The 144,179-nt window shown below is 35.1% G+C and overlaps 10 protein-coding genes, 2 long non-coding RNA genes, 2 other non-coding genes and 1 pseudogene across 25 annotated transcripts; 7 read left to right on the plus strand and 8 right to left on the minus strand.

The window, feature by feature from the left end:
- Positions 1–19,071: 19,071 nt before the first annotated feature.
- Positions 19,072–20,534, plus strand: LOC113712080 (protein MKS1). Its single transcript, XM_027235368.2, has one exon. The coding sequence runs from the start codon at positions 19,437–19,439 to the stop codon at positions 20,130–20,132; it is 696 nt and encodes a 231-aa protein (XP_027091169.1). The 5' UTR covers positions 19,072–19,436; the 3' UTR covers positions 20,133–20,534.
- Positions 20,535–24,174: 3,640 nt separating this feature from the next.
- On the plus strand, positions 24,175–24,246 carry TRNAP-AGG (transfer RNA proline (anticodon AGG)). Its single transcript has one exon. It is a non-coding gene; the product is annotated as a tRNA-Pro (tRNA).
- A 110-nt stretch (positions 24,247–24,356) lies between these two features.
- On the minus strand, positions 24,357–29,991 carry LOC113711647 (uncharacterized). Its single transcript, XM_027234810.2, has 6 exons — positions 29,532–29,991; positions 27,204–27,289; positions 25,547–26,770; positions 25,203–25,427; positions 24,990–25,114; positions 24,357–24,903 (listed from the first exon to the last, which is right to left on the minus strand). The coding sequence occupies exons 1-6, from the start codon at positions 29,532–29,534 to the stop codon at positions 24,716–24,718; spliced, it is 1,851 nt and encodes a 616-aa protein (XP_027090611.1). The 5' UTR covers positions 29,535–29,991; the 3' UTR covers positions 24,357–24,715.
- A 1,716-nt stretch (positions 29,992–31,707) lies between these two features.
- On the minus strand, positions 31,708–39,608 carry LOC113712174 (uncharacterized). Of its 3 annotated transcripts, none has more exons than XM_027235465.2 (6): positions 39,465–39,608; positions 37,762–38,392; positions 34,444–34,523; positions 32,987–33,413; positions 32,313–32,358; positions 31,708–32,223 (listed from the first exon to the last, which is right to left on the minus strand). In XM_027235465.2, exons 2-6 carry the CDS (start codon positions 38,350–38,352, stop codon positions 32,138–32,140), a joined length of 1,230 nt encoding a protein of 409 aa, XP_027091266.1. In that variant the 5' UTR covers positions 38,353–38,392; positions 39,465–39,608; the 3' UTR covers positions 31,708–32,137. The 3 variants fall into 3 exon arrangements, with proteins under 3 accessions (XP_027091266.1, XP_027091267.1, XP_027091268.1); XM_027235466.2 differs by having other exon boundaries at positions 32,313–32,431; XM_027235467.2 differs by lacking the exon at positions 32,313–32,358.
- A 2,657-nt stretch (positions 39,609–42,265) lies between these two features.
- LOC113711570 (L-type lectin-domain containing receptor kinase S.6-like) lies at positions 42,266–44,493 on the minus strand. Its single transcript, XM_027234728.2, has one exon. The coding sequence runs from the start codon at positions 44,491–44,493 to the stop codon at positions 42,373–42,375; it is 2,121 nt and encodes a 706-aa protein (XP_027090529.1). The 3' UTR covers positions 42,266–42,372.
- A 1,220-nt stretch (positions 44,494–45,713) lies between these two features.
- LOC113712565 (protein MITOFERRINLIKE 1, chloroplastic) lies at positions 45,714–49,840 on the minus strand. Of its 8 annotated transcripts, none has more exons than XR_003453313.2 (3): positions 48,435–49,840; positions 47,746–47,859; positions 45,714–46,158 (listed from the first exon to the last, which is right to left on the minus strand). XR_003453313.2 is itself a non-coding variant. In XM_027236048.2 (2 exons), the coding sequence occupies exon 1, from the start codon at positions 49,731–49,733 to the stop codon at positions 48,468–48,470; it is 1,266 nt and encodes a 421-aa protein (XP_027091849.1). In that variant the 5' UTR covers positions 49,734–49,839; the 3' UTR covers positions 45,714–46,154; positions 48,435–48,467. The 8 variants fall into 8 exon arrangements, 5 of the variants coding, with proteins under 5 accessions (XP_027091849.1, XP_027091847.1, XP_027091848.1 ...); XR_011822028.1 differs by having other exon boundaries at positions 45,714–46,210; XR_011822029.1 differs by lacking the exon at positions 45,714–46,158 and adding an exon at positions 47,251–47,541.
- Positions 49,841–53,309: 3,469 nt separating this feature from the next.
- LOC140015393 (uncharacterized) lies at positions 53,310–54,792 on the plus strand. The gene is made up of 3 exons (XR_011822034.1): positions 53,310–53,520; positions 53,702–53,832; positions 54,059–54,792. It is a non-coding gene; the product is annotated as an uncharacterized lncRNA (long non-coding RNA).
- A 2,317-nt stretch (positions 54,793–57,109) lies between these two features.
- On the minus strand, positions 57,110–58,732 carry LOC113711766 (U-box domain-containing protein 28-like). Its single transcript, XM_027234961.2, has one exon. The coding sequence runs from the start codon at positions 58,678–58,680 to the stop codon at positions 57,370–57,372; it is 1,311 nt and encodes a 436-aa protein (XP_027090762.1). The 5' UTR covers positions 58,681–58,732; the 3' UTR covers positions 57,110–57,369.
- Positions 58,733–66,401: 7,669 nt separating this feature from the next.
- On the plus strand, positions 66,402–66,475 carry TRNAT-AGU (transfer RNA threonine (anticodon AGU)). The gene has a single exon. It is a non-coding gene; the product is annotated as a tRNA-Thr (tRNA).
- Positions 66,476–68,058: 1,583 nt separating this feature from the next.
- On the minus strand, positions 68,059–71,247 carry LOC113711638 (exonuclease DPD1, chloroplastic/mitochondrial-like). Its single transcript, XM_027234797.2, has 5 exons — positions 71,176–71,247; positions 71,012–71,090; positions 69,796–70,439; positions 68,483–68,688; positions 68,059–68,373 (listed from the first exon to the last, which is right to left on the minus strand). Exons 3-5 carry the CDS (start codon positions 70,371–70,373, stop codon positions 68,150–68,152), a joined length of 1,008 nt encoding a protein of 335 aa, XP_027090598.1. The 5' UTR covers positions 70,374–70,439; positions 71,012–71,090; positions 71,176–71,247; the 3' UTR covers positions 68,059–68,149.
- Positions 71,248–82,836: 11,589 nt separating this feature from the next.
- LOC113712433 (PH, RCC1 and FYVE domains-containing protein 1-like) lies at positions 82,837–90,560 on the minus strand. 2 transcript variants are annotated; one of them, XM_027235857.2, is made up of 9 exons: positions 89,879–90,560; positions 88,580–88,666; positions 88,115–88,204; positions 87,872–87,958; positions 87,660–87,779; positions 84,583–86,682; positions 84,305–84,451; positions 83,633–84,174; positions 82,837–83,225 (listed from the first exon to the last, which is right to left on the minus strand). In XM_027235857.2, the coding sequence occupies exons 1-9, from the start codon at positions 89,924–89,926 to the stop codon at positions 83,066–83,068; spliced, it is 3,381 nt and encodes a 1,126-aa protein (XP_027091658.2). In that variant the 5' UTR covers positions 89,927–90,560; the 3' UTR covers positions 82,837–83,065. The 2 variants fall into 2 exon arrangements, with proteins under 2 accessions (XP_027091658.2, XP_027091659.2); XM_027235858.2 differs by lacking the exon at positions 88,115–88,204 and having other exon boundaries at positions 89,879–90,507.
- A 10,773-nt stretch (positions 90,561–101,333) lies between these two features.
- LOC113711014 (uncharacterized) lies at positions 101,334–104,506 on the plus strand. 2 transcript variants are annotated; one of them, XR_011822033.1, is made up of 5 exons: positions 101,334–101,861; positions 101,956–102,084; positions 102,209–102,397; positions 103,943–104,069; positions 104,160–104,506. It is a non-coding gene; the product is annotated as an uncharacterized lncRNA (long non-coding RNA). The 2 variants fall into 2 exon arrangements; XR_003453062.2 differs by lacking the exon at positions 103,943–104,069 and having other exon boundaries at positions 101,340–101,861.
- Positions 104,507–109,169: 4,663 nt separating this feature from the next.
- Positions 109,170–111,013, plus strand: LOC113711571 (ABC transporter G family member 10-like; annotated as a pseudogene).
- A 4,636-nt stretch (positions 111,014–115,649) lies between these two features.
- On the minus strand, positions 115,650–117,334 carry LOC113711572 (uncharacterized). The gene is made up of 5 exons (XM_027234729.1): positions 117,116–117,334; positions 116,815–116,955; positions 116,586–116,705; positions 116,056–116,151; positions 115,650–115,835 (listed from the first exon to the last, which is right to left on the minus strand). Exons 1-5 carry the CDS (start codon positions 117,332–117,334, stop codon positions 115,650–115,652), a joined length of 762 nt encoding a protein of 253 aa, XP_027090530.1.
- Positions 117,335–120,491: 3,157 nt separating this feature from the next.
- On the plus strand, positions 120,492–123,832 carry LOC113712956 (RNA-binding protein 2-like). The gene is made up of 7 exons (XM_027236614.2): positions 120,492–120,644; positions 120,749–120,843; positions 122,275–122,411; positions 122,497–122,782; positions 122,904–122,965; positions 123,077–123,158; positions 123,453–123,832. The coding sequence occupies exons 2-7, from the start codon at positions 120,756–120,758 to the stop codon at positions 123,554–123,556; spliced, it is 759 nt and encodes a 252-aa protein (XP_027092415.1). The 5' UTR covers positions 120,492–120,644; positions 120,749–120,755; the 3' UTR covers positions 123,557–123,832.
- Positions 123,833–144,179: the final 20,347 nt, after the last annotated feature.

A 144,179-nucleotide genomic window follows, 5' to 3' on the forward strand; every position in this document is an offset into this window, starting at 1 on the left:
AACATCAAAGACAAATAAATTAATTATCTAAATTAACACTTAGGAAGTAAAACATATTTGATAAGCAGTTTGGCAGTTCGAACCAGTAATCCTTCGCCAACATATCCTTCTTTGATGCATGACAGTTCGCCAACCTTTTGTAACGGAGTAAATCTAACGTTAATTTACTAATCAAAACCCTACTTAGTATAGAAAATCTTTACAGTCCTATCATGAGACCTAGTGTAATTGCCAAACTAAAAGGTTTTTATGATGGTAATTACTAGTCGTTAGGAGTTAATTGCCCAAAAGAACAATTAAAAACAAGATTCATTAGGTGTTAATAGCTAGTATTAATTTAGTCTACAATGTACATACTTTAAAATATCATTAGAGAAATGTTATTTGCCTACAATTTTTTGTTATATTCAGTAATAAATAAAAATTATATAATTGAAATGATAGCGGGAGTGAGACTAACAAATATGGGAGTGCTCCTATCATTATTCGGGTAAAAGTAAACTTAAACAGGCATCGTAATCCATAAATCATAGCTCTCACCTAATAATAATAATAACATTCTCATCAATTTTATTGTTGCTCTACCATAAAATTTACAATATATCGTATCTTATTCGATGTGAATTTTACTATTTTTTTTTCTGACCGCTACTTTCAAATAAAATTTCATACTATCTACCTTACTCTTGTGAATTTCATTAACTTCCGGGCATTGCTTGAAAACTCAAAATTTACAAGGGCTATTAATAAATTCTATTGCCAGTAGGCCAAATCATCATGTTTAAGCTGGCCCGAGGTGCAATTTGGATTAGGAACTTAAGGGTTGGCCCAACGAATGAAAATTCAAGTTTACATTAAGGACCCCAATTGAAAGCTCATAGCCCAGGGTCCGAAAAATAATCTTCTAGAAGCATTTGCATATCAACTACAGCCCATCCCGTCATGATGGTGGACTCACAAACAATGGGTCTCCGAGTTTAGTTCTTTTTTTTTTTTTTTTGGGTAAGTGCAAAGTTGTGAACTCAGATTTTATACTTATAATTTCGCCTACCCTCTCGAGTTTAAGAGTTTTTGCATCACCCAATCATCATATGCTTGCTTATAAAGGGATTAATTTTTTCTATACATATTGTCAATGTAGAACTTACAGTTTAAATGCATCCCACATCATCTCAATTTAAATTCAAATACTAAACTTTACATATGTAACATGCATTCAAACCCGCTAATGTATGCAATGACAGTGCATAAAAAATTTATCCCTTACAATGAGCTCATAGTATAATATAAAGGTGAAACTTCTACAACTCAAAAAAAAAAAAAAAAAAAGAGTAGAACTTTTACTTTTTCTGTTTTTAAACTTTTTATAGGAAAAGTTTTTTCAAATAAAAATTACATTGTTTAAAATGTGATAATATCGGGAAAATTAGGTTTTGAAGCTATAATGGTTAATAGTTCTATTTTGTTTTTTTCAAGAAAACAAATTATAGTTAAACATATTTTCATTTCCCTACTATGTTGGGTGAAACTAACCTTAGAATGAAGATTATGAAATTAGTGTGAATACGACTGTTTTTTCCAAGAATTAATTTTTAGCGATATTGTATGGAAGAAAGTCCATAAAAATTACTACAATAGATGAACAAAAACTAGGGAGTTAAGTAAGAGGGACAAAATGAAACTAACTTGTTGTAGGAGCTCGCTTAGTAGAGTATTGACATGACCAGTAAATATATAAAGTAACCTTCTTCTAAAATCATTTGACCCTAAAATTTATAACGTAGCATTTCAAACGCTACAAATGCTTTAGCTTTATAGGTGACCTACACCAAAGACAAAACCCCTTAGCACCCCCCCCCCCAACCAAAAAAAAAATCTATTATGCCCCCAAATCATTGTCTTCACAAGTTAGTTGGGCTTGGACCTACCATTTTCTAACTATTAGTTCACTTTTAAGTGGAAGAGTACAAAGTAAACAACTATACTTGAATTGGATTCCAATCTTCCCATATACTATTCTTTTGAGTTTTGTCTTTATGAATCAATACCCTAGATTTACTGTAGTTCTAAGTGCCTCCAATCCATCTTTTAGTCCATCCACCATTGAAGCTTGGATGATACTTTTTCACCTTTAAATTGTTGTAAAGATAATTTAAATCTCAATTATTACTACTTAATGCACTAAATATTTGAAGAAAACAGCCTTTTGATAAGTTCATTGAATCTCAATTAAATGCTGGACTTTTCGTATTTCAACAGCTTTTTCTGCTATGAAAATTATTAAATCTTGTTTGCGTTCTAGAATGAAAGAAGACTTTCTTGTTAACTCTGATAAGGTACATTGAGAAAAAGACTGCTGGAACTTTTGATATAGATTCAATCATCGATGACTTTGATAAAATCAAAAGCCATTGTGCCTATTTTCATGTGTCTCGTACACTCAAAATAGACTTGTAACTAAGGAAATAATAGAGTATTTTTGTATTGAGTTATATTTTTTATAGTAGTTATAAAGTTAAGCGTTTATTCAATAAATGGAATATATATATATATATATATATATATAGTTATTAAACAAACTATTACTTGAATTGGACTCCACTTGATAAGTGACTAATTTACGTTTTAATTGTATGACATTTTATATTATTTTTAGTCACTTTGGGTATATTATTGGAAGAAAATGAATCATTTTGGCTATAATTGGTGAAAAATGCTTTTAAGTGGTTAAATGAGGTTTTTATCACTTTTTACTTGGATTTTGTGTATTTTGACAGTTTTGACACATTTTCGTATTTTAGCTATAACTTGAGCTACAATGATCGGATTGAGATGATTCTTAAACAAATTTGAAGATAAGAGATAGATCTACAACTTTAGTGAAGACATCTGAATCCAGTTTGAAGGTTTTCCGGGTCAAAAAGCCGAATTACAGTAGCTAATTTTCATTGGTCGAAGCTGAAACAGGGCAGTGAGCAGTCAAGGGTATTTCAGTCATTTCTCAGCCTACACAGATCCAAATGAGGTGATTCTTGATGCATTGGAAAGCTAACTCAAAGGGCTACAAGTTTTATGTTTTGGTCAAAGGTAAATCAGCTTTTATCATCAAGAAAAGTTCAGTTGAAGTTGACGCAAAATCGGAGCAGAGCTAGAAATTGAACAAAAGTGCACCAAAATGTCACTGTAGCAATCCGGCCCGAACTTGGCCGGATTTCTGGCTGGATTGTGGTCAGAGAAGGCTGCTCTTTACGCGGAAAACTCAATTTCACCTCCACTAAGTCACATGTAATGCTAGACATGTGAGAAACATTACCAGCTGTAAAAGGGAGGTGTAAGCCTCATTTCTTGACCACCTTTCATCTTTATATAGCCAAAACTTGCAAGATTGAAGGAGAATAGAGAGAGATACGGGAGAAAGCTTAGAGTGCAGAAATGTAGCTCTTGCATTTTCTGAGTGTTAGTTTAGTTTAGTAGAGAGTAAGTGTAGTTCATCCATTCTTGTATATTGGCTAGATTAGGATGAAAATGTAGATGAAGAAGGAGGAGTTGAAGCTCAAGTGACATGGGTTATCTCTTCTCCAACTCTTTATCTTTTGTATCAGATTCTTAAGTATAGTTAATATACAAGTTCTGGATTTTGTGTTTAATATGTATCTTTAAAGTTTATGCCTTGGGTTTGGTTAAACTTTCTATGCTTGTTAGTGTTTATTATTTGGTTATTTGATTGCTATGATTTGAGCAAGTTATTTAGCACTTTGACTCTTTAAATCATGATTAATCTAGTACCATTAATTGTGATTATCTAAGGTGTTGTTTCTGCAATGAAAATTAAGATTTAACACTGGTTCAAGATGTGCTAAACATAGGGAGTACACTCACGAAAGTAGAGGTGCACCTATGTGGTTTTAAGTGATTCATTTCATGTAATTTCACTGAAAAAATGAACTTGTAGCTAATTTCATAATCATGAGAATAGGTATGGATTAGTTATGAATATAATTGATTCACTACGAAAGTAGGTTTCATATGCATGAGGAAATTACACCATAACTAGCCTAGATAGTAGTATTCAATGATCCAAATATAGCACTTGCATGAGTAGTTAGGGATACCACAACCTAAGGAGCTTTCATTTGTTATTTTCTTGCATAAGTTCAGTAGGTTTACTTGTTATAATTCATTGATAGTCTAAATAATAGAGAAGCTTTTGTAGTGCCGGTAATTGCAATCTTCCTCGTGGGATCGACTCTTAATACCCTATACTCGCTCACGATTCATATACTTGCGATAAATCGCGTGTGGGGTATTTAGGAGTTTATAAATGTAAAACTTGATTAGGATGAGCTTAATGTTATATGTATACCCCGCGCTCATCAAGTCCCATATATTATTCTTTTGAGTTTTGTCCCTATGAATAAACACCCTAGATTTATAGTAGTTCTAAGTGCCTCCAATCCATCTTTTAGTCCATCTACCATTGAAGCTTGGATGATACTTTTTCACCTTTAAATTGTTGCAAAGATGCTTTATATCTCAATTATTACTACTTAATGCACTAAATATTTGAAGAAACCAACCTTTTGATAAGTTCATTGAATCTCAATTAAATACTGGACTTTTCTTATTTCAATAGCTACAACAAAGCATGTTTTTCTGTTGGCACGAAAAATTCTCGTGCACACAGCGGAAGCAATTCTAATACACAAAAAATATGTGGGAAGAGGAGGAGAACAAATACTCAATAATTTATTTAACTCAAAACCCAACAATAATATATATCAAGTCGTAGCTTTTCGCTCACGACAACTCACAAATCTCAACTCTCAACTCTTCGAGTAATAACCTAGCACCACTGTTTGTATATATAGAAAGACTCTAGACAAACCTAAATCAACTAGTATTTGGACTAGTATTCTTAACGGACTTAAACCACTAGTAGGAAGGAAAGTTGCAAAACCAAATACTAATAGGACTAGACAACCTACGCTCCAAGGAACCTGCACTTGCCAACCAATTCAGCTTCAGGTCGGGACTCTTGGACAACCGACAAAGAAAGACTTACATAGCATGAGCTATGATCCCGTGCAACCTCCATAATTATAATTTTTACAATCATCCAAACTAAGTAACTAAATGATAGTTAAATTACTAAATTAGCTTGGTTTAATTTCCTATATTGCCTCCCTTAAACCAAGCTCTTAATGTTGTCATCTCCAATGCCATCACGGGTTTGAATCTCCATGAAAGATTCAGTTGCTGTGTAGGTGACGTGGAATTTCAACTTGCAATTGATCTCCAATTTCATCTTCACGCGCGGTAGTGGACGAAAATTGTACTTCTCAAACAATTTCTTCTCTTGATCGCTCTTGTGAAATAATTCAAATATATCTACCAATTCTTTATTAGATACTCCACAATTCAATTCATCCATGTCACCAATAAAATCTCCAAAAATTAGAAAATCATAATTTTTACCAATAAGATTTTCAACATCACCATATTTTTCCTTTAGTTTTTCAACACTAATAACTGCATCAACTCTAGCAGTATCACAACCTTCAATTAATTTGTCCACCTCACACTTTATTTCAACCAAATCCATCACTTGATTTTTCTCTTCAAAAGATTCATCAACCTCAATAAAGTCAACAATTTCTTTATCATCATCATCTTCAATTGCATCATTAATTTGATTAATGATTTCACTTTCTTTCTCAACCACTTGCAAAATTTCTTCTTCAATCACAAATTCTTCATCTTCATGTGTATACACAATTGCTACAATTTCTTCTTTCTTTGCCTCAACAAAAACTTCTTTTTCTTCTACCTCGTCACAAATTTCTTCTCCACCATGATCATAGGAATTTATTAAAAATTTCCAAGCCTCCTTTGCTGTCTTTACATGTATGAATTTTTTCGCTACATGTAACTGGACTTGGGTATAGAGATAGTAGAGTGCCTTGTGATTCAACTGTTCATTTTCCTTTAATTGTTGAACTGCATCGCTTGATAATTCTGTACCTGCTATAGGTTCTGTGAACCCCTTTTGGATGATACTCCAAACTCTAATATTTTTGAAGAAATCCTTCATCATCAATCTCCAAGTCTCAAAATTATTTTTACCATCAAAGATGAAAACAAGACAATCTGGTAAATAATACGGATCCATATTTAATTTTACGAACAAGCTCCAAGTCCCAATTTCGCAAACAAGCCCCAGGATTAAACCCTAGAGCTCTGATACCACTTGTTTGGCACGAAAAATTCTCGTGCACACAGCGGAAGCAATTCTAATACACAAAAAATATGTGGGAAGAGGAGGAGAACAAATACTCAATAATTTATTTAACTCAAAACCCAACAATAATATATATCAAGTCGTAGCTTTTCGCTCACGACAACTCACAAATCTCAACTCTCAACTCTTCGAGTAATAACCTAGCACCACTGTTTGTATATATAGAAAGACTCTAGACAAACCTAAATCAACTAGTATTTGGACTAGTATTCTTAACGGACTTAAACCACTAGTAGGAAGGAAAGTTGCAAAACCAAATACTAATAGGACTAGACAACCTACGCTCCAAGGAACCTGCACTTGCCAACCAATTCAGCTTCAGGTCGGGACTCTTGGACAACCGACAAAGAAAGACTTACATAGCATGAGCTATGATCCCGTGCAACCTCTATAATTATAATTTTTACAATCATCCAAACTAAGTAACTAAATGATAGTTAAATTACTAAATTAGCTTGGTTTAATTTCCTATATTTTCTGCTATGAAAATTATTAAATCTTGCTTGCGTTCTAGAGTGAAAGAAGACTTTCTTACTAACTATGAAGACTTTCTTGCATTCTAGAATGATAAGGTTCATTGAGAAAATGACTGCTAGAACTTTTGATATAGGTTCAATAATCAATGACTTTGATAAATCAAAATTCGTTGTGCCTATTTTCATATGTTTCGTACACTCAAAATAGACTTGTAACTAAAAATAATAGAGCATTTTTTATATTGAGCTATATTTTTTTATAGTAGTTATAAAGTTAAACGTTTATTCAATAAATGGAATATATATAGCACTAATGGTAATAGCTACATGTAAAGTTTCTAGGGGTCCAATTGGCTGGGTGAAAAGCATATTCCTAAAAAAAAGGAAAGAAAAGAAAGATTTTAGCATTTCAAGTAGCACCATAGACAGCGAAGGACACGCTCACGAAATTGATGGGGGCAATCAGGAACAAGGGGGATTCACTTTTCTTTTTTAATGATACTTGGGGGAGAAAATAGCATGAATGGTAGCAACGAGCAAATAAGTCTACTGCAAAAATTGTACTATTTTTTAGAGAAAATTTACTGTTCTTATGTATCATACCCATGATTACAATTTAATAAATTCTTGCCACATAATTTAATAGCTTAAACTCTTAAAATCATATAATTTTTTATATGAATTAATACGCAATATTACGGTACACAAAAAATATTGTACTAATGGTTATGGTTACTTGTAAATTTTCTAGGGGTCCAAATGGTTGGGTGAAAAGCATATTCCTGAAGAAAAGCAAAGAAAAGAAAAGAAAGACTTTAGCACTTCATGTAGCACCATAGACAGCGAAGTACAATAATGGTTATGGCTACTTGTAAATTTTCTAGGGGTTCAATTGGCTGGGTGAAAAGCATATTCCTAAAAAAAAGGAAAGAAAAAAAAAGGAAAGATTTTAGCATTTCAAGTAGCACCATAGACAGCGAAGTACACGCTCACGAAGTTGATGGGGGCAAACAGGAACAAGGGGGATTCACTTTTCTTTTTTAATGATACTTGGGGGAGAAAATAGCATGAATGGTAGCAATGAGCAAATAAGTCTACCGCAAAAATTGTACTATTTTTTAGAGAAAATTTACTGTTTTTATGTATCATACCCATGATTACAATTTAATATATTCTTGCCACATAATTTAATAGTTTAAACTCTTAAAATCATATAAATTTTTATATGAATTGATGCGCAATATTACGGTACACAAAAAATATTGTACTAATGGTTATGGTTACTTGTAAATTTTCTAGGGGTCCAAATGGTTGGGTGAAAAGCATATTCCAGAAGAAAACGAAAGAAAAGAAAAGAAAGACTTTAGCATTTCATGTAGCACCATAGACAGCGAAGTACAATAATGGTTATGGCTACTTGTAAATTTTCTAGGGGTCCAATTGGCTGGGTGAAAAGCATATTCCTAAAAAAAAGGAAAGAGAAGAAAAGAAAGATTTTAGCATTTCAAGTAGCACCATAGACAGCAAAGTACACGCTCACGAAGTTGATGGGGGCAAACAGGAACAAGAGGGATTCACTTTTCTTTTTTAATGATACTTGGGGGACAAAATAGCATGAATGGTAGCAATGAGCAAATAAGTCTACTGCAAAAATTGTACTATTTTTTAGAGAAAATTTACTGTTCTTATGTATCATACCCAGGATTACAATTTAATAAATTCTTGCCACATAATTTAATAGCTTAAACTCTTAAAATCATATAATTTTTTATATGAATTGATACGCAATATTACGGTACACAAAAAATATTGTACTAATGGTTATGGCTACTTGTAAATTTTCTAGGGGTCCAAATGGTTGGGTGAAAAGCATATTCCTGAAGAAAAGGAAAGAAAAGAAAAGAAAGACTTTAGCATTTCATGTAGCATCATAAACAGCGAAGTACAATAATGGTTATGGCTACTTGTAAATTTTCTAGGGGTCCAATTGGCTGGGTGAAAAGCATATTCCTAAAAAAAAAAAGGAAAGAAAAGAAAAGAAAGATTTTAGCATTTCAAGTAGCACCATAGACAGCGAAGTACATGCTCACGAAGTTGATGGGGGCAAACAGGAACAAGGGGGACTCACTTTTCTTTTTTAATGATACTTGGGGGAGAAAATAGCATGAATGGTAGCAATGAGCAAATAAGTCTACTGCAAAAATTTTACTATTTTTTAGAGAAAATTTATTGTTCTTATGTATCATACCCATGATTACAATTTAATATATTCTTGCCACATAATTTAATAGCTTAAACTCTTAAAATCATATAAATTTTTATATGAATTGATGCGCAATATTACGGTACACAAAAAATATTGTACTAATGGTTATGGCTACTTGTAAATTTTCTAGGGGTCCAAATGGTTGGGTGAAAAGCATATTCCTGAAGAAAAGGAAAGAAAAGAAAAGAAAGACTTTAGCATTTCATGTAGCACCATAGACAGCGAAGTACAATAATGGTTATGGCTACTTGTAAATTTTCTAGGGGTCCAATTGGCCGGGTGAAAAGCATATTCCTAAAAAAAGGAAAGAGAAGAAAAGAAAGATTTTAGCATTTCAAGTAGCACCATAGACAGCGAAGTACACGCTCACGAAATTGATGGGGGGATTCACTTTCCTTTTGTAATGATACTTGGGGGAGAAAATAGCACTAATGGATATGGCTACTTGTAAATTTTCTTGGGGTTACTAAGATGGTAATGAAGTGTTAATTGTATAGCTATATTTATAGGTGAAGATTAGGGCTTTGTCTTTATAAGTAAATCTTTTGGATAAAAACAGTCGCAATAAGTAGAGAAGCAGATAAGAGACAGAAACCTTTGACTAAATCTAAAGGCCTTTAATTTTGAGCAATTGTTTAATCCGACCGCCATTGATATAGAAAAGTCAAGTCAAGCAGAAATCTTATCACTATGATTGTAGCACTAATGGTTATCGCTACTTGTAAATTTTCTAGGGGTCCAATTGACTGGGTGCCTGAAAAAAAGGAAAGAAAAGAAAAGAAAGATTTTAGCATTTCATGTAGCATCATAGACAGCGAAGAAGTGCACGCTCATGAAGTTGATGGGGGCAAACAGGAACAAGGGGGATTCAGTTTCCTTTTGTAATGATACTTGGGGAAGAAAATTTTTGTAAGAAAGAAAATTGCGATTTTGTATTTTTTGAGTAAGGGTTTATCTAACGGTATCACATTTGTTAAAAATGTAAGATTGATTAAAAAAAAGTAAATAAATACAAAAAATAGTAGGAAGATAAAATCGAAAAAGTACATAAATGTAAGAAAGGATAATAATTATTATTATTATTATATATATATATATATATATATATATTAGGTTAGGTAAATTTTAGACGCATTAACGAGTGCTCAATAGGACTGGATAGAAATATCCTTTGAGTAATTATATTGGAATGACTTTGAGATGAGAGTTATAGTGATAAGATTCCTGCCTGAATTGACTTTTCTATATCAATGACGGTCGGATTAAAGAATTGCTCAAAATTAAAGGCCTTTCGATTTAGTCAAAGGTTTCTGTCTCTTATCTGCTTCTCTACTTATTGCGACTGTTTTTATCCAAAAAATTTACTTACAAAGACAAAGCCCTAATCTTCACCTATAAATATAGCCATGCAATTAACACCTCATTACCATCTTACTAACAACTGATCGCATAGTTACCAACTTGATACTTTGTTCTATTTTGTGGTTGCCAAAGTGTAATAGTGCAACAATGGCTTCCCTTAAGGCAAGCCAAATCCTGTTGATCATATGGGCAAGTTTCATCGCAATCTTGATGCTTGGTACTCCACATGTCAATGCTGCTGTTCTTGACGGGGCAATGCCAGAGCTTCGTCCAGGTATGTGCAAATAAGTACACTGCAAAAAATGTACTATTTTTTAGGGAAATTTTATCATCCCCTTTAATTATCATACCCATGATTATAATTTAATAAATTCTTGCCACATTATTCAATAGCTTAAACTCTTAAAATCATTTAAGCGTTGATATTTCTTTTTATAAATTCAACGATGAATTGATACGTAATAGTACAGTTTCCAAAAGATATCACAGAACTCCCCTTTTTCTTTAAAAAAAAAGCATTTGTACTACTATATATGTGTCAATTAATTGAGCCAGGAAATCTGCTTTATTTTTCATTTAGAAATATTATACACAAAAGTGGACCAAACCTCATAACGGCTCAGTTTGATCGAATGAGTTTGATTCTTACATTTCCTCAAATAATCATCAAATTATTTTTTCACTCAAACTACGTACAAATGGTACAAGATATATGTCAGACACCGCATTTGTTTTCTGTACATTGATTTTGGTCATATACTAAAGGTTGTTTGTCATTTGCCACAGGAAGAAGACTTCTCAACGAGTACAATACCGAAGGCCGTGGTGGGTACAATGGCGCAGGAAGCAGTGGGTATCATACCGAAGGCCGTGGTGGGTACAATGGCGCAGGAAGCAGTGGGTATCATACCGAAAGAACAAGGCTAAATAAGGCTCCCTAAGAGAAAAAGGCTAAATACTGCACAAGTTAGAAGAGCAGAAACTGATTCTGTTCTATTATAGAATAAAAGTGCTATGTCTTCTTCTTCTTTTTTTTTTTGTTCTTTTTTTGGGGTGAGAAGTGCTATATCTATACAGTGTTATGAGTTTTATAGCATAAGTTTCAAGGTACTATATATGTTGTTGTACTACCTGTAATAGTTTCTAATGATGTTTGGATCTTGCTTCAATAAAAGTTTATTTTAATTTTTAAAGTAAATATTCAACTATGCAAGAAGTGAAGATATTCCATCCTTGAACAAATCCTTTTCTTTTTTCTTTTTTTTTTTGCTTGTTCTTTTTCTTCTAAAACGGTATGGTAAGGAAAAAGAGTTGAATTATACTTACTCAGCATCAACGAAAAATACAATTAATTATCTGATTAACACTCACAGCCGATCATTGCCAATCAAAAATCCATGGCTGGTTTAGTTGTGAATAATTGGCTCCTTGTTAGAAAGTAAAACACATATGATGAGCAGTAAATAAATTTCTGATTAATACTGATCCCTCGTAAACATATGCTTCTTGTGCATTTTTTTTTTTTTTTTTGTCAATCGTCATCCCTACTGCTACTCCTACTCTATCCTAATCTAACTACGGGAAGACCCAACTGGACCTATGAGGGACCGATGAGAACAGAACCACCACCGGACCAGACGGATGCATTATTAGGTATGCAACTTAGTGCAAAAGCCTGTTTGGTATAGAAAGATGTCTATAGTCGTAGGAGACCTTCATTAATTGCTAACCTAAAACTTTTGGATGGTGGTAAGTTTAGCCATTAGGTGTAAATTTTAATGTGTATTTACAGCAGACACTTTAAAAGAAAAAAAAACATTCAGATTAAAATATCATCATCGTAGTAAAAGTAAACTCACATAGCCATCTTAATCCATAATTCATATCTCTCACCTAAAAAGTTATTCTGCAATAAAAATTTGCGAAGCGTTGTATTAATTTCGACATGAATTTTTACTAAATGTTTATAATCTCTGTCAAGTAAAACTAGTACTTAGCCTGCGCATTAGCACAAAATAATTTTTTTTTTGTGATTAGTTAGGAATCAGTACTTTGCATAAATAATTCATCAACAATATTTTTACATATTAATATCAAAAAATTATCGTATTCCAAATATTGAACTACCATATTGATCTTCAAAGACTTTATAGTTAAATTTAATCTAATATGATAATATTCATTAAATATTATAATGCATAAAGAATCATATACTCTTTGAGATAGTAATTGAATTTTACAATTATTCTCCACCTACTCATATTCATTTTTCTAATTCAAGACAACAAAAAATTTGTAGCAATTGATCTTATTCATTAGTTTCTAACAAAGTCAATAAATTTATCAGAGTAGCAATTGATTTCACACCAAACAAATTTACCATATATGAATAAAAAGAATCATTCAAATTTATTAAAAGATGTAGAAGTTATTAGAAGAGAGAGATATTTATAAGCAAAACCGATTCAAGGAGAGTTAGTCGCCAAAATGGACAGAACCCAAATATCCATCGACCCACCAAAGCTTCCATCCTATCTTTACTCCTACGGAATATGAATTTCAATAACTTCCCAACATTGTTGTCAAGCTCATACTTTACAAGCATTTTTTTTTGTAGTCTCTCAACCCTAACCCGGGGAGGGGGGGGAAGGAGCGGGTTTAAAAATCAAACCGGAAATCTCACGGTCATCTAGCAAGTTTGGGGAATACAAGCTATTAATAACCCTACTTGCCAAGCTAAGTTTAAGGAATACAAGGGCTGTTAAAAGTGCCATTCTAGTAGGCCTATTCATCAAATTAAAGCTGGCCCGAAGTGCAGTTGGGACTAGGAATTTAAAAAGGTTAGCCGAACGAACTAAAGAAAAGTTTGACCTTTGCAACGAGCCCAATGTTAGGTTCATGGACCAATGTCTAAAATAAATCCTCTGCATACATTTGTGAGTCAACTACAGCCCATATTGTCCAGAGAGCTAAAAGTAGTATATAAAGGTAGAACTTCTATTAAAAAAAAAAAAAAAACAAACAAACAGGAAAGGGAGATCTTAAACTATTTTAACTGTCAACAATTGGCCTTTTATCTATTCAAGACTTGAATTAGTCTCTCAATAATAACAAAAAAAAAAAAGTCAAATTGTGAACCTTCAATCCATTTGCATGCACCAGTAGATCCATCAATTTTTGCCCTTATATCCATTAGCTTTAATGCTATAGATGGATAGGATGATCAAATTTTGAGCATCCTATATTAAAGGACATGTGATTTAAGCGGTAAAAACAAATTAAAGGATAATCTATCTCACTAATTTTAGGGATTTTCATATTTGTATATATCACTTAGAAATATCGTGATTTAGAGTCACTTTTTATAAGCGGACTCAATTTATAATACTATCTTCGTAGTCAATACTGCACGAGTTTGTACAACTCATTCTTAGTTTTTGATCTAAATCTGTTAGAAATACTTCTATTAGTCAACTGCAAACACATTCTTGGCATGCTTACACACACAATAACGAATGAAATAGTACTAAACTAAAAAACCAACCAGCAGAGAAGCATGTACCAGAAAAAGTAGACAACAAAATTAGCATGGAAAGATAGTCAAATAAAGAATTCTTTGTTTCCACAAAGTGAGCAAAGGGACCTGATCGACAACAATAGAAGAGTTTCCTCGTTTGGTTAACTTGTGAAGCTGTCTATTTTAGGCATCAACTTTTACGGTAAGTACAACTTGCAAATGGCCACAGGAAGATATGAACACAACTTCCACTTTCGCAGCCCAAAAGGATAGAAAATTATAGGAGCAGTTAGTCTCCAGCACATTTTTCTTTGGTTGGAGGATGGGAAGGCACTGCAATTTTGGGCATTTGGCACTCTCCTTGCTATCCTCTCCTAATTTTGGAGTCCATAAGGGAGACATAATGTTCCATATGATGCCAAGAAAAGCCACCTCTAAATATATCTTATTGCTTGTTGTATTGAGAGGATGAAACAATTCCAAAATTTAATCAGTTTAGTTTGCAAGTGAAATTTCATATTCTGTCTTTTCTTTTTTAATTCCTACGGCATCAATTGTACTCTTAACCTTAAAAGGTGACTAGAACATCAAGAAGAAGAGGATCCCTCGGACATCCACATAGAGTATTGATGTTGGTCCTACTTACTCATCTAACCTCGGAATTAATTCATCTATGTAATCTATGATCATTTCATCTTAAAGTGTACTTTAGAACATGTTAATATATATGAGATTAACAAAATTCAAGATTAAGGTCACTAATACAAAAGCTTAAAATTCCCAAGGACAAATTCAACGAGTTTTAAGATTCTAGAGACGGAATAAGGTCCCAATGGGAATTTAAACTTGGTATGCAATACCTAATTTAATTCATGGTCTATTTTCTAAGTAGTTGTTTGCCTTCATGTACATTTTTTTTTCTTATCAGTCTTTTTGTCCTCAATCATTTACTCTTTGAATATCACGATTTTAAGCTTCTTTGACCAAGTTCTATGCCAAAATTTTCTCTGGATTGCTCCCATTAATTAGCCAGTTGAGTTCAGAATGGCTGAAGCAAGGCAAGACTTGGTGCGATTGTCGTCATGCATAGCATAGGTTTGAATTCCTATCTCCTTCTAATCAAAATCTCAAACCAAAATAACTTTTAGTTGGCACCATTTATCACATTAGGATTCTAATTTAACGCAATAAGCACAATCGTAGCCAAATCATACACTAATATACTATAGATAATATATACTAAAAAATACTAATTACGTTATAAATTGTAGTAATATGCATGCATTAATGCTGTATAAGCATGTGATTTTAGGTATTCCTTAATAGAAACTGCTAACACTTCTAGGGGTCCAGAAAAGTACCATGCCTCCATGACCTATTCTACATATGAGATCAAACCAATTCAAGTATCAGATTCAAATCCAAGCTTGACCAAACCCAGAAAAAAATTAAAACAATTAAGAAAGAAAGAAAGAAAAGGGTCACGTTAGCTTATTTATTATGTTTCAACTAACATGTGTTTCTTTTAGTACCAAATCAAACTGTATGATGATTGGTACGAGTTGAAAGAAGAGAAGAAAAGAGGTTTTCCAAGGGGTCAAGCTAGTAGAAGTTTGTAGCATTCAACCCCAAAGCCATGTCAAAACTTGGAGGTCCACCTGAATTTGGGGGAGGATGAAGGTTTTGACCTTTGCCTAGTTTCCTATGCATCCATATGCCTACTTGTCTTCCAAGACCATCAATTCACTTCTTTCTTAGTTTTAGTACCTTATGCGGAAGTCTTTTCCATGACTCGTAATGAATTAATCTTGACGTTGCAATTTAGTTGGGTCAGGTCAACTCGTGCGGCTGCTTCAGCTTGCGTGATTTTTGGGTTATCTTTGCATTAATTCAAGTATTCTTGGCTTCTTTTTTTCCCCTCTTTGATGTATATTTATGCAAATTTACATTTGCACTCTTCCATTCTGTTCATTGAATCTTCACTTCAGATTAATCAGAGGCCAAAACTGCAATAGAATGAAATAGAAAATAGTATAAACCCCGGTCTCAATAAGTTCTTGGAAATATTGATTTTGGTCGATTAAAAGTTAAGAAATCGAGTAATTAAAATTGGTCAAAACTTGAGTAGACCTAATTTTCAAAAACCAATTATGTCATGCCATTTAGTGAGATCGTGTGATACAATCTGAATTATGAAATTTTTTAAATCGGATCTACTCAAATGTAAACCATTACAATTTGCAGTAAAGAAAGATGGTTACTACACTACCGCCCACAAAGGGTAGCTGGCATTAGCATTAAAAAAAATAGTTACTACACTTACCTTAACAGCAATCATTGTGTGACATTACTAAATCAAGTAATATGGATGGCTCTAATATTTTTTTTTTTTATCCCGTCATCCATTTTTCTTTTATTTTTTGAGGGAAATTTTGACATGTCAATTTTCTGCAACAATCTTGAAGTTTGCTCTCATCTTAATTTGTGTGCACTTTAGTCAAGTATGACCTGTATTCCAACTTACAGAAAACATTTGCAGTGGAAATTTCAATAATTTTCAGGTGTCCCTTAATTTTGGTGATCGGATCATTGATTTTTCTTTGCTCCATTTTCTGGTGGAATCTCAGACTACAACCTCAGTCAAAATTAATCTCTGGTTGTTTTCTTGGAACGAGCCAACACTATTAGTTACTTATGGGACTTAGGCTGAATGAACTGTGCATAAGGCTCCAAATTTGACTTTTTTTTTTTATCTTAGAAAGATGTAATGGAAATAAAAACACGAACGAAACAATTTTCCTCGGTAAAATTTTTTTTATGTCATAGAACATCACTTTGACGAAGTTAAAATTTTGACAACTAAATCATCTAGAAACCAACCTAAACTTGGAAAAGGCAGGCTGCTTAGAACCTTCGACTATGATTCTGAAGAAAGTAAATTATTGGCATTAATTGAGGTTTCCTCAGTCGAACTGCTCACAATTACCTCTGACATGAGTTGCCTTTTATCCAATTTCCTAAAGGCGTTAATTATGGCATTCCCATCATTCCATGACAATAGTTATGGCCACCTTTATAGTACATCCATTCCTGAGGTTATATAAAAAAAATAATAATTTGTTTGAAGTATACAACAATTTCTTGTTTCTTTATTTAAAATTGCTTCTGCTAATTTATTTTTGAAAAAATTTTGAATTCAATAGAAGACGTTAACTCATTCAAAAGTATGTTAAGCATCTAAAACGAATCTTGTCAGAACTCAGTAGAGTAAAATAACGTTGAACACTTAGATAAGAAAACTTCATTCTTCAATTCAAGTCACTCTAGAATACCATGAGCCCATTTGAATTGCGAGTTTTTTGGGAAAAGTTCTTGAAATATTCACCTGACATATTTTTTTTTAATTATTTTTTTTATCTCACATACATTACACAACTATAGTATATATTTTTCTACAAAAATTCCAATCCAGACGATTTCTGTTTTGCTGATCGAAGCTAGATTTTGCTTTCAAAATAGTTTGTAGTCGAGTTCACCTATATGTAGATTACCTAACTGATTTTGTGCTGTTATTTTTTCACATCACATTTTCTTTGTTAGAATAAGTGCAGACTTAGATTTTTTTTTCCCCTCTTTTTGGTCCAATTAGGTTCCTCTCTTAAGAATATAAAACAGTAGGTAGACAGTTAGACACCTTGTAAACAAGGTATTACACAATCCATTAATTTACACAAATTATGCTCTATAAGATTAAAAGTCAACATCATGTGCATCTTCTATATAAACTAAACTATACTACCGTTTAAGAACTTGATTAGCAGTTTGAAATGTTACTTAAAGAAGCATTATCTGAGTGATATATAAGCAATTTAATTGAATAATGATATTAGAAATAGTTATGAATCTCAACAACTGTCAATTATTGTTTGGTTTACTTTAATTTCTGGTTGCACTTGGTGCTGGAAAGCATTCATGCATCAATCTGGTAGTTAAAATAACACAGAAGTTTCCACTATCTCCACACTCAATTTTGATAGCTCACGCAGAATTAAATGATACATACACTGCCTTTAGATCACTCAGATTTTCCACTTTAATGGGTCCGGCGAAGTTTAAGACGGCAGTCCGAAAGGGCTTTCTAAACTACTCCCACTAGTTTACTTGTCATCATGTCTAGGTCTAGAATCCTAAATCCAAGATTATATACTGCCAAAATAGAAGAAAAAGGTATCCAAATGAAGTTTAAAGTGTTCAAACTACTTTTGCAACTTGATTTATTTGACTGCGTCTTTTCCAAGGATACTTCTTATGTTACATTTTTTTCTCTCGAAGAATAGTGTATCACATGAGATTAAATTCCTATTTATACGTATCGATGTATATGAGATAAAAAGATGATTAAAAAATGTGTTTACGAAAAACGTTAAAATTTTTTGATAAAAAATTACAATCCAATCACCACCTAACGTGGCAGCATCTTATAGATATATATATTTATACTGATCATTTCAAAAGAAGTTTTATCCACTTATCCATAGAGCAAGACGGACTCGACTCAGTTTTCTTTTAAATGTGGTCCAATGTCAATATAAAACTTCTAACTGGTTTAGAAATATATAATTGTTCTTGGATTATGCACCTATTTTTAATGTACCAAGAATTTTGACAACACAAGAAGCTGTTTTTATCATTTGTCATTTTCCAATTCATATGCTTGCTCAAAATGGTACAGCAATACTCCAAGTGTCCAAGTAAACCTCAAATCCCACAAATTCCAAGCAAGAATATTGCCAAATAGAGAAGAAAATGAAAGCCATTTCTGGTTCCTTAGGGAGCCATAAAAAAAATTTTTTTTTTTTTTTGGATAATTAGGGAGCCATAAATTAAAGTGTGCAAAAAGTTTGCCACCCTTTGGCCTCACTTAATTCATTGCAACAACTAATCTCAGACTACATCTGCTCCAGTTGATGACCAACTGTGCCCAACTCAATTACTTCTAGCAGCTTTTTGGGACCCTTTTGCAGTGTTGTCAAATTAATTTGCTCATGTTCTCCTGCTTCACTGCCTATTCATTTTATTGATCCATACTAGTCAAGTAAATTAATTACCCCAGTTGCAATTAAAATAAGGCTTAACTTCTCTCCAGTTTTCTTACATGGATATGCTGCATCATCAAGAACCAATCTCACGCGGCTCATGACTCCTTCCTTCACCTATACCAACCCCCCATCGATCCCTCTTCAAAATTTAGACATGTTCAAACATCCATAACACTACGAAACCGGCCTCAGCAAAAAGTACCTAAATATTTTATTTCAAGTAACCAATGATTTCTTTTTTCTTGTATTGTGTAGTCTTCACATTTCATTGACTTCAACCTTTATATATACATGTCACAACTCTCATATTTTCTTGAATTACATAAAAAATTTATTTTGCCATTTCCATCATCACCAAAAAAGAGCTCCCCTTCCAAATCATCCTCAAATCATTGACTTATCCAAGTACAAATTTTTCATGACCATGGACTTTTCTGATTACTCCTCCGGGAAGTCGCCAAGGCGGGAGCTCCAAGGACCCCGGCCGACACCTCTAAAAGTACGAAAGGATTCTCACAAGATAAGAAAACCACCAGTCCCACCACAGCCATCACAGCCACAAGCACCGCCGCGCCCGCCGGTAATTATATACACAGTTTCTCCCAAGGTAATTCATGCAAACCCTAATGAGTTCATGACTCTAGTGCAACGTCTCACGGGTCCAGACTCCACATGTTCTTCATCCACGGTTGTGAACTCAGAAGTGTCTTCATCTTCTTCAAGTTTTCAAGATTTCAGTGGGGCAATATCGCCAGCAGCCCGCTTTGCATCCATAGAAAAAACTAAGGCTCCTTTAGGCAAGAACAAGCCACAAGTTAGTGAAAATGACATATCAGTGGTAGAAGGGATGGAGTTGATCAGTGGTGAGCTAGAAAGATCAAGTGGGCTTTTTCCAGGGATTTTATCGCCAAATCCAGCTTCCCTACAGCCTATTCCATCCACTTTTTTCTCTCCTCCATCTGATCCAAATCCTTTAGGGTTTTTTCATGATTTAAGCCCTGTATTACACAGCAACAAGAATTATGCAGAGAACAGCTTTCTGTTTAGTCCTTCAACTTTTATTTCCCCAAATACCCCAAATCTAGACCTTTTCAATAATCTTTTCGACCTTTGATTAACCCCTATAGTACCATGTAGAGAAGCACAAGTAAACACAGGTATAGAAAGGTAGAAATCTGCTTTCTGGTTTATTTGTTCCTACTTGGAATTTGAAGATGAGCCTGAAAGAGAAGAAGACTTTTTTTTTTTTTTTTTTTTGAAGGAAGAAAGAGAAGAAGATTTGATGAATTGGGATTTCAATGCCTAGCAAGTTAGGATTCTTATTGAGGTTTTTACTTGCTCTCATTGAAGTTGAATAGAAAACTACAAGTCAGCATTGATTGGCTGGATTACGTTGTCTGTTTGTCTTTGTAGTCATCTTAGTTTATACACCATTTTTTGCCATATACTTTCTGGAATGTAATTTTTGCAACACAACAATTGTTACATTATTAATTTATTGGTTTTCCTTGTTTTATTTTCTTTTTTTCGTATGCTTTTACATGGCCTGCCTCAATTCTTGCAGTTGGAGTTTTCTCCTCTCCATTTCTTTCATTGTTATTCTTTACTTTGGATTGAAATTCTGATTCTGCCGATTGATAGCAATCACAGATAGACATGATCAGATCTTAACCTTGCCAGAATTTAAAATGTATTCCATTGGCAGGTGGAAAATTAAATTCATTCTGGGGCCCTTTCACAATGCATTTAAAATTCTGTGTCCCTTTAAACGTTCAGGATATTAATCTGATCTGCACTGTTTTTTGACAATGACTTGAGGTGATATGCTTAGAAAGGGTACAAAGGCTACTCATACTGCGTAATTTATCAAGAGCATAAATTTTCAAAGAGTTCGTAGAAGCAACAACCCCAGATAATTTGGCAATCCAAATTAGGGCACAATTATGCGGCTCAAATAGACCTATTGGCCTTTTTTCCCCCCTAAAAAACTGAACGGTTTAGTACTATATGCCCAATTTAGACCACAAATTGCTTCATGCTGCGACAGCCTTTTGGTACTTAATTCTATATACATTTCCAGAGTACGAAGGAGAATAATATCTAGAAATATATATTCACACTTTGTGGAAGACTAGAAAGCAGAAAGAAGGAAAGAGGGGATGGCGTTTTGTGGTAAGAAAAGGCTAAATATTGTCTTTTATATCTTGAAAGAGACAAAAGCTGGATTTCAACTCCGGCCCTAACATCTATCCCAACCTCCCTCCCTTAAACCCCAAAGATTTCTAAACTGTTGCAACTTTCATTATTAGGTAGGAATTATCTTATAAGTATTAAAAGAACGGTTTTTTCTGACAGATATCTTATAAGCACTCGTTAACATACCTACATTCTATCCAACCAATCATGTATACACGCACATTGATAATTACTACTTTTTTTTATATTTATACACTTTTTCTAATTAATTCTTTTATATTTATATACTTTTTCTAATTAATTTTAGACTTTTAAAAATTAATATTTGAAATATATTTTAACGAACAAGGCACCCGTTAAACAAACAATTAAAGAAAAAGGGGTCAATACACGATATATTTTGTCACCTTTAATCATCAGTACGTAAAGTTTAGGTATTAAAAAAATTGCTGATGCTCATATAACCAAAATGTCACAACTATTCGTACAATTTGTCATACATCTGAACAACTACAAAGTAACAAAAGTCAATGAAAGATAAGGATGTTTGTTTTTTTTTTTTTTTTTTTTTTGCACTACTGTATTCAGCCCTGACTCTTTTACTTTTTTTTTTTTTTTTAAATATGGGTTAAACGCTTCCTTATCCTCTAATCATTTCCACAATATAGGGCCAGGCGGTGTGCCAGCAGGTTTCATGGAAATGTAAGCACTACAAAGTTCTAATCCAGCCATAGGAGTATTAAGAAATGGCCATCACTAAATTAGGGACGAATCTTTGAAACTTGTTCAATCATTTGCAATTCTTGTGCATTACTTCAGCTCTAGTTTATAAGGTAAAACACATTCTCCATGTCGGTGAGGGATTAACTTTCATTTTGATTAAATTAGGCAAATCATATATTTTTTTCCATTCCATAATAATTCTCTAACACTCTACCTTCCTTCGCATCATAAAATGCAAGGTAAAGTATTAAAAGCTATTCTTGAAGTACAAATGCCACTTGTTTTAAATTAAGAGCGAAATAAGTCATTTTATAATTTGGGATCAGTTAGTCTGTAGTAAATGTATCACATGAGAAAAAGGACATTTAGGGCTTGTTCTCAACTGATATTGATTTTATAAAAGTTGATTTTATAAATTTGATTTTTGAAAATCAAATTCTTTAGAATAACTCATGTGTTCTCATTTACTATTAGAAAAGCCATTTTAATAAATGCATAGGTATTCTCAAAAAAGAAAAAGAGTTAAAAAGCTGATTTTGATAGAAAGATGACCTTGTTACCCTTATGTGTTACAAAAATACATTTCTGTGCTAATTAAATAACTTTTTAATTTAATTAATTAATTTTCTTATGAAGATTAAATGGCGGATGCGAAAATTAAAGTTTACATAGATGAATCTGAAAGTGAGATAAGAATTGGAAGAAAATAGAAAGTCTATAAAAAGTTACCTAATCTTTAGGTAATTTAGTAATTATGTTAAAATTTGAAGGGTAATTTAGTCTAAATGAAAAAGAAGGCCAAAATCAAAATACAAACGCAACTCAAAACCTGCTTCTGATTTTCAACTTTTTTGGACCCAAAAAATCTAAAATCAATTTTTTAAAATCAATTGAGAACACAATAAAATGGCCTTTTATATAATAATCTTGGTTCAAGGGAAAAATAAATAAATCATCCAACGACCAAGGATACAATAAAGATACATCAAAGTCAAGTTGACGTCTACAAGCTAGCGTATTTATGATTTGATTTTTAAAAGGCAAAGAAAAGAAAAATCAAAAGGTGGGAGATACAAATGCAAATATAACAAGAGTTTGAAAACCGTAGAACTTAACTTTCTTTTACTTTTATTTTTTACTTTAGGTCTTAACTTTCTTCAGCTGCCCTTTGTCTCATAGAACACACATCACAGACTGTCCAAATACATTGCAGATTCAAAGTATTTATATGTCGTCATTGATGTATTCAGCTGTGATATCAGACAATGCTAAAACAATGAAACAATTTTGGTGGAGTATAGAAGATTGCCATTTTCAGTGACGTAGCCAAATCATGATCAGATCAAGAACATGGTATGGTGTTCAATTTTCCCTTTTTTTTTTTTTTTTTGGTTTTTTTGGCCCACTTCTTCTTATTTATTCCTTTTCTGTACCTAATTTAGAGAAAATATGGAAGAAGAACATTATGGGGATTATAGGAAAACTACAATCCTTTCTGATGAGTTGCATCTCCCCTTAGATTAGATGAAAATCATAAATTCATCACCGACAAAGTCCAAAATAGCCACTTGGAAAATTTGGCCGCTTTAATCATTAGCAAGCAATGAAATTTTTACATTTGAGATTACAGATTGCGTCACTTCATCTAATCCAACATTTGGGCATGGTCATTTATGTCTAACTGAATGAGTTACAAGCAATAGAGACAAAACTATCATCCATAAGGTCCCGCTTGGAGTTGCAATGCGTTTACAAAAAAAAAAAAAAAAGCTTTTAAGTATTGAAAGTATTTATAAGTTGTTTGATAACTAATTTTACGTTATTTAAATAGCCCAATTTTTTGTAGTTTAAAAGCACTTGTATCATAACTGTTTTTTTAAAAGCTACCGCAGTTTTAGATGGGACGTAAATCTCTTTAAATCTTTTTTTTTTGTTAGTGACCATATAAATTGTAGGCTTCATATCACCACGGTTAAAAATGTGTTTTTTTTTCTATAAAAATGTAAAATTTTATTAGAAAATAGGCTACAATTCAAGTTGGATGGTTAGTTGAAAATTTTTATAGTAACCTATCTCTTCTTTTGATATTTTATTTTGCCTGAATGTGATTGATGGCATAGAATAGAACACCCGTTCTCTTTCCACACGGACTACTGACAAAAACAGTAAACCTGTAGCTATATGTTGAGGACAACATTTTTTAGATTTATATTGGCTAATATAGAGGTTGGACAAACGGGCATTTGGTCTAGTGGTATGATTCTCGCTTAGGGTGCGAGAGGTCCCGAGTTCAATTCTCGGAATGCCCCAACATTTGTGCTAATTTTTTTTTTGACAGGAAACTGCATGAGTCATGAAGCCACATTACAGACCAGGTAAAGCAAATGTCATCAAAATCTGAACAGTACTAGTATTTAAGTGAACCAAAGGTGGAATTTTCTCTTTATATTATACATCCCAACAACATAGTACATTTACAGTTGATCTAGAGAAAAATAACTACAACTCCCCTAGTAATTTTATTGGCATGGGAAGGGGCCAGTTGAATGGAACACTTAGTAATTTGATGAAGAACTTGTTAGAGGCCTAAGGTCCACAGCATTTCATGCCATATCTTCTTCCCACAATCTTTATTGTCATTCTTCCCCATGCTAGCTCCAAATCTTCAAAAGGTCTTAGACATAATTCATGCCCAAGAGTAGCAAAATTTTCTCCACAAATGGGGAAGCATCCTCACTACGAGTAGAACGTATACTACTACGCGAAATCAATGATACATCAAAACTTGCCAGACCCAAAATTACCATTGTTGCTTAAAGGACCAAAAGGACTTCCTGCATCATTACTTTTGGCCCCCGCAAGTGTTTTTGTTCCCTCTTCAATGCCTTCATGGATTCCTTCCGCCTTGGAAGCAGGGGCTTGTTGCCCCCTAAAAACACCCCACAGATAATACTTCCCCTGAAATCCTGTAAAAGGCATTTGTTAAGACACTCAATTCTAAGCAAGTCTAAAATGCTAAAGTGTCTCATCAATTAAAGGAGATGCAACTCACTCCAGTAACTAAGTGGCAGTTCATTAGAGGCAAAAATCAAGAGCTCTGCATTTTTGACAATTGCTTTCATAGCAAGTTCTTGGTCCATCATCTCCTCAACCAAACAATCAAAAAGCCCTTCAGACCTGCAGGTAAGAGCCTCAAAGTTCAAAATGAGCCAAATTTTGGACAAATAAAGTGGGTTAGGGCAGGGCAAAGTACTGAAAGCAATACCTTTTATCCAATGGAAAGAAATATAGTGCAATATTGTCATCAGATGGCTGTGATTTTTGAAAACTCTTTGGCCAGCAATCCATTTTGGCAAGCATTTCAAGTTCAAGCGCTGATGGCAACAAGATTGCCTCCTCATATACTTTCTCACATGCTTTGCTAGATAAATGAGCTACTAATCCATCATCAAATTCTTGATAATCCTTGTTCAGTATGACAAAATTTCCCCTGCAAGTAAATTAGGAAAGAAAGTCAACATGGTCACTAAGCATGTATTTATTTAATTTTTTTAAGCAAACATGTATAACTTAGTTCACCAATAACATATAAACCAAATAATCATCAACCTCCAGATTGGCTCAATACGTGGCACTGCCTGTTCACGATTGTCAACGGTTAAATTATTTTCTAAATGACCTGATGCTAATTGAGAACCCTCCAAGCATTCCCCAGCACCTTTTTGTGGCAAATTAGCTGATGAAAATTTAACCTCCATTCTCTCCTTTTTGAGCTTCTCGAGCGAAGACAGCTCATGATCATCCACCTTGGCTGCTGGGCAAGAAGTCTCGTTCATCTCTAATTCTGTAGACAATGGAGTATTGGTAGCACTAGCAGCATGCTGATCTTGCTCAGTGTGCCCATGCTGTGGTCCTCTTCTTTTTCTTTCTTCGCTGGTGATGACCATCTTTTGTCCTTCAAGACCTTTTAAAGTTGTATTATTCCTTCCCTCACGAGCACTGTTGCTTTTCTCTGCTAGCTCCAGCTCTGTGCTTTCTTCAACCAGATGAAATCTATGGTCCACCCCGGCTACTGAGCAAAAGCCCACATGCTCCTTGCATTCTGCTGACAACGGAGAATTGGAAGTCAATTCATCATGTAGTGAAGATAACTCATGTTCTATGTTGCTTCTCTCTGTCAGCTCCAGCTTTCTATCTGTATCACCAGTTTGAAGTCTATGATCTTCCACCTCGGCTATTGAGCAACAGGCCTCTTTCTCCTTTAAATCTGTTGACAATGAACTGGTAGCCAAAACAGTATCTTGAACTTGCTCAGAGGGGCTAACCCTAAGCTGCAGTATTTTTCTTTTTCTGCCTTTACTGGCAACAACCATCTCTTCTCCTTCAATATCTTTTGAGCTTGTATCCAAGCCATTGCTTTTCTCTGTTAGCTCTAGGTCTGTGCTTGCATCAACCAGTTGAAATCTATGATCTTTCACCTTGGTTGCTGAGCAAGAGCCCTCTTTCTTCTCCAACCCTGTTAATAGTGGAGAGCTCATAGCCAGTTCAACATCTTCAAGTAGACTAGAGGGTCTACTTTCAAGTCTTTCATCGTCTTCCTGTCCTAACAGTGCTACACTCTTTTTCTTCGGCCTCAGTCTTGGTCTTCTTCTTTCTCCTTCAACGACTGTCAACTGTCCATCAACATCTTTAAAGCCAGTATGGACCCTTTCCTCATCTTGAACAGGGTTAAATTTCATGGAAGGTAATTCCTTTGACAAGTCAACCTCACATATATCACAAACCCAATGGACGAATTCATCGAGTTTTTCTGGTAACTTATCTAGGCAATATCTGCAGAGGAAGCAAATGGTAAAGCAAACGAAAAACATTTAACTCTCAGACTGATCCACCTCCAACACAAAAACCAAAAATCATGAAAATCAAGCGTATGGTTGTACATTTTTATATTAAGAAGAAACGTGACTGTTATCTTTAATGAAATTAAATAGTCAGGCCAAAAATCATGATAAGTAATGTGCAGTAGTAGTGAAGCAATTATGTTTTGAATTTTAAAGTATGACAATTCTGCTGCACTATACTTGTTTGATCAACTTCTCTGTTTTGCAGGGTGTTTGAATGCATAGATGCACACAGCAGGTAATGTCTCTGTGTTTGTTTTGGCGTACAAAATTTTTTTTTTTTTGGGGTGTTGGGGGGGGGGGGGGTATTTATACCCAAATAGGTGCAGAAATCATGGAAGACTAGAGGTACCAATTCAACATACCTGTGAATAAAATATTTCTGACACTTCACACATTCATTCAATGCACTAGAAAATCCTTTGTCACCACATTGCAGGCAAACTCTCACCTGCAACACCAAGCAAACAGATTGTAGCATCATATAGACAGCCAAATAACATGAGCTTAAGGCCATTGGGCCTGCAAACACCATCAAATTTGATAAAACAGCAATTATCCAAGAATATCTGTTGGATATCCATTATGCCACTAAGAAGAAAATATTTGGCAGGGGATAACGCTTACCCTTTGAAGGAGGTCAGACAAGGGCACAATTAGAGTAAACTCAGACATACAAAAAGGTACATAATTCTTCCCCAAAACCAGACACCTTGAGCAAACAAATGAAACTCGTTTTTGCAGAAGAAAGATAATTGTGAGAACTCTATAGATTATTGCAACGCAAGAGTATGAGCAAGCATTCTAAACCAAAAGCTGTTCAAGCATCTAAGGTGGCATGTTCATTCAGCAAATGATATACTACAAAAGAATGTTTGAGTGCCATTCAGAACATGAATATTAACTTAGAACTTCGATAACAACTTGGTTTGAGTTCTCATAATTACCCACCATATGTGTCAACTACTAAGAAATCAAATTACTGAAAGAAGTAGAAAAAGGAAGTTTCATCAACTTCTATTGTTTCACAGTCAGGTCAGAAAAGACCAGCACATATATGAATGCCAAAATATTACAGCATGCCACGGAAAAAGTTGGCATATATCATGAGTTCCTCAGCAATGGATGATACCAGCATTAATTCTGATCTTAGGTAGGTTATCAACAAGAAGAATGTTGCACTGTGCAGTAAACTTGTCAAATCCTCAGAATATTGTTACTTCCCCAAAAAATCTGCCAAATATGGCTGTGTGGAACTCGCGTACTAAAGTATGCCCGTCGCGCCATGTAGGCATGACGGGAGGTCAATATTTAAAAAAAATAATAAAAAAAAAAGACAAAGGACCATCGGCCCTACATTGCGTGACGGCTGACACCTTTGAAAAAAAATATGGCCTGTTGCGCCATGGGCCTGACACCTTTGGAAAAAAAAAAGGACCATTTCTATGTAGCCATTCATTGGAAGATTCATCAACGGCTACCTAGAAATGGTCTTTTTTTTTTTTCCAAAGGTGTCAGGCCCGTTGCGCCAACATATTTTTTTCGAAAAGCTGTCAGCTGCGACGAAGCTGTCAGCCGTCACGCCACCATGGCGCAACGGCCTGACAGATTTTTAAAAAAAAATTAAAACTGGGCCGTCACGCCATGTAGGACCGATGGCCCTGTCTTTTTTTTTTAAAAAAAAATCTCGACCTCCCGTCACGCCATGCATACTTTAATACACGAGTTCCACACAACCATATTGGGCAGATTTTTTTTTGGAAGGACAAATATTCTGAGGATTTGCCCAGTAAACTTGGTAAACAGAATTAAGTAAAAAAGAACAATAACGCCATTAAATATGTCTGCTGATGAATCTACAACATGTACAAGAAGTACTTTCACTTTGTATGGAACAAACCATTCCATCTTCAGAATTTGAAAAACACAGAGTAGACTAAACATCAAAAGAAGAAGCCCTAGGATCTGATACATCTCCATAGTACAGTCAGGTCAGTCTTACCGAATCACAACATGAACTCCAATAAACAAACCTATCAGATGATCAGAAACATGTTCTTTGATTACCTTTTTATCTTCTCAGCATTACACCTTGTGAAAAGGGAATGCCTTTCATACTTTAGAAAGAAAGGACTCCTACAGCATCATATCCATTTTATCAACAAACTAAAATTATTCATCCGTCCTTATCCTGATGGTGCACGGATAATTATGACCCTCTTCAGCAACTCTCCTCAAAACCAAAAACAACTCCACAGCGACACATATGCCAACCGCACTATGTTCTCTATATTCATTTTCCCTACTAATCATATTGCCATAGACACTTATAAATTTGCTCATTAAATAACCAAACAGATAACGAAAAGGGACTGCATAGTTACAAAATTTCCCAGATAATTGGACCCCCAATTCCAAAACTTTCCCGGGCCTCAAATGGAAGAAAAAAAAATGAAACTTTAGAAGTAATTCCTTCCTACAAAAGGATGAATCCCGGAACCAAATTATCAAATCAGCATTCAATGAACAGAAACTTAAAGATTACTCCTTTAGAAAAAAAGGATTATTATCTGCATGCAACAAGATATACTACATTTCATGTTTGGACTATGTCCAATTACACGCATCAAGTACAACAGAAATTCGCTAAAAAAAAATATACACATTCAACAAAATATGGAAGAAAAAACTACCATGGTGGGATAATTTGAAGAGCCCGGGAAGAAACCAATCAAAGCTAACGAATTTCAGGAAAATCCCATCACAGACCTCATTTCAACAGCCAAACTAGAAGAGCCCTAATAGTGAAATTCTGTTCTTTGAAAGAGTAAAACCTCAAGGCCCTCTTTGGATTGGCAAAGAATACTAGTAAAAAAGACAATCAAATCAGTGAAAAATTTGTCAGGGCTTTTTCCTGCGACTGATTAGTGACAATTCAAGTAAGGCATTAATGGGAAATGGGGATTTTGAGGAGCACTATTTTCTTTTTTTCCCCCACTTTCTTTTTCGAATTTTTCAGCAACCCTGTATAAAATATAAATAGCGCCAACAGAATAGAACAGAGGAGTGTAAATTCCGGAGAGTACAGGTACTGAGCGGCAAGAAAATGGAACTCAGGCTGGCGTTGGTGCTTCACGCGCTGGCTGCCCGGGTAAATTTTTGAGGTTTTCGTTTCTATTGATGTTTTGGGGGTATTTGGTTTGTTAATTTTTGGATTTTTAATGATTTTCATGCTGTAAATTTGATAATACTTGATCAAATTAACTAACAAAAGTTAATATATAAACTCAAGATTTGATAACCCTGTAAACTTAATATATGAATGCTAACAAAAGTTAGAAAAAATAAAGACAAGAAGCTCAAATAGGAAAATGTATTACTCTTTAGGGAAATCAGAAATGTCATTTGCATTCCGTTTTTTGTTATTTATACTCTCACCATTTGTTTTATCACATAGTCTAATAAATAAAAATTTTATGATTAAAACGATAATAAAAGTGTGATTAACAAAATTGGAAGGACAAATAACATTTCCGTGTTCTTTATTATCTTTATCTCATCAGGTACATCTCTTCAATACTTACAAATGAGGTTTCAATGATCTCTGTTAATGGGGAAGTTTATATCCTTTGAAGTGTTATGAATTTATTGATGAATCATTAGTGGAGATGAATGTATTAATTAATTTATTTAGAGGGATGAATGTACATCCGTATTCCATTAATTTCATAACATATACACTAAATAGACTCAAAAAAAAAAAACCTTCTTGCTTTTATCATGCATCTTCCTTTAATTGATAAATTAAAGTGAATTTTTCAATTTAAAAATGTTTAAATAAAAAATCTTCTAGCATTGTTATCAAAACAATAAAAAAAAACACTTGCTTTTATTATTTCTTGTATAAGAAATTGCACATATAACTTTTATCATGTATCCTACATGAATTAGCAACCAAATGCAAAGGCATGACTTCACTGTTGTATCACAAATTATTACCATTGAAAATTCTCCTCTTGCTACAAATATTTCAATTATTTTGACTGGAGTGAATTTCAATCTCCCACTTACTTTCCAATGAGAAAGAAATGATTTCACTGACAGTGTGTATAAAATTAATTCTTAGATGGTTTTCGTTTATTATACCTCAATCAGAAAGCAAAAGTAAGGGAATTTCTTTCCCATTAGGAAGTAGTAAATAAGTAGGAGATTAAAATTCATTCTATAAGATGAACTCTTAACTTTTAAGTTTTATCTACCTTAACATCTTAAATTTTCTGTATTCCCTCTAACTGAAAATGTATCAATCATTTATCTTTCACAGTTAACTGTGATTAGAGTTCAAATGCAGCAAAATATCTCTTGCCACATTTTCTTGTTCCTTTATCCATTCTCTATTCTGGTTTGGGCATTGGCTTTTATGGATGGAAAGAACAATTGCAATGACATTATTCTTTCTAAGCTTTGGTCCAAATTATCTTACAGCTTTCCGTGAAGTAAATTTTCACCTCATCATTATATCCAACAAAGAAGTGGCCACCAACCACCAAGTAATAGTTTGAGGATTAATTTTACCGGTGCTGTTTTCATCAAACACTTGAGTTTATGGTGACAATCAAGTGCAATTAGGTTGATAAGATGCTTTACTTGTAATCATATATATAAACAAGTGATCACGGATTCGAATCATCCAGACGTAAGTGGGAATCACTAGTAATCTTCCTTATTATGAAAAAGATTCTAAAATAATAATAATAACCAAGTTTATGAAGGTTGTCGTTCGCATTAGTGATGGATTATTCATGGATGCTCTTGCTAAAAAAAAAAACTATGGGAAGAAGGCATTCTACTTTCACACAAAACAGAAAGGGCAGTGAAAATAATCAAATGTGATTACCAGGAGGGGAAGGCCTAAAGCCTTACCTCAATAATTACATAAAAGATCAAGTCCTAATGTGAGTGCATCACACTTTATCTAATCTAAAACAACATTAGCTAATGCAAAGAAAAAGGCTTACCATAGAAATGATTACAAGTTGAGAAGCATCCTACATTAGACATAATATCCGCGGACTGACTACATTGAATGATTAAACAAGAAACTAATACCCTCTACCTTTCTAGCAGCTGAACCTATGTTGAACAAGTGAAAGGTTTGCTTTTCCTGTCCAGACTATTCCGAAGGGCTCTGAGAACCATTCTCAACAGTCAACATAAACATCAACCAGGTTATGAGAGATTAATTTTAGGCCTTCCATATGCTGGTCTGCAGCATTTACTCTCGAAGCGCCACCATCGTTCACTTGCAAAAGGGAGCTTGGAGAAGGAAACAGGATGTAGACAGAACATTTGGAGGACCAGGATGATGAAGCTTAGTCCCTAAACCTGCAGCAAGCAATTCATCTTCTATGAACAAAAGCAAAGCCAGGAGAGGTTTTATGTAGAAAGGGAACAACTTCTGCAAGGAAAGAAACCTTCAAAACTATCATTTTCATCTCCAAAGTCGAGGCACTGACAAGTCTGACATATATCCAGAGGACACGGAGCAACCGAGCATATACGAAAATGCCATCGTAAGGTGGTAAATGAAGACCTTTTAAGTTAGCAACGGAATTGACAAAAGCAGTAAGCTCATTCATGAAATACTAAATAGATTATCACTGCTCACTAGCACAACACACTAGTGAATTATAGAAGAAACAAGCAGCAAACAGCAACGGCTTTAGTTAATGAAAGAGAAAATCAACAGCAACCAGCAGAAGGAAATAGCAGAGAAAAGCACCAGGAAAATAATTGAGGATTGTGCTCAAGTCCGTAGCTCAAAAAATTTCTAGCTTTGGTGAATAGTAGATTATAGGCCATTCAGATTGTCTTTAAGTGGGTAACTAGCTATTGCATGGAAGAAGAGAGCGCCATTTGAATTTCTGTTTCTCCTCTTTAGAACCCTAAAATGCAACACAAACAAGAGTATGGGAACTAGGTGGTCACTAACTTGGTGCAAAATACCCACAGCATTCCAATTTCAGAGGTCAATCTTTTCTCCATAACAATGAATAGAATAGTTTGCCATTTGTGAAATGATAGGAACCTGTAAAATAAAGTAGATAAGCCTTAGAACTTAATACATCATATTACAACTAGACCTCACCTCTGGACTTTCATTCTTGCACTTAGATGTCGTTTCGCAGTTAGAAGCCAAGACAGTGGGAACCAAGAAGGATTCTCTCGTAGACACTTTTGAGCAATCATTTGAAAGTTTAAGCCAGGAAGAAGCACCATTTATCGACCTTGCAGCGCCAACTGTTCCCAAAGGGAGTCTATCTCTCATATTTCTGTTCCGAATCTCAGCAAACCATTCAGCCAATGGCATCTCTTCGACACATTCATAGTTGCTATCTGATTTCTCCAGTCCCCTTGGGATTATGCATTCTTTTGTTGAATTTTCAGAATTCTCCTCATACACAGTCTTGCAACCTTCATCCATGGGGCCACTTTTATCAGTGACCTCTTTCCTTTCTGTTGGAGAATCTATCACATGCTGAGATGCTTCATCATTGCAACTTGACTTACTATTCCTGAAATTGTAAAGAAGAAAAGTCCTGTTATTGTTTTGAGACCCCCATTATATTTCCCAAAACAAAGTGAGTACCATTTAAACCACCTATTACCTAATGAACAAAATTCAGAGATGGGAGGCAAATTATGTTCTCAAAGTCATTAGGAAGCTTATATATATCAGTCCAACCAAAAATTTTTTACTTCATGCACTTTGGTAACAGTTAAGATGAGCATAACAATGTTAAACCCTAATTTTCACTCTTCTCCTTTTTGTTCTTTAATCATGCCTAATTTTGCAACTCTCCTCAGTTTCAAAAAATGCCACATATTTATATATGTATATTAGTCCCCTAAACCTAAGTACCTACGTAGCATATGAAACTCAAATCTGCAACACTAAAAAGAATGTCCTTGAGCAAGTCATGGTTTAACATAACTATCTCAGTGTTCACCTGTGAAAACAAATAAATAATCAAAACTGCTACCACTTATATTATGAAATCAAGAATCCATAACTTTAAGGGCAGAAACCATAAAAATGGATCCGGAAGACAGAAATATAATTGTCCCCACACTTTCTTTCACACCCAGGGTATCATTTAGTCCGAGTACAAAGAAAAAAAATGAGGAATACTCTTAACCAGGCAGTCCCAGCTAGACACTTGGGGTGGTTTTACCAACTCACCACCCACTAAATTGATCTATGACCCCAAAGTAAGTGACATGCTCTACAGCAAAAATTCCCAGTACCAACAACCAAGTTAATTCACTTCTAAGAGATTGAATTATTCTTGTAAATATAAAGCATCCAACATAAGCAAGCACCCGGCTGCAAAAGAATAGAGCAAAAGAAAGCAGAAGATGACCTTAGAAAAGACAAAATTTAAAGCGCCTATTTTCTGCCTTTTCTTTAATTCTTTTTTTTTTGGGTAGAACCGTAAAATATGCTACTCAGCTGAAGAGCCAAAATCTATTACCAAATGATGTCAACAGGAACACTATTCTTTTCATTTGGAGCTAAAAGTAGTTGGATGTCTCACAACTTACTCATGCACGACTTGACTTTCAACAGAGGAAAGCAGAGGACTAGAACTCCCTTTCTCACCATGCTCCGGAAAGCTTGTCACCTGCAATGACAAAAAGTATTGGAACGTACTTGAGGTACTAAATTCTATGAGGTTTTAAACGTCAACAGAAATTTTGTGATTACTACAAGGGAAAGACAGTTGTGGAAATAGTTCTCAGATTTAATGGATCCTAACCAAGATGACTCAGGGAACATGGTATAAAGAGCACAAGACAGTTTTACAAAGGCAATCTCATCCCACTCTGCCAGAACTTAGATTCATTGGCAGCATACAGCTATAAATTACAGAACTTTTTCCAATAGATTCATTGGCAACCCACAGCTATAAATTACAGAGCTTTTCCAATTGTTTATCCTTTCAAATATATTCCAACCCATGTGGTTTAGAGAACAAGCTTCTCATATTAGGCTCACAAGATGGATCATGCATATACTAACAGCCTTTGTGTTAACAAGTCAAATACCACATATAAAAAGTGTATATATTTCATCTCACAAATTTAATCAGTTAAATGTACGGCAAGTAAGAATTGTACCAATAAATGTGTGTGTGCCTCTGTGTGTGTGTGAGAGAGAGAGGAGAGAGAGAGAGTCATTGTAGCACAGGTAATTAATGGAAAGAAACCAACAAAGAGCATTTAGACAATTTTTAAAAAATCGATTTACAATGATGCCATAACATGCATAAGAATTGGTTGAAATTGCCCTTTAAGCAGTTTATTTTTTAGTATGCAAAAGACTGATAAATAGAAACTTGATGCATCATCTCATTTACACCGTTCTATGTTCTCTCTCTTCCTCTATTTCAATCATTTTCGTCTTCTCTATCTCTTTTAGAAAATACCTAAGGTATACTCCAAATCCCAAATTGGCTGTTGTCACAAATCAATCCTGGTAAGATTTCATGCAGGAAAAACTTCATCTCTGGCATAAAAAGGTAGAATATCTGGAACTTTTAGTTCTAAAAATCAAAGTCCAGGCTCACAAAAGATTATTATTCAGTAAAACTAGTATGTCAGATTTTCATGCATGATCACCATCGATATCTATCTATACAATATATAAAGTCAGAGGGATAGCAGTTGGTGTAAACTTTTTTTTTTTTTGGTCATTTTTTGAACTTCCAATTTTATCCTTATAGAAACTAATTTCTACCTTAATTAACTAATTACATTTTGCCAAAATAACTACTCATAACCACCCTAAGTATTGTAATTACCAATTACTATAACCTTATAAATCAAAGTTCTTTAATAAATTCATATAAATTGTATTTATGTGAAAAACAAAATTTATATAATATTAATTCATTTTAATTATTTTTAAATTGAACACACATTGACTGTGTCCCTAAAACTAGCTTTTTTAAAGTATATACATTTAGAAAGTTATATAGATCAGATTACTCTGCAAAGTATCAAATCAGATCATAAATAAATAACATATCACAAGCTTAGCCCCTGTTTCTCAAAATGAAAGTTTTAATACTTAAAAAGCCGTGTTGAATACTCATCTCAAAGTTTTAATTACGAAAAAAGGATAAACTAGTATACATTAGTGTAGAAAAAGAGTAACACCTGTATGCCATTCCAACCTTCCACTCAGTTGGGCACAATATGACTTGCCAATGCAAAAAAGACTACCAAATAGTCAGGTAGTTTACAGAACCTAGAATGAACGAATAACTAAAGAGTTAAAGCTTATTAAACATAGCAAGAATGCAGGTAGATAGATCCTTGTTTTCTTACACTTTCTGCATAAAAAGAGTATGAGTTAGTCTTTGGTTTAACTTATCAGATTCTACACACTCCATGGGGCAGCCATCTGGATAAATGGGAAACAAAAAGAAGGGAAGCTTACCCATTTACTTATCAGACAACACCATCCAATGTTTACGGCCAAATGAATGACAAAGAACAGTTATGAAAGTTAAAAAGGGAAACCGAATATCCCTGCGCTGATGATATCACAATAACAATTTAACTACATAAAACTCAAAGGAATAGAGAAGCATACACGTGGAAATTTATTCATTATACCAGGCAACTTCCAATCTTTGATATCAGTAACTCAAGCTTGAAGGATCCATAAATCTTCTTCTTTCAATGAGTCAATAAACTTTCTAAAGCATTTGCTCCCATAATCAGTACCAATATAAAACAACATATTAACAAGTAACTTGATCTTAGAAGTTAAAACAGTACAAACTTCTAGAATGTCATATATTTACCTCCATAATAAGTGTTAAAAGGTAAAATTATACAAATTACAAATGATTCCACACAAAAGGCAGCACAAGTCTAGCAAAAAAGACATGTATACTCCCTCATGATGGATCTCATGTCTGGTAATTTGCCGATACACCTATGGTATTTGGGACCTTGCACAGTAGGGGCACAAAGATAGATCCCCTAGATAACATCAGGGCAATAACATAGATCCAAGATCTAAAAGCTGGGCACTTACAATCCAGGTCGACAACCAAAGTCAATAGCGAAATAAAAGTAGCAATAGAAATTTTCTACTTAACCATTCTACATATGTTCATCTCTTATCCTTCCAGATATAATACAACATTGAAAAATTGAACACGAAAAAAGTGTTGTGAAGCAAGAAGATACAGATTCACTTGCAATGTTCCAATTATCTTTCCCAAGGCGCAATTCTCTGGCTCAATGTCAGTGTGAGTAAACTATATACCTTGTTGAGCTAGTTTTTTCTTCTCAGAGTGAAAAAGAAGAGCATATTAAAAATTTGGATGATCACAACTAACTGGAAAGCAGTTTTTGAGCAACATTTAGTTATGGAATCGTAATCACAAGAAACAAGTCATGCATGCATCCTTTGACTGCCTCTATCCAGACATTTCTATCCCTATTCAAGTAAATGCCATAAAAGAAGACAATCATAGAGTTGGATGATGATTACAGAGTTCAAGAAAAATCAAAAGAATCCCATTAGGAACAGCAGAAATTATAAAACTTGACAAAGAGGTGAAATTTTTATTCAGGGTTTGTTTGAAACAATTAAAAAGGTACTTGTTGCTGAATTTAAAGCTAAGATTATCAAACCAAACAGAACATTTTGTTTCTACTTTTCAGAGATCTAATGAACAACAGCACAAAGAACAAGGCAGGATGGCAACAGCAAATAAGGCAAAGCATAATACAGGAAGCTAACTATTTAATTCTCCGTCAGTATATACTTCTTCCAAAAGAAAAAAAATGTTCCTTTTCCTAGTATGAAATTATTGATTTACCAAAAGTTTTCACCATTACCATTTCTTCCTTGCCAGCAAAGCTGGGAACGCTTGCACTATGATAACTTGTTTCAGACGTCACTTTCGAATCCTCAGCCTTGGCAAACTCTGCATGGGAAGTGGTTAGAGTGGACTCTGGTATCGACATTGTCAACTCCAAAGAAGGTTCAGTAGAAGCCTCTTTTACTACGTTATAGTTTGGGAGGTTGAGCTGTGCAGAAGGACCATACATTACTCTTGCGGCTTTATCATATGCCAGGGCAGCTTCAATTGCAGTACCAAATGTACCCAACCAAAGTCTACTACCCTTTTTGGGTTCCCGTATTTCAGCAACCCATTTACCCCATGTCCTCTGCCTGACACCTCTATAATTATGACGAGAGTTCTCAGGACCTCCTTTACCTTTCATACATCCCTTTTTTGATCCTCTCCCTGGAGCTTTACGCACCAGCTTACCATTGATAGATTCAATTTTATCAAAGTACTCTTTCCACTTGTTAAGAGTCTCAGCCACATGTTTTGATGCATCACTCCGGCGCTTGGAATTCTTTCTTCCAAAAGGGCCCAGCGTCAAAGAAGTCTCATCAGAAGCTGGTTTAAGTGGACTCATTCTTTTTTATCATGACAAAGAAGAGTTCCACTATAACTCACTGTGAAAAGTAAAAGGTGAGATCTCAAATTCTCTCATTTTTGACAAGATTAACATGCAGAAACAAATACACACACATACATAAATAAATATACACATACTATACATAAGAACAAAGCTTCGGCTGATTACTTTGCATAATTCCATGTATCCAAAAAGAAGATCTATAAGAAAACTTTACAACTCCTCACAGGTCATCAAACTGCTATGCATGGAAAAACCATGGTCGAATGGAAATAAAACCTTCAAGTAAACTTGCCGCTGACTAATAATCACTAACACCAACTATTTTCTGATAATTATCATCAAATTTCCGAAACTATTAGTTCAGGTTGTGATCACCAAGCTTCTTATCCCTTCAAACTAAATAAAACAGTTAATCGGTAATTTGCAAGTTAGTTAGCTAAACAAACACGGCTACTAGTTTCTTTTATACAAGTATTCTCTCAAACAGTCCAAGATGCGTTTATTTCAGCACAAATTCTCCATATCTAGTACCTCTTTTGAATCCTTCCAATTTCTTGTAATCCATCCCCTTACAAAGATTTTCTTTCAAGGAGTACATATGTTTACCCACAGTTAAACCAATTCTTCTTATCCTTCCCCATTCATTAGATTTTTTGGCCAAATATGAAAAAAAAAGTCTTTTCCAATTGATTAAGTAAAAAAAGGAAAAAACAAAAGTTGAATCTGAATATCAATACATAAACATTGAACTAACAATTATAATTCCTAATTGTGCTGATATCAAAGCAGAATACTAAAGTAAGCACTACAACCAAAATAAGCAGACCCCAGAAATAAAGGAAACGAAAGAACAAAACCAAATTAATACTAGTCTCTCGTTTAAATTCAAAGTTAACAAAAACCCATCTCATAAGCTGCAAGAAACATAAAATTAACGGCATGCAAACAAAACCCACAACCCAGAAATAAATATTTACACTTTAATTAACTTGTTCTATCATAAGCAGTTATACAAAACCGACAAGAGTTTGAGGGAAAATAATTAAAGCATCCTTTTTTGCATCATGAAAACAAAAGAATTCATGCTGGGGTTTAACTGAATTTACCTCTGAGAATTATTGCATGAGAGCAAAAATTCTATTTTTTTCCCCCTTAGCAAATTCTCTCTTTCCCTGTTTTGGTGTGTGTTTTTGGGGGAGAGAGAATGTGTGTTTATGTGTGTGAATGTGACAATTGTTTTCTTCGGTTAAAGTGGCTCTGGACGAGGGAAATTTGCAGTTGTTAGTCCTTCTTGTTTTCGATTAGTTTCGGTTTAGTCCCTCATTTTCCTAGTTTGGCGCATTCAGTCGTTCAAGTTTTGGATAATTATTGATATAATTTTTAAGGGGTGAGCGTCAAATACTTATTCTAATATGCGGAACAATAATTACTAACAAATAAGTTATGTTTGATTTTTAAAATTTTTTATTCATGAATTTTGCACTAATGAAATATTTTTTAGAATATTTTATAGTACACAAAAAGTTTAAGTAGTTTTATAAATGACTACAGTGTTGAAATTAGGACATGAATGAAGTTATAAGCACAATTGAATCCATATTCGTATAAATCAAGTATTCCAATTATTATTGGAAAAATTGAAATAGATTTGATAATATTAAGCTTAAAAATTGAGAACCTTTCACTCACTAACTGAAAGTACTTGATGATTTAAAAAAAATTATTTCTTTTAATCCCTTATTCTAAGTTAATTTTATCTAATAGTTAGAGATAATTGAGCAAATATCACTACATATTATGCCATAATTGATTTACTCGCCAAAATTTGAACCCATGGACGAGAGAATCCAACTTAATCCAAGTGCATAGCTAAACTTTTCATGGAGTGACAAATCAATATTGGATTAATCTATTCATAATTTTTTTCTAAGTGAAAATGCAATAACTTGAACTACCCTTTGGATACTAACATTACTTTAGCTTTTTATATTTTAGCTAAGTACATTTTACTCTTATATGTATATTGTATTTATCTCATCTTTAGTTTCTCACATTTAAATTTTCGTAAAAATTCTCTCAAATGTTATGTCGCTAGATATTTCAATATATTCCTACAAATAAAGCAATCTTGTAAAAATAAGGAACTAATTGTGCTAAAATTCAACTGCAAAGGTGCAAAATTCTACACCACCAAAACATAAGCAGCTACAATTTTCTAACACTGACATACAGGGGGCTAAATCCGTTTAAAGTGAAATAGAGAGGACAAAACAAAACTAACAGTAAATATAAGGGACCATCATGAAAATTGGTCTTGGTCGACCCCACCTACTCATCAGAAAGTCGGTGGATAGCGGTGGTTTTTTTGGAGGGTAAAGCTCACTACTGTTTTAAGTTCGTCATCTTCAATGCACTATTCCAACTTGCCAACTATATCACATTTTCCTTGAAAATAAAAAAAAATAAATATGTCGCACAAAAATTGTATAAATATAGAAAATAAAAGAGCACCACCAATTCATAATCATTTTTGAATATTACAAAGAGAATTTTATTCATAAATTCACTCTGCAATATTTTGCATCAAATTTTCCATAAGTTTCAATGAATATTGACTTATATTTTGTGTGGTAGGAAAATTAATACACGTGCAAAATTTTTGTCTAACGAGCCTTCTTGAGAAAACATAAACTAGCATATGATACATTTTAGATGAGAAATATAAGCATAGTGTTCAAATAAATATTAATCGCACCTCACTTTTTGTAAATCACACTCTTATCATTTATTTTATTGTATATTTAATACATGAAAACCATATGATAAAAATAATATTGTGAATGCGATTAACAAAAAGTACAGTGCGATTAACATTTTTAATAATTTATTATGACTTATAAAAAATAGTTACAAAAAATAGGGGAATCTTGCGGATTTGTAAAAAGTTGTGAATAATTCATCGGTATGTGAAATATATACAATTTCAAGGATGATAATACCGAGGTGATCAATTGATTATGGCCACTTTATGAGAGAGTCTAAACTTCAGTTGATATAGTTGCAATCACAATCTTTCTTTTTTTAATGTATACATAAGTTGGGTAATAAAATTTTTCACATAGAAATGATGTGACATAAAGTGCCATATGCCTATATGGATAAGGTGGGGTAATTTATCTAGCTACTCATTAATTTGAAGAAGGGAAACAAGAAAATTACAAAAATCAAAAGAATCAAGTCTAGAGCCAAAACATGAGAAATGTCATCATTACACATGGTCTTCAATATATCCCTCCCATGTAGTCTTGCTTCAAGGGCTTTGATTAGTCTTGATTTCACCATACATCTTCACAGGGCATACAAAAATGGCATCCAAGATCTGTCTTGATGCCAAAACACAAGGCAGAGAGCAGCAATGAAGAGAAAAAGGAACTAAAATTGGACCTATCAGATTATGACAATGCTTCCAGCAGACTATTGTAGCTGATTGTTTCAATATCTTGCTCTTCTTTGCTTTGTTGGTTGACTATGTAGGATGCCTAATAACGAACGGCAAACTAGTTGCAGATTCATTACAGCCACCTATATCCACAGCATATGGTATTTCATTTCTCCCCATGTATTAAACAACTTACTGACATAAGAAGTTCAGGAACCAGACTGTTGAAAGTCTGACCAAAAGCCTATTCAAGTGTTTGTGACAAAGTACGCAAATTGACATACTTGACTAAACTAGAAGATGTCCATTAGTATCTATGCAAAGAGATTAATTGTTGCATCGTCCAGAGGAGATAGAAAATCACAAAGGTTCTATTCAACAGGGAAGTGAAGGTAAGTGAGTAATCTCAAATGTACCAAACACAACATAAACTAAATTTTCTGACTTCAGATTTGTAGTTTCCTCAGATTTTCTGACTTCAGATTTTACGCGTGAAAGTAGAAGCAATGCGTAGAGCATATCTGCTTGCGAAATATCTGTACATCTCTCTAGCATTTGAAGGAATGCTTTTGGCGCTAGTTCCTGCTGAATTGAGTTCTAGGGGTGGACCATGGTGTGTTGTCATCTGCTTCTTCACCAATGCTCATTATGTCTTCAAGTATTCCCTCTGGAAGAACAGATTGAATCCTAACTGTTGGTTTCCTTGGTGGCAAAGAAGGGATTGGAACTTCCCCTTGAAGCATCCGTGCAGCTTCCCTCATGGTAGGCCTCTTCTGATGATCAGGGTGCGTGCAGCAAAGTCCAACCATGAGCATCCTTCCCATTACTTTCCTGTTAAAGCACCTCTTCAGTTTAGGATCAGCAGCCTCAATTAATTTTCCTTTCCCCCACAATTCCCAAACCCAATCAGTAATCACAATTCTGTTGTCATCGACAGGCCTCCTACCTGATGCGACTTCCAGTACCACGACACCAAAGCTGTAAACATCAGTTTTCACTGTTGGAACTCCAGAAAAGACATACTCGGGAGCAAGATATCCCATTGTTCCAGCTGGTACAGTAGCATCTCGTATTTCGAGACTACGTTGATACACTGCTGCTAAACCAAAATCTCCAAGCTTGGCATTGAACTCAGCATCAAGCATTATATTACAGGCCTTAACATCCCTGTGGATTATCTGATTAATGCACTCTTCATGCAGATATACCAGAGCAGAGGCCACACCAAGTACTATGTTTGATCTTCGCTCCCATGTCAGGAACTTTGTAACACTGCTCCGGCCATGTAGGATCTTATCCAGACTTCCATTAGGCATGTACTCATAAACCAGGACTAACTCATTCCTCTCACAGCACCATCCCTTGAGCTGAACTAAGTTCTTGTGTCTCAAGCAGCCAATCATTGTAGCAAATTCATTGTCAAAAGGAATACGCCAGGCCTCATCAAATGAATTGTGTGAAGGGCCTATGCTTTTCCCACGAGTAAATCTCTTAATTGCTACATTTCCACAGGAAGGAATTTCTCCTTCATATACAACTGCTGAGGCACCTTCACCAATAATTCTGTCCTCTTTGAACCCCTTTGTAGCTTCCTTTATCTCACTCAGTGACAAGTATTTTGGTACTTTATAGCTCTGAAATCTGCCAATATGATATTCAATGTGCCGCTCTCTCTTAGCTTTGCTTCTATTCCTCTTTATGCAACATAAAATAACAAACAGAGCAACTGCAACTAGAATCACTGTGATTACAGCAGAACCTCCTATGACAAGAATCAATCCAAATTTCCATTTTCTTGAATGATCAAAATTGAGGTCAAGATCCCCTGGAAAGCACGCCAGACAATCCCCTTCTTCAACTGTATCCATAGACAATGTTGAAGATCGAAACCAGAAAGTCTTAAATCGCCAACGACTAATACTGTGAATAGCTGATCCTCCACCATTAGAAGCAGTAAATCCCACATGCATAAATTCTTTAAAATCGCCAGTAAAATCAGCCTGAGCAACAAGAATAGGACTAAGTGGCCTAACCTGAGAATATCCCACCCAAACCCTGATCATCTTCTCCGAATTTCGATACTCAATCCAAGCAGTCATCTCCTTTCCAGCTTTAAGATCAATCCCTCTTGAGACGACGTCAACAGAAGCCAAAGATTTAATTTGTCTCACATCAATGCCAACATGGTTCCCATTTATATCATCAAAAAAGGGATTATAACTCGTGTCAAATTCTACAGCAATGAATGAATCTTGAGTGTTGGAAACTTCTTCCGGGAGGCCCATCCAACCGTCGGTAATGCTTAAAGAATCCATATTGGAAGTGACCAGAAATGCAAGTCCATCTCCAAAAGGGCAAGAAGGGGTGGGGGAAATGTTGAATGAAAAGCTGCAAGAGAATGAAGCAGCAGTGCCTTTGGATGAAGAATCAAGAAACCGAATTGGGTTGATGTAAAAGGCTCGGCCAATGCCTGAAAGAGAGGTGGAAGAAGCTGATTCTAGGGTGGATTGTGATGGCGAAGTGCATTGGTGATCTTGAGTTAGTCTGATTGAATCGTTCTCAACGGATGCATCACCAAAAAGGGTGACATTGTTTGCAGGAAAATAAAGTGGAGCTGAGGAAGAGAAAGATGATGAAGTGTAGACATAGAGAAAAAGAAGATAAGCCCAGATGAGTATGGTTGAAGATGAACGCATTCTGGGAATTTGGAGCTCAAGATTCAAACTTTGATCAAGAAATGGAAAGTTGAGAGTTCTTGGAGGAAGTTTTCTCAAGGATTTTCATGGGTTGATTTTGATCTTGGGAGCTCATGAGAAATGACAGATTGGGTGATTTTTCTCCAATTTACAACCAGGGATTTTGGAGAACGTTGCCAAGAATCAAGAAAGTGAAAAACCCCGTTGATAACTGCAGAAAAAACGAAGAAAAATGAGGTGGGGAGAAGGGGTTGAATCTTGCAAATTGAAATGTGGAGTGGAAAAATATGGCGGGGAAATCAGTTGCAGACTTTGGAGTAACCGGGATATTAGGGAGCGCACAGATTTGGTGTCAGAGGGACTTGGGCTTGTATTGTGGGCTTTTTCTGTTTCGTTTTTCTTTTTTCGTTTTTGTGGATCTGCCTGGTTTCACCTACTAGTAGCAACCTTCTATTGCTATTAACAGGCCTCATTTTTCTGGGTTAAGAAAAAAAATTTCCATTTTTTATTTGTTTTAGGGGGTGCTTCGTTAGTGCTGTCTATTTTTTTTTTAAGGTAAAAAAAAAAAAAGTTAGTAGGTTTGACTCCAATCACCAGTAATAAAAAGAGTTTTCTACTTAAATTGGACTTTACTTTTTTATTGAAATTTATAATCGGAATATGCTTCTGGAACTATAGGTCACCTATGGAGATTCTTAAAAATCGCCTATCAATACAGCTCTCACTTTTTGTAAAGAAGTAACCCGTCCTTACCAATTGAGTCAACTTATGTTGGCAATAACGAAAGATTAATTCAATTAAAATCTGAAAGAATCGTATGCTTCGTTTAGACATTTTCTTAGGTAAACGTAACAGGTTTGCTCAGCACCAAGAAGGTTTCCCCTTCAATGGATTTGCTGTTTTTTTGCAGTAATAACCACATGAAAAGCAATAAAAGGAACCCCTTTCAATAGTTCTCTCAGCGAATGAGCAATGATGAAACAAGCCACGTACAAAACTACAGACATAGAATTTACCCTGTTCAGGGGTGATTCTCTGGTTCTGTGCAGGATGCACAACTTCATGCTTACTAAGTACGTCAAGAAGTAGGCAGTAGGTGTAAGCAGAAACCAGATTGCTTGAAGGAAATCCAATCCAAGGACAAGATTATTACAGATTTTTCCATACATAAAGGATGCGAGGACGAACACATTTTTTTTCCCTGATAGAAGACATAATCATTAACTCAAGAACAATTAGAATTCCGTCTTCCTGTCTCTCTAGTAGGCGTTCAGTTTGTACGAGCTGCTGTAAATTAAGGGTCATATGGGGAATTGTGATGGATACAACAAATTGTTTGAAATGCTTATGACAAACAAAAGCTTAGTTTAAGAACATTTTCAGGTGTCAAAAGACTTTCAGAGGAACTTCATCATCATCCAAGAAAAGCAACCAAATGAATCCAAGAACTTCAGCATTTGAGTTCAACAGAGGTAGCTGGAGTTTTATATTGGAGGAAACAACTGGGATAACAAGAATTTGTATCAAACTGCAACTCAGCCAAGTCCCATCTTGAGGCAGCCACTTAAGATTGCTACAGTGGGTAGCTCCACCTCAATTTTTGTCTCTACCACCACATCACACATGTTGCCCTTCTTGCTGTTGATCCGTCAAATGTTACACTGCCTATGACTAACAACTCATCAAAAAATGAAAAACGTGCAGATGTGTCGAATTACTGCAATATCATTACAGGGGTATAAGACCATTTTGATAGGTGCAGACCAAAAAATGCCAAGCATGAAGATTATGAAGTACCATCAAAACCGCAATTGTAACATAAAATGCAGAAATAATGATGAAAAGCATTAACATCAGAAGATCTTAAACAAGATTACAGGCAAAAGTTTAGAGCGTGTGGAAAAGTGCATTTATTATTGGAAACTGTTTCACCAAGATACTCTCCATGACCAAGCTGAGACATAAGATATAATAAGAACACAGCCATTTAAGTGCTTCTTGAAGATGTTCAAATATAAGATGGACTGTAATTGATTGAGCAACCTTGAACCAAAAACACACATGGGTCCAATCAGATGCTAGACAAATTAATAGTTCTGTATGGTCACCCCCATACTTTCCATGCAACCCACATTCTTGTAAACCATGAGACTTTTATAGTGAGCCATTATCCATCACTCTCCACTTTGTTTCCTCCAAGCAATACAAATATTCCTCTCTTTTTTCAACAGAGGAATCTCACCCTTCTACAGGGGTCTCACATGGCAGAACAATCTCACAAATAAACCTACTGGGCTTAAAAAGACAGCTTGGCACAACAACCTTGCTCAATTCTATTGATTGTTCACTTATCTGTTTTAAAAGGCTTTCATGGTCAGCTCATTCATGTTCTCAGTTCCCACTATTAATCATATTCATGCTCAGCCCTTTGATTTGTTTATAACAACCTTAGCATGATAAGGTTCATGAACCTGAATAAGTCAAATTCGAGCTCATAATTGTTTCAAACTCATACTGTATGTTCTAAAATGCAATTTGAGAAAATAAAAACAACAGAATCAAGTTCAACTTTTGAAAATATGCACACTTTCCAGGCATTAATCATCATAATAAATAAAAATAAGAAAATAAGTAAGATTAACCAACTTTAATTTTTTTCACTTAAATTAACTCACAAAGACTACAATGCTCAGAAAAACTCTTTAGCTCAATTTTTTGCCAGTTAACAATTCTCAATGCAGTTGAATCTATAGGCAATGGGCATAAATATCTCTTCATTATTGGCTCAGTTCAAAAGAAAAGTGTGAAAGCTCCAACACCCCGGGCAATGTCAGAATAATAGTACAGACATTGGACCTTTTATAGGTCAAAGCAGTCATAACATGATTAAGAGATAAAACTGATGCAGGATGTTACAATCTCCTTGTTGTTGCTGATTCAAGTTCACTCACATCATTACAGAATCTGACTCCGAGTAAGTTGTTGATATATTGCTTAGTAACCATACTGATTGACATTTACTTTCTTTAATTGCTCCTCATTGCAGACCTTTAATCCAGCAGATAACCCAAGTCAAGCTTAAGCATGTTTACATGGAATCAAACAGAATGGTGGATTGGTTAGCTAATATGGGAGTGGCATAGGAATTGGATTTTTTTTTTCCTTTTTTCTTGTATTCCTCAACCTGTAGTTAACACATTTTGTATAGATGGAGCACAATGAGATAAATTTCCTTGAATGATTGTAACTGACCTTTGGTTTTTCAATTAATGAACTTCTTTTACCCACCAAAAACAATAAAAGACCGCCTAACACTACTTTTCGTCTTAGCTTTTGGCCTTCCTGAGCCTTGCATATCACCATAACCTGCTCAAGGCAAAAGCGCAGTGACAAAGTGACAAGGAATTTTCAGATCTTAAAGTGAAGCAAAATCATAAACTCAATAGTTCCTACAAATGGCCAGTCTAAGTAAGTTTCTACAAATGCATCTTCTGTCATTGATCTGACCTGCTGACAGAATAGGGTTTCGATTAGTTCCTATAATCAGACACCAAATTAGATGGACTCATACTACAGTTTAACTGACAACTTGCTCCCTTGCTACTGACGAAGGTTTACTTATGCCCCAAATACTAACAAACCAAAATTTTACACAGAAAGAAGAATAGTATAGAAATCACTAGGTACATAAACAGAAGTTCTATTAGAGCAGAAGGACTTTATAAGGTTTGATTCAGGTATTCTTTGTAAAGTATAAAATTTTCGACTAGATATAATGATCTGTAGACTACATGAGATTCAAAAAAATACAAAGAAACAGATACCATAAAGCAGCATCTCTGAAGAGGTCAAGCGTTCTTAAAAAATCAAGCATAAGCAGTTAAGAACCAGAAGAAAGGATGCGTAAATTAATATAATTGGAAATGAAAAGGAGGAATTACCCAGATGCACTTGCAAAGCACCTCGTTGCCACTTTATTCACTCTGATTGACCGTGGATGAAGAATCAAGAGCCATGTTCTGAAGCTCCTTCTGCTTCAAATACTGATGCAAAATTGTGAGCCTAGCTGTCTCAAAGGCAAAGTAACCAATTGCAGAAAAACAGGCACTATGAACAACTCTAGGCCCCATTCCTCGTGTAAACCCTATCCAGCCTTCTTCCTTCAAAATCTGTTTAACAGTAGCTGAGACACCACTATACATTACAGCTGCAACCTTATTCACAGCCTCCCCATGAACCTGAGTCATCAATCTTGTCTTAACCACATCCAAAGGAGTTGTCAGTGAAGCTGATATGGCTCCAGCCAATGCACCACAACAGACACTCTGAAATGGCTCCAAATGAACCTGATGAGTACTATTCAATACCGCAGCTTTAAGATACTCAAACGATGAATAATTCAACACCCCAGCAGGCAAATTTCTCAGCAATGTAGCACTATATCCAGCATACAATCCCAAAATTCCATCTTTTTTCAAAATTTTCAATAAAACCTCCCAAGACCTCCCCTTTGCACCAGTTTGCATCCTCTGAGTAATTAATTCCTTAGGTACCATTATAGCTGATGAAACAATATTCCCCATAGCCCCAGCAGTAGGGGGTATCAAAACAGCTGGATATTGAGGGATTTTCGACAAAACTGACTTTCCAAACTCACATGTCCCAAAATACACAGCAGAAGAAGCCGTAGAACCAACAATCACCGCAGAAACTCCACTATAGAACCCCAAAATTCCCCTGGTTTTGAAGGTCTTAACAATGGCATCAACTGTACCACTATAAATTTCTGATGCCCCCTTTGTCTGGAGCTTAGTCTTGATTGTGTCAAGAGGATGGAGGCAGACATAAGTGAATGCACCAGCAATGCCTCCACCAGCAGCACCCATGAGGGCTTTTTCCAAAACAGAGAGATTCTTGAACAGGGCGTAGACTTGGGGAGAGCCTCTTGAGGCTGGTTTTAGCCAAATTCGAGAAGTGGGGTTTTCTGGGTTTTTGATTTCAGGTTGAATGGAGATTGAAGTCGATGAAAATTGAAGAATCCTTTTTGGGCTGAAATTTTGACCATTTTTTATTTTCTCTGCTTTACATGGGGTATTTGTGAGGCGACGGAGGGATGAGGTGCTGGTGGATAAGAGGGTGGTGTTAAGATTGTTGAAGAGGGTATTGAAATCTTGGAAAGTTGATGAAGTTTGTGAATTTGATGAGAGAAAGCTAAGGGGTTTGCTGGTGCTAATTTCCATTTGTGGGGATTGGTTGCTACCAGAGTTGTTTCATTCAGGTCATAATGCGGTGATGGAGAATACTCGGGAGGCGTTTGGATACTGTGTCAGAAAGCCAGGTGTAGAACCAGCCAAGTAGGTACCAGGTAAAGCAATCTTGAAGCATCTCTTCCAATCACTCAATTTAGAAAATTTTAGAATAAAATCCAAAAACCATCTTTACACGAGACATAATCTATGGATGTGTTTATTTTGTTGAATTGAGGACAACATAGTAACAAGGAAAAGCAACATAGAGATTAGAATGAGTTTGGCCAAGAAATTAGGCTAAAGGCAGTTTATTATGGTGTGAAATGCAGTAATTGATATGTTAATGTGATTTCATTAAAAGAGAAATATATGCAAAACTTTTGTATCGCATTCTTGGATGAAGAGGAAAAAATCCTTCTTTGTTCTGCACTGCACATTTTTTCAATGTATAAAAAGAAAATTGCTGATGTTTGTTAAGATTTTTGTGTGAATTTGCTAACCTATATGATGTAAAACACTAAAAAATCTAGAAGCCCTAAACCATCACTGTTGTCCACTTTTTGCCCGTGATCTAAATTTTATCTCCGACTGAATTTTGAACAAGTAAAAGTGCATAATTTAAGAACTTCTGGCCATTTTAGACGCAAGTCCATCTGGAATTGAAAGGCATTTTTGTCCATCCGTAATCAAAAGCATTGGGAGCAAAATTACAAGAACATAATCATCTCTTTCTCTTAGAGAACCAACGATTTTTCAGGGATTTGTGGACAAATTGATGGTGAGATTAAAAAAATTGAAGGGTTTTCTTTTTTTATTATGATTGACAAAAATGTCCTTCGATTCCATGTGAACTTATATCTAAAATGGTTAGAAGTTCTTAAACTAGAAACCTTTGATTGTTCAAGAATCAATCAGAGACAAAATTTAGATCATGGATCAAAAGTCAACGATGTGATAGTTTAGAGGCTCCCCAGTTTTTTTTTTTTAACTACTCAAACATTGCTAAATTTGAGCAATAAGTCGATGCTAGGAGCCAAGGCGCTGAAATGGAATTGTAGTTTGTTAATCATAGTTCTCATCTTTCCTGCCTCTCTAAACTCTCAATCGGTTAATTGACCAACAGACATAATAAGGCTTAGTGATTGCTCAGGAGTTTCCCTTTTAAGAAAACAAAAATGGAGAAAAAAAATGATATGTGTGTTTTGTGTATAGTTTCTCTAAAACTGATAATCCAATTGAAGAAGATTTTTTCTTTTCATAGCTTGAATTTTTGCTCAATCAACATAGAAGGCGGAGGAAGTTGCTCCGGTAGACATCTGGTGCTTTACTAATAATCCTTTCTACTTAATAAGAATTTCTTATCATAATCACCCTCCTGATTAAGTTCTACATGTTTCAGCATTTTCTACTCTCAGTTTATTGGATGCCTTGTAAATTTCTTCTAGAGTTCATTTTTGTCTCTGTTTTTCGTTTGAAATTCCCCAATTGGATCACATTGTTGCCTGTTCAGAAGGAAGACTTAGCCCAATCTTGTCACGTCCAATAACAAAATCAGCTTCATTCTTGTTCTTTTTGTACATAAACAAAGAGGCCCAATCTAGTATTTCTACCAACTAGATAAGAGAACAATTGGAGTTCTCAATTGAATGCCAAGTGTCACTATATTGTTAGAGAAAGGAGTTTTTTTCCTGGTTTTTTCTACCAAAAAGTGAGAAATGTCTATTTCAGGCATGGTCTTCAAATTCAATGTCTTAATAGTTCCTTACTATTTAGGGGCTAATTGGTAACAATGGTTTAGTTATTTGCATTTGTTCCTTTTGTTTGGTTTTTAATTGATGTGAAAGGTCAATTGAATGCTTTTATGAAAACTAACTCATTAAATAGTTGCTAACTATTTAGGGTTATTTTTGTATTTTTGAAAATATTTCTTTTATAATTTTCTGATCAAGTGCAAATAATTGTAAACTATTTGTGGGCCCTTTTATCACATGGGCTGTTTTGAATTAGATTATATGATTCATTATATAATTAATATAAATTAATGGAGTTATGCCCGTTAGAAGTAATGTGCTTAGCCGTTAGTATATGACTGATGACTGATGTTGAAGTTAGTCAACAGCGAGAACAATTGGAGTTCTCAATTGAATGCCAAGTGTCACTATATTGTTAGAGAAAGGAGTTTTTTTCCTGGTTTTTTCTACCAAAAAGTGAGAAATGTCTATTTCAGGCATGGTCTTCAAATTCAATGTCTTAATAGTTCCTTACTATTTAGGGGCTAATTGGTAACAATGGTTTAGTTATTTGCATTTGTTCCTTTTGTTTGGTTTTTAATTGATGTGAAAGGTCAATTGAATGCTTTTATGAAAACTAACTCATTAAATAGTTGCTAACTATTTAGGGTTATTTTTGTATTTTTGAAAATATTTCTTTTATAATTTTCTGATCAAGTGCAAATAATTGTAAACTATTTGTGGGCCCTTTTATCACATGGGCTGTTTTGAATTAGATTATATGATTCATTATATAATTAATATAAATTAATGGAGTTATGCCCGTTAGAAGTAATGTGCTTAGCCGTTAGTATATGACTGATGACTGATGTTGAAGTTAGTCAACAGCACCTTAATTGTCTTATTACTTAGGGTAAACAACAAAAAAGCCCCCTGTGGTTAAGCAATCATACATAAAAGCCCCCTGTGGTTTCATATCATACCAGTCGATACCCCGTGGTTTGAATTAACCTGAAAAGTGGACGGAAATCGGCAAAACAGACGGAGCTGAGTGAATAGACGAAAATACCCTTTTGAAGAACGCAGCTTGCATGTAAATTTTTTTTTTTTTTTAAGTAATTTGTTAAATAGCCTGCCTGAAACCCGCTTGCGGGTTTCCCCCTTATGTAAAATGACTAAAAGCTGCGTTTCTGTTCTATTTATATCAAACACATACTCTCAAACCCTCACCTGAAGGGTGAGAATGAGAGGGGAGGTTTGCTGGGCATCCTAGGGCCCTCCGATGGGCATGTGCAACTCAACGCAGCTTGCATGTAAAAAAATTTTTTTTTTTTTAAGTAATTTGTTAAATAGCCTGAAACCCGCTTGCGGGTTTCCCTCTTTTTTTTTTTTTAAAAATAAATTCTATGCTAAAATGACTTAAAACAAAAATAAAAGACTAAAAGTAAATAAAAACTAGCATGAAAAATAAAAATAACAGTAAATAAAAATACACTAAAAATTTGGTGTCTACAGTAGTTAATGAATAATCTGGAAACAGATTGAATGAAAACTCAGAAGAAACGGAAGCTGGTCTCTTATTATTAAAGAGTGAAGGCTAAAATAGGCATATCAGGTGAAAGTTTGTGGTGGAAATCTGTTTTTCGCATATGCACGCGCCTTTGCAGTTCGTTTAAGACACACGCCGAATATTTGACGATTTCCGTCCACTTTTCAGGTTAATTCAAACCACGGGGTATCGACTGGTATGATATGAAACCACAAGGGGTTTTTATGAATGATTGCCTAACCACAGGGGGCTTTTTTGTTGTTTACCCTATTACTTATTGAACTTCCTTCTTTCTTCATTTACCCAGAATTCCCTTCCCCTTCTTTTCTGTCGAATAGCCTTTTTCTTTCTCTCGATCGAATAGGCCGCTATACTATATCGGCCTGCAAAATTTTCAGTTTCTTACCGAATCCTTCAACAACTAATTGTCCTTCAATTTGATTTCGACCCAGAAAATCCTCCACACGCACGTGAATTTTTGGCCTGCCCCAAAAATTAGGTCAGTAAAATTCCTTTTCCCCAAAATCTACGGCCCTGCAAAATCTTCGATTTTCTGTCAATTCCTCGAGCAATTAACTGTACTTCCTTTCGATTGTCTCTAAAAAAGTCGCCCAATTGACGTCAATTCTTCTTTTGCCCCAAAAAACAGTTCACTGATATCTTTTTTTCCCCAAAATCAGCTCATTTTAGGGATGCCTGTTCTACCGACGTATGCTATGATGCAGCTTTCAAAATTTACTATTCCCAGTCCTATATATACTTTTGTTCCTCAGTTTTGCCGGTCTTCAGCAGACGACCGAAGAAAATCTAGGTATTTTCTATTCTGTGTCTTTTTATTTCAACCTGCAATTTTTTAGTTTGATGAATGTTCTTACCTTCTGTTCATTTATTGCCTTCCGTTAATTAAAGACTGCCATGTCTTTTATTTTATGCATAAAAGAATAATTATGATGCTAATTTTTCGATTAGCTTACGTTTACTTTTTCCTCTGTTTTTATATTAATTTCAAATGCTGCCGGACTTTTGCAAACATTCAGGCGAGCAAAGAAAATATAGGTATGTTTCTGTTTTCTCACCTTCTGATTTGAACTGCAATTTTTTCCCATTGTTGTTGCCTCTGTTTATTGCTTTCTTTTAATTATTATAAGAAATGCGATGTGTTTGATGTTATGCTATGATGGTTTACTTTTGCCTCTGTTTTTAATTTCAAATGTTGCATGATGCTGTTAGCTGTTTATCTATTCAATAATTACATCATTTAGTATCATTGTACTTCGGGTTATTAAGGATGTCATTTTATATATATTAGTTAGTTTTAGCTATTCTAGGATGCTTTGATTCTATCATTTTGTGTACCTTTGGTTTAGTATCTTGCTTTATTTATAGTAAAATTAGATTTTGATCTTCTGTGTTTCAAAATGAAGAAAAAAAGAAAATTTAGTTCAGGTTTTAGATTGATAGATGAGATGTTTGATGATTCCCTTGATTTAGCAATGTTGGAAAGAAACAAAAGGAGAAACTTAAATATGCTGACTGAGCATATGAAGTTTACTCTTGATTCTTCTGTTTCTCAACCATATTCTCCTATTGTAATCAACTGTGAGAATGACATCCGTGAAAAGCACTCTGTTGAAACATGTGCTTCACAAAATCACATCGATAGGAAGCCTATTTAAACCCCCTAATATGTAACTGTGGGTTGAACTGAAGTGTGTGTTTTGCTAAGACATGAATGTTTGAGTTTATGTAATCTATGGTTGTGATTTGCATATTCATTATTTACCTCTTCATTTTTCAGTTGGTCATATCATATATATACATATATGGTCCTGATTGCCCAGGTGTGATTAAGTTGTTTGATCATATCAGTGGGTAGGCCGTGCAATGCACGGCCAGAATCATGCTAGTTGACAGGCTAATTGTCTAACATCCAATGCCCCTCCCTCAGACCGAGAAAAGTAAAGCCAATTTTCTATTTGGGAAAACTTGACGTTCGCTAACATCTTTTGTCTACCAGTAAACCTAGTCAAAAATTGAAAATGAGTATCATAATTACAAGATTCAAAATCCTAAGCAACTACCGTAGTAGTAACAATGGAGCAATTGATAGTTGCAAGAATAAGCTAGCAACATAAATTTCAAGCCATTAGACTTTACAAGCATCAAATAGTTTCTTTTGTAATGGGAGAGATGTGTTGGATGGTACAGGAGGAGGGAGTGTAAATGAAAGATTTCGAGTTCGAACTCCTACTTACACTTATAGGTAGCAAAGAAATCCATTTAACTAAATTTACCCATACCCGCTCATGAATAACTGGATACGAGTATCTTAAGCTTTTATATATAGGTATAAATTAGTTACCCAATAATATCCACTTAATAAATGGATATAATTAGGTAACTCACCAAACCCAATTAACCCATTTAAAATTATCTTTCCCAAGCCTCCACTCTTCCCTAACCCATTTAGAAGAAATTTGAGACCTGCGTTTGATTATAGAACTCATTGTTGGAGACTTTCATGCATTAATATTGCTAAAACATTGTATATAGTAGAATGTTTTATTTTTCAGCCTTAACAAATATTTGATGGATTTTTGACGCATATAGATGTCCTACTTAATTTTTTTTTCATATTCTTCATTTTGTCATGATGTTAACTATTTTTGTTTAATTTATTATTATTATTATTTGTTGCTTTATTTTATCATTTTATTTTCTTGTAATTTGTTAACTAGCTCACTTTTTAGCATTACCAATGTATGATAAGTTTTAGCCTCCCTTCCTATCTTTTCAAAATGAAATTTTAAATTCACACATGAAAAAAATGCCAAGGATTCAAAGTTTTTGGATGAAGTTTATATGTTAATTTTCATAGTACTTAGTTCAAAATTTTATATTCTTATTGTTCAATTATTAAATAGTATGTAATTTTACAATATAGGGCACGGATGTGAAAAAATTGGTAATTAGGCTTATTGAATATTATAAGTGAATATTTAAAACTGATGATGGATGCAAATGGTGGTATAAATTGATAATTTAGTTTGCAAAATTGAATGTCATTGAGTTTACAAAAAGTTAAAATAAATTGGTTACAAATGAGTAATTGGGTTACCCAACTCATTTTTTGACTTATCCATTTATACCCATCTAATAAAATAGGTATAAATGGATTGACTCACTTATACCTATTACTCATTTCAACCCGTCCAAATCACCCATTTTGATACTTCTACTTACACTTAAAAAAAGAAAAAGATTCTTATGCGAAACTGTAGACTTCATCTATAGCAATACTCTATTTTTATTGGGAGAAAGAGATTCAACTTTTGTATTCAAACCAAAATGTGTATCATGCATTTCTCTAGTTTAACTGAAATTTTCTTTTCTCTTTCCCTTAAAGAGATCTCTACCCAAAATTTTCTAGTTCACCTAAGATGGTATGGGAGTTGGTAAGTATTCCCAAAAAAAAAAGAAAAAAAAAAATATATATATATATATATAGACGCATTTAGAAGTCTTTTAACGTCGCTTTCTTTGGAAGATGACTTGTTAATAATTTTATTTTGGATCTATCTAAAGAAAGCATAATTTCCTGGCTTACGGCATATGATTGACTAAGCCCTGAATTCGCAATTTTCTAACGAATTTAAAGAACTATTTCACACTCATTTTCACACCACGTATGCATGTGATCAATGGAATTTAAAGCATGTACTGGCTGTTGATCAAATTGAAGCTTTCTAAGGGATGACCACAATTATTTTCGCTTACTACATTCTTGACAATCTTTGAGATGCCAATATACCAATCACATGTGCAATCATCCAGAACAAAGCAGAACTTTTGATTAGGAGCCCGTTCATAAACAACAATGCTAAAGCATTTTGTAGATAACAAAAAGAACCCTCTACATAAGAAAATCTTAAAAAAGAGAAGACAAATGTACATATAGCAGGTTGAGGCTCTGAAGGTTCGAGGTTTTGAATTTTAATCTTCCGTTCTTTTTTAGCTCCTTAAATCCCATCATTAATTCCTTTGCTAGAAAAAATTTAAAAATAAAAAAAAGTACATATAGCACAAAGTTGAGAGTATCAATCGAGGAGATTTTGTGTATTGATGATTCTTCTTGCACTGTAAATTTCCAAGTCAAAGCAAAAACTTCCCATTTACAAATTACAAGTTGAGATGGTATGGTAGTCCACCTTTTCAACTACAAGTATGCCAATTCTCCACTAAGAGAAACAAATGAGTAAACAAGTTGGTTTTTGTCATGGTTAACCATTTTAGTCAATCAAATACGTACTAACACTACTAGTCGCTATTCAACAACATTCAATTTCAATCAATAAGGCATGATATGTGTGGTCCTAGTTTCATAACTAGCCAAACACGACTTGGAATTCTTCACCCTCAAAACCTTGACCAAGTCACCACACATTTCCCTCACGCCGGCGCTACAATCACTCTGCATCACCAACAACACTTTGGTCACGCCGTTGACTTTCAACACGGCCTCCTGAGCCGTCCGATCTCGAGCCAAGCAGCACAAGCTCCAGAGCACCACAATCCCATGCTCCGTCGCCACACCCGAACACTTCATTAATCTCTTAACCACTCCCATAATACACCCCTCGTCTTCACTAATCGCAGCTCTCCCGTCCGTGCACGTGGCAACTGATGCCAATACCTCCACGGCCTTTTCTATAACCGGTCGAACCGCTTCTGAACCGGATAGAATCTCCCCTACGGTTTTAACGATTCCGAACCGGACCAGCTCCTTTTTCGCCGTTTTCGAGGTTGATACTGCGATCAGAGCTGATAAACTTGCTTCGACGGCGTTGCTATCGGTTTCTTCGTTGCTTAATTTGTATAATTCGAATAATAATCCTTGTTTTTCGGCGATTTTCCTTTGAGAATCGGCGTCAGAAGCGATTGATTCGAGAATCTTCGCGGATGCAATCCTCGAGCTCAAGCTACCTTTCCGAAAAAACCAGAAGAATTTGGACAAGTAATCGAAATCGCTTTTCAAAATCTTTTCGTTCAGTAATTCTTTCACTCCATTTTCCGGTGAAATAATCGCCAACACCAAAAGAATCTGGTCGGAAACCTGAGTTTCTTCGGAAGTTCTCAGAATTTCAACCAAATTGGACACTCCGACGGCTGAATTCGCAACAAACCTCCGGTTTTCCTCAGAGAACCTAACAAATTCGACGAGCTTTGTCGCCGACGAGGCTGTGTCTCTGGAGGAGAGGTTTTTGATGAGCTCGAGCGCTTCCGGTTGAGAGATGAGAGAGTTTCGCAAAGACGACGACAGTGAAGAGTTCGGACTGAGCTCCGGTGGCGAGGAGGTGGTGTGGTGGACGTAGAGATGAATGAGGCGGCGGAGAGTGAGGTTTGGAGTGAAGTCGGTGGACGGAAGAACCTGCATGGTCGCCGGACAAGTATTGTGGCCTTGAGAAAGCCAGGCCTGAATGGATGTCCGGTCGTATGTGACGCCGGTACAGAGACTCACCGGAGACTTCATCACGTCCATTGAAATCGGGCACCGGAATAAGTTCGGTACCGTAAGATTAAGGTACAACTCATCTCTTTTAAAAGCAGCATTAGTAGTTCTACCTATAGCAGTAGTTGTTGTACTCTTGTCGCCCACCATTTTTTTTCTCTTGTTTCTTCAGCTGAAAGATCGCTTTAGCAGAGTAGAAAAATGGGGGGCTTATATCCTATATATATATGAAAGGAGGAGGAAGAGAGGAAAAGGGATGACGTCGTTTTGGTCAAAGTTTGGGACGAGTTTTAAAGTAAACGAGTACGACTACCGTCCAAGTGTGAAATTTTCGAATTGAATTAGGATTTAAAAATTGATTTTTTTTTCCATATAGGAGCGTGGGTCCTACGCGTTGAAATATTAGTTGGGTATGTGTTGGAAAATTGGGATTATGGAATTTAGTAGTATATGCATGAATTGTTGTGGCATGTGTGTTGGGGTATCCAAGTCAAACGGGATTTGTTTTTGGATCTTGGGGTCCTGTATTCCGTGTTGTATTAGGTGATGCATCAAATATATTTTTCCTCTTAGAACTTAGAAGAGGTGATGTACCAACTATGATTGAGGTAAACAAATTGGTCTCTAGAGATTGAACCATTAAATTAACTACAAAGGAGTTGTAATCAACAAAAGATCAAGACTCTCCTTGGCCCCCGCCCCGGGGAGGGGGGGAATCCAGCTGCAGGGCAGCGTAAGTTGGAATACTCCTGTGTTGATAAAAAGAAAAAAGAAAAAACCCAATAGATCAAGACTCGAGAGTTCAAGTCAAAAGAAATAGTAGATAGGCAAATAATATTAGCATTTTTTAAAAATATCTCGAACACTCGAACTCTTGTTTAAAAAAGGAGTGATGAAATAAAAGGATCTAAGCCTTTTTAGAGCGCCAATATTATCTTATTTTATTAGAATCAGACGTCTTATTATAGGTTAACTTGTGTTACGAGAGATTTTCAGAACCGTGATGAATTGTGTTTTTTGTCATTCATTACTAACATAAATATCATCCTCCATGCAACCAACTGTGAAGACTAGACGAACATTATTATTTGTCTGATGGGCTCTTAAGTTAATCTTAAGTTAAAAATTGGGGATATGCACATTTTTGTCAGTCATTCTTTTCTCTGAAGTTTGAGTTTGTTTATATATACTTAATACCTGAAATAATCAGCCAAAAACTTCACCAAATTCCAGCCCTGTATGACTTTCCTTTTCATCTCTATAATCCGGATGTAGTAATTCTGCTTTCATTTTCTTGCTTAAAACTCCTATTTCAACTTTCTGTCTGAAATGGTTATGGGAAACTAATGCAGCAGCTACTGCCACATGCTTTCTAGTTCAATTGAAGACGTAAAAGAAAGGACAAGAAGATTTTCTTCTTCTTTTTTTTATCGAAAAAAGTTTGAATGAGTTCAGTTCGGATCACCAAAATGGGTAAGAAGATGAGAAATTTGGTCTCTCAAATTAGTAGTTTCCATAGTGTCCTTTGGAATATGGAATTTGTATAAACACAATTTTCTCCTCACCAAGCCCCATGGAGGGGGTAAAAAAGTACTATATAACGTACTAATTAAATCCAGTGATTGAGAAACCATAAAAAAGCAATACGTATATTTTATGACTGGTTTATGGGTTTATGTTGCATGATTGATGTAATCTGCTAAATTATTTTATTTCTGCTGGGTTAAAATAGAATAATATACTCCATTTGGTCTGTGTTCTAACTTCCAAGGGTAGGTAATAGTCTATTTGGTTGGACGCAAATTGCACTTTTTGCAAAGCCAAGAGCATCACAAAGTATTGCAATATTAATTGTCATTTATTTTCTTTCTAATCTCATCTGGCTCATATATTAATAGTTAAAATTGTAGTTTTCTTTTTTTTTTTGGTTTTTGAATTAATCGCATAGAAACTCCCACAGTAAAAAGTTACTTGCATAAGCATATCTACATGCATGTCTCTTCCCATCATCTGCACGAAAATGGTCAATTCTTTTTAGTTTTTCTAATCTATTTACGCACTATAATATTACCCAATAGCCATCAATATCATTTACTTAATTATGGTCATAATCAATATTTTAAGGAGGGAATAAAATAACTAATTGCTAATGCTTGTCTTGTTGAACTGGATAAATAATCCCGTTGTCATTTTTATTGTAAAAGAGGAATTCTTATTTTTCCATTTTTCTTGTTTATATCAACAAATTATTATATTGCTATAAGATCAATTGAAAAGGACATAGTATAAAAGCACCTAGACTTGGGTTGACCCACCACCCATGTCTTAAAAATTCTAATGGCTCACACGGTGCCACACCACTTGGTGAGATGGTGTGACACAATCTAAATCATACATACATACCCAAGTGTGAGTCTAAAAATACATACATACATACATATATATATATATAAATATATAAACACACATTGTAATTCTTTCAAGAGAGAGTTTTTTGGGTACAAGAAGGGGAAATAGTTTACTTAAGTTATATACACCTAATTGGGGAGAAAGTGTTAGGGCAATATTGTTATATTTGAGGCCTCGTAAGCAATTTTAACCTTTCAAGGAAATATCTTTATTAAATTGAGTAGGCCCTTAATTGATGATGCATTCAGAATTTACACGTATGATACTTCTGCTTTGTAAAATCTTAAAAAACTCCACCATCTTTTGACTAAGGTCCTTCTTAAATCTTAAATAACTAGGCCCTTAATCAATGATCCATGTCTCTTATTAGTGGCCTCATATGTACACAAAAAAAGAAAAGACCTCAATAGTTTCGTCAAATATCCACCAGCTTGCTGTAGTAGTTTTGAATATTCTAATGATGCAAATTGTCAATGCATGTGGGCGGTGGTATCCTCGCTGGAAACCTTTGTATAGTCTTTTGATTGAAAGTGTACAAATAAGAATAACCCAAAAAAAAAAAAGAGCACCAGGACTATAAAAACTAGAGCTGTAAACGAACCGAATCGAACCGAGTATCTCATGTTTGAGCTCTGTTCGTTAAGCAGTTCGAACAACGTTTGTGTTCGTTCGTTAATTTTCGAACTCCAAACCAGTGTTCGTGTTCGGTTCGTTAAGTAAAATTCGTGTTCGAGTTCGGCTCGTTTAACATAAACGAGCCGTTCGCAAACATGTTCGAAATGCTCGAATCCAATTTATTTTATGCCTTAAATATGCCATGCAAATTATTAATCATTCTCAAAAATAATTAAAGCACTAAGTGACTAAATTCTATTATTCAGTAACTATATAACTAACATTAACATAAAAGCAACAAATAAAACAAAGAAATTTGCCCTCCAAATATAAAAGTCCAGCCATAAAATGAATCCTAAAATTTGTCAAATGATAATTATGTTTATGTTCGCGAACGTTCGTTAAAACTCGCGAACATGTTCGTGTTCGCAAACGTTCGTTTAGCATGTTCGCGAATGTTCGTTAAAACTCGCGAACATGCTCGTGTTCGCTCGATTATTAATCGAACAAAAAAATTCGTTCGAATTTGATTCGTTTAAAATTTCGAACGAGCCTTTCACGAACACGAACGAGCCGAAACGAACCGAGCTACCGAACAGCTCAATTCGTTTAACAGCTCTAATGAAAACAACCAATAATAATAATAATTTAATGATATTCATAATATCGTGTACAAATATACATTTGATTGCTCCATATCTTGAGCTAAAATTTGTAGTTGTCTATAGTGATTCGACTAGTTGGATTTGACAGTATATCAGGCCTTGAACCCCATGGTTTCTAAGGATGTAACTCTTATCATGAATTGATAGATTTTATTGTCAAATGCAAGGATACTTGAAATGTTTCAACCTGGCGCACCTTTCTACCCTGGATGGATTCACACATCAACCACACTACATTAATTATATTGTAATTATCCTTGCCAACTCTACCATAGAACTTAATAAAGTACATTATAAGACAAATTTTGTTAGGCAAAAAGTTATTTTTGGTGGGTAATATTAGGTTACTTAACTGTTTAGGTTACTTAACTGTTTAGTCATTGGAACTATATATGACTTCATGTAAAACTACTTCAATTCCAGGGAATATGTAGGTATTATTTTGTTCATTCTCTTTTCACCACCATATCTTTAAAGCAAGTAGCTTCATGGTAGGTAAAAAGAAGGGTTTTACTGTGTCAAGGAAGGCTGTTTCATCTTCCACTCACTTATTCCCTGCCTAACACTTCAAACCCATTTTGAATTGAAAACAACTGATCAATCACTATGGAGCACAGTTCAAAAAATAGATGTGCACATAAAAGTTTTCTTATATAGACTGAGTCTTTCTTGATGAGTGGATAGAAAAGACAATAATATTTTTGTGCCCTCAAGTTTTAATTTAGTGGTCAAAAAGATTTGAAGGGAAGGCATGAGGATACCAAGAGTGCATATACTTGATTGTATTGGGGTTTACAGTCTAACCATATGTGAGGTTATATATTCAAATTTATGTATTCTTTCTAGTATAAGAATACTCCTATTATTCTACCATACGAATAAATTGTCCTAGTATATTCTCTTCCAAATTCAGAAAAGAAAAGCATACTCTTATGGCAATTTAATGGCAATTAAGATATCATTGGCAGGTACAATGATGAGAAACCAAGTAGCAAATAAACGAGTAATCAAAAAATTAAAGCTGTGTCATGGAACATACTAATAGATAACCATGGGCTAGTTCTTAAAGAACCAAATAGTCAATGGTGCCAAATTCCTCTATTGTACGTAATCCCTAAATTTCATCCAAAGTTATTTCAATTTTCAAACTTGGGATTCCAGAGAAAATGGTGCAATGACAAAGACGGACAGGACAATGACCAGAGTTTTAGATTTCTTCCAAACCAAATCAAGAAAATTATTAGCAATGTTTTCAGGGATGTGGGTTCTCCTCTAGCTATATTCTAGTGGCATTTGTCAACAATCAAGACTTTTTTTGATTGGAAAAAGGAAAAAAAAATATGTCATTAATTCTTTGTCTCGTGTGTACGTGTGTGTGTCTTTTTTAGTGCGTGTCTGCGTGTAAAATAAAGGAAGCTTATAGCAATGCTGTGGTGTGTAAAATGTGTATTATGTATTAGGTTGGCATTAGTAAAGAAGATGGAAACACTTGCCACACGGTTTGAATATTGTGTTATAGACTCTTGACTATGCGGTCAAGAGACGTTAATGTCTTTTTACTTCTTGCACTGATACAAATTTCATTGACTAATGGGATAGAAATGATTAAAGAATTGATGATGATTTCATTTCTTGTTCAATATATGTTTTTTTTCTTTTCCTATTAATAGTAGTGATTGGTATGCATACAGGATAAGAACTTGTGTAAATTGCATGAAATATTGATGGATTTATTTCTCGCAACATTCTACCTTCAAAGATTTCTCTATCGCAAATTAAATGAGTCAAATATGTCAAGCTCTGGTTTTTGCCACTTCTACTGTATATTGGTAAACCCATTTTTGCAATACCAGTGAATAGATTTGATGTGCAATCACTATTGAACGACTGCCCCTCGGAGTTGGCTCGACTGGTGCTGGGGTTGCCTAGTTAGATTCTGACACCGTGTAGTCGGATTCGACTCCTTTTGCCGTATTGTGTATTTTTGGGGGGACAGGATGCACAAGCGTAGGAGATTAGTCGAGCCAAAGCCCGGACACCCCTGTGTTAACAAAAAAAAAAAAAAAAATCACTATTGAACGATTGCTTTTATAATCAAATCTTTCTTCATCCATTATTTACAACTTCAAAAGCAGTGTATCTTCTGATTCAGTTAACTTGTAGAGAAGATTTTAACATAACTTAGCAAAGACATATTTGATAGAGATCAATCCTTTTTCCGGAGGGAGTTTGTTGATTTAATTACTTATATTCTTCTCTTTACCATGAGAGGATGTTCCATTTATTCGTATATATGTAGATAAGCTGAGCCAGGAAAGAAGCAATCAATCTTGCAATTAGTGCAGCTGAATTTTGGAATTTGGTTGGAATTCTAGTTTGGTAACAAAGTCTACAACGTGTTTTGAATGAGGGGATTTGGACTGGATTAATTGTGCTCTTGAATTCCAAGATGCCGATCAATGGTCAATCACGAGCTTTACGCTTGGAGGTTATGACGTAAATCATAATTAACCATCATTTGGCCAAAAATGTTAAAGAAGAACAAGAATTTAGTATGGTAAAACCTCTCTAAATTAATACTCCATAAATTAATAACTTCTATTAAATAATGATTTTTTCGATCCCAATAAATGAATAATTTTGATAAAATAATAAGATAATAATTTTTTAAGAAATTTTACATAATTCTTTGATCCCATTCATATAATAAATTAATAATTCACTAAAATTACATATCATATTTTTCAAAAATATGAGTATATTGTTGTTAGTTTTTCTTAAAATTTAAATATACTTGAATCTTATCCCTAAATTTTCTTGTTGCATCTAAAAGTTCTGGTCTCATATTGTGATAAGAAATTATGAAGAATTATTGATGCTTAGAGTGCTTCTTTTCTAGGATCTAAAGCTACTATCTCATCCTCAACTTCATCATTAATAGAATTTTCAGTGATATGCTAATAAGAATTGCATCTTGTAGACATTAAAAGAATTAAATTATACTTGCAAATTAAGTAGATATGAATTGGTTCATGTTCCTTAGACTTTCAGTTTCATTATATATATATATATATATATATATATATATATATATATATATATATATATATGTATATGTATACTACTAGAGGTGTGTGTATATATATATATGTATGTGTGTGTGTGTGTGTGTGTGTGAGAGAGAGAGAGAGACTCTAAATGAATTGTGTACAGATTCAGATGCATGAGTTGCAATTGATTATTTCTTTTGCTGCTGCCCGAGAGGAGATGATACATTTCAGCTATTGTAGATTGTAGTTATCAAATTGGAAATTAAATTAGCCCTTTTGTATATATTTTTTTGATTGATTGGCATGAGATCAGAAGCTTCTTTCGGTGTATTTTTGCCAATCCTTCGCAACTATGATGGCCTAACCGAAATGGGCTACCAATTGAGCAATTTCTCATTGACGTGTGGATTCATACAAAACTTTTTTTATATTAAAAATCATGTCAAAGTGGATATTCTGCTTTGAGCCATAAATTCGGACACACATCCTTTTTCTGGATAAGGACTCACTACAATTATATATTTTATGAAATTCCGTTCAGTTATTATACATGTTTAAATTTTTGCTATACAAAATATATTATAATGTTGTACTGAATATATGCTAAATATTTTATTCATCTATATCGCTTTTATCTCAAATACAATAATATAATGTAAAAAGTACAATAATCGAACTGAATCGTACCAGATCCCAACTGCACTGGCTCGTCTCCCTTGGTGGGCAATACAATACGCTTTTGTGCGTACGTGAAGTTTCTGAATTATTTTACTTACAATTATAAATAACAACTTCTTTTTCTAAAATTTATGCTTAATAATAATAGCTTTTTTAAAAAAAATTTCCAAATAACAACACCTATTTTAAAGAGAAAAATAATAAACTAGGTTATAGAAGAGGTATATAATGACAGGTTTGAAATTCTCAACTCTATGGCCAATTTGCCTCAAAATTTTGGTTAATACCTAATAATACCTCTTTAGTTACAACTCTCAATTTATCCCTTTAAATTTTCATTAATATATCTTCCACATATTTTCATACCTAATGAAAAGGCGGCGGAGGGGTGTCGTTGGCTGCAAATCTGCATAATCTTCTATGTTTAATTTCTTTATTTTAAACTTCCCAAACAGCTTTCGTAGCTCAGTTGGTTAGAGCACCCGTTTAGTAAGCGGGAGGTCTTGAGTTCGACTCTCAACGAAAGCAGCCGTCCAAATTTTTGTTGCTTGTCCTCGGCCCCAATTTTTACCAAGCTTAGCCTTAGTGTGGCCATACGCCACCTCTTACTTGAATATTTTTTCGCCCAATAACACCAACGTCAATAAAGTGTTGCTTCTTTTCATGCATCAAAGTTAAGAAGCACACCAAAAAATAAAGCATTTTCTGTTTTTGCGTCCCTTCATGGTTCTTTTTCTTAAACCGTTTCTTCTTGTTTTTTTTCTTTTAATTTCTTTGGGTGGAAATAAGGACTTCAAAATTGAGGTGTCAAAATGGATGATTTAGACGGGTTTAGGTTGGTTAAAATAGGTAATGGGTATAAGTAAGTCAATTCATTTATACCCATTTAATTAGATGAGTATAGATGGGTAAGTCAAAAAATGAGTTGGGTAACCCAATTACCCATTTATAACCCTTTATTTTAACTTTTTGTAAATTCATTTAAATTCATTTTTGCTAACTAAGTTATCAATTTATACCACCCTTTGCACCCATCATTAGTTTTAAATATTTACTTATTATGTTCAATAAGTCTAATTATCAAATTTTTTTCCATTCGTATTCTATGTCGCAAAATTACATGCTATTTAAAAATTGAACAATAAGAATATAAAAATTTGAACTAAGTACTATGAAAGTTAACATAAAAACTTAATACAAAAACTTTGAACCTCTAGCATTTTTTTCGTGTGCAAATTTAAAATTTCATTTTGAAAAAGTAGGAAAAGAGACTAAAACTTGTAATAAATTGGTAATACTGAAAAATGAGCAAGTTAACAAACTACGAGAAAATAAAATAATAAGATAAAATCAACAAATAATAATAATAATAATGAAATAAAAGTAGTTAACATCATAACAAATTGAAAAATCTAAAAAAAAAATATGAGTAAGGGAAGAGAGGATGCTTGGAGGAAAACAAATCTAAATGGGTTAATTGGATTTGATGAATTACCTAATAATACCCATTTAATAAATGAATATTATTAGATAATCCTTTTATACCCATATACAAAAACTTAAGATACTCATATCCACTTATTCACGGGCGGATATGAGTAAATTTAGTTAAATAGATTTGTTTGCCACCTATACTTAAAAACTATTAACGGCTCTCTTCATGGTTCACCATTTCAACCCTCTACACCACTCTTTGAAAAAGAAAAAGAATATTAAACGCATTAGATGAAATGAAAGTCACACTCCATCAGCATTAGCTCAAATAAACCAGCAGCAGACCTTTTAGAGTTCATCGAAACACAACTCTGCAACAGATCCGACTGGAGAGATGATGTGGATTAAGATTTTAGAGTTGGTCTGAACAATCATTGAACAAACCCGAACGTTTCTCTACTAAGTAAACTAGTTTGCCATCCACTGACAAAGGATTTTTTCCCCAAACAGTGGTGGTGATATGAAACTGCACCAAGGTTGCAAGAGCACTGAATCTGCCAAGATGAAAAGCGTCCAAGGACAAACAAGCAGGCATCCCCACTCCACAGAAATGGTCGAGTTGAAAATGTAAATATTACAGACTGACACCAAAAATATGAAGAATTAACAGAGCAATGTAATAAAAATGGCTAAAATTTTTCATTAATAAAGAATGTGTAAGAAATGTTACAACAATTACAATTACAGGTGCAGAAGAACTGTATTAGTCTAGCTAGAACTTTTCTTCTTTTTTGAGTTTCTCAATTCTAAGTCACTAAAGGAATATTTCTCAATAATGCTAGAACCCGACAATTTCAATTCAAAGGTGATCTTTTGGAAAATCAGGGACAGCATTTGAACATCTGCAAGAGCTCTATGAGCAGAGCCCTTTAAAGGGATTTTGAAAGTCTCCCCAAGGGCTTGCAATGATAGCTTTAAAGCTCCTTTAAATCCTGTTTGGCCACATCAAAACCAAGTCAACTCATCAATTATGCAATGCAAACAGAAAACTTTACTCGAGAATCTGGGCATGAGTGGAAGGTAGGAGGAAGAGGGTGAAACCTTTGGACTTCATAGCTTCCCTCGCTAGGGGAAGGGAGTCAACAAAGAGCCAATCTGGCGGAATCTTGTAAGAGCACCTACTAAACTCTTCAGCAAGGAAGGGAACGTCAAAATTACGAGCATTATGAGCTATTAAAACCACAAAACCACCAGGTTTCTGGCGGCTTTTAATGTACTGCAGTAAAATGGGAATCAGCTCCTCCATCCTGCAAAAGGTTAACCAGATAAGGACAAAGAAAAATATCTCCAATTAAAGAAAAATCCATAGACTTTCTACTGACATTTTTCATGCTATTTTAAACCTTCCAATGCAAAAGCTATCCAATCAGTAGTATTTGTTTCAAAATCCTTGTGAAGTGCTTTCAAAAAAGAAAAGTGTTTGATTATGATTTTTGAGAGTATATCTACTATAACTACTCTTGATGTTCATAAGAGGTTTAAATTTCCGAACATTTTGCTACCCTAATCTTAGTTTTGAGCTACCCATACATAGGCAAACCTTTGTTTAATGTTTTTCACATTGAAAGTTATCTCAAAAGCACCAAATTTTTAATTTGTGGCACAAGTGCTTCTGAAGCCAAAAGTTGCAGGAAGGTGATTAGTAAACCTCCTTACAATGCTTATTGGCTCAATAGAGTCATTTTCTTTGTCAGTACCGGTGACCACCACACACAGACGCACTCCTGATTTTTTTTTTTGGAAAATAAAAATAAACAAAGAAACAGTATTTCGCTAACAAGACTTGGATGATAATCATTCACGGTTGTTCCAGAAATAAAAGAGTATGCCATGGTTTTGGAGAAACATAAGAGATCCAGTCTTATTCTAGCAATAAGCCATGCCCCCATACACGGTCAAAATGCAAGCTGTTTTGGAAACAAGGCAACATGCATTGAATCCACCAAGACAACTACCACGCTTGTGAAGAGCACATAGTGAGAGTAATATTACTCATTTTTTTTGGGGGGGGGGGGGGGGGGGGAAGGAAGCTTCCATCAGGAAACCTCAGCATTGGGGCTATTCCGATATTTTTCATGGGAGTCTTGTCTAGAATTCTCAAACAGGACTTACATGTAAAAGTAACTTCTTTAACTGGATTCTCATGATCACATCAAAACTTGAGTAGCAGATAATATAAACTGTATTTTCAGGAGATTACCAAATTTCCATAATGTTCAGAATTATGATTGACATGAATGGCAAAAAATCATTAGTAGGTTCAATTGACAGGACATAAATGCTAGACCACGCACAATATAAGCTGAATGTAAGCAATATGACAAGAAAATGAATAATAATTTAGAACGGAATACCTTGGAACATCAGGTTTATTAACCATATGGGTTGAAATACCATGTATATGCGAGTTTGGAACATAGCATTTGGGATTCACTAGAGTCTGGAAGGTGCTGTTTTTACCTCCTGCAAGATCCTGGAGAGCTATCTCAATAATCCGGTCCTCCGTTCTGCTAAACCCAGTAGTCTCAATATCAAAAACAATAAACGATACAAGTTTGGCCAGTTCTTTGTTTTCAGCAATCATTTGTCGAATATCGAGAACTTGGGTCCTCTCTACGTCAGCCACACTAGATTTATGGGTATTCAAATTAGTGCTTAAAGCTTCCTCCAATATCTCATCTTTTATGTTTCCTTTGCTACTTAAACTATCCTTTTTTCTTCCTTCTGTTTTCATGGTTATTATCTGTCTGCTATACCTCCTATACTGTCTTCCCTGAGGCCCATAATTACCAGAACCAAGAACCTTGAAGCTAGAAGTGATTCCCGCCCTTCTATTAAGGATGGGAAAAGTTTCCCACCAAGAATTAGCCAAAGCATGAATCCTGTATCTTGGAAATTGTAACAGTGAGAAGCACATTGCAACTTTTCTCATCTGAACTCAAGAATCACCACACGATGATATCGGAAAAAACACTGGAAATAAATGAATTGATTTAACCTGCAAATGAAGTGACAACTTGTATTTAACTTGCTGCATATATCAGTACAAGCAGAACTCAATAGTGAGTCTACAAACATACAAAATCTTCTATCAGATGATTACAAGAAGCAGAAAAGGCACAACAGCACCAGCAATGATCATTTCATGTTGTTTCTTAAGTCATCACTTAAATTAATGGATCAACAGTAGGAGAAAAAGTCAATAAATTGCTAACATGGAAACAAGATTGTATAGAACAAAATATAGGCCATATAAAGGAACTTGGAGTACATTAATAATATTCATTAGTATTTCGTTACCCTCGCTCTCCCTGTGTTTCAACATATATTCAAGTTCCCAATAAGTGAATATAAAGTTGCAGACTTCACCAGAAATTTCGCATGAACAATCATACAAACATTTGGTAATCATTCTGCAAATGAACATACAGTGCAAGCGCATCCCCAGAAACCCGAACCGAAACCAATACATATTCAAAGAAAAACGGTAATATTGAGTCCAAGATGAGATTTTGCGCCCGACCCATTTTCAGAAATCGAAAACCCAATTCAGAAAAATCATGAACTTGCCTGGGAAGTGTTCCACTTGCAAAGAAGCGTTCGCTCATGAGTGACCTACTTCAGGAGTAGTAATATGGTTTGTTGATCACTGCTACAGATAAGATATAAATAATTAGTGGGTTAGAGGGAGGAAAGGAGGAGAAAATGAAGGGAAATATGGATGGAGTGGAGACCTCTGAGGGGGAGAAATGGAGGTGGAAATCTTGAAGAATTTGAGAAAAAGGGAGACGTGGAGTGTACAGTTGAAATTGGAACCCAAACTGCCCACCCCACGAACTGCGGATCTTGTGGCCCGGATCCATTTATTTCGGGCCTTTTCACAAATAGTAAAAGTGATCCATGTTCTTAAACTTCTCTTTTTGGTTCTTTTCACTTCTTTGACGTTAGCTAATTTACCAATTGTAGTGGCCTGTTTGGATAGCTGGGAGAAAGTGACCAAGGAGATTAGATTCCTTCTTTTTTTTGTGGGGGGGGGGGGGGGGGGGGGTGCCAGAAGAGGATAGAGTCAAAAGTAGTGTTGGAGGGAAAAAAGAGGATTGGAAAGAAATAAAACATCATAGTTAAAAAAATAAATAAAAGTCATATATGTGGTTTGGTTTGGCAATTTAGGGAGAATGAAGGACATGAGAAATTTTCAAATAATGAATCTTTTCAATATTTTTGGTATAAGTACATATTTACAGGGCATGAATAACTCTATTTAACACTCACAATTGTCATCCAATAAAATCAATTATCAAGATCAGGACTTGATGCCATAATTCTAGGTTATTAGTGGATGAGAAATTTTTTGTTTTGCGCAAAGTTTATATAGGCACATTCAAAAATTATAGAATCTAACTTTTAGAATTTTAGGGAGGCTTAATATCTTTTTAGAATGCAGTAGGATTGCACTTATCAAATATAAGACAATTTGTTACACAAAAAAACATTCTATACCACAAGCTATAACTTGTAAATTTCATAATTCAATTTTAAAAAGTACATTAACAAACTTATTTGTTTTTCTAGTATGCAATAAGTCTGTTTAATGAGTGTCCATTTAGGCACTCGTTAAAAGATATTTCAGGTATTAGATTTTTAGAAAGTTAAGATTAATTAGGAAGGATATATATAAATGTAAGAGAAGATATGTGTATGCATGATGTGTTAGGTAAAATGTAAGTGTGTTAACAAGTACTTATTAAACACTAGTTAGAAAAACCCTTTTAAATAAGTACAGTAACAAACTTATTTGTGCAAGTAACTAGACACAAATGATAAAAATTCTTGAATATTTACTGAACACTATGCTCGAATTCAATTTCTAGGCCACTTAATATTTGCTAGCAACAGGCACCATTAGGAATGAAAACAGACTCCGTTTTCTGCATCATCTATCCATAAAAATCACATTACAACAGCCTTACAACAGTTTAATGAAAATTCCTTTCTTGGCGGGCCAAATTACTTGGTTGCTTTGCGTAGGGAGAATGTTGGCAGCAGTTTCTTTGCTTATTACGTAAAATGCATCAAACGGATCATATCAACGGATTGAATTGATCCATAAGGTGGCCCCTTTTTTTTTTTTTTTTTTTTTGGAATCAATCAAACATTATAATACTATCATGGGAGCAATTGCATGGATCTGCTGGCTGCAGTGCTATCACCAATTCACAGCAATCATGAAAATTCCAAGAATATTCTGCAACTCCTAATCAGTAACTTTCATGACATTCTGATGCAAACAAGAGCAAAACAACACGTGTAGATTATGAACTTATGATGATATTGGAGGAATTAAAATTTCCTTGGTTGAATCCAACGTTAACTAGCTGATATTATTCTCTCTTTTATGCCCAGAAAGAAAGAAAGAGAGAAAGGGATTGATCTTTCTATATGTTGACAATATATACACTAGAAAAATTGGATTTATTTTTACATTTGTAAAATTTCAATATCAAATTCAAATTATAATTATTTTGTCGTCTATTCAAAAATGTAAAGACGGTCGGCGTACAGAAGATTAAATGAAAAAGAAAAAAAGGTGTAGATTTAGTGCATAGTAGACCAAAAAGATAAAAAATTAAAAAAAGAGTGGTTTTGTTGATTAGTTAGCATGGACCATAGTCATCCATAATTAAGGCTCTCGTATCTTTCTTGGATTAGCATCCGAAACCTAAATTACATGCGAAGTGAAGCCCAAAATTCATTGTTGGATTTGTAAAGGCACAATCCACGAAAGTTGGGCTTTAGGATCCCATACAACTTACCAACAAAAACAGGGAGACAACACCAAAAAACCAACATTGTGGCGCATACAAATGTCTTTTGGGCTTGCGTTTAAGATCAGGGAGGTTAAGAAAGCTCGCCCAAATCACCAAATCATAAACTTCAAATAATTAATTAAGAACACAATTTAAGGCTGTTCATTAGAGGAAGCTGCCAATACCTTGGAAGACAATTTGTTAGGGAACAGAACATTTGCAAAAGCGAGATGCACACATCAAATACCTTATTGTCCTAAATTCATGCCACAGTCACTGCATTGCAGGATCAAATCTGTACCTTTAAAATTATACGAGGATAAATTAAATGTGGATTATGTATTTGTTTTGAGCTCTTTTTTTTTTTTTTGGCTTTAAATTTCCTAAGGTTATTGCATTTTTAGATAGTGATCACTTTTGTATTACAGTAGCCCCGAAACAATTTTACATAGGAGAAACGTTCAAAAGAAGTTGATGATGAGGAAGGCAATTCATGTAACAAGAGATGAAGACTTCTCAAGGTATAAGAGGGTAAAGTCAAAGGATAAGAATATATTTTCCGAAGTTGAGAGGAGTGATTGTAAGAAATGCTTTAAAATTTATAAAACTTTAAAACATGTTCTCCATTTTTGCAAAGTTGAGGGGCACAATTGCTCACCCTCAAGTAGGGGCATAGGTGATTCAAGCTACTTACAAGTAGTTCGATGCTGGATTCGAGAAAAATTCAACTCAGGCTCAATTTTATCGAGTTCAAACTTGAGCTCGAGTAGCAAATTGAGTTGAGTTCGAGCTTTAAAATATTATGCTAGGAAGCCTAATTGAACTAATTGAGTTTTTTTTTCATTATTTTAATTTTTATATTATTTATTTTTTACTTTTAGTTTTATATTTACGACATTTTTAGCTTCTAGTTTCTAATTTTTTTTTTATTGATGGAATTGAATCATACTTTCATCTAGACATGGCTAATTTTTTTTTATCATTTTAATACTAATTTAAGTGTTTTGGATTTTATAATTGCACGTGAATTATTGAAAAATTGTGATTAGATTTTTTTTTTCATATTTAATCAAGCATGCTTGATTGAACTCGATTTCGAGCTCGAGCTCAAGTTTAGAAAACAAAAAAAAAGGTACTCAACGAACTCGAGGTCGAGTTCAAGTACCTCCATTTGTTACTCAAGTCAAGCTTGAGGTACTCGAAAGCAACTCGATTCGATTACAACCCTACTGTCAAGATAACGTTGCTTTACGACTGTGTAGAGTTCACGTATTTTAGTATATATGTAAGAAGTAAAAAGCAGAATGGATACTCCTTCAACATTGAGATATAAAAAATAAAGGCTAATTTCAAAGGGCTCCTTTAAGAGACGGACCCGGGGGGAAGCCTTGGAGCTTCAAATATGCGAGGACCTTACTGGTACTAAATCTCTTGTACATAACAATTTCTTCAAGTATGACGATGCGAAAATGTGAACAATTCCATAGGCTTCGTGGAAATTTTATGGATGCTTGTACTCAATGCACATTATTGTAATAGCTTCTTTCCTCCCTTAAATATCCTCAGTAAAAAGACAAAAAAAAAAAAAAAAATCACAAGAAAGCACCAAAAAGCAGTGAAATACAGTGATGATGGGAGAAGCACAGTGGCACTGAAATGAGTGATAGAATATTAAAAATATTGCTCCATTAGAGCCAATCTTACTCTGATACGCCATTGACTTGTGGAGAAAAACAGTACTAGTAATTTCAACATGCTTTTGGGAATTTTACTTTAGTACCTAGTCACGTACCAATTTGTACAGTGATTTACCTAACCAATTACCTAATGGTGCAGTATTATTAATATATCTTAGCCATGTAAAACTGTCCTCTTGGGAGCTAATCTCTAACTCCTCAACTATAAAATTCACCCAAGTCGTTCAAAACCTCACCAAAATCAATCTCGGGAAACATTGTTGGGGGGGCAACCTTTGAGGTCTTAGTATTCTTGGGCAGTCATTCATATCAAGCCTAAGTAAGAAAGAAAGTACTTCTAAAGCTGTCATAGAGTAAACATGTAGTGGAAACACAGTAATAAAATTTGTGGGAATTTTCCCAGCTAAGAGCTCCTATGCAGAGACAATATTCCCTGTGGATGAGGGTTCAAGCCTAAACAATTCTACCACCAGGCGGGCATTTATTTTCATTGGGTCCACTTGCTCACCTAACAACGCGACATGGTTACATTTTTTCCTCCCTCACATCTCCACCATTTTGGGCATTCCTCTTTCTGGTTTTTGCTTCAACTTTTCTTCGTCTCATGAGTTTTTATATAGCAACCATAAGCACAGGTTCTCATTGGGAAACTACCCCTGAAGTTGAAAATAAGATGGCTAGGACTATAATAGTGCATGAACATATTTGGTTTCTCTTTACAAACACATCTTGGTGTGATCAGTGATGGCATGGTATGAAAATTTAATGGTTAGAATGCTATAAAAATATACCGGAGCCTGCATTTAATGGCCCCATGTTTCTACCTATCCGCTTTGTTTGTTTTCTCCAACATATACTTCAGATACAAGTCATCTCAACACAAGACACACACAATATCTTGTTTGTAATTTTCTTGCCGCAGGGGCAGCACTTGACCAAGCATGACAACTGCCTACGCCAAGAACCATCTTCCTGATTTAGAGACAAATTAGAATTATTATTGGATACAATTCATGGTTTGAGACTAATTAGAATTATTATTAATTAGTAGATGCAATTCACGTTCAAAATTCAATAATTAAGTTGACACTAACTTCAAACGGTTTTGGGTTAAAAGTTAAATGTACACTTATATCGTGTTATTTTACATATGAGTAAATCTTTCCTACACTGACGGTGTATACACTATCATCGTTAGATTCATGACATGTGTGCAAAAGTTGAATTTCAAATTCAAATTATGCATAGTTGTCAATCATCCAACTCTGATAGTGTATACACTGTCAGTGTAGGAAAGATTAATCCTTTACACCACATAGCATGTTTTTCACTTTCTAAAAAACATTGGAAATCTTGAACGTTTATACTCTATAATATGGCTTATCAGGATTGCTTACTCCTAAATCCTAATACTAGAGGCTCTTTGTCCCACAACCCATAACCCTAGCCAGCCCCCACTTTCCCCTTGGCATGCCTGCCTGCGCCCATTCATCCCCTCTAATTGGAGAGGGGACCCTCTTGTTACAAGAAGAAAAAAAGAAGCTGCCCAACTCACATTTATTAGTGGAAAAAATTACATAGCTTTCAAGACCGACCATATCATCCTCTATTTCAAGTTTTTCAACTCTGCGACCCAATCCCCCTCCAAAAGAAACTCTGTTTCCCTTCTCCTGCCCAAACCTCCTTCATAAATATACCAAGGCCAGAACTCTCTCTCTCTCTCTCTCACACGCAAACTACCCATACGACTGGCCCTAACGTGCTTAATGGGCAGGAAAGTTCTAAGGCTTTTATCAGTTCTGATGATTCTGTCCATTGTTTCACTTGTTGATCATCATGTTCAGGGAGCAAGACATACACAGTTCTTCAGGGTGCAGCCATCAATAGCATCCCGTAATTATTCTCCTACAAATTTCTACGGATATTTGCCAAAAGGGGTTCCCATTCCACCTTCAGGTCCTTCTCAGAGGCACAACGGCATAGGGGCAGATGACTCTCAAAGATTTCACTGATGATCAAGGCCTGAACTTACAGGCTCACGCCAAAAGTGGTAGTGTTTCTTTTTTCTTGTTTTAGTTATATCATCAAGATAGCAATTGGATTCTGGATTGAGGTGACGGATAGTAGTATTTGTAAATGTGAGTATTAATTCTTTCTTGCATTGTTTTGCACAACATATATTGCTATTTTGCTATGGAAATTCTCAGCCAACTCAAGAAAAAAGTTAGCGCTGACGTTTTGCTAGTATCAAGGAGTTTGATATTCATACATATTCTGTATAGAAGGACGACGTAGTGACAATGAATATAACCTTTTTTTTCTTGTTTTTGTTTTATTAATTTTTTTATATTAATTTTTTCTTTCCTTGTCTTAATGAGATAAACAAAGAAGAATATGTGCCTAACATGTATATTTACAGAATCCCAGTGATTATTTTCGGTTTTACTTCAGTATAATGTGAGGGATGAGTTACAAATCCTGCTACCATCAAGTTATCAGTCAATGCATATTTGCTATTTCTTGAGGTATAATTTTCTTGCACTTTTATACTTAGCCATATAAAAATTCTTTCCTCCAGGCAATTGATAGTAAATCATGTTATATCGAACATTAGGGAATATTCATTAGTTTTGGCAGTGAAATATGTAAAAATTCTGAAGAAGGCGTCATGCGTCAAGTGATCTTGGCGCTAGAAATTTGGCTTTTAATTTGTTCAGACACCAGCACACCAATGGTATGAATCTTGAAATTTTTACAGTTTCTGATGCATTATTTTGCCAATAATACAAAATATACATTTCTTGTACGTGTTGCAAAATCAATCAAAATTTGCATTTATATTGAAACTTCTGACATTTTGTTTAGTGTAGACTGTTTCCTTTTCTTTTTTGGGGTCTGATGAGAACTCTATTGTTTACGTACGGTAAAGAATAAAATTTTGGTAAAGAATAAGTTCCCTCAGAATTCTTTAACATAAGTAAAAGAAAAGACATAGGAAGTGAAATAATAAAGACATAGGAGATGAACAGAATATGGCTTTAGTACGTTCTTTTAGTAATTAACCCCATAATAATTTTGTATAATTATCTGAGAAATGCATATTAGGGCGCACTTAAATATTTTAGTTTTCTTGTTAGCATTATTATTATTATTTTTAGGTTTTTTTGTTGTTACTTTGTACACTTTTCGGCTCGAATTCATATTAAAGAAATTTGTTTTCAACGCGAATAAGAAATCTTATACATATAACAAGGATAAATAACTATAGAGACATCAAGGAACTTATCAACCAAGATGAAGACGAAGAGCATAGATTATTGCGAGTTGGTAATTACGGGCAGCAAATGCAACTTTATTTATTTTTTGTGGTAACTAATCTAGCTACTTATGAAAATTGTTATGTTAGCTAGTACACTTTCTTTTCTTTTTTTTTTTTCAAAAAAGAAAGTTGCCAAATCTTTTTATATTTTATGCTGCATCCATTTAGTGGCTTTCTTTACATCAAAGTGCAATGACAAGACTATGACAGCGAACGGCAATTTGGAAGCATTTTGGAGAAAGTTAAACATTTGAATTTTCATAATGGTCAATATTGTTGGATATGGTGTGAACATGGGAAAGTTATTATGTTGGAAACTTCTTCGTTTAATTTCAATTTTTTTGCTTTTCCTTATTGTTTAAAGGGTTTTTCTAAGCAGTCCAGCTGAAACTCATTAGTATAAACTTAAATCATACTTAACCTATTATGTCAACACGCACAGTCGCACACTAACAATTTTTGCTCTGACTTGCGTTCATATACTTTTTCTATTTAATTCTATTTTTTTCTACAAATATCAATACCTGAATTTCATCTTCCTTGTTTAAACAGTAAATTCTACCACCTAATTGCAGATCATGCAAGGAACAAAATATTTAGCGGATTTAGTTGAGAATAAATTGTTCTGAATACATATTATATGTGCCTCATACTACATAATCCACCAATCTAAAGACGAATTAATTAGTCAAACCTAAATGCCTGCCACATTTAGTGCATGCTGTTTCATTGCAAGACTTCTACTTTCTGAAATCTTCTTTGATCTTTCGTCCCTCTCAAACCAATTTGAACTATTGGTTGAAATTGCTCAAGGGTTGGGTTAAGCATAATAAAGTCTTGTAAATGTTGCTGAGTTTCAAAGCCGCCCAAACCCTTGAAATCAAATAGCAATTGCCAAAGTCTTCTACCATGTCTTTCTTGCTTGCGACATCAACCATGTGAGATAGTTTTTGAAAAGTCCCAAAAAATGTAATGTCAAAGTTGGTTATATTACAATTGAAATGTGCTTTCTAGACCACGAGAAAAAATCAAAAGAGGGGTTTGGTGAAAACAAGGAGGTCTGTCCATAGGCATCTTGCAAGGTATCCAATTTTATATGAGAAATTTTTCTCACAGTTCTGACTTCTGACGACATATGTGCCACTTAGTAGGTGGGTTTGAAGTCCCCATGTTATATTTAATTATCGATTACCTTTAATAAAGTCATCAAGGAGGAGGAGGTCAACCCATTCAGCTCTTGCCTTCTGTCCATCTCCAAGCTAAACTGCCAAAACAACTACAGGGAAATCAAAGACAATTGCATTTGCAGTGCATATCGTGAATTGGGTTTTCAGAGGATGGTGCTCATTGGCCGCTCGTTAGTACGCTCAATTTATATCGAAATTAGTACGACATTGTACACACTACGCTTATGATTGACTCCATTACATTTATATACCTTAAGGAGTGATTACTGATTAGCAGGCACTTGTGAGACAAACTTGGCTCTATTTGGATTAGCACCTTTTCTTTTCTTTTTTTGAAAAACTGTTTTTGTATTTTTTTTTTTTTTTTACAAACTTGGCTCTTTTTGGATTAGCACCTTTTTGTCTGGATTAGCATCTTTGTTTTTTTTTTTTTTTTTGGAGTTTACATTAACACTCCAAAAACAACTTAAAAAACGTGTACAATTTTAAATACATCTTACGAAAATAGAAAAAAATATGTAAAAAATTACCAATTATTATCCCATTTTTCTTTTTTTTTTCACCTACTGCCACCATTCACCACCCACCACCACCAACACCTCTTTCTCCAAAATTCCACCAAAGAACAACCCCCATCCCTATCTCTGCCATCTCCCAAGCTAAGTAAGAAGGAAAAACAAAAGAGGCCACGAGGGAGGCTCCATATAATTATTTACCTCTGTCCGTAAATAAAAAGGGAAGACATTTTGAAAAAAAAATAAATAAACTTGTCCTATGCTTCCATCAGATGGTAAGAAATTGGACTGTTTGCTTTCTCGAAATGACATATTTTGTGTTTGGATTGTAAGTTATTTGCCCAAATATATTTGCTTACATCACCATTACAATTTCCAATACACCTTTTTATCTTCCCAATTACCTTTTTATCTCACATACATCATATCACAAAAAGTGCTACAGTAAAAATATCTCAAATAACTTACAATCCAAACACACTGGCATCAATAGGTAGAAGTTTGAAACGTGCTAAGGTGGAACCTTTTAGGATGTTTAAAAGAGACCAAAGAAAAGAATGAGAAACATCAAATAAGACAAAAGGTGGAGAGGGCCGTAACTAGAAGGGGGAATGGGAGGAGAGGGGGTTGCAAGGAAGGAGGGAGCAGGAGGAAGAGGGATAAATAGAGAGGAGAGAGGGGAAAGTGGAGGTGCAGTGATGGTGGTGGAGGACGGAGGAGGAAGGAGGGGAGGGGTGGTGCGTAGGTTAGGTTTTTTAATTTTTTTTTAAAAAAAACATTTCACTAAAGCCCTAAATTCTATAAATACTTCAAAATATATTCTCATAAACATCCCTAAAAAAAGCCATTAATAATACTCCCAAAAACATCTAATCATCTATAGTAAAAAATTTTTCATATACACCGCTACAGTAAAGTTTTTTAAAAACATTCCAAAAACAGCTGATCCAAACTGTTCAACGAATAACATATATACACATTTATTCAGTGTTATGAAGAAGTGAATCCATTAACGTCAAACACATTAGATTGATTGCATTACGATGAAACCGTCCATAATGTAATCAAGAAAGACTACTGCAAACAAGCATTGAATCCAGTGTGGTTTTGAAGATCAATTGGATATCTAATGCAGAGTAAAGTTTCTCAAGATGAACTAAGGATTTTCCTATTCTTTTTTTTGGGGGGGGGGGGGGGGGGGGGGGTTGGGGGGTGTAGAATATTAGCATTATTGTAGACTACAGTACATTCTCCAGAGGAAATTGAGGGTTTTCCTGAGGATATTCATTGACCTTATGGCACTATGTAGATCACGAATTGCGACAAGAAATTTAGATGGCCAGATGACTATTTGTGTTGTTATTGTAATTGGTAGTATTATTAAGATAGTTGGTCAACTAAAAAGACATGATTGATGTCCATGTGGAAGGGAATATCATTTTATCCCATTTAAATATCCTTAAAAAAGAAGAAGAAAATAATGGAGGTAGCTAATGCAGTTAAATCCTCAGTCACAGTCATAACAACTGTAGCTGACTTGAATTAACACAACACAATCTTTGCAGTCAACGGAATAACGAACCAATGTCTGCTCCTTCACCTGCTGGTTCGCAGCATTTGCTTCTCTACTATATAATAATGCAACATAGAAATAAAGAAATTAATATATGTTATGTCTATTCTATTTGCAGTGGAATGCAGTTCTGAGTTCTTTGAGTACTCAAAATTATGCAGGGGAAATTCTAGTTTTAGTCCTCAGAATTTGAGCCATACACCAAGAAAGTGATTCCAAAAGTTTCAACAGACTTTTTTTTTTCCCATCACAATTATAAATTTATTTCATAATATCTTCAATTTTGACAGAAAAAAGGGCAAAAGAATAAAATAAAATTTGTTACATAAAATCAGATTATCTTTTCCCATCCTAACAAATTGACCCATCTCTCCACCCTCTTCTGAAATGATTTCCTAATAGACACAAAGACCCTCTCTATGGCATCAATTGCTCCTTCCCTACCAAACTGAGTACCTTAATTTGACAAAGCACGAATTCTAGTTGAAGATGTATAGTTGTTAAGTAAGACATATGACAGTTCAATTACTCAATTGGGATTTAAGGGGTTAGTGTGGAATAAGTCAAAACCAGTAAATTTTTCTGTGTGAAGTACTAACATTTACTAAGAAACGTTTTATAGTTCAAAATTTTCATTTTAGGGAAAAAAAAAAAACTACTCAAAAATAATCCATTAAAAAAATATCCAACATGGAACAAATCTTGCCAATATAATAATTGTTAAGAGACCAATATTAGTAAGTTCTTGGTCTGACAAGTGACAACAACCACAAAAGTAGATTCCAACCCTGCGCCAGATGGCAGGTTATTGGGAATAAAACTTCATTCTCCTTTTGACTCCTTTCAATAATTTCTGTTTCTTTAGGAATCCAATGGTTGTAGCTCTTTCTGAGGCATGATCCAATGATGCAGCGAAGAATTAGGGGGAGAAGGTGAACTAGATTGAAAGTTGAGTTGCAGACCAGTGGAGTTCTTTGAAACAACTGGGAAAATAATTTGCACAAAATATCAAAAGTCTTTTCATCTTTTAGTATGTTTTGACTAATGCTCACAGGACTCAAAAATGGGTAGTGATTGCTCGTATAAAATTGTCCTTATCAAGTTGGCATGGGAAAGGATGAGGGCAACATTTGTTTTTCAGTTGAAACTTTGGACTTCTGAGGCCATTTTGGTGCAGCCCCCAAACTTGAGGTACAAGAGAGATTGATTCTGCCAGAATGGCAGGCTATTGGCTACATATCAACTAAAGCTAATGAAGATTGAAAGGAAGAGCAGGCACAGAAATTCTCTGCACAACTACAAAAATTGGAGGACTCTTATATACACTACAAAATACAACAGTAAGTGTATGAGGGTTGAGTCCCAAGAAAAAATGAAACAAGAAATAAATAATAAAAGAAGAAAAATAGATTGGAGGAGGGTTAGAGAAGAGGAGGTTTGGCTTCCTCCCACCGGTGTGGCTGAGCCTTGGAACCACCAGCATGACAGCTAACAAAAAAGTAGAGATGGAGAATTTGCATTGCCTGCTAAATTTGTGAAGATGGTGAGACATTTCCTTCTGACCTGCGGGCAGTCTGCCCAGAAACTGATGCCTTGTCGGATCCGCGCACGTTATACCTCTCATAAACTTTTTCACGGTTCTCTGACCACCAAGTCTCTGCTTGATGTTCTCCGAATCTCCTTCGACTGCAGATGTAATTCAGATGTCAAATGCTAAGTTAATAACAAATTTTATCACTACATGCTCTTACTGGAAAGTGTATCTTCCTGAAGGTAAAAATCAATTCCAGAAAATAACCTAGATCAAAACAAATCCTAAAACTAAAATTTGACTGATAGACAAGCAAAGCTCTCAAACAAAGACATGAATCACAAGAATTACCTTTTAAAGAAATGCACTAAGAAAGTTTGTGATGACTTCATAAGAAGAAAGCAACGTCTTTTACATTATAAAGAGTAATTAATGTTGTTACACTGATTAGTAGTAAGTAACCAGGTAATCATTCAACGCAAAAACCACAGAGCAGTTAATACCAAGCTACATAAGACGTGCATCATTTAATCTCACTTAAAAAAGAGGTAATATTAGATACCTGAAGCGCACTCGTTTCAGGTCTCTGGTACCATCTCGAAGGGCTACCAGTGTTATATACACACCAGGCTCATATTGCTCAATCCACTCAGCCTCAACTTGATTGACATTACCAGGAACTACAGTAATTCTAGACTTTGAGCCATTTTCTCCATCTTGGAAAGGCCCACCTTTATTTCCAGCTTCAGAAGCACCACTGTTGCGTGCCTGACAATCTTGATTCCCGTTAGGAACTCTAAGATCCGAGAGACGATCCCTCCCATATGGGGTTAAAAGTCCCTGAGCTTGATTGCTTTGATTGGTTTCGTTGCTTCCACATGAATCCCTGGGCAATTCACTAATACCTTGCACGCCATTAATTGTGGAGTCACCACTGATTTGAGAGGCCAGATAAGAGCTGTTAGAATCGGATCTGGAATGATGTTCTCCATTTGAATTTGGATATTGTATGCCATTTGGCTCCAAACCATTAGGTAGGTAAGGTAGCCTGATGTTTTCAGTATCATAAACACCTGGTGGCAATCTTTCAGCCATATCCTTGAGCTGAAAAAGATTCAGGTAGAATCAAGTAAAGCACCCTATTAGCAACTACAAAGACTAACAGAACAAGAGAGATAAATTAGAATACTTTTCTTCTTGTTTTTCCAGATAATATAGGAAAATTCAGCCTAACCTGTGCTGTTAGTGACTTGATCACTTCCTTCGCAGCTCTACATTTAGCAGCTTCTTCTGCAGCCAGTGCCATGGTTTCCTGAACTTTTTTTGTTGATTTCTGGAGCTCCACTTCTTTAACTTCACATTGATGTCTTAGACTCTCAACCTGGACGAGTCCACGACCAAGAGATGAGGGAGTTGACGAAGAATCATAAGGCAATCCCAAAAAAAAAAAAAAAGAAAACCATAAATAAATAGATAAACAAATTTCAAACACGTGAATGGTTCAGGATGTACCTGTGCACGCAACTGATGTACTTCTTGATTAAGAAGTTCATTAGTTTTCTTCAAACTATCAGCAATGCTCTTGGAGAAAGAAAGCCCTGATGTTGTTGGAACTGGTGTTGCAGATCGCGGCGGACTAGGTTTTCTAGAGAAAGGGGACACAGATCTAGAACTGACACTAGATGGTGCAAGCACCGGCTTTGGAACAGTTCGGCGCAGGTCAACAGCTGTAGCCAAAACAACATCTTTTAACTGTAGCAAAGAAGGTGCTTGAGATGACCGGCCCACAAGAAAAGTATCTGCTTTCTTTCCTTGTTTTGCTGCTTTGCTATCCAATTGCTTAATTAAGTCAATATTTGATGGGAGTGCTGACTTTGCCAAGCGCAATTCAGACTTATCCAATTTGTCCTTGTTTTCACCAGAAAGTCGGGGAACAGCATTCCTCCGGTTGTTACCACTAGTCTCCACCACCTTACTCAACTTGGCAAAGCAGGAATCACAGACACGATATGGTTTACTCGGATTTGAGGCCAAAGCAGCCCTCAGCGATTTTCGAGAACTACAAGCATGGCAATGCACAAGCCCACAATTATAGCAGTTATGTCTTTTCCTTGTAAAACCAAAAGCCTGCCTACAAGCTGCACACTGGGACTGTTCAGCACCAGACACCAACCTGTGAATACATATAGCAGCCGTGTAGTTTGAACCACAGGCAATATACCTAACGTTTCTATCCTTTAAAGCTTCAACAAGGGTTGGTGTTTTCCGGTCTTCTACATCCCCATGGCCTAACCTCCCATTAGCTCCTTTACCCCAGGTATAAACCTCATTTTTTGATGTAAGTGCTGCTACATGATAGGCACCACAAGCAATTTCTTCAACAGCTTCCCCAAGCTTATCTTCTACTGAGCAGGGTAGCTTCCCATCAGACTGAGGATTCCCAAGCTGACCATACACAGTACTTCCCATGGTGAAAACATGTCCTGATGTAGTCAAGCCAACAGTTAAACTATGCCCACAAGCAATTTTGTGAAAATTAAAGTCTATAAGTGCAGGCACGCAAGTTGGCTTTAGTCGAGGTTCTTTATCACCATGTCCGAGGCGATTTTTATCTCCATCACCCCAAGTAAACAATTTTCCAGATGAGACACTAGCACTGGATTGTGTTGCAATGACCTCTACCACAGCCGCAGTATGCCACACTCCACATGCAACAGCAATAGTCCTCAATCCTGACAGAGACTCAACTTCTCTAGGAAATGTAACATTTTCCCTATCCCCATGGCCTAAAACCCCAAAAGTTCCATCACCAAAAGTAAAGAGCTGTCCGGTCGATGTAATCAGGGCAGTATGCCATGGACCACAAGTTACCATTGCAACCTGAAGTCCCTCCAGAGGACCAGAAATTCTCTTAGGTATCCAGTGACTGACATCAGATCCATGACCAAGAAGCCCAGCATTATGCGTGCCATCTCCCCATGTGTAAACCTCTCCAGCCAATGTCACAGCACATGAGTGAAACTCACCACAAGAAACAAAATCAACACTGCAAAAAGACAAAGATTCAACTAACTGAGGTTGGATAACATCTTTTCCAACTCCGTGGCCAAGGCGTCCACCGGATTCTTCACCCCATGTAAAAACTTCTCCCTGCCTGGTGACTAAAGCAGCATGTCTGACCCCACAGGCAATATGATGCACATCTAAAACTACATTTGACTCCAATGGCCGAGGAAGAAGCACATCAGCTCTAGTCGTCACAGAACTAGCATTTTTTTCAGGCCCAATCTTGACAACATTATCACATATTACCTCACCCCAAATATATACATCCCCCACTGCATCACAATCATCTGGTGCAGAACCATGACTTGAGGTGCTAGGGGCACTAGAAACACTAACCCGAAAAGCATCTGAACCAGATCCTTTAACTTGCATATTCATTTGATCCAAAGCTACATGTGCTTGCTCAAAATGCACTGAACTATCAGGCTGATATCTTTTTGGAGAAGGAACTGTGTGAGAACTGACAGAAAAATCTGAAGAGCTAATTTCTTGCGTAGCACTAGCAGAACTGTCACTTGGGCTATTTGATATCAGGTCTCTGTTCTCCTGAATTCAAATAAAGGAAAAGTCACAGGGTACTGCTTTGACAAAATTTATATACAACAACAAAATGTAATTTCTTGTCATGCAAATGTTTCAGTGATTCTTTTGTTCCTATTCCACCACCTTTTTTTCTTCTATGTCTATCCAAAGAAAGATAAAGGAAACAGCTTCCCCCCCCCCTCCCCTGCTCGATTTCCTTGCTTTTCAATTAAAAGCTTATCTTATTATCACCTTTTACAATCAATTCAAACATACCCTATCAATTTGCAGTACATTTAAATTGATGATTTTTAATGATTATTCTAATTTAATCATGTATTGTGAAAATTTCTCCAATCTACATACCAACAAAGGAGTTCAACTATTAGATGCTTCATTTGATACCATAACATTAATGACCTGCAGACAACATATTATATCATTTTTGGTCCTGGATTGCTGAAATGTTGATTACTTTCACAAAACAATAAAAACAACAATCCTCATCTCTCTTTCCTCCATTCCCAAATTCCAGCCTAAAACCAAAACAACTACTTTTCTCTCTCATTCTGTCAATCAAGAAATCCTCACTCATCAACCTCAAGTCACCGAAGATCACATAAGACTGTACCATCCAACTTTCATGAACCACACATATCATCAGAAAATCAAAGGTTCAAATATTAGAACCCATTTGTGCTAATGTATTAGATAAATCCTTATTTAAGACTCCTGAAGTGTTTGGTTACAAGATAACCCTGAGGTGAAATGAGATATCATCAAAGAAACAGTTTAAACTGGGTACTGCACAAACCATCAAATGTGTATATATATGAATCCAACAATTGATGAACAGACAAATATACTCAAACTTCTTTAGTCTCTGTGTGTAAACAGGCATCAAATATTATTGCTATCAGGCTCACTAAGATCCACGATACAGAACAACATGGCAACAACGCATGTTAAAAAGCAAAAGATTGCTATGAAGGTAAAATTACATCAAAATAGAGGCTTCCGTCACTCCATCCATCAATTTTTGACCGACCACCTTGCCCGCTAGATATCAGTGCTCTTAGGCCACCAATCCACACCTCAGCCTCAACTTTGTCTTTGCAAATCTGAACAAATATTGGGTACTTTATAACTTAACAAAAACCAGCACAAATTGCTTTATAATTTTCTTTAGGAAACCCAAATCTTAAACACTAACCAGGTCAAGGGATCTTTTCCCGTTGTTATATATAAGAGAAAAGGACAAGTAATCCTTTTCAGGACGAAGATAACGCTGGAAAACAGCCTGGCAGTACATTCAAAACATTAAATTAGAATGACTGTCTAATACACGACATGATGAACCCTTAAAAAAAATGTAGGTAGAAATAACTTGAAAAGAACACTTGTATCACGAAAAAGCAAAATAATTAATATAAAATAGCATGTTTTAGAATCTCACAGTTCTTTGTCCAGGAATAATTCGTGAAACTGAAGCTAACTTTAAAATTCTTTCGCCGTGGCTAGAAATCCAGATTAAAGAAGATTCATCCTGTAAGGTACATCTCATGATATTACTACCATGCTAAGATATTGAATAAGGCAAAAGATTCAAAATTCTAGATACGAATGAGTAATAACATGTAGGAAAACAGACAATCACTGCGATGTTACATTAGCCAATCAGAAACCAGAATCTAATTTAACTTATCCAACACACCAATTTCCATTCACTAAGGTAAAATAACAAAGGCCATGGTGAATTCTGCCAAATAACAAGCTAATTTTCTTGGCTCAGCGCTCGACACATGATAAATTTTAGCTGTAAATCAAATTCATGCTTTATACATCACAATGAGACTCTATGCTAGAAACAGAAAGGGACTATTCCATGTCCATTCAAATAGAAGGTGGAAAATTGACTTACAGCAGAAAGTCTAAACGGACAAAACTTAGGCTTCCCTTTACGACCATATTTAAGTAGTTGAGCACCCTTCTTCAGAGCAATCAATGCCTGCAGAAATCAAAAGAATCAATTCTGAATAAACAAATGCAACCGCACAGAGGCAAAATTTTCAAGTGGATATTGTAGAGACTGAAAATAAAAATTAATCCATTGAACGTATATGTCAATACCTCAAAGTTCACCCACAGACTTGTAAAAGAAATAAAATGAACTATATTTACAGACTTATGTATGAAACAATACGAAGGATGGCATCTGTGCAGATGAAGAGAGAGAAAAATCAAAGCTAAGAAGGCATACTGTCAACAAATGACTGAAGCGCATATCTTAATCTATTCTCCTTATCCCTCTAATATATCCCAGAACAGCAAATAACTCCAAAGTCGGCAGATAAAAGCCTTACATATCCAAAAGCTTGCATTTTATTGAAAACAAATGTAAGAGTGGCTTCTTCCAAGCTAAACCTTTTTCTCGGCTTACCACTGTAACATTACCCAAACAACCAATCCAAATAAAAGAAAGAAAAGCCATGATTCAGAAAACAAAAATATGTGAATAAACCAATTGGCCATTGTAGTGAGTCGTAATAATCTATTGAACATTAGTAGGGACATTCTGTAGATGACAAATTCATTAGACAAAAAGAACCCGAATTTCTTCTCCACAATATCTAAACTCCAATACTCAGCTACCCAAAAAAAAAATAAAAATTTCATTGATAAAATTCCAGCATACAACTATGATATATCCTAAAAGATTACAGTATCCAATACACCAATACTTCTGCAATACCGCCTACCCCCCAAACTCCAAAAAAGAAAAGTTTAAGTGATCACCAACCTGAATAGAACCATGACATTTCCCAAACTTATTTCTACATTATTTATGTCATTCTAAAATTCCAAAAATAGAAAAACTACATTAACTATTACAAAAAGTAGCACTAAAAATCATAAAAATCTCATCTTTTTCCAAAAACTCACAAAAAGGAGGAGGACACACAATTTTTTTTTTTCCAGTTTGGCAAAAATCAAAGGGAAAACCAAGTGGTATATAAAATCTTAGCATGTGAATATTTTCAAAAAATATATTGCAATATCCAGTACTGATTTTGAATCCTTTATCAAAAACTTAGAAGATAAAGATCCCATTTTTTTCACTCCGAAATTCAATCTAAAAAAAAGACACATTATCCAAAAATAAAAAGAACAAATTCAAACAAAAAAAAAGGGAGAGAAAGAAACTGTTGAATATAATAACCTGCTCAATATCACGGTCTGCATTCCCGTAGCTAACAAGATCTGCCATTCCATGTGAGAGGATCACCGCCGCCAGCACCAGCTCCCACAACACCGCACCACCACCCCCCAGTAACTCCTCTGCTCATCATCAACTCCCACCACCGCGACGACGTCGTTTTCACTCTCCCCTCCGTACACTACCATCAACACCTCATCCAAACCCCCCAAAATCACCTCCAAAAAACTCAACTCAGAAACCTAAAAAAACAAACCCCTTAACTTCACAGATCTGAATAACTCCGCCAAAATTCAATTTTTCACAAAAATCACCAAAATCTCGCTAGTCAAGGAAAGTCCTTCCACAGTCTAACTTGATTCTATCCTCTGTCTTCTATTTTTTCTTTCCGTTCTTTTCGAGGTGGCGCGTGGACTGAAACAAACAGTGAGAAAACACTGGAGCCTTTTCTCTCGGAGGGGAGGCTATGAATACCTCCGACCACGGCGGACGAATGGAAAACAGAGAAATGGGAAATTTTTGAATAAAAACAAAAAAATTGGGGAGATAAAAAAGAGAGAGAATGGCGATTGAACAGAGAGGGTAGTATAAAAAAAAAGACGGTGTCTTTTTTTTTTTTTTTTTTTTTGGGAAGGATTATGGGTACTATGAACAAAGTTGGGTCAAAGATGAATGAGCAGAAAAGGCAACAAAGTTGCAAGGACTAGTACTAGTCCACAGCTATTATGAGATCACAAGACATTTTCCAATGTTTGCCTTCTTTTTTTTTTATTTATTATTATTAGATTAAATAATATTTTTTGGTGATTTTACAATCTATGGTCCTTGAACTTTACATTTATACTAATCCTGTTTGAGTTTATTTGGGAAATGGAATTGGATTTTTCCTGCAGAAAATTACAGAGCAAACTGCAGGTTTGCTATCCAAGAGATTGATTTATGGTGATGGTCTATTGAGTGTCTTTCTATAAGTAACTGAATTTTTGTGTTTATCTCCACGTAATTTCTCATTCTAGTTTTGCGTAGAAGTATGAGTAAAGCAAAATTGTTGGCTTTACTACCAAGGATATAAGCTACTTCATATGTGATGTAAAGGAGTATTTTATGAAGTATTTGATATTTGGATTTTGTTTGTAAGGTTAGATGGAGTATGCAAGTAAATGTGTAGGGTGGAAGTTTCCAGCTAGCATTGCTAATATCTAAATGCAGACAGTTATAGAAAAATTCGAATAAGCATGATGAATTTTCTTGACATTTTATACAAAAAAAAAAAAAAAAAAACTTGTGGTTTCTTGACAAGTGAGCAAGTAGGTCTAATTTCACTCATCATAAAATAAAATTGAATGTTATAATAAGCACGACTAAAAAGTCCAAAGTGATATTTATAGCAATTTTGTTTTGATGTTTTAATGGGAACATTATAAGATGCCTTTCATGAAATCTCAATTCTTAAAAATTTCTTGTCAAACAAATTCTTTAATTTCGAGAATATAATGAGAATCATGTTATTGTATTTCGTTGTTTAATGAAATAAAGGTATAATAAGACTAAGATGGTTTTATGAACATTAAGTTTGTCACTTTGTATTTACCTCTAATAATCCAGTAAGATAAATATTTTGATGATACCAAAATATGTATTTCATCGTTCAATATGGAAAAAAAAAGGTTAAGACATTTCATATTATACAAAATAATAACTTAAAGTTAGTTGGAAGTTGGTATAACTTCTTCCAAAGCAAAATAAAATTGAATTACAAGCTTAACAGAAACTACAAGTTTTTCGTGATTCGGTATGAAATCTACAATTCATTAAATCATCCCTACTTAATTTATGGCATCAACTTATGGTTGAGTTTGTGTTTAACCCCTACTTAATTTATACAATGATTTTTGCAAGGATCATATGACAATATGAGGTAAAGTTAGGGGCCAAAAGTTGAAAATTGGGAAAATACAAATCAACCCCTAACTAAACAATGGACCTTGCATCTTTTTTACGTAATTTTCTAGAAGTAATCACCCGAGACACTTGGTTTTGGACTGGAAACGATATGGTAAATCATAAATCCAGTCAAAGTCGTTAAAATCAGCTCCATGTGAAATGTCGAAACTAACCTTGCTCTTTTGAGACTATTGCCTCGTAGTCGTAGGCCTATGCCAGCCAATTCCGTAAAGTGACGTCAAGTCCTTCGTCGCTTTGGGATGATGATGTGGTTAGGATCTGGTACTTTTCGGAGTACGTGGACTGTAGAAATGACATGTTCCTGTTATCCTATGTGACATACATGATGCCTCATGGGAGGCACATTTTGGTTCTACCTTAAAAGGCAATGGTAGGCAAAAATGTCTCACAAATAATTTTTGTCTTTTTTTTTTCTTTTTGTTTTGAATACAAAAAAAAAAAATGTTTAGGCAGGTTCGACTCAGAACACATGATTTTTTGTGAAAAAAAGTGATCAATTCTTAATCAACTTGTGTTTGCCTACCTTATTGTTAAGTCAGGGTAGTTGAATTTTTGATGATTATCACATCATGTAAAACATAAATTAGTTACATATGACAATTTGTGATAACACATCTGAGTAATAACGAGAAATTTTACGTGTGAGTTCCTTTACAAAGTGTGAAATCTTGTAATAACGAAAGTTTCAAAGTCTCTTTTTTCTTTTCTTTTTTGAATAAAGAAATTTCAAACTCTCTATTATAGAGCTAAAGCTTGTGTTATATAAACTGGTGGTGAGGACACACCACTGTTTTTGAGTAATCGCAAGAAATTTTATGCGTGAGTCCCATAAAAAAGTGTGATTTCTTGTAACAAAGAAAATTTCAAACTCTCTTTATCCTTTGTTTTTGTTTTAATGAAGAAATTTCAAACTCTCCCTACTATAGAGCTAACGCTTGAGTATATAAATTAGTGCTGAGGACAAACTCGACGTGTGTGTGATTTTGGAATAAATCAATATTTATATGAAAGAATTTAGTGTAAAATTTTCATAAGAAAACTTTGATCTTCAATAGTTTCTTGCATAGGTTTTTTTTTTTTTTTTTTACATTAATTTAGTGGTTATAATGCTTATGAGTGGTTACCCATCATATATGCAATACGGGCTTATGAGTGATTATATAATTATATTAGAAAGATAAAATTGAATATATTGTAAGGATAAAAGCGAATATTTAAAAAGTGACAAAAAATTTTACACCAAACCCATCGCTATACTCCATATCGAAATCTCTCACTTACACTCGTTCCTCATTTTGCGGCACAACCACCCTGCCCCCTTATCGTTGACAAGTTGTGTTGCTTCTCTTCATTAGGTGTGTTTTTCATTTTCCTTTTCATTTTCTTTTTCTGGTACGGTGTATTAGCTATTAAATCAAGACATATGGTACCAAGCTGCCAATAGCATGTCACTCGATCAATTCAATGAGCAGTGCTTTAGGATTTACCGCTACATTTGGCCGGAAAGCTTTGCCTTAGAAGTGAAAGGCTAGGCCCTGATTTCTAATTTGAATATTAAATGTTTGATGTGAATGAGTCTGACTCGATGATTATAGTAACATTTATCATGACGTGGCTATTCAAAAGCAAGATGTATTTATCTCTTCAAAATGGCATTGTTGGTTTTTTTTTTCCTTCCAATTTTTATGGTAATTGAGGTATATCTTCTGTCGTATAAGCACATCTATCATTTTTCGTGTCCTTATTAAAAGTTATTCACATCCCCCAAAACTTCTTTATAACTTAATGCCCATTTAGTTTTTTTTTTCATTTTTTGGGAAAGATTCTAAATCTTATAAAAAAAAAAGAAAATAAAACGAAAGAACTTCTGCTGTCAATTTGCCCGATTATGTAGCCAATTTCTTTATTAGTTTTGAGTTTAATATTAAAATACTTATTGTAGTGATTATATATATATAAAATAAAAAAATAATTTAAAAATATATTCATAAAAAACGTGAAAATTATATGATAGAAATCTACGATCCAGAATTCCCATTTTCTACTGAAGACTACTTGAGGACTTTGATGGCATATGAGTCAGCTGACCTACAAAATCCCTAAACACAAGATCAGAGTCAGATACGTTAGATTTGAGTTCCGGATTCTAATGTAGATTTCTCAGAAATTTAGGAAAAAAAAAGGGTTACAGATTTTAAGGTTGAGAATTTTGGGTAATAATTAATTTGGGTGGTATTGAGAAATCCAAATTACACCACCTGTTTTTCTTCTAGAAATGAGAGAATTTTATTGAGACACGAGACGTCTGGGATTTGGTAGGTGAGCAAACGTTGTCTGCTTGATGGTGCAGCAGGTCCCACGAAATTACTCGAAGTGGGGCCAACCTTGTTGCCTGAAATGAAAGAAGATGACCAAACTCGATCAAATGCTGGACTATCCTGGCCGCCCAATTGCTGGACATTCTTCCTCTCCTTAAATTAGACTTTGACTTCTCCTTTTGAATACTAGTACTACTATCTCGATTTTTGATTTATCTCTCATTCAAAATGTCTCACTAATTTAAGCAATTTTTTTGTTCTAAAAAAAGGCTTCATTTGGTTTGAGGGATTTGACGGAGGATTTGAAATCCTCTCAAATCACTTTAATTATTTAGCTTATTTAGAGGGTATTTGGATTTATAAATCACAAATTATTGTAGTATTTAAAATATATTTTGATAATTGATGAATTATAAATTCAAAGACTTCTTAAATAATCCAAACAACTAGAGCGGGTGAATTTTAAATTTTTCGTCAAATCCCTCGATCAAAATGAAGCCCAAGTGATTTCCACATCATGGGAGGCCATTGTTTGGATCGAAAAATTCTTTCTGTTACTTATTGTGTTATATTTTCTGATGTAATACGTGTGAAGTAAAAAAGATAATAAAAAAGAACAAAAAAATGATTAGAAATGTGTTCATTAAAAGCATAAATAGATATTTTCAAATAACATATATATTTCCAAAAAACATTTTAAATAAAAAAATGATAAAAATCAGCACGTTTCCTATCATGTGATGGCGTAAAATAAAATCATTCTAATATTTACTTCCGAAGATGGTATTCCACACCATTGGCTAAAGTTATATATTATTATTTCGAAAGTTAATATGCTGACCTTCTAAATCAAAATACAAGTTTTCATACGATATACTTCAATTGAAAGAGAGTGAAGTAATAAGTAGAGAATTGTGACCAAAAAAAAAAAAGTAGAGAATTTTTGCATATGAATTGTACCCTTAGCTACAACTAATTAAGTTTGTTCCTTCTCCTAATTTTCTTTTTTCCCTTTTTCATTTTATAAAGGCAGATGATATTGTTTTTCGAAATACCTATTCAATGAACAAACTTCCTGTTTTGTAGTCATTGCTATAAATTTCATCTAAGGACAAGTTTTATTTTAATGGGAGTACGTACTTGCTAATCAAAGCTTGAACCAATCTGAATGACACTACTACTTCTACATGAAACCGTCCTTTACAGATTCATCTAACTATTAATTACTGCTAAATGCGCATTTATCTTCTTATCTACATGCTTTAAAAGTTCAATTAAATATTTCATTTGAGATTAATCACATTGTTCCCTAGTACTTTTAGTCACTTATAGAACCTGCAGGGACCATAAGGGCTTAAATGAATACTTTGGCTCTCTAATTAAGTTGATAGTCATAAGGTGGTGTTAAAAATACTTAATACAATCTGTTTTGTTCAAAATTGATCCTTGGACCACAAGGGCTTAAATCTATCTAGTATTTTCTCTTCTTTAATCAGTTTGTACAAATCAAGTTTTTCTTCTTCTTGTTTCATTAATTTCTTTTGTTATTGATCAACTATAGTATGATATTGGTAATATACTTCGACTACACAATCTGGTATTTGGCTGCAAAACTTGTTTCTTTATAACTTGAAACTCAAGAGGTAGACTAGTTTAAGCATGGGCTTAATTTCCACAGCTGTAAAACTTTATCAGACAACGCCATGCACGAGCCCTTTCAGACACAATACCTGCATGCCAACATGGTGTTCAAATGTGTTTTAACTTTTTGCTTCCTTGGCGGAATTTCAGCATATGGTCTCATTGGATTGCTACTTTGCTTGTGCTTTTTAGGCCATCTGTACATAATTCAGGGAAGCTTTTTTCATTTTACCCTCCTGAGAAGCTGGTAAAGTCTAGTAATTATGCACTTGCTAAAAGCAACAAACCAAGCACACGATTAATCTTTTCACAGGATTTTGAAAAGAGTATGTACGTAGGAATTGAAGTAAATGGAAATCAACACAGCACATGAATCTCAATCAAGAGGTACACTAAACGTATACGTAAAAGAAACAATTTACAGGTCCCAAGATGACCCAAGAGCACTGATATCAAGAGGGAGTTACAGTGCACAAGTTATGAAATTATATTTTTGTTAATGTACTATTTTTTTTTTGGTTGCCTGCCACGGTATCCAGGGATTTGCCCTGACTAATCCGTTGGTCGACCCGGGTCGCACACCTGGCTGTGGTGGGTGAGTCTCCCAACAAGGATAGCTGCATACGCCAGGTTTCGAACCCGAGACCTGCTTAAGCGAAACCAAGCTGCTTACCACTTGGCCCAACCCCAGTTGGTTGTTAATGTACTATAATCTAGCTCAAAACTTCAAATTGTCAAACCTTTCTTAACATATATAAGATTAAGATCTTACTGGTCCCAAGCTTGTGAACGAGCAAAGTTTGCAATGCCACATTTTAAATTATCCTAGTTAGTGAAGCATAAGATGGTCTAAGCAGCATAGTATATTCAAATAAATGTCAAGCTCAAAAACTCTTAGTTCAAGATTTTGGGGGTGTTTTTGAAAAATTTTATTGTAGCAGAGTTTTTAGAGTATATTTTGGGATATTTTAGAAATTATTCTGAAATATTTAAGAGCAGTAGAGTTTTTAAAATATATTTTGGGATATTTTTTAAATATTAAAAAAACTAGTTTTTGAAAAACTATATAGAATCCAAGCAGTGGGTGGTTTATGTTTCTACCATTACATCAAGATCTTGTATATCTTTTGAAGTCTTGATCATTCTTGTAAAGGACAGTAGTCAATATAATCTGGATATTCCTGACATATACGTGCATTTTATTGTATTCAAGGAGAGAAAAAGTTTGTGGCAAACAAAGTTGCTGTGTAAAAAAGAGCACGTCTCAATTACTGTGAGGAGTAAAGCGTATATGTTTTGGTGATAACATAATTAGGAAAAAAAGAGAGACTTGGGGAAGTTGGTAATGATGATACTAATAATATAATCATAGTAGTCATTATGAAAAGAGGCATAACCTCCAACTTGAAAGCCGCCTTATTGGTTTTGTGTCAATAATTTTTCAGGGGAAAAGTTAGATTAAAGTGTCAAGCACTTGATTAAATCCAGACAAAATATGATGAGAAAGATCGAAATAGTAGTATGAGAGAAGGCTTCCAAAGGCTAACTTTGCGGAGAAGAAGCCTAATATTTTAGTTGTTCTGGGGTCTTTTGACATGACAGCGTCTAACAATTTGGTCGGCCTGGGATTGCATTATGGGGGCCAATAGGCCATTATGTCAGATATCAATTACTTTGGAGTATGCAGCTTTTTCCATAAGAGTTGCTGCCTGTGTTGGTTTAGGGTCCTAAACTCCATCCTAACAAAGATTGACTTTGTGTTTATTGATTGAAGTTGGACTCCTGTAATTGGAGGAGATTTTTCAGATTTTCTTGTGTTCCTGATAAATTTTGTGGAAAGGAAGCAATAGAATACTTTATTCAAAGAAGTAGTTTGGAGGAACACAAGTTTACTCTGATTTAGACTCTTTTAAGTTTCTCTTTGATTTTTTTTGGCTTCATCCCTTCCTCGTACATATCCGAACGAACAAAACTTGGGCAGACTCGATATTCATAGATCCAATGGCCCAGATTGTGCCACATCACTTGGTAAGATAGTGTGACACAATCTGAACCATTGAGTCTATGAAAATCGGGTCTACCTAAGTGTGAGTTTTATTCGTAAAAGTGTACAATTCTGTTATTTACCTTTAAAGGGTATTTGTAATTCCTTTTAATATAGAAGTGTTACTACTTTATTTTGTTAACATCTAACACTACATTTGACTGTACGTAAGTCAGTACAAATACTTCATTCACAAAAGTGGTGTGAGATGGTCGAATGTGTTCTTCTGAATTAGAGGTGATTTAATCCCCTTTAAATTCTCCTCGACCCTTTTAGATTTATCCATTTCCCATAGTGGAACAGTAGGAATAGGTTGACAATTATTGTGTTAAAAAAGAAAAAAAAACTTCATTCATAAAAAGGGTACATTTCTGTTAATCATTTTTAAAGGCTATGTGTATTTCCTTTTAATACACATCTAACACTACATTTGACCCCTATATAAGCCAGTACAAATATCGATCATTTAGAAATCAAAATAAGTAGTCTAAATTAGCAATTCTTTATTAATTAGTTAGGTATCCAATATTACGCCATTTCACAAATTTAATATGCATTCATTAATAATTCAAGAAAAGAGAGATGGCCATGGACTTTGGTAATTGGTAAGGTTGGTGCACCTCCAAGTCCAAAAAGACTAAAACTTGATCGGACAATATTATCAAACTTAAAGAAAAGAAAATTAAAGGGTAACCTTCTGAGCAAGGCATGAAATTAAGCAGTCTACAATTCCTTCTCATATCCATCAAAGCTTAATTACGTTAACAGATTAGCACATAATTAAGGCTGCACGTTATACCACCAAAGACAAAACATATGGCTCCATTTGGTACATAGAAACTATTATAATAAAGAAACTCCCAACTGAGTGATCGACATCTTTACTGCTGGAGATTCGAAATTGCAGTCTTTTTTCAGCTCTTTATACATCCTAAATAGTAGAAATCTTGACCAAGGATCCATATCTGGATCTATCTGCTTTTTTATCAAGTTTACCATGTTATCTTTTGTTCAAATGTGCCCAATTCGTTGTTTTTGGAAGTGAAAATATATGGTTTTGCATCAATATTTAGGTTTTCTGTTCTCATATTTTGTAAGGAAATTGTTGCACAACATGAGGTTGCACTTGTAAATGGGGAGAAAATCAGACTGAAGTTTATTAGGCTGTCTCCTGGAGTGAATATGACCGTCTGCAACTAAACTGATATACTATATAAATCTTCAGCTATACTAAGTTAAAAATGAAAATATTCAAGATCCTCTAATTATAAGAACTCCAAGAAGTTTCTTAATTACCACTTAATTCCGATCCCGCATTTCTATTGTTCAACATGCAAACAAGAATGTATGATCAAAATGCAGATCAGAGGCCATGCAACAAGCCAGCTGCGGCATGAAAAGCAATTTGAAGGACCTAAATTAAACTGATTTATGACGTCCATGCCATGATACATACAATGTTATAAGGACCATCCTCTATTTTATATAGTTTGGTCTTTGTTTTTCTGCATAGTCGACAGGACCACTCGCAATTTAGTTTTGGTAAACTGCGTTTTCATTCCTGTAGAAAATATGGCTGGCATGGGCTTATGAAACCCAAGTTGAAGGCAGATAATAGTTGAAGAAATTTTTTTTTTTTTTTTCTAACGGAGTGGGTATCCGGATCAATTCTTACGAGGCCCGACTAATCCCACTCCGGCTCGGAAGGAGAGACCCCATCCCGGAATACGGTAACCACGGGACTCGAACCCTTGCGGGAGGCTGGACAACGGCCTTAATTAAGGAAGAAATTTTCTACGTGACTACTATTAATGAAGCTGCGTGCACCATGTCTTCGTACATCTTCACACACAGTCACACACCTTTCGTATTGATTGAGTGTGGGTTTCTTCCCCTCAAGAGGGATATCTTCATTGCCATTTGGGTTCTTGGTGGTAATATTCCTTATCAATTAGGATGATTTGATCAAATTCTTTCCACTTTATTTAAAAGAATGAAATTGGCTGATATTAATTATGGCGATACTAGGTAGCATAGATATCATTATGGGAGAAGTTCATCGTTAAACTTATAGTGAATTTTTAGATTGTACTTCCGTATATACACGTAATAATTGGAGATGCTAACGAATGGAGTAAATGGGTGCAAAAGGGTTTGCTTTTTGATGTGAATATGTTTTTCGAGCGAAATAGCAACTAGGTTCAAATGCTTCAAAGCGCAAACAGAGTTTAATGTCCAAATGTTAAGTTCCACTTACTCAGCAATCTAAATGAGGACATTTTGATAACTTTCTAAACGTCTATCCAAGAAACAAAATAATTTCATTTTCACCCGATGAATTTCTTCAAGTTTTTTTTTTTATCTTGGGATAGAAAATCTCGAAAGCTTTTATTCTTGAATCAAATCAGCCAACACACGATTACCGAAATACAATCTCCATCCATGACTGGCGATATTGTCAGAGCAATTATCTTCTAGCGAGAGCAATATTTATCTAAAGTTTATCCTCAATTAGTCAAACCCATATATTGTCATTCATTTTGTTGAACTCATTATCTACCAATCACTCCTTTTCTTCTCTCTTTAATTAATTGAATAGCTTGCCTGCTTCTTCTATCTCTTTAATTGATTTATCTATTATTTTCATAACTCATTGATTTGGTTTTGAGTTTTTTACCATATTTTTTCTTATATTGTAATTCTTTTACTCTAAAGCACTCTTTTTAATTTTTGAAGCTGTATTTAATAGTTATTTTTTTGCAAATACAATATGATTTAACTCAAACAACTGACAATCTAAAATGAAAATAATCCAAAATATGTAGACACACTTTTCCTTCAATATTCATGAGATATAGAATGTAACACAATTTAAAATAAATTTAATCTAGTCATTAGAAAATATGGACACATGTTGAAGTCAAGATTTATATAATAATTAGAAAAGTAGAAAAGATAGTGAAGTTTATAAGAATATCACAAGCAAAATTCAAAAAAAAAATGTTGCACATATTATAGGATTGAGTTCAAATGACATCATAATAACGATCACATAGCTTTCCCATGGTCTTTAATAAAAAAAAATAAGAATTAAAAAAACATAGTAGACGTTCAAGGTTCTAATTTTATAAAATGGCAAAAATAATTCTGGTATGGAGGATTAGATATGGCCTAATGACCCCCCTCTTCTATTGCTAATAAATATGAGCTTGTCCATTAAAACAACTATTGCACCGAAAAGATTTAAGATTCAACTAAAACTAATGAAGTCGTTCAACAGTTGGTAAAGTACTTATCCGGCCCACCTAGCTGTGCTGTACTATTCCTATTACTTCTAGCCACTGTGCAGAGATGACCCAGCTTTGCGCCATAAAAGCAACCCAAGATAGGTGTAGCACCAAATTGTAGAGTTTTAGATTATACCCCGGGCCCAAAAAGAAACCATCTTATACGTCGGGGCCTAAAAGAATACAAAATAGTAGGAACCAAGGAAGTTCGTTTATATCTGGTCCGGTCGCGGGGATTAGTCGGGCCGTAAGGATTGATCCGGACATCTTGTGTTGAAAAAAAAAAAAAGAAAAAAAATAAAAAAGGAATTAGGGTTTTTTCCTCTTCAGATGGATCCGGGAAAGTTACTTTCCTCCGACGAAGAACTTGGAGTTTGTCAACCAGCGGCGGAGGATCGAGGAATCGACGGAGAAGAAGTAGCGGACAAGGACGCCGACCAAGGAAAGTCATCCTCTTCCAGCGAAATGTCATCCCTAAACCGGGATGGACTTCAGTTTGACGACCTCGACACCAATTACGAGTCCGGAGAGGATTACGAGTACGTGCGCGGCGCCGAGTCCGACGAGGCCGATTCTGACGGGTCCGAATCCGAGCCCGACGGGTCGGGGTCAGGGTCCGAGTCCGAGTCCGAGTCCGACTGGTCCGAACACCACGCTTTCCTGTTCGACCCTTTTTTTTGGATGAATGGTGTATAAAAAATGAGGAAGAATTGGAGAAATATTATGATGTGGTATACAATTTCGTACCTTTTTTTATGACATATCCATACTATCTGTTGAATCCAGAGCTTATAAATGCCTATATACATACACACAATTGCACAGGTGTTTAATTTGGAGAAGACGAGAGGCCGTTTTTTTAACTGTCTTGAAGACTTGAAGACTGATGGCTTTTTCTACAGATATGTTAAGAACAGGGTGAATACTGCTATTATTCACTATAACAAGAAAAATGTATGTACGCTTTTTGCCTTTTTTTGTCTGTTTATTCGTTTTGGTTATGTTAATCTTCTTCTTCTTCTTCCTCCGCTTTTTTTTAACTATGATTTTTTGAAAAAAAAAATTATTAAATTGGCAGCAAACTGGCTTTAGAGCAGGCAAGATTTTGAATTGCGTTCTCACTACAGCTGGGGGCGCCAAGTTCTATTTGACCTTTGTGGCCAAGGATTTCAATACTGGTGATGTGGGGGAATTCCAAGCGTGTGTGCATGAATCTGCTGCTGGGGGTGATAGGAAAGTCTACCTTTGCAGGCTTAAAATTCCTAAGGTACCATCGTAGCTTTATATTGATCTCTTTCGGCTTCTGTAGTGTGGATGTGTTGTTTGTCCATTTTGTTACTTTCCTGCTTTGGTTGCCACTAATGGCTGTGCATTGCCTGCTGGATGGCAAACAGTAAGTAGTTGGCCTAGGTGTTAATTATGTTTCTTATAGTAAAAAGAGAACTTTTTGGATTTCACCAGATATATTGGCAAAAAATGAGTTGTACCGTAGTAGAGATTGTGACATAAATCTGCAACTTGCCCTGGATTTTGGAGTTGTCATTTTTGACAATGCTTCTGGCATTTGGTTGCAGCAAGTAAGTTTGGAGTCCTAAGCATGTACTGGGTGGAGTGTGGAGTCCTAAGCAGAATCTTTTAGTTGTTGAATTCAGATTTGGTTTCATTACTGAAGATGCATGGTTGGCCCATAAACACAGGATTTCTCTCATATGGACTGATGAAAATATTATGTATAGTTTTGGATTAAACAGTAGTGTCATAATCTGTTTAAAAAAAAAAAGAAATAATCTTTAGATTAAACGGCAGTGTCATAATTGGATATAACAACAAAAGCTTGAAAGATTCACAGACTTTTAGGGCTGCAAAGACCCCGTAGCAAAGGCTGGGTTCAATTTTTGGATAAGCTCATCCTCAGCTCACCAAATGGGGCTTGAATTTTAAAGGAGCTGAGCTGAGATTTTCTCATGATTGGAAACCGTGGTACACAAGTCTTTTTACCATAATAGGGTTTGTAGTTACACCACTCCACTAATTTCACTCTTTCCACCTTTCACCTTAACTTAATCCGCTGTTTTCTCATTCTCTTTCGTCTCCATTCTCGATACTCTCATACCCACCAGTCCATCACTCACTAACCCTTCGTTGCCACCTACCAATACCACCTAGACTTCTACCTGCTAGTTGCAACCAATTCCTATTATTGACGCCATGCTCCTAATTTCTTCCTTCAACCAGCCTGGTGCCGCTGCCGCTGCCGCCGCCACCACCACCCATTGCAGACCGACACGTTTTTGGTAGTTTTTTTCCCTCTGCATATTGCTAATTTCACTTTTTTTTGGCCCTTTTTTGGTTTCTGCTGTTGTCTATTAACTGCACTTGGGTTTCCCTCGTAAAAAGTGGGGGAAAAAGAAATAAGATGTGCAAAAGATACGAGACCTTGTTGTTTATCAAGTTTAATACCTGGCCTCTGTCAGGGAGTCGAGACTGCTAAATTAAATTGTCAGGGCAATAACTAATCGAATACTTGGTATAATGTGGGCACGCTGCCTAAGGATTGGAGTTAGGACCGTCTCAATTGGTCTTAAGGTTTTAAGTTGTAAACCAATTAGATTGACATGTTTTAATCGGCCTGATCACAACATGGTAAATGAATCATATTCTGATTCTGGTTCTCATTCTGATATGGTGTAAATTAACAGATGGTTGGCTCATGATAGCTGATTTACTGATTATTTGGTTGAGCAGAACATGTTATGGTGTGGTTATTCAACTAGAAAGCCCTTGAAATAGTTGTTGCACATGATTCTTACAGATATCGGTGGCCGTGTAGGCTCATTCCATGTCTGCTGCAAAAATGAGATGATCATTCTCCCCCTCCCCCACCCTGGATGAGATATTTCTAGTTTAGTATGATTTAACCATTGTTATTTCAGTTAAAGGTAAAACTAGTGGTGGTTGTTTATCTTCATTTTTGTGGGGATTTTTCAATGTTTTCTAGTGCCTTATTTGTTCCAATTTTTTTGGTGTAGGAACCATGCGAGGGTGATGGCAAATGCATTTGAAGGAGGAGGAATTTCATGATTGACTTGGGAATTGAGTGGATGCCACTGTGTGTGGAGATTTGAATCTTTGCTGAAATCACTTGGGAATATTGTCTTAGATGCTGAAATTACTTTGTTGCTGGCTGCTGACTTGGTTTTTGTTGGTGTGGTCGTTGACTCAAAACACTTTGTTGATGATTTGGTCTTTTTGTTTTATGTCTGCGTTTGAGTTTATTGGGATGGTCGTCTACCATGTGGTTGCTGAGTTTTATTTGTATTAAATGAGATTGTTAATTGTGTAATTAAAGAAGGTATGGAAGCTTACTATCTGGGAACTCGAGACTCGCTACTAGGCGAAACCTCCTTAAGGCTGATAGCGGAAGTGGGTCCAACGGCAACCTCTTGTAATCCCTCATCAGCCTCTTAGTTGTCCGACATTGATGGGGCTAGGGATTGGTTGGACAGAGTCCTGGGAGTGGATGATGGTGTGTAGCTTATAAATTGAACCCTGTTTTAGGTTGAAAATTTTGTTTGACTAGAGTAGATGATTGGAATCTTTGGAAAAGTTACCTTGCGTGGTCTGGGTGGTAATTTTGAACTTTATAGTGACCTACAGATTCCACACTTGGATAGAAAGAATTGGTTGTAACCTCGTACGTCCTGAAAAGATAGGGTGGAGTGAAAAACTACGAGTAATTGTGACTCAGTTGGGTTTGCTACTGAACTATGGCACACTTAGATATGTTTTTAGGTTTGCTTGTCGATTATGATGGCTGTAAGGTGAGAGTGTAACTTTTAGATATGCAGATCTTGTCTCTGTACCTCCAGCTGGAGTTAGTGTCCAAGGAAGTTCGTGGACAGGAAGAGACGCGGATCATTAGGTACAAAAACTTTATGCATAGGACGCTCTACGAACACGAACCATGAGTTTTACCAGAAGGTATAATCTCAGTAGAGTTTAGCTATGTCATATAGCATAAGTGGTAGTAAACTCCTTTAAAGCCCTCTCAAAATCAGTTTGCCCCTAATGTTGGGTGTCAAAACCACTTTGCCTTCTTTTGTCACTTAAAAGCAATGCTTGACCGTTACAAATTATTAAACTCTAAAGTGTCCCACTTTCTACCAGTGAGAGTTTTCGGACAAAAACCACCCTGTCCTAATTAATCCCTTGTTCATGTATAAATGGGGGCTTCATCGTCTCCTTCTTATGGACTGGGAGGGGAACTCTGTGCAATGCACAGTGAAAGCATGCAAATTGTCCAATCCGGTCCATTTAACAGACAAATTGTTGTGATGATGGATGTTGAATTATTTGGGGCCATACAATTAGGAGGCATGTAATTAGTAAAAAAGAATTATTGAATTAAAGGGGTGAGTGAAAATTGCAATTCAGTGTCATCAAGAATACAACTCACCATAGCTGGACAAAATTAGGAAGCACATAATAGGTCCAATATACATAATATGAAGCATTGAAATAGAAATTGTTCACTGTCTTTACAAACAAAACCTCTTATTTAAAATGCAAGGGGCGCTCATAATGTCTCCAATTATATGTATCCAAAAATGAAGCTAATAATTAATCACCGCAGGTCCGTAGGACAGACAGAGAGATAACTCCGATCTTCTTTCACTCTTCGGGCTTTGACTCATTGCTAAGCAAAACAAGCCAAACAAATCATTAAACATTCTCTCAAATAATTGACTTAAGTTGAACTCAGGCCACACAATCAAATAACAGTAAGTATAATGATATCTGATTGGGCCTAGAACAACAAAGCCTAAAGAAGTGTTAGATTTTATAAATGCTTGACTAATAACCTACACATATAACAACAGCAACATATTTCAAGCAAAGTGAAGACAATTCTCTTAAGTCTTAACAAATATAGCAAGTCAGCAAAATGTTGAACTCAAAAGTCATAGATCAGGAAAACCCCATCAATCCATTTTAGTTGTGAGGCGTAAAGATAAGTTACATTAAATGGATTGCTGAGTTTTTCAAATACTCTAAAAGTATTCTAAAATGTACTTCAAAAAGTAATCTAATTTTTTTTAATATTTAAAAAATATTTCAAAATATATTCTAAAAATTCTTCTACTCTTAAATATCGCAAAATATTTTCTAAAAATATTCCAAAATTTACTATAAAAATCCTGCTACAGTAAAATTTTTTAAAAATACCCCCAAAAATAGCTAATCCAAACGGGTAGTTCTAGTATGGTAAAAGGTGCCAAAAAAGAATATTGAAATGGTCAAATAATAGTGAATTCCCCAAAGAATAGGAAACTTAAAACGACCAATGCCTATCTTAACGCCAAGTAATCCAAGGGTCTTTTCTTGAAACTCAATCTCTAGCTTTTTCTTAACATTTTGATCATTATAGGAATGACCATAATGGTCATAATTTCAGTATCAGTATTTCAACTTGCACTTCTTCACACTACTTTCTCCTTTTCTTTTACATCCCTCTTCATAATGCCAATGCCTTTCATCCTTTTTCAAATAAGTTTATACCTATAAATATTGAAATTCAAGAAATGAACCCAAAAGGTTAAAGATGAAATATACAAATTTATTACCAAGTAAAACTTACTCTAACAACAAGTGTAATCAATCAATAAAAATAATCAATGAAAAGAAACTAATAGCAGAAACCTCCCCTGACTTTTATAGTAATAGCATTGACCTCCCCTATCAATTTTGAAATAGCATTGACCTCCCCTATCAAAAGTTGGAGGCAATTTAATTGGCAAAAGTGGGTCAATTTACTAAAGTACCCCTGACATGATTTAATTTTACCAGATGAATGTGATAAGTACTTTCATCAAACCCAACAAAACGTTTGTTAATAAAAAATACACTAAATTAACTATTTCTGCAAAGTTTAACTAATTAACTAAATAACTAGTAATCTAATTAATTAATAACTAATTATCTAATTATTAATAGTTATTAACTAATCAAACTATTTCTGCATAGTTAAACTAATTAACTATTAACTAATTATCTAATTGTCCTTAGGGGCTTGGTGTGGTGGTTGAGGTTGCTGAAGATGGAGCCTCAGGTCCCTGGTTCAAACCTTGCTGCCAGCAAGTTGCTGAGAGTGGTGAATAGTCTGCGGGGTCCACTCCCTGCGGGACACACCTAAAAAAAAGAAAAAAACTAATTAACTAATTAACTAATTAACTAATTAACTAATTATCTAATTTTCCAAAGGACCATGTGAGATGGCTAGGCTCATCAATAGGTATGTTCTCTATCAAATCTGCAATGAGGAGGATATTTCCTACTGGTGAAACTGTGAAGTGATATAAAATGGTGTGGGGAAAGGGACGTGTTCTGAAGCTTGCTTTTTTTACTTTATGGTTGGCTGTACAAGGAAAGCTTATGACAAAAGATAGACTGAGAAAATGGGGAACGCAGAATGTTGATCCAACTGTGTACTTTGTGGGGGAATTGAGTCAGTAGACCACTTGTTTTTTGAGTGTACTTTTGCTAAGTTAGTTTGGCAAAAAGTACACAAAATGTGTCTTTTATATAGAGGGGATATCTGCTGGCAGATGGAGGTGCAATGGTGAAGTGTTTTCTTGAAGGGTAAATCCTTTGCAACTCAACTTAGAAGTTAGAAGGCTGGATCTCTCTGCAACTGTTTGGCACTTATGGCAGGAGAGGAACAGCAGAATCTTTAAGCAAACCAGTAAAACCAATGTTCGACTTGTTGCACCAATTGTAAATTTTGTCCAATCAACGTGTGTATCTTGGGAGAGTGCTCTAAGAACAAAGGAAAGTCTGGAACTCATACTCGAATGGAGACTTGAATGCAGGTGTTTGATGAGCTAGATAGGTTTTATATGTATATGCGAGCCATAAACTTAAGTACTTAGTTACTGTAGAGATATAGACTTTGGAGTATATAGTGCTGACAGATACAGAGAACAAAGCTATGAAGTAATAGATGTAGAGCTTGTTGTACACTTCTGGTGGGTTCAATAAAAGCTCTTTTAGAAAAAAAAAAAATAAAAGTAGGGAAAATAAGAAAATCATTAGAAAATCCTAAAATTGATTAAGATCAGCTTTCCGGCTAAACAACTAGAGATTAAAAATCATAACATGCTTCTCTCGTGCATTTTAGAATTCCATTTAATTCCTTAATTGTTGGAGAGTGGCCATTGTTGTCACTCACCATAATTAGTATTTAGTACTGCATAATATCTTCACCCTTCAAAGAATGATCTTTTCTGACCAAGAACCTAATAAGTATGATTAATCATTGTCCTGAATTCAGAAAAAGAAAGCAACTTAGATTTAAAATAACAAAAATACCCCTCTTTTTTTGATGATCTATTAGCACTAGGAAAGGGGAAAAAGAAGTTAATAAGCAGAAAAATTTTACCAAACGTTTAGCACCCTATGTTGTTTCAGGCCGCATATTGCTGAGTTGGTTGAATTTGGTAGGAATCTCTATTTCGCTGGTTGCGAAAATTGGCCTTCATAGCCATACTTCCACCGGTCTTTCTCCTCCTACCAGTTTTAAGCATGGGAAAAGCTGGACTAATAATTTCGAGATATTGCTACCTACAAGAACACAAGTCTTTAAGGGCCTAGACAATTTATCAAATTCAAACATCTAAGAAAGTAGCTTATCCTAATTGCCTAATCTACCAAAATCATGTAACTGCTAAGTCGTATGGGATATGAAGTTTTCCCGGTATGCGTTGTACATTTTCACATGAGATGCACTCGATTTGTAGTTCAAATCTTGTCTGGCAAATCTCAACTCTCCACCTGCCCAGAGTTTTCAGGATACGAAACTCATTTTTTTTTTTAATAATAACAATGATCGTTAGGATCATTTTTTCTTTAGGGACATCATTTCTACCAGCAAATGTAGCATCATATTTGGAGTCTAGAATGTAGGAGTATAAAATACGGTCTAGTTTAGTGGTTTGGTTCATCCATCTCCATACTTCATATCAATTTTCTTTCCAGTCCACATGGATTCAGCAATGGTGGCTCCAATTGCTAGTCCTCAGCAAACTCATCACAGCATTAAAACCGTGAATCTCTCCTACAACCTATCACCGAGCAAATTTGATCAGCTGCTGAATTTGGATGCCTGGCAGGAAACTGCCAATGAAAAGACCAGGTACATTTTGAAAAATGTAAACTGTGAAGCCAAAGCGGGGGAATTAACGATCAATTGCTGGTTCTAGTGGAGCTGGGAAAACCACGTTGTTGGAAATTCTTGCTAGAGTTATTGTCCCGTCTAGAGTCATCGGTCATGTTCTAGTGAATGGTCAGCCCCTAAATGTTGCACATTTCCGGAGAGCGTCCGGTTATGTGACACAAGATGAGGCTCTTTTCCCACTTCTCACTGTCGAGTGTCGAAGAGACTCTGATGTATAGAGCGCGTCTCAGGCTGCATGGAGGGACTGAGGCAGCCAGAGAAAGAGTTCGAGACCTTCTGCAGGAGCTTGGACTAGACCATGTTGCTGCAGTGAGAATGGGCAGCGAGTCTAGAAGAGGAATTTCCGGGGGTGAGAAGCGTAGAGTATCAATTGGAGTTGATTTAGTTCATGATCCTGCGGTTCTTTTGATTGACGAACCAACATCAGGGCCTGACTCTGCTTCAGCTCTCCATGTTTTGACTATGCTTAAATCTATGGCTAAGAACCAAGGTAAAACAATCTTGCTGAGCATCCATCAACCCGGTTTTCGAATTCTAGAGTTATTTGATAGGGTCATTCTGTTATCTGGTGGCCTTGTTGTTCATAATGGACCCCTGGATTGCCTGGAGGAAAGGCTCAAATCCACTGGCCATTGGATTCCTCAGCATGTCAATGTACTTGAATACGCAATTGATGTTTCACAAAGCCTGTGTATGGAAGAAAGTGATGCAGAAATTCGTGGAGTAGAACAGGATAGCACGGATCTTGTGATCAACAATTACATTTCGTCCGACATTCAAACAAAGCACATCTCTTACTGCAATTCTTCGTGCGAGGAAGTACTAATACTTATCCAGAGATTCTCCAAAACATCTTCAGAACCAAAGATCTTTACGGTGCAAGGACGATTGAAGCTTTACTCGCAGGAATCCTATTAGGGACGATATTCATGGACACATACAATAATTCAAAGAGACCAGACGTCCAAACTCAAATTGGATTCATGGGGTTCGTTCTGACTTGTTGTCATCCATCACAGAAGCTCTACCAATTTTCTTGCAAGAGAGGGTAATTCTAATGAGGGAGACCTCAAGGGGAGCCTATAGAGTATCTTCATATGTTATAGCAAACACGATAGCGTTTCTTGCCTTCCTCTTGCTACTGGCTCTTCTCTTTACTATCCCCGTTTACTGGCAAGTTGGATTGAGACGCGATATTGATGGATTTCTTTATTTCTCTCTGTGGCTTGGATGGTTGTCTCGATGGCAAATTCTTTTGTAGCATGCTTTAGCGCTCTAGTACCTAATTTCATCTCAGGAATGTCTTCGACTGCAGGCATTATGGGGGCATTTTTCCTTTTCTCTGGGTACTTTATATCCCATAACGAAACACCCAAATATTGGCTATTCATGCACTACTTGAGCTTGATGAAGTATCCTCTTGAAAGTCTTTTGTTAAATGAGCTTGGAGGAGACAAGGGGCGAAGGAAGTGTGTAGACGGTGTTCAGGGAGGCTGCTCCATGTATGGTGATGCATTTTTACGAAGGCTAGGCATAGAAGAGTCACAAAAATGGAGTAACTTAATTGTGATGTTGGTTTTCATTGTGGGGTACAGAATTCTCTGTTTTCTGATTCTATGGTATAGATCTTACAGGAGCAGAATTAATTAGAATAAAATATCAATTGCTGATAAATTTTTAATTTGTATTTGTATAACTACCGTAAAAATCTTCTTTGCTGATTACTTGTTTCTTCATGTCCTGCTCTCTTGTCAAGCTCAAAGTTTTAGTAGCGGTATTGTAACAAGTATTGCAAAATTGATCGTAATACTTGCTTTGCTGCAAGCTTTAGAACTAAAATCATTGAGTCGTATGAGAGCTATTAAGAAGCAAGAAAGAAAGTGACAGAATAAGTTGAACAGCCAAATTGAGGTTTGTGCCTTTATAGCGCAGCTCTTTGAGAGGAGATCTCTCAAGTGGAGGAATGGACTAGAAATCTCTGTGAGCCATAATACTGCCATCATCTCTGATCCACCCTACATCATTAAAGATGATAGGACATTATAAGTTGGGATTGCCAATGAAGAACTTGCCTAACCAAATTGAAGAGCAAGTGGCCCAAAATTCATACCCTCTGGTAAACAAGGCCTGCCCCAATTCCCACAATATTTCTGGTTACATGATGAATTGTGGTATCAACGTTGACTTTCTCATCGAATTGAAAACATACTGTGTCAAATATGAGATATGCAACTGTCACTGTTAGTGTTTGCAGCTGCAGCTTTTTGAAAGAAATTCATCAAAGGAAAGTCACTCCTCTATTTCTCCAGCTTTTGCAGGCTTATATGATCAAATTAATCAAGGAAAGAATGCTAGTGGTGATAAAACCTTGAAAAGGGCAGCCCAAATACCTGCTGGGGAGAAGACTTTGAGGCCAATGGAGAAACCGGGCTGCTCCAATCTTGTACAGTGAAGAAAGTTAATATTACTGCTGCGATTGCATGGATTGAAGCAAACAGGCGAATGCTGAGATCGAGTGAACGTTTTTAGAGACATCCTTCTTGTTGATGAGAATAACATTGTCCATGAGATTACACCAAATGCAAGTAACTTAATGATAGCCATGTTGGTAGGATAACCTTCCATTCTGCTGCTAATGAACCTAGCAAGAATTTACACAGCTGTATGGCTATATAGACGATCAATCTCGAGCATGAATTTCCGTTCTATATTGCATGTCTCACCAAAAATATATTCAACGTACTGTAGATCCAGGGTTCTAGAGTTTGACAACGCTGAAATATAAACAGCTCCGTCTCTTGAGACAAAGCTGGTAACTTGCATCCCTCCCCGTTATTAATTTCACAATATCAATTGTGGCTATGGTGCTTGAGCATGACAAAAGGTATTTCGGCTAGCATATTTTATAATTTTCCTTGTTTCTAAGAAAATTATTTGCCATTCTCTTATTGGGTCTAATGATATTCCTTGTGTAAAACAGATCTGTTCCAAGTTTAATGGAAATTGGGGATCCTTTTTATGAAAACAAAAATTTCCGGGGTTAGTGTATGAAACTCCAAATACTATATCCAACACAAACCAAACTTTACGCTTAATGGTTTAGAAACATCATTTCCACTTAGATTCACGTACCAAAACAAAGATTATAGTCTCATTTCAACATACATAGATATCGTTCCACTTGATGATTTGTTTACAGAAACAAATGGGTAAATTACTAATAACCACTGTGTGGTTTTGTATATTGTTACATAAGTTCTCCTCATGTTTTAAAATATCCATTTAACACCCTATGATTTTATGTAAAGTTAAAAACGGATGGAAATCATCTTCAGTTATGGCAATTGATGCATGTAATGAAAGGTATAATACCTGCTTAATCTCCCTGTTATTTTTCATAAATATCCACTTAATCTCCTATAATTTTTCATTTATTCACATAATCTCCCTATAATTTTTTTGCAAAGTGGTCATCATTTAGCACTTAAATGAGGATGATTTGTCGATGATATGGAGCCTACGCCTTCAACTCCTTCTTCCCGGGCAGATGATAGTCTTTGATTCTCAATCTCAGTAAATTAAATCAAGATGTGTAGTTTGGAATGGAAGGATTTTTTTTTTTTTTTTTTTTGGAAAGCAGAAGAAATTGGTGAAATTTGTTTCTTAACCCATTAATTCCATTTCCCTCCGTACTTTTTTCGTTCAAGATTTCCCTTCTTCTTCTTCTTCATACTGTATATACTTTTGGAGGGTGAAACTGGAACACAATTACTGGGACCCTTGACCACTCTTGTGGAAGCCTGTAGGATGTAATCATCAACGTTTAATAAAATTGAAGCTTGAAATTTAAATTCTGAAGTCCTAAAAAATAATGTTAAAAGTATCAAATTGCCGAATTGATAAAATTATGTCTGTTTGATAAGTAACTGGACACAAGCACAAGTATAGGAATATCACACAGATATGATAATTTTATTCTTTTTCAAAAATTACCTTTATTTGTGTATTGCAAAGAATGAAAATTGTGTGTGAGTGAGAGATTTTTTTTCCAAGATATTTGTGATACATATAAGTATTCTATTGTACAAGACATTTTTTTTAAAAAATTTTTTCCAGCAGAGGAGGGGTAGAATTTAAGAAACGGGAGAGAGGATAAGGGAATTTGAATCCAGAACCTCTAATACTTGGAACCTCAACCTTAACCATTAGACTAATGCCTCGTTGGCCCATAGTAAACAATGACTACGTCTCAATTACTCCGAGGAGTAAAGCTTTTGCGTTGGGGTTACAGAAATTTGGCTAAAGAAGAGATTGACTTGGGGAGTTAATAATTATATATATATACACTAATTAATAGCTTGCTCATATTAGTCACAATAAAAAGAAACAAAATCTCCTACTTATTTAGTTTTGTGTCAACAATTTTTCACTGGGACTGTTAGTTAAACTGATACGCAAAACCAGAGGAAAAGTAATGAGAAAGATCAACGAATAATAAGGACATAAGAATGCTTCCTAAGGCTACACCTTTGGATTTGGAGAAGAAGCCTAATATTTTAGTAATTGAAATAAAATTACTTAATTGGATTGACAAAAAGTTCACAAGAAGAATGGTTCAATGGCTGGGAACGTTTTTTTATTCTATAAGTAGAAAGGAAAAAGCAAAAAATCTAAATTGGCCTTAAGTTGTTTATATTATAATTCAAATTTGATTTTTATGAAAAAAAATTCCCTAATAAGTTTTGAACACGCACACTCAGTAAATGAGTTTTTTTTTTTTTTTTTTTTTTTTTGTAAAAACGCATTTACTTAATGTGTTATTTATTTAATAAATAAATGCCTAAACAAATAAAACAATTACATTCGCTAAATGCATTATTTTCACAGAAACACTGCATTCATTAAATGTATTTTCATCAGTTGAAAAAAAGTTTTTTTTTTTAAAAAAAATACTAGGCTAATGGGAAGGAAGATAGGCATTTCTGGATATATGGGACTAATGGAAACTATTCAGTAAGTTCTGGGTATAAATTACAGGTGGGTCACGAGGAAAGGAAGCACAACAGAATCAAGAAGGAGACCTCTACAAGCTGGGAGGATCAAACCCAAAGGCTATGGAAGGACTTGTGGAAACTGAAGGTGAAGCACAAACAGAAAATATTCTTATGGAAATGCCTTAATGATGCACTCCCAGTCAGAGCGCTTATGTTCGGTAGAACCAAAATTGGGGACCCCATTTGTAGCAGATGTGGAGCGGAAATGGAAACGATAGAACATACTCTTTTGAACTGCAGGGAAGCTAAACTGATTTGGAAGTTAGCCCCTGTCCAATGGGAAGGAATGATGGAGCAACATGGGAGTTTTAGAAATTGGTGGACATCAATCTCAGAAGCCAGGAACAGACCGGAAGGATGGCAACACATTTCTTTGTCTGTACATATTCTATGGCAAATATGGAAAGCTAGGAATGAGCTGGAATTTAATGGTAAGAAAAAGGAGCCTTGGAAGACTATTCAAAAGGCGCACCAGGAATGGTTAGAGATGGTGGAACTAGATATAAAAGAAACTAGGAAGAGCACAGAGGAAACATCAGTTCTTCATCAACAAATACCACAGTTAGACTCAGAACATAGGACAGTGGAAGTGAGGATTGGAGTAACTTCAGATATGGCCAATCATGGCCTAGGCATTGGAATAAGTCTGAGACAAGGTGATCAAGGATTCCACCGAGGTTGGGCGATACGGGCTAGAAGTTCAGGATCAAACCTGGTGGATGAAGCAATTGCACTTAAATTGGCAATGTGTAAGGCTGCCGCAGAGCTACTAACGGAAGTGTTATTCCAAGTGCAAAGTCCTCAACTCCTCAACTATATCTGCACAAACAGAGTGAGTGACATTCGACTAGCTACTGTGGTTGATGACATTATTCAACTAAGAGATTTGTTTCATATGTGCTCCTTTTGCCTAGTTAGAAATGATAAGACTCAACTAAGCTCCAAGCTTAGCATTCATGCCTTAGGCATTATTTTGGATGAGGAACTTTGGTTTCCTTAGTGGTAAAATCGCCGCTTGTAAAGTTCAATCGAGCCTTTGCTCGCACTTGTAAAGTTCTTGTCTAGTAATACAAGTACTTATCGTTTCGAAAAAAAAAAAAATGGGAATATCTTTAAAAAAGCCCACTATTTGGGATTTGCTCTAGAATTTACATAATTCAAACGCTGAAAAGTTGACCAGGCAGAGTGTGATTTGCTCTAGCTAACATATATATATATATATATATATATGGCTATTGTGGCGGTCCGCAACACTGGGGCAGCCGCCTGAGAGGTGGAACACAACATTTGTAACTTGCTTCCCCATCTACGGCTGGCTGGCTTGAAGGCATGCCTTTGGAAGACAGTTTGTGTATAACCATTCTTACGATCTTGTATACCCAGAAAGCACTGACAAGTTGTAGTCCAAGAGCCACTGCCTGAATATATATACAAGGAAAATGTAAATACAAGATACCCCAACCAAAAAAAAAAAAAAAAGAGCCAGAATATTAATTAATTGAGAAAGTGCTACTTCAGCTTGTTTTTCTTTATAACAATGGAGCAAATAGTTGAATTTAAGGACGTAGTAATCATGCCTTAAGGACATAGTAATCATGCCTTTCTTTGATTTAGTTGTTGTTAAATCATGTAACTTACCTTCATGAGCAGCGGACTATCAGAAAAGAGAAATGCATACGTGAGATATGGTCCAACTATCATCCTTGCAGCTGTGAATATGATTGCAAACAAAATCTGCAGCAAATATAACACCAGCATGTTAGGAAGCTTCACCATAGTTTTCTAATTTCTATTATTGATGTTGTCCTATTTTTTATACTTTTTTTTTTTTTTGCCGGACATGATAGATTCTAACCTTTATCTACTCCTACTCTATACTAGGGGGAGGAGGGATGCAAAGGGGTCAAGAGGGAATTCGGGAAAATTGAATCATCATCGATCCAGACGGGTACATACTCACCTGTTGGCAAAATTTTTTCAGAAAATCCTGAATTTAGAATGTAGGCCAAGGGATTTGATCTCTTGACCTACACCCAAGTAGAGCCTTAAGGCTCCTTTTTGCCCATTATCGAAGTGGGAAGCAAATGATCAATATTGACAGATTTTGTAGATTTTTTTAATGGAAATATATATCATGAAGTTGAGTGTAGGGTTTTGAATGAACTAACATCAATGGCCAAATTTAGGTCCGTGCCTCTGTACCCCAGTTCTTTAAGGAGGTCTCTTAAGTGGAGGAATGGACCAGAAATTTCTCCAAGCCATAATGCCGCCACCATTTCTGATCCATACTACATATATAGAAAAGAAAAATATGGACAAGGAACTTATATCACCGCCAAAAATAAAATTTCAGAATTCAGAGAAAGTCAAATAGGAAAAGTAGAATTATTTATATACCCTTTCAGAAGCAAGGCCTGCCCAAATTCCAAGAATGCAGACTAAATGATGAAATATGGTATCCAGATTAATGTTGTCGCTGAATTGGCAACATGCTAAGTCAAAAATGAGATAAGCACCACTGATTGCTAATGTTTGGATCTGCAGCAATTTGAAATAAACAACATTCTTCTTCAAAGCGAAAGTATCAAATTTTGTAAATTTAAACACCACAACAGAAGTTGGAAAAACACAAAAAAAAAAAAAAAGGAAGAAAAAGAAGAAGAAGAAGAAGAAGATATCTGTAACTCGTTCGAAGTACCTGCATGGGAGAAGACTTTGAGGGCAATGGAAAAATTGGGCAACTCCAATCTTGAATGGAGAGAGAAGCCAATGTTACTGCTATAATTGCATGGATTGAAGAAACCACACGTAGGCTAAAATCAAATGAACGTTCTTGAAAGATCCTTTTTGTTAATAAGAATAATATTGTCCAGAAGAATACACCTGCTACAATCAACCCTACTATGTAATCTTCCATGCTGTTGCTAATCGCAGAAGAATTTGGCCATCTCAGATGGATGAGACAAAGAAGGAATGAATATTTTACAACATCAAAGTTTTGGTGAAACTAAAAAATGCAATGAAACTTTTTGGGTAGTATATAATGCAGAGTTAATGCTTTTTTTTTTTTTAATAATAAAGGAGTTGATTAAGGCTAATTCATTGTTGAAAGAATTATGATCATCAGCAATTTTGAACCAATAGCTGGTCCGTCTCTTTAAACAAGGTATTGGTCAATTTGTAACGGTCTTCATTATTTTTAGAAACTACTAGTTTTTATCACTTTGTATCGATCAAATTGTTATAAAATTTAGATAATTATTCAAATTAAGTAACAGATATGTTGTATATTCTTGAAGATATTGAATTATTTATTAAGTGCAAAAGGAGAAACAATTGGGGATTAATTTGACTATACCCCTCATTTCACATATAAAAAATATACATTTTGCCTAGAAAGGTGTTTTGGTCACAAGAAAGTAAGTATGACACTACTTGTTTTTGTTATTACTAATTCTGTTAATTTGGGGAGGAGGCAAATTAAGTGTACTTATTCAGAAATTGAAGCTAATAAAGTGTAATGACCCTTTACATTTAGGGGGCAATGCGTGATTATCCCAAAAAGGAAAAAAATATAGTCGTAGTCCTCACTAATTCCTTCAATTTCCGAGTTCCTAATATAACCCGCATATTGTTTAGGTTATGTCTCTAATCAACGCATCCAAATGCTCTGTTATACCATCTCAAACCACAAAAACAAAAGCACTTTTCAAAATAGAGTAAATCTTATATACACTGATAGTGCACACACTATCACTGTTGGATTCAAATTTTACATTGTTGTCATTCATCTAACACTGACTGTGTATATACTGTCAGTATAGAAAAAATTAATCCTTCAAGATAATCATTTTAAACGACACCATGCCGTCTAATTTATAACAGAATAAGCAAACAACTTCTGTTGGGTAGCGAAGATGATTTGAATAAAATGGTTAGTATCTGAATTTTCAACACTATGATGCATTAGCATATATTGCATCAAGACTGGATTGCCTAATATTTCCTATGATGCATTAGTTATTTTGCTTCGACTATAATGGCAGAAGATGATAACATGGAGGACGAATTTGAATTTCTTTTCATATTCATTTGTTCACACATTGGAAGACCTGCAAAACTTTGATGTTATCAACGTTCTTTTGTTCTGCCATATCATATGGGAGGTTCTAACTGTTGTAATTATTCCTCTGCCAGAAGAAGAAAAGAAAAGAAGAAAAAGAACACTTAAAAGAATGACAAGGCTGTCAAGCTAATTCATCGGTTAATCAAACAAGTTCCAAGCGCTCATATCTATTTACGTTCTAATTTTGGGGAGTTATGGTTTTGCTCCTCAATACTCAGGCACTAAACTTAAGTGGTCTCTAGCTAAAAATTTCAACGAAAAGCATCATTTAGCATATATATAAATTATGTTCCAATTTCAACTAAGATAGAAAAATTAACAAAATTTGGTTTTCGATGTTTCTAACTCCAACCAATTAATAAGAGGTGATTGACGCAGAAAGTGTGAGGCTAAGACTCTGTGGAGATTAATCAGAGCAATAACAAAAATATGTTATTTTTAAGCTCCATTGTTAAGTGAAACTTAATGTTTTTCTCTTCAATGTTAATATTAATCACAACGTTAGTCATCAAACTTTTGAAAATTGAGAGGAACTTTTGTTGCAAAGAGAAATTGATTCCTACAAACTTATAATCGTAGTTCTTTTATTTATTATTTGAATTGATGTCCACATGACTTTCACGATAACAAATAGTCCGTCGATTGTTATTTTTCTATTCAAATTAAAAATAGTGGGAATTCAGTTGTTAAAGTCACGTATATATTTTTTTGTTGCATTGGCCACTTATATAGATACTTAGCAATAACTACAAAAGTAGACATTCACCAAAAATCATTTTTTAGGCAAAATTAGAACAAATATTTTCATGGGATTTCAGACTATTATAAAGTAGTGTGCACCATCTATTTCATTTTTTTTTGGGTTTTGGTGGGGGCATATTCATATTCATTTTTGTTCGGTGGGCACCAAGTATGATTATCCCGTAGGGCTGTAAATAGGGCTCCAAACGAGCCAAATCGAGTCAAATTTTGAGCTAATCGAGCCGGGTCTCGACTGAATTTTACCAAACTCGAGCTCGACGAGTCGGCAATTTTCAAGTTCGAACTCGACTCGAATCAAGTCGAGCCGAACTCGAGCTCGAGCTCCAAAAAAATAAAAAATAATTATTTTATTTTTAAAAAATAAATAAAATAATATTTTTTTCTTAATAAATAATAAAATATTAAGGATATATACGTAATTTTACTATGAAAATAAAAAATAAAAAATATATATAAAATATACGTAATTTTATTATTAAATAAAAAAAATATATATATATATATACTCAAACTCGCGAGCCGGCTCGCGAGCTAACGATTTTAATATTCTGAGCTCGAGTTCGAGCTCGAGTTTGACTCGAGCCGGCTTGAGCTCGACTCGAGCTTAACTCGAGCTGCTCGCGAGCGGCTCGATTCGTTTGCAGCCCTAGCTGCAAATAAACCGAGCCGCTCGCGAGTTCGAACTGGCTCGAGTCGAAATTGAGTTCAAAATATTAAACTCAGCTCACGAGCTCGAGTATATATATAAATATATTTTTTTATTTTTTATTTTAAGTATATATATATTTTTATTTTTTATTTTAATAGTAAAATTACATATATATCCTTAGTATTTTATTATTTATTAAGAAAAAAATATTATTTTATTTATTTTTTTAAAAATAAAAATAATTATTTTTTATTTTTTTCGAGCTCGAGCTCGCTCGAATCAAGTCGAGCTCGAGCTCGAATTTGAAATTGTCGGTTCGTCGAGTTCGAACTTACTAAAATTATATCAAGATTCGACTCGATTAGACCAAAATTCGACTCGACTCGACTCGTTTGCAACCCTTACCCCTAGTTTAGGGGAGGGAGAGTGTGATTATCCCAAAAATAGGAAAAGGACTAATTGGGTGAAGAAAGAAGATAAGGGGCAAATTATGATGGTGGAAACATTTGAAGGACTAAATGAACTATTTTACGGGAATGCAAGTTATGCAACCGCAACACCGATCTGTTTCCCGAATCATTTTCCCAATCCCCAAATTTATTCCCCAAATTAAACACGGCGGACGGCTGAGCGGAGCTGAGCTGAGCTAGGGTTTCACCACACCTCATCACCACCACCACCACCGATCAGGTTTACCATTATTTTTCACACACAGTCACACACAACAGAGTCTGTTTATATTGGTTGAAACGAATGAGTCCATACTAAACAGCGTGGTGCGGTTTTTTTTTCAGGAGAAAAATGGGGGATCCCTATTGGAATAGGCAAAGTGGGATGCAACCACCAGCAGCCGGAGGAGGAATGCTTAAACGTCACCGTTCCGATTACGGTATATTTTTTACTTGAAATTCGGTAAAATTTTCTCTTTGAATTTTGAAATTTCAAGCGTAAATATGAAGAAAACCAAAATAAAGAATAGTATCTAATTTTTTAAAAAGTTCTGTTGTTATAGTTTCAGTCATGTTTTATCGTTGTTAATTGGTGTAAAATGTCTAAGGAAAATAAAAATAGGTATAGAACAGAAACTCTAATTAGTGTTTGAATACTCTGTTGCTTTCAGGCCACCAAAATTTTTTAAAAAAATGTAAATTGCAGTTTGGGAGAATTATTCATAGTCTTTTTAGGGAAATTGGGTCGTGGGGGTGTACTGCAAGGATCCTGAACATGTGAATCAAATTGTTTTATGGATATTTACATTTGTACAACTGAAAAGAAAAACTTTGTTTTTTCTTAAATGTACTTCATGAGGCCTTTTCGCTGGAAGAAACAAATATTGGGCAAGTATACTGGTCTTAGTTGTGACTTCATTTTGGTGGACTGGAAGACTTAAAATGACAAAGGTGTTTTTGATGGGGCTGTCAGAATTTAGCTAAGCTCTTTTGAATTTTGGAGGCAGTTTAGAATGTTAAGATTTAATTTATGATTGAATTGCTGCTTGATTTCCTTTTGATGCTATATTGGTATTTGAAGGTCAGACTGAGAGGATCTTTGGGGTGAAAACTTTTACAATAAAAATGTGTTTTTTGCTTGAGTTCGAAATATGCCATCTTTGCTAAAGCAATAGACTATATAGCTTTTTCTCAGCTCAATCCACTTGACTTGTCCATTTGCTTAGTTTTACAGAAACCACTCAATTGGAATTAAGTCAATCTTAATTTGTGGTTTTTCTCTGGCAGAATTCAATTTTGATGTCTGGCAAGCTAATAAGTCATTAACCTTTTCTATTGTAAATAAACCATGGCATATTGTTACTACTATTTAACCTTTTCACTTGTCAATGAATGAAATCCCAACTATTGGAGACTTTCTGATTGTTATTTATCATATGGAATGTGGGATTCCTTATGACCTCTGATGCATGGTATCAATTAATTGTTGATCATACTTTGCACTCATCTCCATTTCTCACCTTACAGTAAACTATCTTATTTTCTTTCAACTATGTAACCTCTTTGATGAACTTCGTTTTCAATTTCTAGCCATTCATCATCAGTTTTTTTCGGGTGTCACTTTGGGTTCAAAATGTTTACATTTTGGTCATAAATGGTTGGTATCAGCTATTTTTCTTTTAGTTTGTTCTGTAGACAAATATGCGGATTATACTTGCGTGTTTGTATCTCTTCATCTCCATCTCTCTTTACTTTGTTTTTATTGTTATTTTTCTTGAGTGAATGGGAGAGGATGAATTTTGTGCATGACGCTTCTGTCTCTGATTGAATAGAAAGTGCATTGGCAAATTTATATTTCTCAACAAATGCAGATGTTCCGCCATCTCGGATGACATTAGGACATGAGATGCATAACTATTTAGCTCCTGATGATGACCGAGGTGGACCTCGAATAGTAAAGGATACAAAAACCCTTGGATCAGCATATGACCGATATCTACAGAATTCGGTATTATTCAAACCTTGAAGGAAGATTTTCTTTTTTCTCATTATGCTTTTCACCTGCTGAAACATGCAAACTTTATTTTCTATAGCAACTTTCTCTTAATTCTGGAGAAGGTAATAACTATGGTGGAGCAGCTTTGAGAGCAGTTGGTAGTGGTATGCCTACACTTCCAATACGTGACCCTGTTTCATCTGGTCGTCCTGGGACTGGTGGTCCTGAACTCGCACCAAGCAGCAGAAGGGTGGGGTATAGTGGTCAACTCCCTGTGGAGGAAATACCCAGGACTCGTGAAACTCTTCCTCTTCCTCCAGATGCTTCAAGCACATTGTATATTGAAGGACTTCCTCCTGACAGCACGAAACGAGAAGTAGCTCGTATCCTGTTGGATTCTATATTTTGAAACAAACTCTATTCTTGTTTATTATGCATATTTTAATTACTATACTTGTTCTTGTTATCTGCATTGGCCAATGTGTTACTTAACGTTGCCTGTAGATATTTTCCGTCCTTTTGTAGGTTATAAAGAAGTAAGACTTGTTACCAAGGAATCCAAACATGTATGTCGGTACTTATACTTTGTTAACCTTGTTTGCTTTTAACCATAGTTAAGCTATCCTTTTTCTTTTCAATAGCAACTCATTTGACAATGATATTACTTGCCTTTGTAGCGCGGTGGAGATCCTCTAATTCTGTGTTTTGTTGATTTTGCTGACCCTGCATGTGCTGCTACTGCATTGAGTGCCCTGCAAGGTAATCTTTTCTCTGTTGACATGGTCATAGTTTTTAGCAGTTCATAAATCGTCTATATCTGGTGATTGAAGTTCTTATAGTGGTCAGAGTCTTTTTGTCCATGCCAGGACAAATAAAAGGTCTTTTCTTCTCTCTAACATTTTGATTTGTTTTTAGATGTAATTAGTGGATTTTGTATTTGGGTGGATAAGAATGTTCTTGTACAGGATCTAGTTGTACTATAGTAGTGTTCTATTCTTATCCTGCTGTAAAATTCTTGAGGTGGTTGAATTCTTGAGGTGGTTGAATTACCAGGTTATAAGATGGATGAACATGACCCAGACTCTTCCTACTTGCGGCTGCAATTCTCAAGGTTCCCAGGTCCAAGGTCTGGCCCTGGATTTCGTGGGAAGAGATAGAAAAGCTTCAGGCCGCTGATACCTGACTCAATGCACTCATTAAACAATGTAGTACTTTTATGTGATACTCGATTTCATGTAGTTGATCCTGAACTTAGTTGATACTCGACACACCTGCGCAGATTTGTTTCCCCTCTCCTCTTTGTGGTGGGAGTGGAAGAGGCAGGAGAGAGATTTGCAATAGTTTTAGCTTATTTGGAGCAATTAAACTTGTTGCACAGAGGGCTGAAGGTGCATCTTTTATCAATTGCAGCTGGTGTTTGTATGTTGTATCAATTATCTGTTCTTCGCAACCCTTTTTGTGCATTGGGTGCATTTCAGGTTTTAGGTTTAGAATGATCTCAATTAGTTGGTTTTCTGTCATTGCTTCTTGCTTCAAAGATTCTTCCTCTGGCGTCTTTCCGCAAAAAGTAAGACGCAATGGTGGGCTGGGTTTCACTTATATGCCCGTCCTGCTACTATGTTCTCTTGTGAATATGTCATAGACTCAAGTATAAGCAGGAAATATTAGCAAGAATGGAATGGAAGTATTAGGCCCAGATCATCAGATAGTGAGCTGGTGATCAATCCTCCCTTCACGTATAATACGGTGGAGCTTTGGACTGCCTAAATTAAGTCTAAAACAGTTGAAGAGTGCAGGTGGTTTCAGAGGGATACTAGGTCAACATTGCAGGTATGATGCTAGAGATTTGCTGTTTGCTCTATAGAAAAAACGTGCAAATCTTTTGAGGATGGTTTTGCTTGCACGCAGATGAATTCCACTATTGTAAAATCTACTCTTCTGGTCAAATCTTGGTAATCAAATTTTTGGCTAATTAGGATCTGCCTATTCGAAGATCTGCAGTTGGTTTCTTAAATTAGGTTCTCAAGTTTTGGCACTATAATTTAAACAAAAAAAAAAAGAGCAATAAAATGGCGTTATGGTACTCTGGGTTCCGCTATCCAAATACCTCCGAATAGATGGGTGGCATGCAGAGTTTTCTCAAGAAACATGGAGCCAGGAAAAATAAAAAAAAAATACATTCTATATAAAGCTTGGCAAATGGACATGAAAGATGTAATCCGGGAAAAAAAAAAAGTCCCCCTTGGTTGAAATTTAAGAGAAGGGCAAAGACCAAGGAGAGATAATCTGCCAAATCTGAAAGCAAGAAAGTAACAATCTGAACATCTGAAGCAATAGCTTGAAATTTAAGAAATGGCTTCAATTTGGATGAAACAAATCAGGCTCACATCACATGTTTAATTTTTAAGGGTAAAAATGACAAGCCACCTCATTCTTAACCAGAAATGTGAGGAACTAACAGCACAAAACTGCACCAACTACATTAGCTTTTCAACCTTGAGCACTTACACGGGACTTGGCTTCAAGCACCTAGCAATCAAAACCAAGTTCCACTTTCTAAATTGGGAGCTTTTTAATTCAAGATTTTCTATTTATAATTCCTTTACACTTACCATCCAACTCAACCCTTCCCCCCAACACTCCCACTAATATGTTAAAAGTCATGAAAGTACAAACTTTGATGTATTCAAAATCTCACAAATGGACTAAACGTTAACAGAATTCGACTTATATTTGTAATCATGGTCAAAGTGATGAATTGTATTATGTACTTGGCTCTCATACAAAAATCAAATCACCTATAGGCACATATATATGCCTCCTCTGACAAATCATTGGGGCAGACACATTTATTTTTAAAAATCTACTACTTAGAACGTACACCTAATTTTTTTTTTTTTTTCCCTCAGTGAGTGTACATCTAAGGTAGAAACAATTTCTGAGGCGGAACATTTTTTTTTTTTTTTGGTGAAATCTTTATACCTACAGTTAAAGTTTCGCTTTGGCCAGTGAGGCACGTGGCACTACTGGATTACATGTAATCCCACCCCTGGAATCGAAAAGCCAAAGGTTTCTGTAGGACTTAACATATCCTATTCTTGGTCAACTTGGTCGTGGAAAGCCGGAAACATACTGACTCGTGATAGTGATTGGAATCGAATTCATCTAAATTTTTTCTAAAAACAAATAGAAAAAAAAAGACTTGGTAAGGCTAAATCATCTAGTGTTGGTTCCCTGGCCAAATTCGTCAAGATTCAGTTTGGAAGACTTGATATCCAGACATGCGAGTTGGGATTTGCAAATAAATTACTATGGTGAAGAGGAATGGTTGAAGCCCTTCTTCTTCATCTTCTCCATCTGTCACCATCGCCAAGATTTGTTAAAATTTGCTTCTATCTCTTTTTCAAATGGAAGTCGGTAATATTTCTTCATCAAAGCATCTTCAGGAGTTGAATGTCATTTACAAATAAATATCTTATGTTATTTGTAAACTACTGAACACGAAACTTATAGTTCCTTCAACTGAAGATTCAACCTAACCTTAAAAATCTATACCCCCTTTGTGATAACAAATCCAAGAGCCTTTATGTTTCACAGTATAGATAGTAGCACCTATGGCTTTTTTTTTTTTTTTTTTTTCCTTTTTGTCTCCTGTTATTTTACGTTATTAATAATGTGACTTCAGAAGCAACTCATTTGATTTTTCTCAACACCTGTTAGAATACTCCGAAATGGATGTGCTAAAGGAGTATTCAGCGATGTCGATAACCTAGCAGAAGAAAAATGGTTTAGGTGCTGACGAATGTCTAAAACACTTGAAAGAGGGAGCCCTCAAAGTCAACGGCCGGCCTGTTGCATATACAGTCTTGATAGCAGCCATGAATACAGTAAGAAAAATAACTGCAAAGATCAAAGTAAGAAAAATAAGACAAACTTTGGGAAAGGGATAAAAGTTTTGAAGCAAAAGATACTGGAAGCAAAAAAGGGGAAGTATGAGGAGAACAAGGGGGTCATTGCTGAGTTGAAGTTGAAGCTAAGTCAGGCTTACAAACAGGAGGAGATATATTGGGCACAAAAGGCAAGATGCAGATGGCTGAGAGAGGGAGATAAAAATACAGCTTTTTTCCATGAAGGGGTGAGCACTAGGAGGCAAAGGAATAGAATATTAGGCCTGCAAAAGGAAGATGGGAAATGGTGTGAGACAGAACAGGAGATAGAGGAGGAAATATGCAATTTTTACAAGGCAATGTACACATCTTCTAAGCAGGATGACTTTGAAGCAGTTACTGAAGGAGTCCCTTGTACAGTCACAATGGAGATGACTGAAATGCTGATTAAACCAGTGGATGAAAAGGAAGTGAAGGCTGCATTATTCTCTATGCACCCAGATAAAGATCCAGGTCCTGATGGTATGTCCCCTTTCTTCTTCCAAAGATACTGGAATACTTGCAAAAATGACATTGTGATGGCTACTCAAAGTTTTCTTTCTGGGGGTTATTTACTAAAAGCTTTGAATGAAACAATAGTGACCCTGATTCTTAAGGTAGAAGCTCCCATAAACCTGTCCCAGTATAGGCCTATATCTTTATGTAACGTCATCTAAAGAGTCATTGCAAAGGTGCTGGCAAACAGACTAAAAAGAGTCATCCCAAAATGCATTAGTTATGCCCAATCTGCTTTTGTCCCTGGTAGGCACATCCTTGATAATGTTATCTTAGCACAGGAACTGCTGCATTTTATGAAAAATAAGAGAACAGGCAGAAATGGTTTTATGACCCTAAAACTTGATCTATCAAAGGCCTATGACCGAGTAGAATGGCAGTTCTTAGGGAGGATGATGATGAAGATGGGTTTCTGTCCCATTTGGGTAAAATGGATCCTTAACTGTGTCACCACAGCAGCTTATTCCTTTAATGTGAACGGCCAAAAGATGGGATATGTAAAACCATCCAGGGGGCATTAGACAAGGGGATCCCCTTTCCTCTTATTTGTTTCTTATTTGTGCTGAGGGGCTGTCCAACTTGATGAACCAAAGACTCAACAACAAAGCTCTAACAGGAGTCAAAGTGGAGAAGGATTGTCCAAAACTGTCTCATTTATTATTTGCTGATGACTCTCTATTTTGCTATAAAGCTAGCAGACAGGAAGCTAAACAAATGAAAGGGATGTTTGCTGCTTACGAAAGAGCTTCAGGCCAGGCCATCAACTATGAGAAGTCTGCAGTTTTCTTTAGTGCAAACACAAACAAAGAGCTGAGAAAGGACATATGTGCTGAGCTGGGAAATATGAAGGAGGCTGCAAGTGGAAAATACCTAGGACTACCTATGCTGATAGGTAGATCAAAGCAATAGGTATTCGGCTATATTAAGCACAAGGTGCAAGGCAAGCTACAAGGGTGGAAAAGGAACTTGTTAAGTCACGCAGGAAAGGAGATTCTGATCAAGTCTGTGGCAATGGCACTTCCCACGTATACCATGTCATGTTTCAAGCTTCCAAAAGTGCTGTGTAAGGATATAAGTAAGATGATAGCTACATTCTGGTGGGGAGGTGGAGAGAATGAGAGGAAAATGCATTGGACTAGCTGGAACAAGATGTCGCAGGTAAAGGGTAAGAGGGGACTGGGATTTAGAGATTTAGAAAAGTTCAATGAAGCACTTTTAGCTAAGCAACTGTGGAGAATACTCACCAATCCAGATTTGCTTATGAGTAAGGTAATGAAGGCAAAGTATCTAGCACAACCACAGAACTGGGAAAGAGACACCCCTAGAGCAGCTTCTTGGACCTGGAAAGCATATTTGGAACAAGAAAATTGGTGACAAGAGGGATAGGGAAAAAGGTAGGAAATGGGAAAACAGTTGTTATTTGGCAGGATAATTGGATACAAGGGATTGAGGATGGATGGATTAAAACTAGAAGAGATCCACGGTGCATACTAAGGAAAGTAGATGAACTGATAGCAGATGGAGATTGGAACCAGGAAATACTGAATCGCTTGTTTATAGCAGAGGATGTCCAAAAGATCAAGGCTATTCCACTCAGTATAACAGGCTGCCAGGATAGATTGTATTGGCGATACACCAAAGCAGGTGTGTTTACGGTGAAATCTGCCTATGATGTGGCAATGGAAATAAGGCAGCGCCAGCACATGGAAAGGCTGAAGGGAGATAGTGGAAGCACGAGCTATGATCAACAGAACTCAAAAATCTAGAAAAGTGTGTGGACCTTATAGATGAAACACAAATTGAAGCACTTCATATGGAGGTGCCTACATCACAGTCTGCCAGTGAATGAACAAATAAAAAAGAGAACAAGTAAAGGCAGTCCAATGTGTCGCAGCTGTGGGGAAGAGGTGGAAACAATAGAACATATGCTGTTCTTTTGTGGCACTGCTGAAACCACATGGAAACTAGCACCTCTACAATGGGATGGATTGAAGGAGCTGAGAGGTAATTTTGTAAGATGGTGGGAAGGGATATTAGGAGCAAAAAAAAGGGAACAAGGACAGGAACACATAGCACTAACTGTAAGTATTCTTTGGCAAATATGGAAGGCAAGGAACAAGAAAGCCTTTGATGAAAAAGAAGCAGACCCAAGGAAAACAGTGCAAAAAGCTATAGTAGAATGGGATGAGTATATAGAGGCCCAAAAAGATATAGCTGGGGAGTTTATTCAACAAACAACAAATTCAAACAGAGGAGAGAAATGGAGACCACCAACAAGAGGCACGATAAAGATAAATTCTGATGCCGCATTCTCACAAAACATGGAGAGAACAGGCATAGGTGTCGTGGCCAGAAATGCAGAAGGAGAGCTGATGAAAGCATGGGCAAGAGCTGAACTCAAACATAGCGAGCCACAGGTGGAGGAAGCAGTAGCAATCAGGATGGGAATGCAAATGGCCTGGAAAGTTAACTGGAAGACAGTAGAGTTCCAATCGGACTGCAAAGAGGTGGTGGACATGATTAACAAGGAAGATGAGCAGCAAACCAGGATAGCTATCATCCTTGAGGACACTGCAAATATGATATGTTTGTTTGAACAATGTACTTTCTCTTTTGTTCATAGAACTGGGAATGGCTGTGCATATAGCTTAGCAAAGTTTGCAGTAAAAGTAGCAGCCATGAATGCTTATACAAGAATTCATCAAGAAATTCCAAACTTTTCCCTAATTTTAAGGTAATTGGGATCCTCTATGTCATTACTTGATGTCAAACTCAGTGTCAATCCCACCGATCACGCGAGGGTAAAAGAAATTTAAATAAACAGCACATGACAAGTTAAATAAACAGGATTTCTGACATAAATATAGAATTGACATTGAGTTGCTACTGAAATGGTGACAATTGGAAAGAAGTTCAGCTGAAGGGACCGCGGATCTGGAATTAAAGAACATCCCGGATTGTTCACTATTCAAAATATGTCAACGAGGCAGAAGTGGCATAAGTTCGGAACGCAAGGCCCGGAAAACGGCATATATAACATATTTGTCACAAAAATTTTCAATTAGTTTCAATTGGAATTATGCTTGTGGTTTTCTCTTAATGAAGTATTTCGATTCCAAATGATTTCGTCCATTATTCATTGCTAGATGCTACAATTTGTTTGATATGCATTGAGCTCAGCAACACTTTCAAGCATTTTTTTTTTGAACATTTGTTGCTTGGGTTTTATAAATTCTACTGCACCTACGGTAACATACTATATTCAGGACTGTAATAAGGATTTAAATGTAATTCAAGACTAAATTTTACAAATCTCACAAAATTAAAAGAGAAAAAAGCTGTATTCTTTGATGAAAAAAATGAAACATGAAAAGAAAAAAGAAAAGGCTGAGGTAGAGAAAAAGAGAATAAAAAGAGGGATGGCAATGTCACAATGAGACTTTGCCTATGGATTATTCCTGCGCCCAATTAAGCCTATTTTAGTCTGGATAATAGTAAGTTAAAAGAAGATAAGTTTAGACGGCATAAACAAAATGTTGAAGACCTGAAGTTTGAGAGAAAGGTATGTTGACAAAGAAAAAAAAAATGTTACCACCTGGCATATTTCACTTCAGACAAGAAAAGGTCACCAAATGATTGACATATTCATTAAACTTGATTGCCAAATCATCCACAATAATTTAAAATTGTGCCATTATAAAATGGCATAAATTTCCAGGCGAAGTCTTTGGGTAAATTACTCATAATCCCTCTATGCTTTGCATAATATGCATGGTATCATATGACTTCCCTAAAATTTCAAATATTCACATAACCTCTTATATAAATAACCTAGAAGTTTTATATAAAATGGAACATGAACGAAAAATTTTCTCCAATTCTGGTGGTTGATCTAGATGCACTCTAAAATGCATGCTATGAAATTATAGTATTCACTTATTATCCTATAATTCTTTATAATTATCCATATAACTCTCCCATAGTTTTGCATCAATCTACATACTCTCTTTATGATTTTGTACAACCCTTATTGAATTAAGTGTTTGAATAAAGGCAATACTAACATTTAAACTTGCAATGTTACGGAAACTATTTCCTCGTCAAATTTTTGTTTTACATAAAACTACATGATTGTTATGTGATTTTTTTCAAAATCTTAGAAGAGTCATATAATATTATGCAAAAGTACAAGAAGACCATGAGTACCTGCATAAATTCGCTACTTCACTAATGGGAAAGCAGTGATGGAGCCACATGGAAGCAAGTGGGGTTAATTGACCCCACTTAAATTTAAAAAAATTAATTTTTAGGTTTAGAAAATTTAGAAATTTTAAATTTGTATCTTATTTGACCACACTAAATTTTAATAGATTCTCTTTTTTATATACATTGATTCCCAAACAATTGAAAATTCATCATGTTATCATCACAAGAATTTTGAATTTATTTCAAGTTATTTATGGACGTTATTTCAAGAATAAATTCTTCCAAAGCTTCCAAAACAAGAAATGAGCTTTCTTAAGTGGAGTGGAAAAATCGATTCTTTCAAACTTCAAAGTTTCCAAAAACAAGAAATTTTCAAGTGGATGCTAAATTTTTTTTTTTATAATACAAAATTAAATTATTGTGAATTTTATCTAGGTTTAGAAAATCAAGTTGATGGTAGCTTGCAAACATTCAAAAGAAAAAAAATCAAGAGCTTCAATTACTTACATTGACAAGCATGTATTTAACAAAATTGATAATGAATTGATTTTACAATGTTTTCGGAAGATGAGTGCTCATAGTGTACAATTATAAATATTTTACAGGTCTATTATTTCTAGTGCATGTTTAACTTGCCATTAGAGCATTAATGTAAACCAAATTGTGCTTGACGATTTCCAATATTCTATTAATGAAACTTGCTTTTATAAAAAAAATAATATGTATGTAATATTAGTAGCTTTTACTTCTTTATTTTTATATTCTATTTTTTCTTTAAAATGTACTGCCAAAAAATTTTGGATTTTTCTCCAAAAATTTTTATAATTTTCGTGAACATATTTTTCATTCATTTTTTACATCACATATGTCAAATCGTTACAATATATTTTTCTACAAAGACTCTAAAAGATAACAATCCAAATAGGCTCTAAAGTTAAGTGTACTAAAATTTGATCCCACTTACTATGAGGTATTGGCTCCACCCTTAGGGGAAGCCACGTATGGTAATTGTCAAAAAAGAGTACTTACGAGCATAGTTATTAAATCCAGCCCGGAAAGGAACACGGCGAAAGAGATGGGTCAACGGGTTACTGTTTAAACTAGTGGATGAGCGGTCCAACCGGTAGGTCACAAAATATACTTAAATACTATGTCTCGTAATTTTTAATATGGTTGAAACTATAATAAATTATGTCATAGTAAATGCTCAATTAGTTCAATTTATTATAAAATTATTAATTCTTATAAGAATTAACGAAACCTAAATTTAATTAATAATCCACCAAACTTCAAGTATAAAATTTTATCTAAGTGTAATTATCCAGTTTATCTCCGAATTTTAAGTGCAAAAGGTTATTAAAAATGATATTTGCCTTTAAAATGAATTGTGTAATATGTTATTTTTTAAATCCATTTCATAGCTTATAAAATTTGAAGAATAATAAAATTTTATTAAAAGATTCCAAACGAATTTTGTTTTGAAGAAATAAAATAAAAATAAAAATTTAATATATGATATAAGAAGGACCAAACAAGTACAAAATGGGTTGTTGGTCCAGTGGTGATTGAACTTTACTTTTATATGTAAGGCCTCAAGTTCAGCCGAATTGACTGGTTGAACCACCTGTCCGTTGACAAGTCAACGGATTTATTGCTCAAACAATCCAATTAGCAACTCAGTCCGGTTTCATGGCCGATTCACCGGATTGACCGGTTGAACCGTCAGGTTAGATTGGGTTTAATAATGATGCTTACGAGTACTTATCTTATTGCAACTGTAGAACTGATCACAACTACAGCTACTTCAATTAGTGACAAGCTTAGACAATCCTAAACAACTGAGAAGATTCATTCGGTCGGCAACCGTTTGCATGTATTTGGAAGTATATGGATTTGCCGAGTATCTATCCGCATGTTTACGTGCATTCGTGAATTCTTAGTTCCTGTATAAGCTTATCTTACATTCCATATTTCCACATGTGTGTCAGCATTTGGTAACTGAAGAAAAAGCCAAAGAACTCCTGACTCTCTTGTTCAAACATCTTTGCCTCTTTAGCACTCATGGCAGGAGCAACCAATGGTAATGCACAAAAGAGGTACGAGTTATAATTTAAAGAATCCTAGTAAAAGTATCCTAGTCCAGCAATGAGATCCGCCAACCTATATAAATAGGTAGATAGCATGTGAAAAAGGGAACTCAACTTGGAATACAACTTTCAATTCAACTTAATTTGGCAACTCAACATACCGAAGAAGCCAATTGTCTTGTAAAATTTTCTCTCATGTTTAGTGGAGAGAGAGAGAGAGAGGGAGAGAGTAGTGTGCCAAACTTATCTTGTACTACAATCTCTTCATTAATAAAAGAAGAAGTTTTCTTCAGAACTTTTCTTACTTTGCATCTGAGTATGCTTAGAGGTAGGAAACGAAATTAAACTGTACTGCAAAAATCTGAAACGATCCTTAAAGGAAGTCATCCTAGTGGTTGGAGATCACAACGCTCAAGTAAGAAATTCTCCGGGAGGTAGGTGGAGTTTTGTCAAAAATCAGATTTAGCTATGGAAGCGTGTTGGACCCTTTTCTTTTGTTAATAAGAAATTGTTACCTTAGATATGGTATGCACTATATTCTCTTGAAAAATTTAATGGAAGATATTTCAAACCTGTTTGGTACCGTATCAATAAATATTACACATCCTGATACACTTTAGAAACAAAAATATTTTTTACATCAAGAATGATAAATATGAATATCTTGTTAGTCAATCCAAACTTAAAATTTTGACTTAAATTTGGGCATCAAAATGATGAATCAATATAGGATTTATATACCTATAGAATAACCTATAAAGACTATAAAGTTGAATACTTTGCAGCATATATTGATAGTGGATCAAGAACATGTTTATGTAAATCTACATGTTTCCCACCACAATATCATGAAAGCTTACCTGATTGAACAGGTATTGATATTTCTAATAAACCTATTACTTTAAATTTTGGAATAGCTAAACCTCAAATTGCTGAGTATCTATTCGCATGTTTACGTGCATTCGTGAATTCTTAGTTCCTATATAAGCTTATCTTACATTCCATATTTCCACATGTGTGTCAGCATTCGGTAATTGAAGAAAAAGCCAAAGAACTCATGACTCTCTTGTTCAAACATCTTTGCCTCTTTAGCACTCATGGCAGGAGCAACCAATGGTAATGCACAAAAGAGGTACGAGTTATAATTTAAAGAATCCTAGTAAAAGATTGTGGAGACCATTCTTTTCGTTGTAACTTTTTTTTCCTTTTAATGGCAGACATGCAGTTGTTACAGGTGCAAACAAAGGAATAGGATTTGAAATCTGCAGGCAATTGGCTTCTCAAGGGATCATTGTACTGCTGACTGCTAGAGATAAGAAGAGGGGAGTTGATGCTGTGGAGAAGCTCAAAGAGTCTAATGACTTTTCTGATCAGGATTTGCTCTTTCATCAGCTTGATGTGGAAGACTCTTCCAGTGTGGCCTCCCTAGCTGAATTTGTCAAGACTCAGTTTGGGAGGCTTGATATCTTGGTATTGTTAGAAAATTATAAATTGAGTTATTTTTTTATATTGTTTACTTAATTTAGCTTCTAGTAATTGTTAATCTTGTAGTTCTTTTGGTTTTGTCATTTAACAGTTTCCAATCTTTGAGTGTTACGTTATAACGATCCTACGATAAATTAAATAAAAGTACAAACATTAGATTGCTGTCACCTTTATCTTTTTTATTTTTTTAAATTTTTTTTGAATGGTGTCAGTGAACAATGCAGGGATTGGTGGATCCCTTGTAGATACTGATGCTCTAAAAGCTGCAATGGCAGCAGCTGGAGGGGTAAGTATGTTGGGCTGCAATACACCTGCAACTGCAAGACAAAAATATATGCAATTTCTTGAATAATCTACTAGCAATCAAGTGAGATTCTTAATGGCCAGGAGTGTTTAAAATTCACATAATTAGTGTAGGTAATCCGACTAAAACAAGTGTTAAAGTTACTTGCTACAAAACTCCTATTTTAAATCGATTAAAATCTCTTACATTTCAAGTTTGCCAAGCACCAATATTATCACATTCCTCTAAAGTTATAATTAAAAGGGGTTGATAATGGTATATAAATACGTTCTCATGCTTGCTTTCGTAGCTTCTTGAGATGCTGCTATCGCAAGTAAATTGAAGTGTTCAGTGCCTATCAATTCATACACATGTGCTATTATATATGTCTTAATGGGCTCACAGGTAAATCAAAAAGTTTCGACATTATTATTAACGCAAAAATATATTTATGCTCTACTTTGTTAGGTTCATGGACAAATTTGTTGTCCCATATGGGTTCGATAGACGAAAAAAATTTGGTGTTTAGTTCATAGATAAGGACCCATGACCTAAGGCTGAGTTTCAACTCATGTCAGACTTTTTCAATGCACTCTCCTAGGTTTGTTCCCCTAATATCTTAGACTCTTGTATATGGGTTTTCATCGTTTTTAATTGAGTAAGGGTATTTATTTATTTTTTTACTTCTTTTAATTTTTTTTTGGGAGGGCGATAGGGGCTGTATCTGGATTGTGTTGACCATAATAAAATTAATTCTGTATATTAGACTTGGATGTTTATTGCCTTCTTGCGTATATTTGCTATCACCTGCACAGGTTGGAGGAACTCACATTAACTGGAAAGCTATATCCACTCAAACATACGAGTTAACTCTAGAATGCGTGGAAACAAACTACTATGGTACAAGAAGAATGGTTGAAGCCCTTTTGCCTCTTCTCCAGCTATCCCAATCACCAAGAATTGTAAACGTTTCCTCAACCATGGGGAAATTAAAGGTACATGAACTCATTTTTTCTGTCTTTGAACTTGGCAAATAATTTTCTTTTTTTTTTTTTTACTTCCTGATCATTTCAGTATAAGAACATAGTTGCTTGTACATATCACTGTATTTAAGATGATTTGCAATGAATGGGCCAGCGGAATATTAAGTGATGGTGAAAACCTTACGGAAGACAGAGTGGATGAGGTGGTTAATGAGTTTTTGTAAAGGATGTCAAAGCTGGTTCTCAGGAAGCCAAAGGCTGGCCTATAGCTTATTCTGTTTCGAAAGCAGCAATTATAGCATATACGAGAATTCTAGCTAAGAAGTTGCCTAATTTCAAGGTGAATTGTGTTTGTCCTGGCTCCACCAGTACAGATTTGAACTACCATACTGGCAAACAGACCCCAGCAGAAAGCGCTGAAAGCCCTGTTATGCTAGCTCTGCTGCCTGATGATGATCCTTCTGGCTTGTTCTTTCTCCGCAAGAAAGTAAACGTCTTTCGAATGAAACTGCATCTTTGACAGACAGTTTTTGAAGTCCAAGATCATGTTGCAGCCCACTGTGTGTGTGTGTGTTTTTTTTTTGGGTAATTGTACCATCCGAATTTCATGGATGATGGCTATTAATTGCTAAATAAAGATTGAGTAAATCTTATATACACTGACAGTTTGTATGCTCTCATACTAAAGATTTTCATAAAGATTTCCTTTAGATGCTTCTTGTATATTTGCTTGTGCTCATATGCTGGCCTGGTCTCTGCACAATATTTTTCTTCCCTTCCTTTTGCACATCATCCCAGGAAGTTTTGTATGGTCAAGCTATAACTAATGAAATCCCTGTGAATTTTTACATTTCTCAATCATTTTTTACTTCATATACATCAAATCGGTACAGTATATATATATATTTAATAAAAACCTCATAAAATAGCAATCCATTCAGGCACCTCATATTACTCAAGATAGGTAGGCCTACCAAAATGAAATGTTTACTAGGTCATGTTGCAGGGTAGCAATATTCCTCTTCTAATCACAGATAATCGCCAGAGGCTGAACTGCTAAAGTATTCATACTTTTAAATAAGCTCATATACATTAAATCACTATAATACATTTTTTTTTGGGTAAAAACTTCATAAATAGGAATTCAAACAGGCTCAATATTACTCAAGATAGGTAAGCTTACGAAAATGAAATGTTTACTCGGTCATGTTACAGGGTAATATTATTCTTCTGCTGATCGTTGATAATCGCCAGAGGCTGATGTTGAATTCAAAGCCAAGCCTCAATTATTGACTTTGAAATAGTCAAAATTGTTGAATTATTTGGCACAATTACAATCCCACATCGGTGGGTTTATGAATTGGAGAAGGTTTCAAGAGCTATAAGTAAGGTCTCTACCTTCTCAATTCAATCACACCAAGCAAGAGCTTCATAACTTGTTTTCTTCTCTCTTTGTAATATTTCTTCTAGTGAAATATTAAGTTGTCGGTAGTGTCCGAGAACGTAGGCAAATTAGCCGAACCTCGTTAAATTCTGGTATTCTATTTTATTGTCTATTTAATAGCTATATTTGTTGGTATATTTGTAGTGAGTTATTGTGTAATTAATTGCATATATAGGTGATTCTGTCTAGAAAATTGGTACTTAAACAGGCCAGTGTGTCTCACCAAATATTTCCTGAAAATTACCATTTTGTAATTTTAGGTACAATAATTTACTCGTTATACCTTAATTTGGTAGAGTTTTCGCAACAATTGGTATCAGAACTCAAGGTTTCTTAGTATGCTCTGTGGTTGCAGCATAGTCTAATCTTTCACATCAGAAAAGATTTCTTGGGCTATTGTTATTCTATATTTAGGAGCTACTAAGTATAATTTGTAGAGATGGCTGAAAGTAAATCTTCATCTACAATGCAAGCATCGACAAGCTCGTCATCGTTTATTATGGCGAGAAATGCTATGATGAATGCAAAATTAAATGTGGAGACATTTGATGGTACCGGTCATTTCGGTATGTGGTAAAATGAGATTCTAGACGCGCTCTTTAATCAAGATCTAGACATTGCCATCGAAGAAGAGAAACCAGAAGAGATTGAAGAGAAGGAATGGAGGACGTTAAATCGTTTAGCGTGTGGTACAATTCGATCGTGTCTTTCAAGAGAACAGAAATATGTGTTCTCAAAAGAAACTTCTGCAAATAAATTGTGGACTGGATTGGAGGAGAAGTTCTTGAAGAAAAATTGTCAAAACAGGCTCAATATGAAGAAGCGTTTATTTCGTTTCACTTATGTTCCTGGCACAACTCTAAGTGATCACATCACTAATTTCAATCAGTTAATTACTGATCTGATGAATTTAGATGTGACATTTGAAGACGAAGATTTGGCTATCATGTTATTGGGATCTCTTCCTGAGGAGTTTGACCATCTTGAAACAACTCTACTCCATGGAAAAGCTGAGGTGTCCCTCAGTAAAGTTAGTTCTGCCCTGTACAGCTATAAGCTCAGAAGAAAAGACAAGCAAAGTAGCAAAGATGGAGCAGCAGAAACTCTGTTAACTAGAGGACTCTCACAAAATCAGAGAAAGGGGACGAGAGCTAGATCCAAGTCGAGAGTCAAACTAAGCAAAGATGAGTGTGCCTTTTGCAGAGAGAAAGGGCACTAGAAGAAGAACTGCCCAAAACTGAAGGGTAGACCTGACAAGAAAAAAACTATTGCGGATTCAAATGTAGCTGAGTGCATTGATCAAGACTCAGACTTTTCATTAGCTGTCATGCCTATTGGTCATTCTAGTACATGGCTATTGGACTCAGGTTGTAGTCATCATATGACGTCCAATAGAGAATGGTTCTTTGATTTCAAGGAACAAAAAGGTGGAGTCGTCTACACGGCAGATGAGACCACATTAGCAACAAATGGGGTTGGTTCAATTCGGCTGAGGAATCAGGATGGATCAATTAGGATTCTAACTGATGTCCGATATGTGCCAGAATTAAAAAAGAACTTCATTTCTGTGGGAGTACTAGAATCAATGGGTTACAAGGTATCGGCATACAATGGAGTGATGAAAATCATTTCAGGTGCATTGGTGCTGGTGAAAGGAATCCAAAAAAATAATAATTTGTATTACTATCAAGGTAATGCAGTTGTTGGAGTAGCGGCAGTGGCTTCCAGTGATGATCGAGAATTAAAAGTAACCAGATTATGGCATATACGCTTAGGGCATGCCGGAGAAAAATTCTTGAATCTTCTTATGAATCAAGGACTGTTGAAAGAAGCCAGTGTTTGCAAGTTAGATTTTTTCGAGCATTGTGTCAAAGGGAAGCAGACAAGGGTAAAATTTGGCATTGCAATTCACGATACCAAGGGTATTTTGGATTATGTGCACTCTGATGTATGGGGACCTTCCAAAACAACTTCTCTGGGAGGCAAAAATTATTTTGTTACCTTTGTCGATGACTTCTCTCGAAGAGTATGGGTGTATACAATGAAGGCGAAAAGTGAAGTACTGGGAATTTTCATCAAGTGAAAAAAGATGTGGAAACTCAAACAGAAAGAAAGATTAAAAGCCTTCGAACAGACAACGGAGGTGAATACACTAGTGATCCGTTCATGAAAATCTGTGAAAATGAAGGCATTGTTCGGCACTTCATAGTCAGAGATACACCACAGCAGAACGGGGAAGCAGAGCGTATGAACCGGACATTGGTGGAGAAAGTTCGGTGTATGTTGTCCAATGCTGGGTTGGGCAGACAATTTTGGGCTGAGACTTTAGCATATGCAAATCACCTCGTTAATCGCTTACCATCAACTGCTATTGGCGGCAAAACTTCATTAGAGAAATGGTCGAGAAAACCTGCTACAGATTATAAATAATTTTTGTTAGTACTCCACTTGCTCCTCATTTCAAGCTCAGTGCATCGTTATCTCCAAAGAATGATGCAGAACGAGAATATATGGCAAATGTACCATATGCAAATGCGGTGGGTAACTTGATGTATGCTATGGTATGTACAAGACTCGACATTTCACAAGCAGTTGGAGTTGTGAGCAGGTACATGCATGATCTTGGTAAGGAGAATTGACAGGCTGTGAAATGGATTTTACGGTACATTTTGAACACTGTAGATGTTGGATTAGTATTTGAGCGGGATGAGAAGATTGGTCAAGGCGCAGTTGGATATTGTGATTCCGACTACGCAGGTGATCAAGATACACGTCGATCAACGACTGGGTATGTGTTTACACTTGCTAAGGCACTAGTCAGTTGGAGGTCTACCTTACAATCAATGGTTGCTTTGTCTACTACAGAGGCGGAGTATATGCCAGTTATGGAAGCTGTTAAGGAAGCAATTTGGCATCATGGGTTGCTTGATGAATTGGGAATCAGACAGAAGTCTTTCAAAGTTCATTGTGATAGTCAGAGTGATATTCATTTAGCAAAGAACCAGGTTTATCATGCAAGGACGAAGCATATCGACGTACGGTATCATTTTGTGAGGAAGATTTTGGAAGATAGTAGATACTACTTCAAAAGATTCAAACCAAGGAGAATCCTGCTGATATGCTTACGAAGGTTGTGACAACTATCAAATTCCAACATTGTTTGAATTTGATAAATATTGTGCACAACTTGAAGATTGGCTCTTGACAACGCATTTGAAGTCACCACCGAATTTTGATGGAGAAGATTTGTATTTTTGGTGGGATTAGAAATTATGCCAAGGTGAAGATTTGTTGAATTCAAAGCCAAGCCTCAATTATTGATTTTGAAATAGCCAAAATTGTTGAATTATTTGGCACAATTACAATCCCAGATTGATGGATTTATGAATTGGAGAAGGTTTTGAGAGATATAAATAAGCTCTCTACCTTCTCAATTCAATCACACCAAGCAAGAGCTTCATAACTTGTTTTCTTCTCTCTTTGTAATATTTCTTCTAGTGAAATATTAAGTTGTCGGTAGTGTCCGGGGACGTAGGCAAATTAGCCGAATCTCGTTAAATTCTGGTGTTCTATTTTATTGTCTATTTAGTAGTTATATTTGTTGGTATATTTGTAGTGAGTTATTGTGCAATTAATTGCATATATAGACGATTCTGTCTAGAAAATTGGTATTTAAACAGGCCAGTGTGCCTCACCAAATATTTCTTGGGAATTACCATTTTACAATTTTAGGTACAATAATTTACTCGTTATACCTTAATTTGGTAGAGCTTCCGCAACAGCTGAAGTATTCATACTTTTTAAAGAATTTGTCAATTGTCACCCTGGTTTATCTGGTATCGAAACATGATGCACGGCAGCAAAAATTAGACTTAGATTGATTAAAAAGTGAAAATCAAATTTGATTTTACGGTTGGTAATTTACCCACCTCAACATCTTTGGACAGGCCTGACTCTCAACAAGTCAAATGCAAAATCAACTGTATTTCGTTGTATATTACTTTTTCTAATACTGAGCCGCTTGGTAAAAGTTTATCAATATTTATCACTATCACAATCATTAACTGGTTAATGGTAATATATATATATATATTGTTAAAACTCAATAGTGTTGGTAACTAAAACTTAGGTATGGGTTTTACATTTTTTTTCTTTTTTTTCTACTCATACTTCTTGTAAATTTTTTATCACACTCTCTCAATTTATTCCTCTAGTATTTTGTAACCCGTTTTTTTTCTTATTTGTAACTAAAAATATGAGTTTCATGGGTGAATAAACAGTAACTTCCTACTAAAAAGTAGTTAATCATAAAATTGAGCCTATCACACCCATTAATTCATTCCGATTCACCGAACGATAGGTGTCTTTATCATTAATTTTGAAACTCATTCCTTAGTATTAAATACTTTTTTTTGTACAAGGTTGATTTTTTTTTTTTTTTAGTTGGTCGTTGGTCAAAACAATAAGAAGCGTCCAATGTAAACCTTCAAATCAACGATGAAGTTATGCGTTTGAGAGATGTATACTATTTCAAAGAAACCTATTAAAACTTACATCAAATCAGTGTTTTTTTGTTTTGGTTGTTTATGGTCTTCAGAGGCATATCTGCTGAGGCTATATATTATTACGTCATATATACTCTCAATACCGTCGAAAAGAGCAATTAAATTTGTGTTTAATGCTAAGGGATTGTTTAAAAGAAAAAACAAAAACAATAAAACACCAAACACAATCCACATTTTTAATATACCATAGATATGTACAAGAAATCACTTTTTTTTTTTGATAAAAGAAAATTTCTGAAAATTGTCCGGCACGATTTGAGTATAACCTCCGTAATGGCAGATTAAACATACGCTAGAAATTATAGATATGTAATTTAACAAATATAATAGTTTTGAGAAATTATCTAACATATCTGAAAAATATAAGAAATTTTGTAATGGTCTTCTAATACATAAATCATTGTAACTCTCTTCTATACATCTTGCAATCGCTTGATTACTAATCAACGTTTTCAATCTCCAATAATGATGGCGAGATATGTCACAATAGATTCAAGATTCAAAAAAATTCAGATCTGATAACCAAATTTGAAATAAATTTAGATTTAACCATTAAATAAGGAGAAAAGAAAATCTCCATAGGTGCGTCTAGGAGAATAGAAAATTGTCACTAGGAATCTCTAGAAGAAATAGAAAACTCTCTCTAAGAAAACTTAGGATAGATTTCATTAGCAAAATGAAACAAACAAAATTCAAGGGAGGGAAGGCCTTTAAAAAGGGGAAAAACAGTAGAGAGAAACCACGTTTGTTAAATCCTTGGAATAAGATTGTGTACAAATCTTCTACTTTTGTGGATTCAACAGTCATACTTCTTAGAAGTACAACAAATTCCATGCATTTGACGCATGAGAATGCGTAACATCTTTCTCTTACGGACCAATTGTATGCATAATTGTTATAGTCCCTTTATCCTTGGATGACAACTGCTTCTGTATCTTCTTCCCTCATTTCGCATTGGATTCGAAATGAAGGTTGATGTATCAGCAGAATTGTCAAGACTTGTTCAAATTTGTTACACATTTCAACCTTACAATGTATTTCATAATTTTTCAAAGTAACAAGTGTCCCGCTATTTTTAAAGTTAAATTCTTATTTATTATTCAAATCATTTCATTCAAACAAATTTGCACTAATGGCAGAAAATAAATCAAACAAATATGGTACAGATACATATAGATCTGAAATCAATAGATATAACAAATCTAAAAAAAAATGATATAAGTAAAAATAAAATTGATGCTATTATATATGCCTTTGCTTTGCTTTGTATACCTTCAATTTCCAAAAAATTTGCCACTAATTGAATCATTATCCCTTACTTTCTTCTGGGATGGAAACTCCATCCTGTTATCAAACTCTTTTCGGCTAGCCCATGCACCGTATCTTAATCAGTTAATGGGCTTTTGTTCATTGGACTCTTATTAATTGCAGGGCCTTTTATCTAAATCAATCTGTTTTCTAGCCCAACAGAGATATCTTGGCGTTCGTGTCTCAAACAGGTTTGGTCCATAAACTGACTCAAATGACAAAAAATGTAATCTGTTATTCCGGGCTTGATTGAACAAGAAATTTATCTTCCCTCATAATTTGCTAATTCTGTCACATTTTCCCCGGCACCCGCAAGCTTTTCCATTAAAACTAAGGAGAAAAGTGGTGAATTGTGAAATAACAATTGGGTCTGTATTTCGATTGAAATTTTGTTTAAAAAAAATATTAAAAAAATTTATTGCATCAGAAACACGTTTTTCAATCGCTTTTTTGTCTCACATATGTTATATTTTAAAAAGTGTCATTCTAAATATTTTTTTTTTCAAATAATCCTCAATCTAAACCGACCCATATTTTTGTTTTAAGTAATCAAAAAAAGCTAGCTTCATATTGTCCCTTTTTCATGTCTGCAATTTTATCTCCCTCTCGTTTATGGAGTCACAATCTTTTTTTTTTTTTTTTTCTATTTTGTTATATTACGAACTTACCACATAGCTCATTTTATGTATTTAATTTTTGCTCAAGAAAAGAAAATTCATGCTTATATATACACATACATGCATATGAACATACATACAAATAGCATTCTTTCTCGTTCACAAGATTCATTAGACTTTTGTATATTCCAATTTCCCAATGTGTTTCCTTATTGAATGATTACTCTTCTCAAACATGCTAACAAAATTCACAACGATTAACACGTGAGTTTGAGGCAATTGGTAAGTAGGTTGTTAATACTAACGGGAGGTCGCAAGTTTGACCTTTGCACGTGACGCTTTGAAAATTTCTAGACCGGG

This window comes from Coffea arabica, chromosome 10e, assembly GCF_036785885.1.
Source record: "Coffea arabica cultivar ET-39 chromosome 10e, Coffea Arabica ET-39 HiFi, whole genome shotgun sequence".
NCBI classification, from domain to species: Eukaryota; Viridiplantae; Streptophyta; class Magnoliopsida; order Gentianales; family Rubiaceae; genus Coffea; species Coffea arabica.

Excerpts from the sequence above, each read along its gene's own strand:
- LOC113712565 (XM_027236048.2), bottom strand. The coding sequence starts at position 49,733 with ATGGAAATTAGCACCAGCAAACCCCTTAGCTTTCTCTCATCAAATTCA.
- LOC113712433 (XM_027235857.2), bottom strand. The coding sequence starts at position 89,926 with ATGGCAGATCTTGTTAGCTACGGGAATGCAGACCGTGATATTGAGCAG. Across the intron at positions 88,205-88,579 it reads GTCCGTTTAGACTTTCTGCT|GATGAATCTTCTTTAATCTG; the intron begins GTAAGTCAATTT and ends TGTACCTTACAG. Across the intron at positions 84,175-84,304 it reads TCAAGTCACTAACAGCACAG|CTCAAGGATATGGCTGAAAG; the intron begins GTTAGGCTGAAT and ends AATCTTTTTCAG.
- LOC113711766 (XM_027234961.2), bottom strand. The coding sequence starts at position 58,680 with ATGGTGGGCGACAAGAGTACAACAACTACTGCTATAGGTAGAACTACT.
- LOC113712080 (XM_027235368.2), top strand. The coding sequence starts at position 19,437 with ATGACCATGGACTTTTCTGATTACTCCTCCGGGAAGTCGCCAAGGCGG.
- LOC113711647 (XM_027234810.2), bottom strand. Across the intron at positions 26,771-27,203 it reads CAGAAATATTTTATTCACAG|ATATTGCCTAGATAAGTTAC; the intron begins GTATGTTGAATT and ends CTTCCTCTGCAG. Across the intron at positions 25,428-25,546 it reads CGTATTGAGCCAATCTGGAG|GGGAAATTTTGTCATACTGA; the intron begins GTTGATGATTAT and ends ATTTACTTGCAG.
- LOC113711572 (XM_027234729.1), bottom strand. The coding sequence starts at position 117,334 with ATGGAAGATTACATAGTAGGGTTGATTGTAGCAGGTGTATTCTTCTGG. Across the intron at positions 116,956-117,115 it reads CAAAGTCTTCTCCCATGCAG|ATCCAAACATTAGCAATCAG; the intron begins GTACTTCGAACG and ends AAATTGCTGCAG. Across the intron at positions 116,706-116,814 it reads CAGGCCTTGCTTCTGAAAGG|TATGGATCAGAAATGGTGGC; the intron begins GTATATAAATAA and ends CTATATATGTAG.
- LOC113711638 (XM_027234797.2), bottom strand. The coding sequence starts at position 70,373 with ATGAGAAAAGTTGCAATGTGCTTCTCACTGTTACAATTTCCAAGATAC. Across the intron at positions 68,689-69,795 it reads AATAAACCTGATGTTCCAAG|GATGGAGGAGCTGATTCCCA; the intron begins GTATTCCGTTCT and ends AACCTTTTGCAG. Across the intron at positions 68,374-68,482 it reads GGAAGCTATGAAGTCCAAAG|GATTTAAAGGAGCTTTAAAG; the intron begins GTTTCACCCTCT and ends GTGGCCAAACAG.
- LOC113712174 (XM_027235465.2), bottom strand. The coding sequence starts at position 38,352 with ATGAGTCCACTTAAACCAGCTTCTGATGAGACTTCTTTGACGCTGGGC. Across the intron at positions 34,524-37,761 it reads TTGCTGGCAAGGAAGAAATG|GTGACAAGCTTTCCGGAGCA; the intron begins GTAATGGTGAAA and ends TTGTCATTGCAG. Across the intron at positions 33,414-34,443 it reads GAAAGTCAAGTCGTGCATGA|GAATAGTAAGTCAAGTTGCA; the intron begins GTAAGTTGTGAG and ends TTACAATTTCAG.
- LOC113711570 (XM_027234728.2), bottom strand. The coding sequence starts at position 44,493 with ATGCGTTCATCTTCAACCATACTCATCTGGGCTTATCTTCTTTTTCTC.
- LOC113712956 (XM_027236614.2), top strand. The coding sequence starts at position 120,756 with ATGGGGGATCCCTATTGGAATAGGCAAAGTGGGATGCAACCACCAGCA. Across the intron at positions 120,844-122,274 it reads ACGTCACCGTTCCGATTACG|ATGTTCCGCCATCTCGGATG; the intron begins GTATATTTTTTA and ends CAACAAATGCAG. Across the intron at positions 122,966-123,076 it reads TTACCAAGGAATCCAAACAT|CGCGGTGGAGATCCTCTAAT; the intron begins GTATGTCGGTAC and ends TTGCCTTTGTAG.